This window comes from Melitaea cinxia, chromosome 3 (assembly GCF_905220565.1).
Source record: "Melitaea cinxia chromosome 3, ilMelCinx1.1, whole genome shotgun sequence".
NCBI lineage: Eukaryota > Metazoa > Arthropoda > Insecta > Lepidoptera > Nymphalidae > Melitaea > Melitaea cinxia.
In genome coordinates, this window is record NC_059396.1 from 9378374 (window position 1) to 9522552 (window position 144179).

Consider the following 144179-nt stretch of genomic DNA (forward strand, 5'->3'; position numbering starts at 1 on the left):
GTAATAGTTCATGTAAAAATAAATAGCAATCAAATACTTATTTTTCACAATTATAGTTATTTCTAATATAGGTACATTGTTGTTGTTTATTGGTGATCAATAAACATTTGTGTTAAATATTTTTATTTCTTGAAAGATTTTTAACTATCGTGAAAAAATTTAAACCCTTATCATTTTATGTGAATTATGAGTAATTTACAAATGATATGAATATTTTGTGTTCAGTGATTTATTACTTAATACATTGATTTTTTTAAATATAAAGTAATCTCAATAAATAATAAATATCGTTTCATTTTAATTTATATAATTATATACTTAATATATTTGATAATGAGAAACACGTTATGCCGTGATTTTATAAAATGAAAAATATTTCTTAAGGACATCTACCAAAACGTTTCCAGCCTAGGCCTAGTAGGATCTATATCGGAAAGTAGTGTGCGTTGTAATCAAATAGTTTTCCATACGCGTCATGGCTTTTCTTCATTGCCACAACGCGTTGAGATCGAATAACATGTAAGCCACGACACGAATTTCGCTATTTGGTCTTTCTTTGATTGCCACAACGCGTCGTGCGCGTTTTCATTAGAGCCATAACACGAATTTCGCTATGTGGATGTTTTACTGTGACCACATCGCGTTGTGAGCTATTTTTCCGCTCAATGAGCGTTTTCGATCTTTGAGCGTAACATATACATCAAAAGATATAGGAGTTTGAAAATATTGATAAATGAATTTTTTCAACGACTTTTTTGATTTATAATTAAATAATTTGAGGTGAGCAATTTAAAAGGATAACGTAGTTGAATTGAGCTATTGAAAATGTATCGATTAGTATTTTTTTTTTTACAAATATCATTATTTTATTTGTTCAAACAATTTATATATATTTGAAATTTCGATTAGTATCTTTTTTATTACGAATATCCGCAATTTTTTGGCTTCGCATCATTGTCTATGCGCACGCGCAGCGTACACCTGTCTTATGATATAAACGATAAATTTGTTCAAACTATTTATATTTATTTAAAAATTAAGGAAAGCGGAGCTGTTTAAAACTGTATTTGAGCAATTATAAATGCAACTTCAGCAGGGTTTTAACACGTTGAGCAATTTAAATTATTGTTTACATCAAAAGATATAGGAGTTTGAAAATATTGATAAAAGAATATTTTTCAACGACTTTTTTAATTTGTAATTAAATAATTTGAGGTGAGCAATTTAAAAGGACAACGTAGTTGAATTGAGCTATTGAAAATCTTTCGATTAGTATCTTTTTTATTACGAATATCCGCAATTTTTTGGCTTCGCATCATTGTCTATGCGCACGCGCAGCGTACACCTGTCTTATGATATAAACGATAAATTTGTTCAAACTATTTATATTTATTTAAAAATTAAGGAAAGCGGAGCTGTTTAAAACTGTATTTGAGCAATTATAAATGCAACTTCAGCAGGGTTTTAACACGTTGAGCAATTTAAAATATTGTATACATCAAAAGATATAGGAGTTTGAAAATATTGATAAATGAAGTTTTTCAACGACTTTTTTGATTTATAATTAAATAATTTGAGGTGAGCAATTTAAAAGGATAACGTAGTCGAATTGAGCTATTGAAAATGTATCGATTAGTATTATTTTTTACAAATATCAATATTTTATTTGTTCAAACTATTTATATTTATTTAAAAATTAAGGGAAGTGGATCTGTTCCAAACTATACTTGAGCAATTATAAATGCAACTTCAGCAGGGTTTTAACACGTTGAGCAATTTAAAATATTGTATACATCAAAAGATACAGGAGTTTGAAAATATTGATAAATGAATATTTTTCAACGACTTTTTTGATTTGTAAATAAATAATTTGAAGTGAGCAATTTAAAAGGACAACGTAGTCGAATTGAGCTATTGAAAATGTATCAATTAGTATTTTTTTTTTTTTTACAAATATCAATATTTTATTTGTTCAAACTATTTATATTTATTTAAAAATTAAGGGAAGTGGATCTGTTCCAAACTATACTTGAGCAATTATAAATGCAACTTGATCAGGTTTTTAACACTTTGAGCAATTTAAAATATTGTATACATCGAAAGATATAGGAGTTTGAAAATATTTGATTTTTTTTTTTAAATTTTTATTTTTAATTATATAATTTGAGGTGAGCAATTTAAAAGGACAACGTAGTTGAATTGAGCAATTCAAAATCTATCAATTAGCATTTTTTTTATTACAAATATCATTATTTTGCAGGCTGGGGTGGGGCAGGTCATAAAATGGCTCTGGAAAGTACCACTTATGTACAGTTAAATTTAGGTACAAACAGTGTTACAAAACCTCAAAACTCCTATACTTTATACTCGTATATTTTTTCATGTGCTACAATAGAGTAAATTGGGAGATTATGTCCTAAAATCGTTTCATCGGTATTTATTCACCAAAATCGCGAGTTCCAGCGATAAATCGGTAACTTTTACATCACTGGCTCTCAACATGAATGTTTATGAAAAGAATAAAAATTAAAGATATACCTACTCAATTTTTTCAATACATGTGGGATTCCCCCAACAGCTTTCCCCCTCGAATAATTAATATTAAAAGAGATTTATTTTTTATTTTTTATTTTTAATTTAACAGGTTTACCTACAGCTATTTACATTAATATAACTTAAAATTAATTACAAATATTATAAAATTAAATGCAATAACTAATTAAAGGTAAACACCACATGCATAACAATAAAGACATTACACAAAAATTACACAAAAAATTACAATCAGCAAACTTACTAGTTAAACTTAGTTATCTAAAAATATTCAAAACTAGAAAAAGAAAAGTTGTCCGCTGATGGTACCAGAATATAATAAAATTACAAAGACATTGTCAAATACTGTACATATATTTTAACACATTTTTACGGTAGGAATAGATGGAATCAGCGTGAAGGTCAACCAAACTACTACAGCCGTTTATAAATTTAGAGATTCGTGGCACAAGGGAACTAGAACCTAGAACAGTTCGTCTAAGAGGGGGGCATAGAGGGGTAATTGGTCTCCTAGGAGTACGCTTGGGAACACGGAGGTTAAAAGAGTGTAACAAATGTGGACAATCAACTTTGTTGTTAAAAATTTTGTAGATAAACATTGCGTCTAATAGTTCTCTACGTTTTTCTAATGATAGTAGACCAAAATACTGAAGTCTACTACTGTAAGAAGTAACTTTTTTTGTCTTTCCTTCGGAGAACGCAAGATGCCACAAAAATCGTTTTTGTATTCGCTCTAAACGTAAAGAGTGTACACAGTAATGCGGACGCCACACCACACTGCAATATTCCAAGATACTGCGAACCAAAGAGTTAAATAATAATATTTTAGAATTTCTATGTTTGAGGTCTTTAGTGTACCTGATCACAAATCCCAACATTTTAGAAGCTTTGTTGCAAATATTCTCAATATGAGGAACAAAAGTAATTTTCCTATCAAACAAAATACCTAGATCTTTAATAGTGTCCACCTCCTGAATCAAATTGTCGTGAATATGGTATTCAAATGTATGATTATATTGCTTTCTAGAGAACGACAAGAAGAAACATTTTTTATAATTCAGTTGCATATTATTTAACCTGCACCATTCGATGAGCTTGTCAATATCGCTTTGCAACAACGTAGCGTCAGTAACTGATTCTATAATTCTCAAAAATTTTAAATCGTCAGCAAACAAATAGGGTACAGAAAACTGAAGGTAATTAGGTAGATCATTTATAAATATGTTAAACAAGACAGGCCCCAAATGAGAACCCTGAGGCACACCTGAAGCTATACTACGAGTGCTAGAGCTAAATCCGTTCACTACTACATAGAAACCTCTGTTCGATAAGTAAGATGATATCCAAGACAAAAATGTCCCTGTGATCCCGTAATGTGACAACTTATCGATTAATATTTCATGTTGAACTCTGTCGAAGGCTTTACTGAAATCTGTATAGATAACGTCAACTTGTTTACCAGCATCGACAGCCTCCACTAAATATTCAGTGAACGTACTAAGATTAGTGCAGGTAGATCTAGAACTTACAAATCCGTGTTGGTGTTCACTAATATACATACGAAAATGTCTCTGAAGGACAGGACAAACAAGTGATTCAAATATTTTGCCAAATGCAGAAAGTATTGATATAGGCCTATAATTTGAAACACTTTCCTCACTTCCATTCTTGTAAACTGGAACTACTTTTGTTGTTTTCCATACTGAAGGAAAAACACCTGTAGAAAGAGAGGTATTAAAGATTGTTAGTAACGGATGAACTAATTCACCCGCTAATATTTTAATGAAAGAAGGAGGCACGTCGTCTGGACCTGCTCCTTTATTATCATCCAAAGTTACTAATTTAGCTAGAATACTTTCTTTATCCAATAATGGCGCTTCAAGGGACATTGAATTTAATTTTAAGGATAAAAGGAAATCTGAACGGATAACGTTTGTTTTTGTGTTATGATTCTGTTCATAAACAGAGGAAAAATTACTTGCAAACATATCGCATATGATCTTCGTATCAGACGTAGTTATATTCCCATCAGACATACTAGCTGGATATCGACTAGAACCACCTCTTTTACTTTTAACTAGAGACCAAAACAACTTAGGATTCTTGGCTAATCCAACTTCTAGCTTCCTCATGTAATCATTGTAACAACACGTAGCCAGCCTTTCACACCTGCTACCAACAATATTCAATTCAATTCGATCACGAGGGTTCTTATATTTTTTATATCGAAGTCTTATTTTATTTTTTTCTTTGAGATTTTTAATTAATTTTTTACTAAACCACGGCGGATAAGAACTAGTTTTAACTTTCTTTAATGGAACGAATTGCTCTATTGCCTTGTTTAGAACTTCATAAAACCTGCCAACCATCTCATCAACATCATTATTCCTACCAAGCAGTTGTTTCCAGTCCAGTTGATTGAAATATTCACGAATGGAATCATAGTCGGCCCTTTTGAAATTGTGTTCTATAGTCTCAGGATTGTATGGCAATCTTTTATCCTCCGAAGAATCAACAGTTATTAACAATGGTGGATGATAGCAATCTACTACACTGAGTGAACAAACACTTTTATTAACAACACAAGAACCAACATTAGACAGTACTAGATCCAAAGTACGATCAGATTTATTTGTTACGTGGTTGAATTGAGTAATTTTGTTAACCAGAGTAAAATCCAATAGATGCTTACACAAAGTTGGTAAGAAAGTAGTATGACAAACACTATCAATTAACTTCCAATTAATCTGACTCAAATTGAAGTCGCCGATAATACAAATCGGTGAGGAATATTTTTCCAAGACAGAACTACAGTTCTTTGTAAATATTTTTAGGGAATCAAGACGAACAGGAGGCGCCATATATACTGCACATAGAGCTAGTTGATTCACCTTACATGATAGACGGACATTAATTGTCACCCACAAGTCTTCACACGAACTCTCCCAAAGAGGCATTCGTTTAGATTGAATGCTCCTTAATACAGCTATCAACACGCCACCACCATGAGTTTCCCTATCTCTTCTATAAACTACATAACGATCGTTAAACAACTCACCGTCCAATACTGAGTTATTAAGCCATGTTTCTGTTAAAATTATAACATCGTAATTATTACAACACATATTATTATAAAATGTTTGAGTTTTAGTTCGAAGACCTCGACAATTTTGATAATATATATTTAATTGAGAGAACTTTAACAAGATATAAATAAAAAAACATGCATTAAAATTCAGAAGTGCTATTAAGCTAATTTATCCAAGTCCACCATATCCCTAATGAATAAGTATCCTGAGTCATCACTTTTTCTTACAAAAATTCTTCCACTTCTCACCCACACATATTTATAACCCTTTTCTTTAGCCCGAATTCGAACTGCAGCGTGAAGTGCCTTATTTTGAGGAGATAGATGTTCTTGAATGAAAACAGGTGACTTTTCGCCACCAAAACCCAAGTGTGCAGTATTTAATTTGTTGGTTGGGTTACTTTTGTTAAATTTGTACGTTGCAGCTATCACTTGATCACGAATTCTGGTTGAAGTCAACTGTACTACTATTGACCTGGGGCGAGTAGTTGCTGCGCTAAGTTTGGCCACGCGGGTACAATTTAAAATATCATGCTCATAGATAGTTACAATACATTCGATGAAAAGGGGAATAGCCCGCATTTTTTCGAGAGGTTTGCCATATGAAGGAAAAAAGGTACCAGAACAGTTGAAAAGCGTGAAATCTACCAAAATATACCAAATATTTTTTACCTACTAGATACTACTCTTCCGGGTACCTCGAAATCTACCAAAAAAGTAGAAATCTACTAAATCTGGTCACGATGAACTGGATGTGCTAGGGTAAACAGGTTATAGGGTTTTCCCAGTCTTGTCGCGTACGCGACAAGCGGCCAGTGGTCTCTGTCCTGTTTATATTATTATTATAGTTACTCATGTTTCTTGATGTCATACGCGTTGATTTGTCAATTTTATTCATATGATTATCTCGAAAGACTCTTGAAGTGAATTGTGCGATATTTAATGCTATATTTTGATAGTGACAAGGACATTAACGTAGAATAATTACCTAGTTTAATAGTCATTAGAGTTTATTTTTACCTATTTATTGCCTAGTTTAATAGTTTATTAAGACGTGAATTTGATACTGAATTGAATTGAACGTGAAAGGTGTAGTAACAATAGTTTTTATTTTATTTACAATGCCACGTTCTTATTACACAGCTTCGGAGTACGCTGACATGATTTTTGTTTAAGGAGAACGCACGGCAATGCTAGTTTAGCAATAAAGAAGTAGCAGGAGAGACGGAACACCCGTATTTGTCCAACCGATGACCGCACTATGACAAATGCTTTCCAGAGGATACAGGAAAACCAATGCTTAATCCCGTATTTTCTGTGGGGTTTTATACCAAACGACATGTACTCAACAGATGTAAATACAGTTGATGAGTTAAAAAATAGAATTATTAGAGCTTTTAATAAATTAAAAAATATGACCGCCAATAAGGGTTGCCAGATTCAAACATGTCATTTACGGAACAATTCGAGGACTATGAATTAGGTCGGTTAAAAAATATACTAGTAGTATTCGAAATCCGGGACAATCAACAATAAATCCTAGACACGGGACAAGACACGTTTTTCCGGGACAATCCCGGATTTCCCGGCCATCTGGCAATCCTACTGCCAATGGCGACATCATGTCAAAATGAATAAATAACATTAGAAGATTTTTTTTTATCTTTATTTTTTATAGAGGTTTGTTCACAGGTTGAACACGCCACCCTCATTTTTACACACTAAATCTTACGCACGACGCTATATATCTGTACCATTTTATATATATGTCAGAGATGAAAGAAGAAGAAGGTATACTTTTCGGCTTGAAGGTATATTTCTCTTTCTCATCGTATCAGAGTACTCAGTCTACTGTGGGCTTCAGTGGGTAATGTTGACTCAACAAGTAAACACGATTTATCATGAAACAGGATTCACTTAACAGAAAGACAACGCAGCACGGAAGGCGGGATAGTTATTAGTTAAGGGGGCGAAGACTAACTTCTTAGCATTCGATGGATTCACGGTTCACCGTGCGGGTACCGAGTCCATCGTGTGGCAGAGGGAGTAACTCAGAGCAGTGCCTAGGACTTGATTGGATCTCCTTTGAGATGCGCATCAACGCTCACCTTCACTGCTCGAGTTATACGTCCCGCATAGCCAAATTAATCGTAATAGGTAATAATTAATTCGATTGCACAAATTAATTATTGAATGAGTCTAGGTTAAGCTACTAGCAGGATACAACAAGTGTATCGTGCCAAGCCAGAGCCAAGACTGCCTTAGCCGAGGTGACACCGTTCGTTTTATACACGTCAGAACAATTCGAGTAATATAATAACTGAGGGTAGGTGACTATCGAACGATGTGCTAGGTGGCGCGTCGATCACCCCACTACTCTAACAGCTAATAATTGACAACTGACATTATCTGAATACACCCAAGTCAAACACTTGACGTTCCGTATTCATACTCTGCGACACGGCCATCTTGACAAGTCACACGTCCTCGTGTGATGCTGTAAAAAGGAAAAAGGTACTGCGGTATCAAAGTCTCATCTCGGCCTATCCTGATTCACACTCAATCAAGGATAAAGTGATAGTACAACCACTTATGATAACACACCATACAACCATACGCGAAACTATCATTAAATCAAAATTAACCAATCCCGATTGGTATGAACAGGACTCCATTATTAATTCTACATAAAGTCGCTACAGACTGATTTCAGTGGGACGTAGAAAAATATCTAACTTGAAGTATGCCGATGATACTACTCTTTTCACTCAAACAAAAGAGGACATTGAACACCTGCTGACACTTCTAGAGACAACAAGCCTCTCCTTTGGACTTACGATCAACAGAGATAAGACCAAAATGATGATAGTGGATCGAGCCGAACTAAACCATCCTGACATCTCTATGATTGGCAACTGTGAGGTTGTCCAATCTTATGTGTACTTTGGTTTCACTATTGCAAACACCGGAGGATGCGAAGACGAGATTCGAAGGAGATGTGCTATTACAAGATCTGCCGTTGGCAAGTTAAAAAAAGTCTGGTGCAACCGTAATATCACCAGAGCCACGAAAGTCCGCCTAATGAGAAGCTTAACCTTCCCGATATTCCTTTATGGCGCAGAAACGTGGACGGTTAGACTCAAAGACCGACGCAAAATCGACGCACTCGAGATGTGGTGCTGGCGGCGACTGCTTGGACAGCGTTTAGGACCAACATTTCGATCCTACAGGAATTAAAAATCAAGCAGAGATTGTCGTCGACTGTGCAAACTCGAATCCTGAAATATTTCAGACACATTGTTCGAAACAAACAATCTATAGAGCGACTCGTTGTCCAAGGGCAGGTAGAAGGCAAGCGGTCACGCGGTCGATCACCTACGCGCTGGACAGACCTTATCAAAGCTGCGACACAGACCTCCATAGTCCAGAGTTCTCGAGACGCCGAAAACCGCATCAAGTGGAGACGTATAGCGGGAGCTACTTTAGCCAATGAATCGTCGTCAACCATGACCACTCTGTCAAGAGTAAACGAATAAGAAGAAAGTCGCCACTGTCACCTAAATCGAGCGACAGCAGCTCATGCCACTCAGAGAGTGACGATAACCTTAATTAAAAGAGTCGTTACTGTCACCTAAATCGAGCGACAGTAACTCATGCCACTCAGAGAGTGACGATAACCGTAATTGAAAGAGTCGCTACTGTCACCTAAATCGAGCGACAGTAGCTCATGCCATTCAGAGAGTGACGATAACCGTAATTAAAAGAGTCGTTACTGTCACCTAAATCGAGCAACAGTAACTCATGCCACTCAGAGAGTGACGATAACCGTAATTGAGAGTCGCTACTGTCACCTAAATCGAGCGACAGTAGCTCATGCCACTTAGCGAGTGACGATAACCTTGCCACCTCCATCGAGTGACGATAACCGTAATCAAGAGTCGCCACTGTCACCTAAATCGAGCGACAGCAGCTCATGCCACTCAGCGAGTGACGATAACCTTGCCACCTCCATCGAGTGACGATAACCGTAATCATGAGTCGCCACTGTCACCTAAATCGAGCGACAGCAGCTCATGCTACTCAGTCAAACTCTACGTAAAAGGGGAAAGTAGACAAATTACGCTCTAAACTTAAGATATTTGAAGAACTTTACAATAATCTCAGTCATAACTAATCACTACACATAAATACCACAGCCATGTACCATCGATGTTATCACAACCAAAACTAGACGTACTCTACTTCCACAACAAGTTACAAACAAGCTTTCAGAAATCTCCGAGTGAATACCTCTAACACCACGGCTCTCTAGCCGAAGAGCAAACACATTACTCTCTCACAACGGTCTCCATAGACCACGACCTCCACCAGAGTTAAACGCACATCGCACACCCACGGACTACGACTACGAAATAACTACTGGTACGGTCAAACACATTACGGTCGATAAAGTCATTCACTCAAGTTTCTTAAGCTTCATTATCAACAAGATCTTAAATTACATCAATTTCGCCTGGTACATGACCTACTGGTATTTTCCCTAACCTATCGTGAGTAAATTTGTAGGTACGTTCTAATTTTGTCTGATTTACCTCTTCGTTTTGAATTAAGACCAAGTCACCAATGTCAAACTTTAAAATTTTAGCCTTAATTTTATTAAATCTAGATTTGTCGTAACTCGCACTCGTTTCTATGTTCCTAGCCACTTACTCTGCTATAAAAAGCAAAGAGAACCTATCTAGCATCGCGTTAGAGTTCATTTCTTCACAAGTAGTATATGACTCACAAACAGAAACCGACTGGGGCAAATGATGTTAGTTTCTATTAGCTCTCTAATCTTAGAACGCACTATCTACCTTTCATCTGGACTGAGCCTGTAAGACGATAAACAGTACGGTAAACAGTATGTTTCGCATCATGAAATCTAATTATTAGTTCACTAGATGTGACACGCGTGTGGGGTAAACAATCAATAAAAGCGTGAACAAATTCCTTAAGCAAGGACAGCAGAGATTCATTACTCAGAATACCTATGTCCATATCGTCAAGATTGTACAAGAGTCCCGGTTCGTAAGTACAGGTAGCAACAGATTTTTATTTTGTGATATTAAAAAAACGACTCAGTAATGTTAATTGTATACCTTGTTTTGAAATTTCTCGACCAATGATTACGTCATATTTGAAACAATCATCGGGCAATCACATGAAGTAGAATCGATAAACGACTACCACTAATCAACACGTCACAAAGGACTTGTTCAGTACAATCTTCATTAGCATAACCTACAGCCTGTAAATGAATAATCGCCCTATGAAGTTACGGCCAACAGTTTGTCTAACAAGATAACATTCGGAACTGGAATCAAAATAAAAATAGTACGACTCACAAGATTGTTGTAATTTTCCACAAACGCCTGCCACTGTACAGACATCCACGCGTTGCTCTGCTACAGCGCCGCCGGGATTGCCGCGACGCTGAAACTCATCACGACGCTCATGACCGTTGTGACAACCACTGCTATTGCTGCGACTCTCACGACTGGGGTTGCGACTACCGCGGGGGCTCGATACTACGATCACGCTCACAATCTGACATTGTAACTGAATCGAAACAAAAACAGAATCGCAAAATCAATCGCTACACAATTACCTACGTATCACGTATTAAAACAAAACTAAATTCAACAAATAACCGGTAAATCGAATAACGTAATCGAACACTGAACAAAAACCACTTACACACCGATAAGAATACAACAGAACGACCGAAAAGAACTAAAATATCGATGTACCCACCAATCACCACAAAATATTGCATCTAACTCGCACACTTGTCAGGGGGTAGGCCTATAACTTCACATATTTTCTGAATAATAGCTTCCATACCGGAAGCGAAGACATTTGTTCGTTCAATGTAACTAACTAAATTAATTAAATTTTGAAAGTGGGTTTGGATCTGATCCCACTTCTGATGTCAGATATTAAAGAAGGAAGAAGGTATACTTTTCGGCTTGAAGGTATATTTCTCTTTCTCATCGTATCAGAGTACTCAGTCTACTGTGGGCTTCAGTGGGTAATGTTGACTCAACAAGTAAACACGATTTATCATGAAACAGGATTCACTTAACAGAAAGACAACGCAGCACGGAAGGCGGGATAGTTATTAGTTAAGGGGGCGAAGACTAACTTCTTAGCATTCGATGGATTCACGGTTCACCGTGCGGGTACCGAGTCCATCGTGTGGCAGAGGGAGTAACTCAGAGCAGTGCCTAGGACTTGCGACCCAGGTGTAGGTTTAAGGAGATCTCCTTTGAGATGCGCATCAACGCTCACCTTCACTGCTCGAGTTATACGTCCCGCATAGCCAAATTAATCGTAATAGGTAATAATTAATTCGATTGCACAAATTAATTATTGAATGAGTCTAGGTTAAGCTACTAGCAGGATACAACAAGTGTATCGTGCCAAGCCAGAGCCAAGACTGCCTTAGCCGAGGTGACACCGTTCGTTTTATACACGTCAGAACAATTCGAGTAATATAATAACTGAGGGTAGGTGACTATCGAACGATGTGCTAGGTGGCGCGTCGATCACCCCACTACTCTAACAGCTAATAATTGACAACTGACATTATCTGAATACACCCAAGTCAAACACTTGACGTTCCGTATTCATACTCTGCGACATATATTTTTCGCTAAAAGGAAAAGCTAGGACAGTATTATGAACCCCTATGGAACTACGTATTACATTGTATTCTGTATAAAAAAAACCTCTCTCTCGGCTTCAATCCGGACACATTCAGTCAAAATGTGATGGACATCTTCTGTTCTTTCGCACTCCGTGCAATTTGGTGAAGTTATCTTTCCCATAAGAAAAGCAAATGCATTAAGGGGAATGTGTCCCGATCGAAGTCTGAAGGCAATAACAAGATCAGACCTGCTCATCTTTGCATCATCAAACCATGGGCGAGTAAATATACTAGGTTGGAAAATCTTATGCAATACTCCTTTTGTCCGCGAACGTTCATCAAAATACTCCTTCCAAATGTAATGACATCTTTTCTTAATAACATGTCAGAGTATAGTGGTAAACAATCACAAACAATACCTTCAGAACAAGCTTCCATCGCCAGTACATCCACCACCTCATTGTATTCTATACCAACATGAGCAAGTATCCATTGTATAATAACTTTTATCCTTTCGCTATTCATTTTACATAGTAAATTTAAAATAGTATAAGCCAATGGAATGCCACGCCTTCCATAGGTACAACTAATTAAATGTTTATGAGCACTTTTTAAGTCACTAAAGATTACAAAAGGTTTCACATATAATGATTCAATAAAAGAAAGAAGATAATTATAATATGTGTACCAGTGTTCATGGCGAACATATCGAGAATTTAAAAATTTAGTAAGCTACTACTATCACCGACCGACCGAAGACGCCCTCTACACCCTGGTGAAACACATCAGACACAATCTGGAGAGGAAGAGGATTGTCGTACTGGTATCGCTGGATATAGAGGGCGCCTTCGACAACGCTTGGTGGCCCAAGATTAGAGCCAGGCTGGCTGAGGAAAAGTGCCCCAATAACATCCGGAGGCTTCTGGGCAGTTACCTGAGTGACAGGCGTGCCAGGGCGAGGTACTTGGGGGAGGAGCACATAAGAGACACTGGGAAGGGCTGCGTGCAGGGGTCTATCGGTGGGCCGATATTGTGGAATCTGCTCTTGGATCCACTGCTTCGGGAGATGGAGGCCAAAGGCGATTACGCGCAGGCCTTCGCGGACGATGTTGTGTTGGTATTTGAGGGCGAGACGGGCCTCGAGATCGAGCGGCGGGCCAATGCCGCCCTCGAACGTGTGAGGGCGTGGGGCCAGTCTAATAAGCTTCGGTTTGCGCCTCACAAGACCAATGCTATGGTTGTGACGCGCAAACTGAAGTATGACACCCCACGTCTCCGCATGGGCGGGGTCGACATTGTCCTGTCGCACGAAATCAAGCTACTGGGGGTCGTCATAGACCACAAATTGACCTTCAACGCCCACGTCGCGAACGTCTGCAGGCGCGCGCTCGCCTTTTATCACCAGCTGGCCCGTGCGGCTAAGACTAGCTGGGGTCTCCATCCCGAAGTTATCCGCACTATTTACAGAGCGGTGGTTGAGCCCGTGATCTTGTATGCGGCTGCCGTTTGGGCGCCGGCCGTGGACAAGCTCGGTGTCCGTAAGCAGCTGAACGTGGTCCAGCGGGGCTTCGCGCAGAAGCTGTGTAGGGCATACCGAACCACCTCCCTGAACTCGGCATTGCTGCTCGCTGGGATACTCCCCCTCGACCTCCGTGTTCGCGAAGCGGCGACTTTATACGAGGCGCGGAGGGGGGTGCCCCAGCGGGTGATAGGGGATCGGGAGGTGGAGCGGATGTCCTCGGCTCTGCGGTCTCCGCATCCCGCCTGTCATGTCGACCTCGAGTTCAAGTGCCTGGTCGACCAAGAACAGTTTACCGCACATAGCGAACACGAAGTCAACATCTTTACGGACGGCAGCAAGATTGAGGGCAAGGTGGGGGCGGCCCTGTCCGTATGGACTGGCGCCGCCGAAGCTAGAACCCTCAAGCTTGCTTTGCCGTCCTATTGCACGGTGTACCAGGCGGAACTCTTGGCGATATGCCGGGCGGCGCGGATGGCCGCAGATAACTTGGCCGGATCAGTCGGGATATACTCTGACTCCCTGTCGGCACTGCTCACACTCAAGAATCCAAAAGCCCTCCATCCCCTGGCCGTAGAGGCGAGGGAACACCTGCGAAGGGCTCTGCTCCGGGACAAACATATAGAATTGTTCTGGATCAAAGCCCACGCAGGGCTAGAGGGGAACGAGCGTGCCGACCATCTGGCCAAGGAGGCTGCGCTGAAGTCCAAACGCACGTTTGACTACGACAGCTGCCCGGTTTCGTTCATCAAGCGGAGCATTCGCATGCAATCACTTGATGAATGGAACCAGCGGTATCGGGCTGGCGAAACGGCTGGCGTCACCAAGGTCTTCTTCCCTGACGCGACGGCCGCACACAGGATCATAGGTAAAATAAAGGTGGACAGGTTTGTCACTCAGGTGTTGACGGGGCATGGCGGATTCTCTGAGTACTTGTACCGCTTCAAGTGCAAAGAGAGTCCGTCGTGCGTCTGCGACCCTGAGTGTTCGGAATCTGTCCTCCACGTCCTCCTGGACTGCCCAACCATGGCATACGAAAGACTGCGTCTTGAAAGTCAGTTGGGAGCAAAATTGAGCAAAAATACCTTGCCAAAATTACTAGAAAATACAAATGCTAGAGAGCTGTTCCTGCAGTTTTGTAAAAATGCCGCAATAAAGGTAAATAATAGAAACAAAAATTAGAAAATTATGTTGTGTAAATATTGTACATAATATTTAGGTCAACATAAAAGCGAAGGATAGATAATATAAGGAATAGCTCGTAAGTTAATTTTGTAAATTTAGATTTAGTTTTATAGTCATAAGGGTAACTGTAAAAATATAATTAAATACCTAACTGTAGAAAATGTACCAGATTAAATAATAAAATAAAATATATTAGCTCCCTCCCCGCTCTACTTAGCTTAGCGCTACACACTGTAAATAGGCTTGCTTTTTGTACTTGTGGGTAATAACCCAAAATGAATGAATGTGAATGGATGAAAGACGAAATTGGTATGCGGAATGATAGTGTAACGGACTAAAAGCGTGATGTATGGTAAAAGAGGACTAGATTTAAAGTTTAATATTTCTTTTTTTTTTTTACACAAAACTGAAATAGAATAAACTAAGTAGAAATGATAATTTAATTTGATGAGGGGAAATACCCCACAATGAATGAATGCGGATGGATAAAAGAAGAAACTGGAATGCGGAATGACAGTGCAATGGATTAAAAGCGAGAGGTATGATAAAAGAGACCTAGATGTAAATTATACCTATTGTAAATAAGGACTCCGAAACATAAAACTCGGAGGCGTAGGGATTAAAAAAAAAAAAAAAAAAAAAAAAAAAAAAAAAAAAAAAAAAAAAAAAAAAAAAAAACTATCACCGACCAAACAAACCAACGAGTAGTTCGTTGTGTCACCGCGCGTCATAACAGATCAGTGAACCTATACTTACACAAGTGTAATAAAATTTTATTGTATTTATCATATTTAGTTTGTTTGAAAAAACCTTTTTTTAGATTTTGATGTTAGGACTTTTTTGATGGTTTTGAAATACTCCTATAAACTAGTATTACCGGTGTTATCAATTATCGTTGTATTATCATCCCCAACCTGTATATGTTTATCTATAGAAATAAATAAAATTAGAGTGTCTGTTTGTATTATTCAAATAAGCGCTTTTTACTAAATGCATATCGATGTATAGGTACACGGTAAATATACCAAAAGAACATTTTTTACCTTTTTTTCTGTCTGTTTGTTCAGCCTAATCTCTGAAACGGCTGGACCGATTTGGACAGGACTGTCACTAGCAGATAGCTGATGTAGTAAGGAGTAACTTAGGCTACTTTTATTTCAGAAATTTATTTATTTTATAACTCCGCGAACTGAATAAAAACATGTTTGTCGTCGTTGTAACGTCTTTGTTAAATTCCACGCGGACGAAGTCGCGGGCACAGCTAGAATTGCTTGTTTATAGCATTAGATACACAATTATAGGTACGAGACTCGTTAGTCGGTAATGATGAAATTTGAACGAAACAATATCGCTTTAAAACATCACGATGCGACTATGTCTAGGGACGCAAAACTAACTAAACAAACTTAAATTACGTGGTCAAAATAGTTCTTCTAAAATATAAGTTAGGCATATGAGGTAAAATATAAATAAAACAAACATATGACGTAAGAATATATTAAAATAATAATTGACTTAAAATAAACTAAAGCAATATTAGCTGTAATAAATCTCGTTATTTGTTATCAGAAAATGTATAAATATAATTATGACGTGTATAATAATCATCATATCAAAACAGGGTCGTGCATTTATATAATTATTCTTAATATTGCTCAATATAAATGCACCCGCTAAAGACTGTAACAATACGTAACAAACTTAAATAAGTATAATAGATATCGACTTAGTGACCGTAAAAGCCAATTGTAAATTAATGATCTAAATATTTACTTTATTGTCAAAAGTATTTGAAAGCAAATCTTTCGACAGATTTTTACTTATAGCCTTAATTTTATTTTATCGTTATTTTTACATACTGCCGATTAATAAACACAAAAGGTACACAAAAAGTGCTTACTTGTAAAATTTTATAACAAATACGATTATATGTAGGTAGTTTTTAACACAATACGATATAACGAAATAATATTTAAAAAAGTAATTGATGCCTAAGTAACTAACGTGCTGACAAACGCTAATCTGAATTTAGAATAAAAAGTGTCCATCACATGACGAAAAGCAATAAAGATTAAACTTAACTATGGTGCAAATTCCCTAAATTAAATACAATAAACAATGATTTAATACTTAGGTATATTTAGAAAGTTTCGTTGGTGTTATTGCCAAAACCCATTGTCCAATGTCCCATGCTTAGTTTCATAACTATGTAAGAATAAATTTAATCATTTTAATTTTATATGATAACATAAATTCTTAATAACATTTTGGTAATTGTGAGTACAAGATGTGTTCGACAGCGAAAACAAAAGCGAAATAAGTTTGTTTTGTTTCTGGCAAATACGCGAGATTCCATTACACTTTATGTACAGATAGGCACTCATTACTTATAATTATAGAAATATGTCATTTAATTCGCTTAGAAATGTAAAAATTTTGTTATGTTATAATAATCAAAGTTACTTTGTCTTTTCGTAAGTTGCGTTTTCATTTACTCACCTTTTAATTTATATTATACTTATTTTATATTATATTTCACTTATTTTAGTTTTGAAATATATCACTTGTAATAATTCTGTATTAAGAAAATATAATATTAAAACAATAGCCGTCAAAAAAACCTATTTCTTTTAAGCGAAAACTTCTTTTGGCGCACCGCACACACATATTTTCGTAGGTAGTAAGTTACGCTGATCCATCACGCTCTAAGGTGAAAGTCTCGACCGGGTGAACTCAGGACTTATTGCGTTATTGCTTGATTGCGATTGCCAATGAATTTTTCACTTCTGCCGTGCGGTCGTAAGCATGTACACTATTTTTTATATGTACTAATTCTTTTGTCCATTGTGAAAAAGCATTTTTACTTATATTAAATATTAAAATACTAAAACACTTTGTAATTTAATTATTACACTGTACTATTTTGACAGAACCTCCAAATGCAACGAGATATAATATAGAACCTAAACGTATGTAAATTTATTAAATCGCGTTGCTCGTAGAAGGTATTATAAGAAGTTACTTTAATGCTATTTAAATAGGCATTAATTTAAGAGTATAAACCATCAATAAATTTTGTCGCCTACTCTTCTTTGTAGGTACTTATTCTTCACATTATATATCAATGATTGATTTGTAGTTCGGTTCTCGAAAAACTTGCTAATTGATTATATAATTACAAATAATTTTATCTCACTTAGGAGACATTCATTAATTACGTGAGCTCAGAATGGGGGGGGGGGTCTAATGAAATCTCACCAAATCTTATTTAAACCGAGGGGGGGATAATCGAAAATCTCACATCAATTTCATAAAATCATTTAGTTTTTGCGTTGAATTTTATTTAATTTAAAATTTTTTACTATAGTATACATGAACAGTTTATTATTTCCCGTCAATCTATTATATTTAGCGTTAATCTTACTCTCAAAAAGTTAGGGGGGTCCAGGCAGATCTCACTAAATCTCACCTAAGGAGGGGAGGGGGGGAAGAGGCGTCTAAATTGATCGAAAAATAGCTCACGTAATTTATGAATATAACGAAGATACGGTGCCTGCCGGTTACAGTTTATTGCGTTACTTAACAAGATTCTTGAACACAATCATATTTTAGGAAATTGTTAAGAAGTAAAAATAAATTGTAATACAAAAGAATACACTCGAGACACAATTTACCGCCCACGTCCGTTTGTTCGATTGGGTCACGGGACTCACGGGGGCTGGATCACGTGAATTAAAGGTTAATACGAAAATGAGAGTTGTTAATATAGTACAGAAACTGAGAAACAATGCTGTGAAATAGTCGCTAATAATGAGTTAACATCATAACTAATCTTTAATTTGACCCAAGTGGAGCAGTGTTGTATGACAAGAATTAATGACGAAATGGGTTTAAATTTAAGAAGGAAGGACCTCTTTACTACTAACAACATCGTTTTTGCGTTGTAAATGAAGCTTGTTATGAGATTGAAGTTGCACAGTAGGTAATGGAACTAATGGGCTGGAGAAGTCGGTTTATTGAGTCTGCAAGTATATTACGTATATAGTTACGCTTAACTTTTAGATATTTATCAATGTTATATATATATATTTTTTTTTGTATATGTTTCATGAAATAATTAATAAAAAACAATACACATAATTATGTGATTGTATTAAGTTATAGTATTTTCTCTTTGGTATAATTTTTGGTAAATAATAAAAAGTTAAATCACAAAACTATAGAGTTTATAATTTTTGAAGTGTAATTTCTTTAGGCGCATATTAGGGTAAAATTTTTATAGATGAAACGGCAACGTTTTCGCCAATGGTGCTGGAACGGAAATCTAATGCTTTAGATTTGTATAAATATAAACGAGACTTAAAAATTAGTTTGTTAAGTTTGACTTTTGACATGTGTACTTTGTACGCACGCACTTTTTTCTAAAAAAATATACTTATTCCTAATGTAAATAATAGGTATAACTTTTAAATTATAAGGGAATTGATTTGCTTTTAAGTTGTTGTCTCTTTTTTTAACAAACCAAACCAATTTTAGTACCAAAATTTTAGTACCAAATACTATGACTGCGTTGTTATTGGAAAACCTTATCAACATAAAGTCCGTTTCACACAAACTCTGTAAATACATATACAGTTATACACTAGTAAATACACATTATAGCACGGACGCGGAGCACGAATAATTTCGTACAACGACCTTTTTGCCTACTGCCAGTGGTTCTCAAAATTTTATATAAAGTTCGAAGTTTTAAAAAAATCGGTAGAGTTTAGAATTTGGAATGTCTTAGAACTCGTTGTTTGCACACTACACTAAATCTACGCTGTCTGTCTGTGGATCGGTCTAGTCACAGAATAAAATATTTTTTGTTTAATCATAGAAAATAACTTATATATAAGTTATAAGTATATATACATATATATAAATAAAAGTTAGTGTATATATTATTATGTGTACAATTTGGTGGTTATACTTTGTATATGCAAAAAAATCTTAGATCTGTTGCAGTGTGAAAAAAGACACCCGTAAACACACATTTGCATTTAATATAAGTATTGTTAACTTTTGACTTAAATTAAAAATGAAAAACGATGAATCTTGTGACTTAAAATTGGTAAAAAAAAAGTAAAAAGTTTGACAAACTGTGAACTAACACTACACCTGTGTGAGCGCAACGGCAATATGTTTATACGCGAGCGACAAAGAGCAAAGATGAGGGGTCAATGTACGAAATTCTTCGTGCTCCGCGCCCGTGCTATAGTAAATTACAAATTACATCAAACTAAATTTTAAATAAAAAATTTACATTGTATATATATAAGACCTTTTTTTTCTTATAAGGTTATTGAAGACGAAATTAATGATATTGAGGTGGACCAAGAAAATCACCGAAAAAGAAAAGAAATCGCTTCAGTATAATCAACAGAATCGCTTCAGTAATATGATTTAACGAAAAGCGCTCATTGAAATGTGGTACACAAACTTTTTTTCAAAATGAAATTTCTATATTCAATATATATATACCACCTCCTTTTTTAAGTCGGTTAAAAAAACAGACTATAGTGACAATACAATTATTATTTATAATTTATGTCAAAAATGCATGCTAAGCTGCACGAACGATTTGGTAAACAAAATAATTAAATTATTATATAGGTATAGTAATTACCTAATTCTTTTTCTATAGTTACGTAACATTCGTTTTCTACGCCAATTTGGCGTAATATCACAGTCTTATATTTAATATTATTTGGTAGTTAATATATGTTACGTTCATATAATAATATTTTATAGATTATTGTATTTGCATTAAACCAGTCTTCCCACTTTTAATCTCAACGAGAAGCAAGGCCACAATCAACTTAGTTTAAAAGTTAATATTATGAAAATCTTAACAAATTTATGAAGGTCTCCATGCAAATTATATCAATTATCAATATTTGTTATATATTTTGAGTTTTCAGTCGCCTTACATGTACAATGCTAAAGGTAAAGGAAACTCCAGGCGGAATATTTTATTAACTCGTTAAATTGATAATGATTAAATAAGAAAATGTTTATTCAATCCACTAAAATCTAAATAAGATTCTTATAAAAATGCAAAAAACTTCAAAGTTATTAATTGCTTATTTCATTTTCAAATATATGTTAAGATTTTTTTCTTTTTATATCAATACTTATCCCTAAGCAATACAACTCATTATAGCGAGAAAATCTTAGCAATCTATTATTATTGCTACAAATATATCAACAGTTGCGTTTATACTAGCTGCAGCGGTATAAAAATTGGTATATGGACAGTGTTAATTCTAGGAACGCTTCTGAGCCCATTTCAAATCATCAGCGCGAGGCTTGCAGCCTGTTAAAGCTTCTATGATAGTTTCAAGTGTGGACCAAAAGTGTAATTTTTCTAAAGGCCAGTTTAACCAGCCAGTAGTAATACAAAAGTAAGTCTCGTGCGGCGCCACGTGGTGTATGCGGTGGTGTCGACGCGGCAACACTATGTGCCACTCCTGGAGTAGAACTACCCACGCTGGTAGGCCGAAGTATGTGTGTGACCATTTATGAATCTGCAAGAATACGTTCGTTTAAGAGTAAGAAACTGTAATATATGTGTCGGATGAGGTAGATTTCTCTCGCTCATCGTCTCTGAGTACTCGGCCTTCTGTGGGCTTCAGTAGTCAATGTTGGCACAAGTAAACACAATTTATGATATCACCAATTTATTATGTCACAGGACTCACTTAGCAGAAACGTAGTTATTATAGTAGAAAGGTACGCAGCGCGGAACGCGGGATAGTTATTAGTTAACGGGGTGGAGACAAACTACTTAGCATTCGATGGATACACCGTGTGGGAGCAGAGTGCATCGTGTGGCAGAGGGAGAAACTCAGAGCAGTTCCTAAGACTTGCAACCTAGGTGTAGGTTTAAGAGATCCCCTTTGAGATGTACATCAACGCTCACCTTCACTGCTGCTGAGTTGTCCACCCTGCCTAGCCAAATAATAGATCGTTATGTAAGAGTTAATTCGTTTGCACAAATTAATGATTGAAGAGTCTAGAATAAGCTACTAGCATAATACAACAAGTGCGTCGTGCCAAGCCAGAGCCAACACTGCCTTAACGCGGTTGCACCGTTCGTTTTATACACGTCAGAATAACTCCAGTAATATAATGAGTGAGGGTAGGTGAAAGTCGAAGGATGTGCTAGGTGGCGTGATATTATAAATTCCTTACTAATTGCGCACGACAGCACTAGTGCCGACATATGGAAAAATTTGTGTTTGCATCTTTTTTTTATAATAATGGGGTCAAACGAGCAGAGTTATCTGATGTTAAATAGCTACCTTCGCCCATGGACATCTGCAATATAAGAGGAGTTACGGGTGCATTGCCGGCCTTTAGGCAAAAGATGACATGATTACACTCGACGCTTGAACACCGCCAGATTATTGCGATTAGGGAAAATCTAAGGAGGAAGGTCATTCCACAGTTTGCATGTTCGTGGAAAGAATGCGAATGCACATTGGTTGCAAACCGTGCATCCAAGTGGTGTGGTTGAAACTTAGTCCTTCGGCGAAGGGTGCGATGGTAAAAACGTGACGGTGGCACCATATCAAATAGTTCTTCAGAACACTCACCGTTGTACAGATGGTAAAAAACACACAGAGAGCCAACATCTCTCCTTATACTTAGAGGTTCTAAGCCATCCGTGAGTTTAGGATGCCCGGCCGAACTGCCCGGCGTTAGATGGATTCAAATTGGTGGAGTTGGTATTGAGGGGCACCTGCCCCTAGGTGCGAACAACACTACACATGGGGGGATGAGGGCAGACCTGAGCCTTATAAAGCAGTAGCCGATGTCCCGATGTGAAGTACCGGCCCGTCCTGTTCAGAACCCCGAGCTTTTTTTGCAGCCATTTGGCTTTGCTTTCCAAATGACCCCGGAATAAGACCTCATTCGTAATGCCTACCCCAAGGATCCCAATACTTTTGGACATGTGTAATGATGTGTTCTGAAAACTAGGCGCTACAGAAAAGGGGGTCTTCTTAGCGGTAAATGCGCAAACTAATGTCTTCGAGGGGTTAAATTGGACGAGTTTGCGTATACCCTATTCGGAGACTTACTCCAAGGAAGTCTTGTTTTCGGACACAAGTTGTAATCTCCTCTCTTCTACTTCTACCCGAAGAATATTAGCCCGGAAGGGGTAGAATGCATCACATGTACTGTCATCTGCATAGTAATGAATATTGCTGGTTTGCAACATATCGTTAATATGCAGAATAAACAGTGTAGCACTGAGCCTTAAGGAACAGGCATGATTTTCGAGGATACTCCGTCTGTAAACTAGTTATCCAATTGCATAATCCCTCGGGGAGACCGTAAGCTGGTAACTTTGCTAGTAATATGAAAGTTCACTCTCACACACACACACACACACACACGCACACGCACACGCACATGCACACGCACACGCACACGCACACGCACACGCACACGCACACGCACACGCACACGCACACGCACACACACACACACACACACACACACACACACACACACACACACACACACACACACCCGGGGCTGAGGTGATACTGCTACCGGGCGCGTCTCCATCAGCGGATAGGAGAATGCTCGCCGCTCACATGAGCGGAGGGTAGGAGTGAAATAAAATAGCTCCCGCGGACAAAACACCCCAAGTTAAGACGTTAAGATACCGTGTCGAGGACTGCATGGCGTCAGGGACGTGACGTCGCAAACGGTTCCCCTGGGGCACCGGGTCCAACCCCAGGCGTATTTAGTGGCCTTACTCCAGCAACCGGGGCTCTGCTGTGAGTGGACGGAAATTTCCCTAGGTACTCGTGGGAACAAAATGATAAGTCTTAATATTAATAAAAACCAATTTTATCAAAGAAGTAACTGTGGCCAGGAGGCCCAACAAGCAAATGCAGAAGCAAGTGCGGACATGAAAAGGACGCAAGCGTGGGACCATCTTGAGAAGCTAATTGGAGAGCTCAGAGAGTTTGTCTAACCTAAAATAAACGTCCATAAGGAGATAAAAACCAAGGTGGCCAGTATTGGCAGTGCCTTCAAAAGACTAAAAATGTTGGAAGATACCCGACTTGAAGACCAGTCTCAAACTAAATTGACGCCAATAGACTCACGTATATCGCCAACACCTCGTGTGCGGAACATCACCGAGACAACCACAACGATAGACAACGAATTCGAAACTGATGTTGAGTCGATCACTGGAGAAAAACGTGATATTCGCAAAGCTAAACGGAAAGAGCGAACATCACCAGAATCGGGGAGCAAGAACGCGAAGAAAATGAAGGGAACAGGACCTACCCTACTCGCTGAAAATAAAACAAAAACACCCGACACGAAGATATCAGAGTGGCAAACAGTCAAATCCAAAAAAGAGAAGAAGCCATCTCAAAGAAAGAAGCCAAAACAATCAGTGGAGAGGCCCAATGCACTGATTGTTCGGCCAAAAGAAAAAGAGAAATATGCGGATATACTCAGTCGGATCAAGAAAGATGTTCCCGATGAGCAAGTCCGCTCAACGGTAGATAAAATCCGCAGAACAGCGACTGGTGATCTGTTGGTCATCCTTACCAAAGAGAGCACAGACAAAGGTCACGGGCTGCAAAAAACCATTGCTAAGCTCCTTGGGAACGAAGCTGAAGTTATAAGTAAGGGACCGCAAAAGGAAATCGAAATACGAGACCTTGACGACACGACGACTAAACAAGATGTCCTCGAAGCCCTACAGAAAGCGGCTGGAGAAGATGACGAACTGACTCTGGATGTCATCAGATCACTGCGCAAGGCCTATGGCGGTACACAGACGGCATCAGTGACACTTGCAGCGTCAATAGCGAGGAAGGTCTTGGGGGAGCACAGCAAAATCAGAATTGGCTGGGTCAACTGCCGAATAAGAATTGTGGAGAGACCAACCAAGTGTTTTAGGTGCTGGCACTATGGACATCTTGCCGCTAAGTGTAAGAGCGACGTGGACAGATCCAATCACTGCACCGGTTGCGGAGAAGAGGGACACAAAATTGTCACCTGTAAAAAAGATGCCCGATGTACCTTGTGTCTCGAAAAGGGCAACACAAAAAATTGTGCCCACATTGCTGGTAGCAGCAGATGCCCAGTCTTTCAAGAGGCACTCCAGAAGGTGAGAAAAAAGAAACAATTATGAAGGTACTGCAACTAAACCTCAATCATTGTGAGGCTGCACACGATTTGCTCATGCAGACGGTGCGAGAACTAAATCCAGACCTTGTTCTGATTTCGGAGCCGTATAGACACCTCGTAACTCAACCATGGGAAACAGACATTACCACTAAAGCTGTGATTTGGGCCTGTGGTGGATACGCCTTTCAGAGTCCTGCTAATGGCAGTGAGGCTGGTTTTGTCGTCGCGAAGCTTGAGGGAATCTACTTCTACAGCTGCTATGCCCCGCCCAGCCTTTCACTCGACGAGTTCAAGAACTTTGTGCAACGGCTGACCGAAAATGCGAACCAATATTCCCCGATTGCAATCGCAGGGGACTTTAACTCTTGGGCAGTCGATTGGGGTAGTAAGGAGACAAACGCACGAGGAAAGGTACTACTGGAGGCAATGTCCAGCCTGGACGTAGTGTTACTAAACAACGGAGATAAACCTACGTTTGTCCGAGGAGAAGCGAATTCCATCGTTGACCTAACCTTCGTCTCCAGCAGTTTGGTTAAGGGAAACTGCTCTTGGGAGGTGATGGATACCTACACGGCCAGTAATCACTACGCACTATTGTGGGAAGTATCATCCGAGCAAAGCGCTGGAAGAGTACACAGGAAAACTAGGACAATTGGTTGGAAAATAAGTGCCTTCGACCTTGAAGTCTTCATGGTGGCTCTTAATAGAGAACCAATCAGTGATGGAAATGCTGAAAATATGGCAAAATATCTGATGAAGAGAATTACAGAAGCCTGCGACGCCTCCATGCCTAGGAAACGTGCTATAACCAGGCCTTCCTCGATGCATTGGTGGAACGAGGACATCGATAATCTCCGTAAAAAGTGTCTTAAGGCGAGAAGAGCAGCACAACGCTGTAGAAAAAGACCAAACTATGAGGAACTGGTGGCAGTATATAAAAAAACGCGCCAAAGATTGAACAAAGCCATCAAAGACAGCAAAAGACGATGTTGGAACGAGCTGATACTTGAGGTAGAAGACGACCCATGGGGCAGGCCGTATAAGGTGGTCATGACTCGTCTGAAGAGCCAGCCAATGCCATCGCCCACCTGTCCCAAACTCCTAGGCAAGATCGTTGCCACGCTGTTTCCCCACCAAATGCAACTACATCGTCAGATAGAGCAATATGAAACAGAAGAATTTCCACCCATTACAGAAAATGAGCTGTTCGAAGCGTGGTCTAGAGTAGGGAATACGAAAGCTCCGGGTCTAGATGGAATTCCAAATATTGCACTAAAAGCTGCCATCAAAGCAGTGCCTGGAATATTTCTTAACGTCTATAACAATTGCCTCACAGAAGGTACATTCCCAACTATGTGGAAACAACAGAGGCTAGTTCTCCTCCCCAAAGGAAAGAAACCTCCAGAAGAACCAACATCCTATCGTCCGCTCTGCATGTTGGATACTGCTGGCAAAATACTCGAACGCATAATACACAGGAGGATCGAAGCAGCAGTCGAACCGCTACTTGCCAGCAACCAATACGGCTTTCGGAAAGGACGCTCTACCTTGGACGCAATTAGCGTCGTCGTCAATACGGCTAAGGACGCAATCGCTGGAACCAGATGGAAGGGAGGTACCAAGAAGTACTGCCTGGTAGCAACGTTAGACGTAAAAAATGCCTTCAATTCCGTCAAGTGGGATTGCATTATGAAAGCTCTTTACGAAATGAAGGTACCAGGATACTTGCGAAGGATGGTTGCAAGCTATTTTTCTGGCAGGATCCTAAAATATGATACAAAGACTGGTCCGAAAACATACAAAGTCACTGGAGGAGTGCCCCAGGGCTCAGTATTAGGCCCACTTTTGTGGAATATCATGTATGACGGGTTATTAAAACTACAACTTCCAAAAGAAGCCAAACTCGTGGCATATGCAGATGATGTGGCCGTAGTGGTCGTTGCAAAGCATCTCGAAGAAATTACCTTCGCTTTTGACGCTACCATCGAAAAAATTAGCCACTGGATGAACACAGTTGGACTGCAGTTAGCGGAGCACAAGACTGAGGCAGTACTCATCACTAGCAGGAAGCGGCTAGAAACCATCACACTGCAAGTCGGAGCTCATGAAATCACATCCCAGCCGTCTCTTCGGTATTTGGGCGTTATGATTGATGCCCGACTCAACTTCAAGCAGCAGGCGCAGCACGTGGGTGCCAGAGCGTCAGTGGTCAGAGCGACATTATCAAGGCTAATGCCCAACATAGGAGGCCCGAAGCAGAGAAGGAGGGCGTTACTGACGTCTGTAGTAACATCTGTACTCACCTATGGAATCCCCATCTGGGCCGATGCGCTTAAAATACAGGAAGCACGAAGAAAAATTGCACCAGTATATCGGCTGAGCGCTTTAAGAATTGCCAGTGCTTTTCGCACAGTGTCTGACGATGCTGTCAACGTTATTGCTGGGATGCTGCCAATTGAAGTACTAGCCGAAGAACGGAAAGCCCTATTTTATTTTATTTATATACTTTATTGCACTCAAAAAATTGATATAAAACATACAATAATAGAAAGGTTTATGGCAAAGGTGGACTTATCTCTGAAAGAGATTTCTTCCAGTCAACCCATGGTCATGAGTAAGTGTTTCATATAGCGAGGCAAACAGTGCAAGAAGTATTCATTCAGAAGAAAATAAAAAATAAATAATAAATATTAAAAAAAAAAAACACCAAAGAAAAAATAAATAAAATAAAAGAATAAAATTTATATATATATACAAAAATGTAACATACTACACAAAAAATGTAACATACTACCTATACCACCGTAAAGTAACGACCGCACTGAGCCCTGGAGAACTTGGCAAGGAGGAACGACTTAATAGCATACGACGATGGCAATTGAAGTGGGATACCAGTACAAAAGGCAGATGGACCTACCGTCTTATTCCAAAGGTTGATGTCTGGTTAAACCGTAATCATGGTGAGGTCAATTACTACCTGACACAAATGATCTCAGGACATGGGTGCTATCGGGAATACCTCTATAAATATAAGCGGGATATGTCTCCGATATGCCCATCCTGCCCAGGAGTCAGTGAAGATGCGGAGCACGTGTTCTTTGCATGCCCTCGTTTCGACCTGTTACGTAGTACCTGGTCAAAGGTCCTTACGAAGAAAATTCAGCCAGTCTCTGATAGAAGCTATGCTATCGTCGGAGGCAGCATGGCAGGCGACAAGCGCTTTTGCGACGGAAGTTCTTCAGGAGCTCCGTCGGTTGGAAAGAACGCGGTCGGAAAACAAAACCCGTGACATCAGCATGACGGAAGAGCAGTAGCTGGAGCCTCCCTCCACGAAGTAATGCCTAGCGGCGGTTCCGTGGGGGAAGAGGAAGTTGACGCCAGAGGTTTCTTCCATACCTCTGGGGAAGGGAAAAAAAAAAAAAAACACACACACACACACACACACACGCACACGCACACGCACGCGCACACGCACACGGACGCGCACGCGCACGCGCACGCGCACGCGCACGCGCACGCGCACACGCACACACACACACACACACACACACACACACACACACGCCTCCAGAATTCAAAGCCACCAGTTGGATGGTTATGCCGCCATCGGGGACGTAGGGCGGGGTGTGCGTACGCTTAAGAGTGCGGCGGTAAGCTATTGGTCGCCTCGGTCACGTCTGTCATACGCGTCCTCGTCGCCCTTAGCTCGCCGACGTACGGGTTTGGGAGCGAACCTATTTCTTAGGGCGTCTGTGGTGTTTTGAAGTGGGTCGCACACCCTAGAAATACTGTGGTCGAAACGGGCGCCGCAAACTACCATCTACCCCGGACTGCTGTAACTAATTATGACAGGCTATCTGCCGGGTATAGTAGGTGACCCGGTAGATCTCTATCGCAAATGCCTACCTGCGTGTCCTGCGCAGTTGATCGCGCTACGCAAGGATGAAGGAGTCCTGGGGGGTTGAGTCGAACGTGGTCGGGGTTTGTAACCACGGGAGACAACACGCGGTGTGCTTTCTCTCCTTTTTGGTCCGGATTTCAGTCTAAACAGTAGCCCCGTAGCTAGCCACTGCGGGGAAATGGACATGCGTAACTGCACGGATGAGCTGGGTGCTTTACGCCGGCGAGATGGGGGAGGGTCCTCTGGGAGGACATAGGGACCGGCCATGCTGACGGAGCAAGGGTGTTTGGAACGACTGGGGGCTGTGGGATCGCGGTCACCTGCCAGTTGCATCTGTAGCTCCTGATGTCGCGTTTGGAACCCAACCTGCCAAATCTATATCTACTGCGTAGCCCCGGTGTCGATACGGCATTCCCAATGCTGCGGGCTCCATGGAGGGTAGGGAGCGGGAGCGGATGAAAATGTTTTATTTGTACCATGGACGTACACAGATCCAAAAACCCCCAGGGACCTGAAGGGAAACCGGATGGTACCTTACTGGTAACCGCGAAAGCGGGTCCGTCTACTAAACAGCCCTCACGGGTTCAGCCACCACAGCAGGAGAGCGGTATCACGAAAGTGGGACCGCCTTCCTCCAAAAGCGGAGGCAAGGCAGCGAAGTCGACCTTGACCTCAGCAAAAAAAACACACACACACAAACACACACACACAAACACACACACACAAACACACACACACAAACACACACACAAACACACACAAACACACACAAACACACACACACACACACACAAACACACACATGAGGGTGGTGCTGCTAATGTGGCGCCACCACACACAAAACGCAAGTCCGTGGGTGGCCGGGGGGAAACCGGGAAACCGGGGGAACCGAGGCCGTCCAAGTCGACGGCGTATTTGACAGGCTCAGTGCCACCTCAGGAAGGCACTAAGCCAAAGGGTGCTATCCTCGACGTCGCCACCGGGGCAACCTGGAACCCGGACGGCAGAAGAGGTGGCTGCCCTCCAACGTTATGACGAGGCGTGGACTCTTGTTGACCGACGACAGGCCAAAGGTAAACCCGGCAAGTCGCCGGGAGGCGCTAGTGGCCTCCCAACCAGGGGGTAAACAGGTGTAAGCCCAAGCGTAAAAGCAAGAGACAGCGCCATTGTCAAAAAAAAGCGTGCATTGAAGGTGGAAGCCGCTAAGCGCGCTGCGACAGCCCAAGCCAACAAACCCAAATCCAAGGGGTCCGTCATGTTCGCGAAAGGGGCAGCAGGTGGCCAGGGTAACCAGGAAACTGGTCGAGCCCAACGCGGCAAGACGTAGGCGAAGAGTAAGGCGGGGGGTGGAAGTACGTCCCAGGCACCGGCCAAAAGGGCTCGCCCCGACGACTCGCAGTCACCAAGGGGTGATCCAAAAAGCCGAAGCTAGTGGACGGAACCCATGACCCTTATGCAGAGGCAGTGCAGTCGGACCTACTGGTTGCGATGACGCGCGACTGGAGAGACTTTGACTGCACAGGCCGCTGAAGAAGTACAGGTCCTTCTACAGGAGCGTCTTTTCAAGGAATCCATAGATGCGACCAATGACGAGCCGGTGAACCCTGTTTTTCAGGGTAAACCGATATACGTCAACGGAGCTCTGAAACTGTGGTGTGAGAACCATGATGCCGTGGGAAACCTTACACGAATAGTTTCAGAGCTCATCTTGTCCACGGGTACCAGAATGATGGTCAAACGTCAGCGCGACCTCGTCAAGCTGGTCCGCTGCGGCGTCCTACTGCCAGGTAAACAGCCGGATATCTGGATAGTGGGACGTGCGCTGCGGTTCCAGAACAAGTGGGCAAGGGTGGATAACTGGACCCTCCACAAGGTCGACAGACAGGACGGTAACACGTTCTTGGTCTTCAGCGCGCCTGCGGATGTGGTGCAGACCCTGATCGAGCGTGAGCGCTGATTCTGATATTTGCTGGGGTCGGTGTACGTGAAGTTCCAGGGTCCGAAAGGTAAATTTACCGAACCCTGCCAACGAAGCAAGACGACTAAATGGGGGAGGCCAATGACTAAGGACAGGCGAAGGGAGAAGGGTCAGGAGTAATCCCGGCTATGCCCGAGCCACCCCTTATGAGGCAGTCAAGCCCCAAATCCCAGACCGAAGAAGCAGTGGTCGAAGAGGAACTGCTTCGGGAGTCGGAGGAGGAGGCTTGTGTAGCGGGCCTGGACAACCTGGCCATAGGGGGGACAGAGACGGATGGGTGGATAGTAACAAGTACAATAGGTACTAGACACCGTTCGCCCCACTCACACCTATCTATGTAATCTTATAAATACAAATAATGTTCCCGATTTAACAAATTTTTGGGAAATTCCCTTCCAAATATCCCCTTTCCGCGGAAGAACGTGCTTGTGAAGAGAGTTGTCTCAAAAATACATTTCGTAATTACGACGGACGATTTGTAGTTACAATGCCTCTTAAATCAAGTCCCGAGAATTTAGGTGACTCATATAAAATGGGTAAACGTCGATTTTTATCGCTCGAAAAACGTTTTGAGAAGGATGCTAATTTCAAAAATATGCATGTTGATTTCATGTCAGAATATTTGAGTCTAGGTTACATGACAGAAGACAATGATTTTTTATCTAGTGGAAATTATTTCTTGCCCCATCATAGTGTCACACGCGAAACTAGTACAACAACTAAATTGCGCACAGTATTTGACGCGTCGGCAAAAACTACCTCTGGTGTTTCGCTTAACTAAATACAGATGGTGGGACCCGTCGTTCAAGATGACCTATTTTCAATTTTAGTGCGTTTTCGACAACACCGATTTGTAGTCACCGGTGACATTGAAAAAATGTACTAGGCTAGAATTGAATCCTCCTCAACGTTCATTACAGCGAATCATTTTTCGTAAAAATCCTTCCGAACCACTAAAGACACAAATTAAATACGGTTACTTACGGAACTGCATCCGTGCCGTATTTAGCTACAAAATGCTTGGTTAGTTTAGCTGACAACGAATGTAGTAACCATGCAAAAAATTCTATTCAACGCGACTTTTATGTTGACGATAACCTCAGTGGTATACCATTGAAGGGACAGTCGAATTACGCAAAGAAGTAATGACAATTTTATCTACAGCTAAATTCAATTTAAGAAATTAAAATCAAATAGTGCCAAAATTTTAAAGGAAATAAACAATAATCAAAATCAAATAAATAATGACAACACTTCTAATAATATATTAAATCTTAGTGATCGAAAAGATTCATTAAAAACGTTAGGTTTATATTGGTTATACTCTACCCTACCCTCTAAGAATGTCACTAAACGCATTATTTTGTCCATCATTAGTCAAATATTTGACCCACTAAATTTAGTTAGTCCATTTTTGTTGGAAGCCAAGGTCACTTTACAAAAATTGTGGTTAAATAAGTGTGACTGGGACGAAGAGGTGTCATTCGAAATCTCAAGCCAGTGGAATACATTTTGTAATACATTACCGCATTTAAATAAATTAAATATACCACGATGGATTTCATGTTCTTATCACATAAATAAAATTCATATATTTACAGATGCCTCTGAAAGGGCTGACGGTGCCTGAGTCTACTTACGATCAGTCAATGATTTAGGAATGGTCACTGTTAATCTTTTAACGTCTAAAATCACGACGCCTCGATTACGTATGCGGCATTGTTAGAATCAAGACTGTGCACAAAAGTTAAAGAATCACTGACAATATCTATAAAAATGTGCAGATTTTGGTGTGATTCAACAATTGTGTTGGCTTGGTTGTCGATGCCTGCGCATCGTCTTAAGCCTTTAGTACATAACCGTGTCAATGAAATACAGGAGAGTACTTCTGGCTTTGAGTGGGGTTACGTGCCGTCTGGGGAAAACCCAGCCGATCTTATAACCCGAGGCGTGAAGGCTGATAAGATCAGCGCATGCAAATTGTGATGGTCAGGCCCATCTTTCTTATTCCAAGATAAATCTATTTGGCCCAAAACGCTCAATGGTAATGCTAAACAACATTTACCAGAAGTCCTTTCTAATTTCATGAATATACAAAATAGTAATTATAATCAAAATTTAATATCTAAATATTCTAAATTTAATTATTTACAAAGAGTTTTCGCTTACATATTTAGATTTATATACAATTTAAAAAATATAAAATAAAAAACTAGGTTCACTCACCCAACATAAACTACAAAGTTCATTAATTTATATAACACGAGCAGCCCAACTACAAATGTTCTCGGAGGAACATCGTATACTTAAAGCTAAAGATTCATTACCACGTAAGAATAAACTAATTTCATTTACTCCATTTTTAGATTCCGATGGGCTCATTTGTGTTGGCGGCAGGCTTGACAATTCTTGACAATATGACTACAATGTTAAACGTCCCATATTAATTTGTTCTAAACATCATTTCACTAAAACTCTATTCGAAATGATGCAAAAGAAGCTTTTACATGCTGGCCCTCAACTTCTTCTAGCAAGTGTTCGCCAAACTCATTGACCCCTAGGAGGTCGTAACGACGATCGAAACGTGGGTTCTGAACACACATTCGTGAACAGACGTAGTAGAACAATCATCGACCTAACTCTAGCCTCAGAAGCGGCCTCCGGAACCATCTCCAACTAGCATGTATCCAACGAGGCATCATGCTCAGATCACAGATGGATACGCTTCGATGTGCAAATAAATACAGTCCCAGCAACCCCTAAGCTTAATCCACGCAAAACCAATCGCGTGCAATACGCCGAGAGACTGGAGCAGCTATTCAGGGAGCAGACATGTTCAGACAGACTTGTGGGAACAGGACAGATAGAAGAGCAGGTAGATATGCTAACTAACAATATTATAGATTCCTACCAAACTGCATGTCTCTTATCAACCCCACCGGAGAACACAAGTAAACTGGTGAGGGCCTGAACTGGCAAGACTCGGGAAAAAGGTAATGCGACTCCTAAACAGATCAATGAATACATGCGCCGATCTGGACTGGGATAAGTACAAGGAAGCCAAGTCCAGATACAAGAAGCGATTAAGGTACAGAAGCACCGACTCGTGGCGCAAATTCTGCAGCAGCATAGAGACCTGCGTACAGGCCAATAGGGTAAGAAATGTCCTAGCAAACCAATCTAGCCAGATAGGAGGCTCCCTGAAAAAGCCAGACAACACCGTCACGAGCACGCCGGAAGAAGCAGAGTGTACCATGGTACAGACACCTTTCCCAGGCTGCCATATCATGCAGTCGATTGATTGGCTCGAGGAGGATAAAGTCCCAATAGAGGAGTAATGGGATTATGCACTCAAGTTATTAAGTCCATCAAAAGTTATATGGGCTATCAACAGCTTTAACTCCTTCAAATCCGCAGGGTTGGACGGAGTCTTCCCAGCATTCTTAAAGTTGGGAAGCAATCGACTGATCCAAAGGCTTACCACTGTTTTGGTAGCCTGTCTAGCTCATAGGGACGTGCCAAAGCAGTGGAGGGAGGTAAAGGTGATTTTCATCCCCAAACCAGGAAAAAGTGACTACTCCGAACCCAAATCTCACAGACCTATCAGTCTCACATCGTTTTTATTGAAGACCCTTGAAAGGTTGTGCGAACGGGATCTGAGAGAAAACTCCCTAGCTACAGTACGCTTACACTCACATCAACACGCGTATAGCCAAAGTAAATCAACAGAGTCAGCTCTACACGCAGTGGTCAGCAAAATAGAGAGGTCGGCCCTGGTTAAGACGGAGTGCACCCGGTAATGGTTGACTGGATAGGTAACATGCTCAGTAAAAGAGTCATCAAATTTAGATCATCTGAGACACAACATGCACTGGTAGCTAGAGGATGTCCACAAGGAGGGGTGCTTTCCCCACTACTGTGGAATATAGTGGTAAACGACCTCATAACCAGTCTGAACCAGAACAACTACTTTACGATCGGGTACGCTGATGACATCGCCATTTTAATTTAGCGGCAGAGTCAGCAGTACCGTGTGCAATGTCACGCAGCAGGCGCTACGAATTGTGGAGAGATGGTGCATAGACAACGAACTTACTGTCAATCCTAGAAAGACAGAACAGGTAATGTTCACTAACAAACGACTACTGGGGAACTACAACCCCCCTAGACTGTTTGGTACGGAGCTACAGTTCAGCTCGGAGATAAAGTATCTAGGAATCATTCTGGATAGCAAACTGAACTGGAGCAACCATCTCAACAGCAAGATCGACAAGGCTACAATAGCCTTCTGGCAGTGCCGCAGAATGATAGGTAAAAGATGGGGTTCATCCCCAAAAATCACTCTGTGGCTGTACCAGTCCGTCATCAGGCTAATTATCAGCTATGGTGCAGTAGTTTGGTGGCCGAGAACCAAACTAATCACCGGTGAAGCAAAGTTACAACGACTTCAAAGGCTGGCTTGCATGGCGGCTACGGGCTGCAGGAGGAGGAAAGTCGTCGGCAACGAGAAGGGTCTGCTAGGCTTCCTTAAGGAGCTGGGCTGGCAGGAATAGTGTCCACAGTCAGTCACACAAAATAAGTGCACGGAGACGTCGAGTTGCGGAAAATGGCCCGTTCATCATCATCATTATCATCATCCCGCTTTCGTCGGCTTTTTAAGTTCCAAGGTGTTAGTGAAACTATTTATCGTATTTATTAATATAATGAAGGTATTTTTTTTTAGTAGATATTAAAACCTTCCGTGGGCCTTAAGTAACATACAAAAAAAAAATTGCCGAATTGGTTGAGGCATTCTCGAGTTATGCGCTTAGCAACATCCATTTTTATTTATATAGATGACATAACTTTATATATTTTTAATACCTTGTTTTTTAAATATCAAGTTATATCATCAATAACACAGGTCCAAAAAAGTGCTCTGTAACTTTGACCAAACCCATCTGGGGTTATGTATTTCGATGCGCTGGATCCAAATTTGGGTTCCTACGCCCCCTTATTTTAAATAAATTCCAAAATATCAACGAAAAGTCGCTAAAAATCGCAAAAAAGGCATTTGTGCAAAAGATTTTTTTCGAAATAGCACAAGTATGTTTCTTATGTATTTCAAAGCGCTGAACCGAAATCCGAAGATGATTTTCTCGTCAGCCCTCTAAGTTTTAGGGTAAATTGCAAATAAACCTCTAAACATCGCGAAAAATCATCCATCAATGCAATTTTTTTTTGCGATTTTTGGCCGTCTTTGGCGGCTTAATTTACTGATAAATAGGGGATGTAAAGCCAAACGGACCCCGAATTCGGATTCAGCGCATCAAGATACATAACCCGAGATGGGCCTAGTCAAAGGTACAGTGCACTTTGTGGGCCAGTGTAAAAACCATTCGACAATATTTCGTGTTTAATTAACTATAATATTCATAAAAAAAACAAAAAATAAAAAAAAATATGGATACACGAAAACTTGAAAAGAAAATACGTACCTGATTTGTCATTGCCACAAAAATACAGCACAAATACCAATATGCGATCCAATGGAATTGATCATCGATATGGTACTTATCATAAGTAAGCAGCTGCCACACGATTCTTCCCAATACAGGTATGGTGATAGCAAAATTGTCACCATTTGTCTCTATAAAATCATGGCGTGTTATTGATGTTGGATCGATGTGATGTTCACGAAATGGCCGCAAAAAGTTCTGTCAAAGAGAAAATGTGCTTAAATTTAAATACGAATGGTGTTAAAATTAAATATAATAAATCTTGTAATCATTCCTGAGGTAGCAATTAAATAAGTTTACACAGATTTTATAAGTTTTAACACAAAAACATAAACATTGGACCATAATAAAAATGTTCTCGAATAAGTTTAAATATACAAATAACAAATTGATTACCTAAAAGTCAAGAAAATGAATTATATTGTGAGGTCGAATGAGACTAAATTTACACCTATAATATACACCTAATATTACACCTATATTAATTATACCTTTAAAAAATTTCTTTATTTTTCATTGTTATCAGAATATCAAGTTTTTAAACGTCCTTAACTCAATTCTTGTTTTTAAGCGACTTCAAAAAAGGAGGAGGTTACTCAATTCGACCGTATATATGTATATATTTATGTATGTTCGGGGATAACTTTGTCGTTTATGAACCGATTTTGATAATTCTTTTTTTGTTGGAAAGGAGATATCCCAGGTGTGGTACCATGATAAGGAAACCAGGCAGGCTTACTCTTGAAACTCAGTCCTATTTGAAATTTAGAAGTGCGATCGAGAACTTGTCAATCGGTACTCTTGAACACTACACTAGCGACCGATTTGACTCAATTACAGGGGAATTTTATGTAACTAATAGAAATTGGGATTTCTCGATCTTATACATTTTTTGCACTCTTGACAATATTTTGACGATGACTATCAACTTTGAAATCGTGTTTGGGATCGAATTTACTCATTTCAATAAAGTTAACTTTTTAGTGTTCGATTGCGTATCTTAAAGTGTTTTATTAAGATAATGGCGCGACTGGCACTTATTTTTAACATATTAACTATGTATATTTTATATTATCAGCAATATCACAATCACAGTATTTAATAAAATAGAACTAAATACTTAACGATTAGCTTTTTATCCTCTTTTAACCTAAGGTAGCAATTTTTAAATATAAATCACAGTTTATATCTCTAATATTTAAATATAAATTACAGTATTCAGGTCTCTAATATCTTTTGTTTTAACTGTATTAATAAACTTTTGTATTGACTAATTTAAGCTTAACACTGGTAAAATTGTAGAAATTATTACAGAAGTAAATAAAGAAAGAAGATAAGTTAATTATAAATATAAATTAAGAAAATACGTAATTGAGATAATTTGAAATTTAGAAGTCTCAAAAGCGCCAGTCGTGAGCTTTTTTTTACAACAACACACATTATGCCAGAATGTATAATATATCTTGCGTTTTTATGCTTAAAAAAATCAGTTTTAGGTTTAATTTAACGAATTACAATATTACAGATAATAATTAATTATTGGAGACACATTATAATTTAAAAAACATAAAATTTCATGAGTTAAATTTTATTTTATTATTTTTTATTATAATGGCTACACCGGAAACCGATCATCAATTCGATTCCAATTTCAATTCACATGGAGCATAGCAATTCAATTAAAAGCTCGATTTGGTCAAGAGTACCAAAATATTACAGATTGGAACTGGAACTGTATTGAATTCGTGTTTTTGTGAGATTGGGATTGAAGTCAAGAGTAAGCTTACTCATTATGGGATCTCAGAGAAATCGAGGCAAAGAGGGAAACCCTTGAAAATCCACATAACTTTTTACTGGCTGTACCGATTTTGATGATTTTTAATTTAATTGAAAGCCGGTGTTTATCATGTGGTCATATTAAAATTTCATCGAGATTTGATTACAACTTTTGGAGTAATCTTTGATAATGCGTATTTACTTGACTATTTTTTCGTCTACTTACGTTGTATAATTTGTCGATGTAATTGAAGTCGGTTTTTTTCGTTTGCCAGCAAACACAATTATCTAATAAAACCTCCACACACGAATCCAATTTTATAATAAATTGAATAATAACAAAATTCCCACACTAAATAAATCACACGTTTTATCATATTAAGAAAACCTGTATCAGAAGGCCTTTAGTAATTTCTATAATTATTATAATAAAAAAAAATATATATATATTTGTATTTATAGACATGCAGCATGCTCTTAGTGTGAATGTGATGATAAAATGATAAAACACTTATACAAACTTTTCTTTCGCCACTCCTTCCTCGCAAGGTTTTTTTTTTTTTTTAAGAACTTTATAATACATATTTATTTGTTCTTAAAACCTCAAAAATGTATATAATTGATGATTCCTTATATTGATCTTTTACTATTCGACCGATATGTGGTACGTTAACGTATAATATCAAAACGAATTTACTTTTATATTCATAAATTACTGCAGAAGTGCAATTTATTAATAGAAGAACGACGGTGATTTCACATTGGTCGTAGATTTATATTCTAAGTAATAAAAAATAAAGTTCTGTGTTGTTTTCTAAAGTTTCTATCTTATAGTGCAGAAGCCAGTGACAGATTTTGATAACCAAGTACCTTCCAATTTAAAATTCGTGAAATTCATTAGGAATTTATATTATGAATATTTACGACCGTCAGCTAAGACTCCGGGCAGCCCAAGTTAAATTTGTTCAAACTGTTTATATTTATTTAAAAATTAAGGAAAGTGGAGCTGTTCCAAACTGTACTTGAGCAATCATAAATGCAACTTGAGCAGTTTTTTAACAATTAAAAAGCAATTAAAATTATTGTATGAATCAAAAGATATAGATGTTTGAAAATATTGATAAATGATTTTTTCAACGACTTTATTGATTTTTAATTAAATAATTTAAGGTGAGCAATTTAAAAGGACAACGCAGTTGAGCTATTGAAAATCTATCGATTAGTTTTTTTTTATTACATATATCTATCATTATTTTGCAGGCTGCGGTGGGGCAGGTACTCCCTCTATTTTAAAATTTGTCGGATTATAGTAGGAGATAAGGAAAAACAAAGTCAGCTTATCATAAAATGGTGGATTATATGTCAGCTGGCTGCTAGAACATAAAAAAAAAATTTTTTTCAACGATTTCTTCTCTACTAAAATTTTACCGTTGATATTTTATATGCTACTATGAATGAAAATTAATATCAGCTTGCTATATCTGTATCTTGAGTGGACAGTTTGACAACCGGTACTTTGAAAGGTGTGACGCAGTAGCATCTTTCACCCACTGAATCTTATCAGCTGACGACTTTTTCCTTGATAAAGAGATATCTAATTTTATTCATTATTTACTAGAGCATGTTAACAATTCACAAGTAAATCGCGTTTCTTAACTTATTAGGAAGTTTGCTTTATTTGAATGTTTTGATAACAAATATGAAGTTTAATAATGGAGGAAATGTTGGTATAAGTAGATTAATTAATGATTAATTTATTATAGCATAATTTTTCAATTAATAAACTTTTATTTCAATAAAGTGAGTCAAAATAATAATGACATTTAATCATTTTCATTATCATTAACCTGATTCTGTAACTGTTGACATTTAACTTGATGTAGGTATTACTTCATGTAGAGTACGTGCAGCAGCATCTAAACTCCACTTATTCACACATTTATTATTACACTCATTTTGGATTCTTATCCCTTTGAAAGTTTTACAAGAATTTGACCTTTAAAGATGATTTTGAAATTTTTTTTCTGTCTCACTATTAAACAATCTTTCTTTTAAATGATATGGTTTAAAACTGTAAGTTGAAACGTCTTGCTAATTACTTTTCAAGTGTTCAATAAACATATTATTTAAAAAATTTAAGAAGAAAGTGCTAATATTTTCTTTGAGATAATCGAAAAAAATTAGCATAATATCTAGCATTCATCACAGAAAACATAATCATAAAAAACGTTTTAAGAGAATATGGCCTTTAAAAGAGATTATGCTAATTTTTTTTCGGAAATTTCTATTAAATTTGAATAATTTTGTTGAATTGAAAATTATTTAGGCTATAAAGGTATTTTTTGAAAAAGTCGAAAAAAAATGGAAAACTAAAAAAGAAAAGGATGGAAAACTTTTGGCCAGATCGAAAGTAGTCGGGTTCAAAGTGGTTGATTTGGTATGGAATATCCCATATACAATATATATGTATACAAAAATTGCTCATCTAAAGGTATTAAATAAATATCTACACAATACACACACGTTCATCTGTTCCTAAAGTAAGCAACTTAATACTTGTGTTATAGGTAACAGCCGACTGGTATAGGTACATTTTTTTCGATAATTTTTTTTTTTTATAAGAATGGGGGCAAACGAGCAGACGAAGCCATCTGATGTTAAACGGCTACCATCGCCCATGGACATCTGCAACACAAGAGGAGTTGCAGGTGCGTTGCCGGCCTTTAGGAAAAAGATGCCTCGACGCTTGAAAAGCCCCAAATTATAGCGCTCGGGGAAAATATCAGGAGGAAGGTCATTCCACAGTTTGCATTTTCGCGGAAAGAATGCGCGTGAAGCTCGTACATTGGTCGCAAACCATGCATCCAAATGGTGTGGATGGAACTTAGTCCTTCGGCGAAGGGTGCGATGGTAAAAACGTGACGGCGGCACCATATCAAATAGTTCTTCAGAACACTCACCGTTGTACAGACGGTAAAAAACACACAGGGAGCCAACATCTCTCCTTATACTTAGAGGTTCTAAGCCATCCGTGAGTTTAGGATGCCCGGCCGAACTGCCCGGCGTTAGATGGATTCAAATTGGTGGAGTTGGTATTGAGGGGCACCTGCCCCTAGGTGCGAACAACACTACACATGGGGGGATGAGGGCAGACCTGAGCCTTATAAAGCAGTAGCCGATGTCCCGATGTGAAGTACCGGCCCGTCCTGTTCAGAACTCCGAGCTTTTTCAGCCAGTTTGGCTTTGCTTTCCAAATGACCCCGGAATTAGACCTTATTCGTAATGCCTATCCCAAGGATCCCAATACTTTTGGACATGTGTAATGATGTCTTCTGAAAACTAGACGCTACAGAAAAGGGAGTCTTCTTAGCGGTAAATGCGCAAACTTGTGTCTTCGAGAGGTTAAATTGGACGAGGTTGCTTCTACCCCATTCGGAGACTTGCTCCAAAGAAGTCTCGATTTCGGACACAAGTTGTAATCTCCACTCTTCCACTTCCGCCCGAGGCATATTAGCTCGGCCAGTGTAGAATGTATCACACGTACTGTCATCTGCATAGCAACGGGTATTGCTGGTTTGCAACATATCGTTAATATACAGAGTAAACAGCGTGGGTGGGAGCACTGAGCCTTGAGGAACTCCAGCGTTTATAGGCATGGTTTTCGAGCATACTCCGTCAACAGCGACCATGATGCTACGCCCATTAAGAAAACTGGTTATCCAATCGCATAATCCCTCGGGGAGACCGTATGATGGTAGCTTCGCTAAAAGAGCTTTATGCCCTACTGCCATAGCTTCCCCCTTGCTCTCAATGGCGGTTGCCCAGCGGTGTGTTAGGTATACTAGAAGGTCACCAGCGCTGCGACCACGACGAAATCTGTATTGTCGGTCGCTTATTAGCTGGCAATTTTCCAGGTAACCAAGGAGCTGCTCCCATATATATATATATATGGGAATCGAACCCCCACAACCCCCGGAGCAGAAAGGTCAGGGTCACTAGAAACTGCAACCAATGGGCTAGTCATAAAATGAATTTGTTTTTAGAATTACAAACTGCTTCATTTTCACTAGACATATGTAACAATTGGACTTCCTAGGGTTTTACCTCACTCACTTACTCATATTTTATGCTGATCTCAATGTCTGATTAGTTCACATAAACTGAGTCATTCAAAAATTTATATCATTGAATTACATCTATGTAATAGACACGACAAATAACAATCCAAATCAATTCTTGATGTAATGTAATGATTAATATAATTTCGTGTATCTACATACCGCCTTGACCGCTTTAATTCCAAGGTCCGCAAAATCACTGTAGTCCAATGCTACAATCCTACCAACGCCGCAACGGACGAGGAGAGTGATGACTTCTATAACGCTTTAAATTCGACCGTAAAGACTATTCGCAAACAGGGCATCGTAATCGTGATGGGAGACCTAAACGCAAAAGTTGGGGTTAGCAACACTGGCTGCGAGCAACATCTGGGAAAGAAGGAAGTACCTCAACCAGAACTCAAGAAGATCACAGCTAACTAACCCTGCTCTCAAGTAGTGTTGTTTCTGTGGTAAGGTGGTCAAAGCTCCTGGCGAGGATTGGGGGCAAGGTCGACAAGGCGCTTGCGATGCTTCTGGTGTTGCAAGCCTCTATAGACTGTGGTAACCGCTTACCATCATGTGGGCTGTAAGCTTGTTTTCCAACCGTCTTATATATTTTTTTATCATATCAGTATTCTACTCTATCACAAAAATACTCCATTGAGTACATCATCTTCACCATCACCTTCTTGCCCTTATCCCACTTATGTAGGGTCGTCGCATGTTTTCTTCTTCCATTTCTCTTTATTCTTCGTCACTTCAGCGCTTACTCCTTTCTTTCTCATATCCTCACTTACACAATCCGCCCATCGCTTTTTTGGTCTGCCGATCACACTTTTCGACCTTTGACATTAATCCCTAATATTCTTTTACCAATATAGCGTTCATCCCTCCTCATTACATGCTTATACCACGCTAACCTATTGCTCCTCATTTTGTCTGTCACGGGTGCTACTTTCAAACTTCCCTTTATATACTCATTTCTAATCTGATCTTCCTTGGCACTTCACACATCCATCTCAGCATTCTCATCTCGGCTGCGTGCACTCTTCTTTCATCTGTCACTTTTGTTGCCCAACATTCTGATCCATACATTACGACAGGTTTTATGATCATTTTATAGATTTTCATCTTAAGCTTAAGTATTCTAAAAAGCAATGATATGTGTCTACATCAATTATTATTTTAACCTTATTACCTAATGAATAGAAGACTACAACACAGGAATGCCTTACCTAGCACGGAGCTATACGTAAATGTATAATTGAATATATAGTAAAACAAAAATAATTTCTCTACATTGATAAATGACACAAATATACATAACCAAGTTTCATTTATATATTAGTAAAAAAAATTATGTAAAATATCACTTTTTGCAGCAATGTCATAGACTACATAGTAATTTTACAAGTCTACTGACAATGAACTAGCAGAAGAATAGCAGATAAGTTGGATGCATTTGCTGAATTATGCTCAATTACAAACACTTTGCAAAAATGACTTTGATATCTGTACATATCATTACAGGGCAATTTATTGAGATTGACTTAAAGTTGACAATGCCAGGAGCATTGGAAACTAATCATTGGGTAGGAACCAGAACATCATTTTGGAAATACTAATTACAGTTGAACACATGACATATGCATAGATACATTTTTTAAGTTCATTATACAAAGACACTTTGGTTAAAATTAAATATAATTTTAAATTAAACATTTAATTCTGAATTGATAAAAAGTGCATAATTAATCAATTTCCTTTTTCTTATCATAAAGATTAAGTAGTTATTTTTCTGGGTCCAAATTGTTTGCCATACTTGTATTTGTATATAAAATAACATTCATACATATATAAATGTGAGAAAACATGCTACTATTTAGTGCTGTATGGTAGCAATATTTGCCTTTAAATCAGGAAAATTTTATTATCATAATTATGACATTCAACTTACGAGTTTTGGTAGAAGTAAATTTCATATAGTGGGCAGGGCAAGAAAATCTAGATCCTTACATATCTGCTGCGATGAAAACATTTATAATAGGTGTTTAAACAAAGCATTTCTATATGTAAGCAAAAGCTCTAACATAAATAGAATAATACAGTACATTGTAGTTATATGTTGCAATCATGTAATAGCCTCTGAGTGATTATTTTCATTTTTATGATTATACCTTGCCTATTATCGGTAGATCTACTGCTCCCCATGTATCAGCTGCCCAATGGACTACACCCGAGGCAAAGTCTGCTGTGAGTACACCAGCTATTGCTGCCAGTAACAATGAAGCATCAGCACGTAAATATTTAGCCATGAGAAGGCCTGCACTTATGCATAGTGTGCAGCAGACTACAACACATACCCATTCTTGCAACCGTTTTCCTACAAATATTAATATACATATATTTTGTTTTATAAAAATAAAATACTACCAAGTTTAAAATCAGCTTCATTGAGCTCATCATATTCAGCTGATAAAAAAAAATTGTAATCATACCACTAAGCTTAAAAATATTATTACAGTTAAAAGATAATTATTATACTGAGCTACATTTAAACTTTCTGCCAATATGGAAATACTATATAAAATACTACAAAGTACAAAAATACACTGTTTAATAAGGCATGATTGCCAAGGACGTAATTATTAAAAATGTAACGTAACGTTCTTATCTAATAAATAATGCAAAAAATTGATTGATTCCTTTTGAATTGTATGAGAAATTGATCACCTGGACTATATAATTCAGCCAGCTCTTGTGCACCTCGATGTCGAGGTCCCCACCGGGGCTGGTTACATACTTCACTCCTCGGCTGGACGTTGGCATTCGGATCATCTTCGGACATTGAGTGTTCCAGTATCTCGCGCTCAGTTTTAACTGGTGCCAATAACGTTGTGGCCATAGTACTTGCGTACTCAAAACGTTCACAGCCGAGGCCACTTAGGCCATTTCTTTTCGCACACGGAGGTATTTGTAAAGGCAGAGTCATATTTAGAATTCTAATACCTTATAATAATCTTTAAAACTAGATAGACGTTTTGCTTATCTTCTATATACATGATCATGAACACCGTATGTGATTGTTAATCACTCTTTTGATACTTATTGACACTTAGTTTGACATATCAACTGACACAGATAAAGATGGATAAAGTAGGTAGGTATTTAAAGTTAATATCAACATGATGTCAACTAACGTCAGCGTCATCAGCGTGAACAGACTTAGTAGATTTCTACTTTTTTGGTAGATTTCAAGGTACCGGTAACAGTATCTAGTAAGTAAAAAATATTTGGTAGAATTCACGCTTTTCAACTATTCTGGTACTTTTTTTTCCTTCATAGCCAAACCTATCGAAAAAATGCGAGGTATTCCCCTTTTCATCGAATCAATTGTGACTATCTCTTTCTAATATTAATTATTCGAGAGGGAAAGCTGTTTGTGGAATACTACATGTATTGAAAAAAAATTGATTGCTTAGGTATATCTTTAATTTTTATTCTTTTCGTTACCATTCGTGCCGTGAGCCAGTGATGTAAAAGTTATCGATTTATCAGTGCAACTCGGGGTTTTGAAGAATAAAAACCCATAAAATGATTTTAGGGTATATTCTCCCGATAAATAAATTATACGAGTTTTGAGGTTTCTAACACTGTTTGTACCTAAATTTTACTTTACATAAATGGTACTTTAGTCTTGGGCTTAATCGGACGTTGTCAGGTACCCTATTCGTACAATTCGAAAAATGTACTAGTACACCTTATTATATATTACCATCTTATTATCGATCCTTCCTATACTATCAAAAGTTATAGAATCATTGGTACACCAACAACTATACTCCAATTTAACTAGTAATAATCTGCTGTGCCCCTATCAGTCTGGCTTCCGTTCCTCACACAGCACAGTTGGAGCGCTGCTGAATGTCGCGGAGGATATTCGTGGTGCAATGGATAACACCAAGCTCACTGCAATGGTCCTTCTTGACTTTAGCAGTGCTTTCAACTCTGTTGACCCAGATATACTAATTGGAACTCTCAGAGCGGTCAACATTTCTCCTACTGTTTTAGACTGGTTTCATTCTTACCTTTTCGGACGCCAGCAGTGCGTGAAAACCAACGATACATCATCGGATTGGATAGATCTCACTGCTGGTGTACCCCAAGGCGGCGTACTTTCCCCTCTACTTTTCTCAATCTTCATTAATAATATATCCAAAGTAATTTCTTCTCCCTATCATCTGTATGCGGATGATTTACAGTTATATCGACACTTTGAGCTGACTGAGTTGCATGAAGCTATTGGTGCTCTAAATTCGGACCTGGTTGAAATTCAGTCGTGGGCTAATACTTTCGGCCTTATCATCAATCCTCTCAAATCTCAATGTATAATTTTTGGCAGTAGCAGACTGACATGCAAAATTGACTGGAATTCAATACCTAAGGTTCAGCTATCTAGTGTTACAATCCCTTATTCTAATAAAGTGAAAAATTTGGGTCTAATAATGGATTGTAACATGACCTGGGTGGCTCATATCAATGAAGTCAGCAAACGTATGCATCACGCTTTCCACTCTCTCAAACGCCTTCAATACTTTCTCCCTTTTTCAACCAAAGTTATGCTTGCGCAATCGCTTCTTCTCCCTATACTTGACTACGCTGATGTGTGCTACTTAGATGCGACTGCGGAGCAACTGAACAAACTAGAGCGTCTTCAAAATCTTGCTATTCGCTTTATTTTTGGCTTACGTAAGTATGACCACATATCTAACTTTCGTGCTCAACTTAAATGGCTCCCAATCCGCCTTCGCCGTGATATGCACATCATGACGTTCCTCTACAGAATACTCCACGATCCTAATTCTCCTGCATACCTGCGTTCTCGTTTCCAAATTCTCCCTTCTCCCACACGTTCTAGGCGGTCTTGCATCACTACAATGCTCGACATACCGAAAAGCAACACAAAATTCCGTTTGCATTCTTTTTCGGTATATGGTGCATCGCTCTGGAACAAACTTCCTAAATATATCCAGCTTAGTCCTTCTATCTATACCTTCAAAAATAAGCTAAAACAATACTTCCTCGCTCAAATGAATCCATAAATATCTTTTCATTAATGTTTACTTTTATTGTGTATTGTATAATATGTATATTATATGTGTATTTTATGTAGATATATATGTAATATTTATGTGTATGATCTTTATAAGTAGTAGTGTGTATATGTATATAGTATGTAAATGTAGCGTATATATAAATAATATATATACATATACTGTATGCTGTTATGAATATTATTTAATTAGCTTTTTATTTTTATTTTTAAGAATCTGTATATATCTACATTACTGCACTTTCTTAGCCTGCTATATAACATTAGTTCTCACTATCACAGGTTGGCTGGAAGAGATCTCTTTTAGAGATAAGTCCACCGTTGCTAACCAAATTTGTATATTAATATCTGTACAAAAATTTTAAGTGCAATAAAGAATATAAATAAAATATTATTAGTACTATTAGTGACCAAGTGATAATAAATAGTACCTGGCTACAAAACAGTGTGCAGGTCGAAATACTTTATTTTCATCATTATGTTTTTTTTTTGTCTTCTAGCTTTTCGTATAATTTAAGATTCATGTCCTGTGTGGCTACGGCACCAAAGAATATAGCCACCCCCTCTCTTCCCGTAGGTGTCATAAGAGGCGACTAAGGGATAACAAGGTTCCACTACCACCTTGGAACTTAAAAAGCTGACCGATGGCGGGATAACCATCTAACCGCTGGCTTTGAAACACACAGGCCGAAGACGGGCAGCAGCGTCTTAGGTGTGACAAAGCCTGTCCTGCGGTCACCAACTCGCCTGCCCAGCGTGGTGATTATGGGCAACACACATGAGTTCACGCATTTTGGCGCGAACCTGTAGAGGCCTATGTCCAGCAGTGGACTGTAATAAGCTGAAATAATGATGATGATGATGTCTTCTAGTACTAAAGATACGATTGTGAAATAACAAACCTCATTATAAAAATTATTTGATTCCCATAAATATAATGTAAACAAATTCCTTTTACGTAAAAGTGTATTAAAAAGGTTTTTTTAATCACTAAAATTCTCAATTTTTACTTACCCACGCTAAACAAACCTATAACCAAAAAAAAATTACTTTTACGTAAAAGGAATTAGTTTACGTTATGTTCATAAAACTTTGGTTAAAAGGGGGACATTAAAACGCGAAATGAATAGAATGCGCGGCGCAATGTAACTCGTACGGTCTTAACACATTCAACATTAATTGTTCGTACCGTTCTGCTGTATAGCTCTGTTTCATTTAAGAGCTAACGAACGTCGTACGAAGGTACGAATAACATCATCTCGGACAGTCGGACTGTTGGACAATCGGACAGTGTGATACTCGGACCCATAGACGTACAATACAAACTCGTCGGACCACGGTTAACGTAGTTCAAGTAACATAGATTATACAGTTGATAGTACTGTTACAGTGCACGATTAGTCCGATTAGGTCCGCGATAGCGATTGACGTTTGGTACTATTACATTTCGTACCTTACTAAGTAACGTAACTTTTTAGTACATCTTACATTTGCTACCCAAGACTATGGTATTTCCCAGGGGCATTTTATATGAGCCTCTTTTTAAACAAGCCAATTTACGCTCTATTTATAGGTACTAAGGATTAAATATTATTGTTCTTGGAATGTAGGGGCTTCCCACAGTTATCAATTCCGAGTAAAACACAAAATTTCAATAAAAAGTAGAATAGGTTACAGATGATAAGAAATAGGGCTTTCAAATCAAATTAATGGACTCAAAACAGCTTTAAGACAAAGTTACCCAACATAATGAACCGACCATAAATCGACCACAATTAAAAAATACCTATATTTCTGTATATTTTAATTTTAAATAATAAACATTGATTTATCTAATTTACAGTGTTTTCTTTGTTCATCTTATTGTTTTATCGTTATAATCAAGAGAACAATATTATACTTTTTCGTTGTAACACAACAGCGAAAACATGTAATAGATTTTTAATATTTTCTCGTTCTCTTTTGATAGAATTTAATAGTTTTTAACCTCCACAAGACCACAAACAGTAGGTTCGTTAAATGACATCTGGTCACACAGACTAACGTGCAACTATGGCCACGTTCCACTAAGCGTCCGTAACGACCCTATAACCCATTCTAGCGTTCCATCTACGGTCCTTGATCGTCGCGAGCGGTCGCTGGACGTTATAGATGACGTCACTGTTCACGACCACATCGGCCACAAAATATAGGTGGGTCGAAGTTGACTTTCATTAAACGTGGCTAGAATATAAAAAAAAAAACAACTGTCAATATCTAATTGTGAATGTTCATTCGATTCTGCAAAAACGCAACAATAAACTCCCGGAAATACATGTTGAATTAACTTTTACTCCAATCATGCGAAATATTCACACACAACCCCCATTCATCATGCCACTATATTGCGAGCACAAAGCTGACACCTGACACTTGACAGCACCCAAATATGCGTTCCACTTATAAAATTTGCCCACAATGCTGGCGGCGTTTTTTACTTTAGTGGAACGGTAACTTCAGCGGTCATGATCGAACCGGAATAACCGGAATATCGTCACTGTAAAGGCTCATTAAGGTCCTTGTCAGGGCTCGGTAACGTTTGCGATTGCCATTAAAAATATCGGTAAATAGAGTTAATTTTAATTCGTAAGATTTATTTTTGTGTTACCACATTACCACATATCAAAAATTTCGATCGTTACATCATGGTTACATCGTTCCATAGCTTAATTGGCTAAAGCACTGACAGGATAAGTTGGAGACGCAGGTTCGATCCCGGCTGTCGATCCCGGGTTGATTTTTGATATGATATTAAAAATTTGTTTAGAGTTAATTTTGTGTGTTTTGATTTGTGTATGAATGTAAATGTTTTTGTTCACTAAAATTTTACTTGTAACGTGATTTCATAAAACCACACAAATCTTTTTTCATCAATAGATTATTATAATACTTGAATTTAGTTGTTAATAAAATTCGTTCAAAGAGATTGTTTAAAAAAAAAAAAAAACAACGAACAGTAGTTTGTTCTATATTCCATCGTTGTTTTTGGCGCAAAGGCACATTCAGTAATAATTTGAAAACGAGTCGAGTTTCGTTAAATCCGTTCTTAGCGGATGTTTACGTCCTATAAGGAGCCTACCTGCCAAATTTCAAGTTCGTAGGTGTTATAGTTTCGGAGTCTTCGTGATGAGTGACCTTTCGCTTTTAGATATGTATAGATAGATTATAAACTGTGTAAATTATTTTTGAGCCGACTTATGTTTGTTTTTTTTTTTTTTTTTTTTTTTTAACAAAGGCGATTAAATCAAAACGAAAAAATATCGATATATCGATATTTTAAAAAATATCAACAACCCGACGCCCAACTGCCCGTGTGTGTGTAATCGTCGTTCCAACCAATCGCGTCATTTTGCTCGCAGCGTCCGCGGTGATTGAGAGTGCACTATACTCTATTTCACGTGGGATGGGTACGGTGACACATGTCAAATTAACTCTATAGTGAGGTGACCATGCATAATTAATTGATGTAATTCGATTATCGAGTACAAATGCGGTTAACCTTTAATCGATTACATAAAAAAAAAATTTTAACTGCTTATTAAAAATTAATCATCGCTATAGTGAATAAATAATATTTTAAGGGTGGTATTAAACGCGAGAAATGAGTTATCGACAATAACAAAGCTCACGTGGCAAATTATTAGTCGTTCGCCTTTACCCTCCGGTACTTTAGTCGAAGAATGAGCAGTGTCGTCTGTCCATACTTTGCCAACAGTATGATTGGCGTTCAACTATGTCTAGTCAAGGAATACTACGTTGTTCCAATCCGTAATTTTTTCGCCTTTTCTAAGAATTTCACAAAGTTTTCACGCACTTTTCCGTTTTTTAACTTTTTTTATTTTATGGAAATCCAATTTTATTTAAAAGTTGCCATAATTATGTCACACTTCCATTAAATAATTTAGCACCTTTCAAAGACGTTAATTATTGTAAAACTGTGGGCAACTCATTTCTCCGCTAATAATCATATTCAACCTCAACCACCAAACATTTATTTCCTTTGCCTCTTTTTGGGAGTCGATAACTTATTATCTTCCATATTGGTGTCACCATACTTTTCTTTACTTACTTTTGACACTAAGCTGTGTGGCTACGGCAATAAAGAATATAGCCACCAGCGTCTCTTCCCGTGGGTGTCGTAGGAGGCGACTAAGGGCTAACACAGTTCCGCTACCACCTTGAAACTTATAAAGCCGACTGATAGCGGGATAACCATTCATCTGCTAGCTTTGAAATACACAGGCCGAAGACGGACAACAGTGTCTTCAGTGCGACAAAGCCGGCCCTGCGGTCACCAACCCGCCCAGCGTGGTGACTATAGGCAACACCAAAGAGCAACACGGAGGGGAGTAGCCATGTACAGGCGTTCCCCTCTGTCAAGGTATAAGGCCAAATGGCCATATGCAAACAATAAAACTAGTTGCCGCTGCACTGATCACTAGACTAAATCTAGTTGCGCGATTGAATCAACGTCCTTCAAAAAATGCCAAATTGTTCTGTTTTTTACTGCAAAAAAAGATCTGCCACGTCAAATTTACTAAAACATGGCGTTACCTTTCACACGTAAGTATTTTTTAATCACATTATTACTTGTATACTTCTTTTAAACCTTTTTTAAACTTAAAAATTACAAATATTATCGTTCGTGTTGACTCGATTTGTTTACCAACACAGGCTGCTCGCCCGCATACAATATGCGGATCAGTCGAGCGACTGATCGGAGTCTATTTCCGAGAAGTCACTGTCACCGAGCGATAGTGTTGTTACCGGTTTGTTTGTAGATGGTTATCGATAAAAATGGCAAAGGCAAAAGAGGAGACAGACATTTTTGAGATTTTGATTTATTTAAAATATTATGTTGCTAGCTTTTTTTAATAAACATAGTTATATAATAAAATTGCATTAAATTAAATATAATACACGTATTATGAGTATTAATACATTTTACTAGAATTACTTAATGTGAACTTCCACCATAATGTTTAACATAAAAATTTGGCAGGTTTTCTAAAAATCCAAATTTAAGGGATACATGGAAAAAATGGTAATAACAGATTAACTTGGACGCCCACAAAAAATAGTGTAATTTGTTCAGATCATATCAATACCACTAACTTTTAAGTGTTGGCGAACAATACAAGGATTACTCGAGGGCACCAAACCAACACTAACGCCACACTGTTTTTGTCCCGTAAGTTTTTTTTTTGTCTCATTTACAAGGTAATCAAGATATGGTTCACCTTAGTCATAGTAGTGAAATGAAGCTTAGATTTATCAACTTTGAAAATGAACAATGTCCATCCTTTCAGAGTCATCAACAAATCATTAAATCTAGCAGATGACAAGCTATCTTATGATGCCATTAGTGTTACGCCGATTCGTTGACATCACCGTGTACATCATCAACTCCTCAAAATGTATGTTAACTTTAAATCGTTTATTGTAAACTGGCATTGTTTGGCACAACAACGTTGCACCAAACGTATTGTGACATAATTATAATAGTTAGAAATTAATGACAACCGTACCATAAAAAAAATTTCGTCCATCACTTTGATAAACTTTTTGAGTAACCTTTGATAACGCGTATATATTACGTATATTGTAGTATTACTTGTCGATGTAATTGAAGTCAGTTTTGTTTTCGTTTGCGAGCAAATACAATTATTGTAGATAATGATGTATTGTACAAAGTCTTACTACATTATATATTTCTATTATCATTAGTTTTTGCAGCGTACGCAATGTAAGGAATTTTTTAGGTTATTTTTTTATCCCTTGGGTTACATTATTAGAGTTTTAGTAAGGATCCCTAATATTTTTGAAAATATAGTATAACCTATGTCGCTCAAGGATTATGTAGCTTCTCAACGGTGTAATAATTTTTTCAATCGGTCCAGTAGTTTCGGAGCCTATTCAATGCTAACAAACAAACAATCAAATCTTTACTCTTTATAATCGTTTATTTTACATGAAGATGTTTGATTTGTAGTATATAATAAATTAAGTCTATTTTTATAATAACATCTTACCTTTATATCACTTTAAAAACCTTATTTCCCTAACCGAGTACTTGAATTTATCGATAATGGATATCGACAGTTGTAACAACCATGGCTGTAAGAAACTTGTCAGTGTAGTTGCGGCGTGTCATTATACTGTAATGACACAGAATGTATCTATGTGTGTGTGAAAAATGTAAGTGTGATTTTAATTTAGTATGTGTGAGTTTCGTAGTGACAGACGATTATTTTTGTGTGGGAATTAGATAAAGTGTGCACGTGTGTAATTTCCCCCCGCAAAAAATGACAGACAATTTTGTATCGGTAGCAGACGCAATGGCTACTCCCCTCCGTGTTGCTCTATGGGCAACACACATGAGTTCACGCCATTTTTTGGCACGAGCTTGTGGAGGTCTATGTCCAACAGTGGACTGCGATAGGCTGAAGTAATTTTGACACTGTATTACGCCTAATTTCAAGTGCCTGTGCAACTCGATCCACTATGTGGTTGACAGATAATAATGGAACGCTATTTTCTCACTCTCGTTCAAAGTATTCCCGAAAGCGGACAACCAATTGAGTGTTTGAAACGGTCTTCTTTTGTTCTTTTTGGCATTTTACAGAACAGAACACACTCACAAAATGAATAATTAAAAAAGAATAATAACAGAACTTAACAACAATAAAACAGCAACAAATACAACTATAGCAACTGGCAAAACCAAAACACGGGAAGCATACAAGAGACAGAAAGTACTGATTGAGATATCTCGAGTCAGTGAGATGACGCGATTCACAAGATGGCCGTTACGATTATTTATTTTAGCCGATTACTACGTGTCAATCCCTATCATTAAACGTTTCGTTTCATGCCTGTAATTTTAAGTTATCATTTTTTCTGTACCTTTTTTATTTTGTTTAAAATGTAAAAACGCATATATAAATACAATTTCAATCTAATCAAGCATTATTATTTGCTTTGGAAACTAATTGATGATTTTTAAAAATGTATATTTATCCGATTTGTTGAAAATAGTGAGCGTGTATTGGAACATATCAAATGTCACCGTACCCATCCTATGTGAAATGGATTATAGTGTAGCCATGCGAAGTTTATATCACTGAAAAGAAAAGAGAGATATATATCATTTTGATCTTAGGATATATATCACTCATTTAGCTCTTCAGCTCATTTAGCTCAGTGAAATAATTTTATAAAGCAACCAAAATGCAAATATCACTCATTTAGCTCTTCAGCTCATTTAGCTCAGTGAAATAATTTTATAAAGCAACCAAAATGCAACCTTATGTGGTTGGAAAAAAATACTTTTTCGCTTGTTCAAAGCAAGACGATTGAGTCTATGGGGGCCTACTCAAAGCACTGTCTGCAGGGCCCTGCTTGCAGTGCCACTGCCGATCGTATTGTATGTATGCATGCAGGGCCGATATTTTAATTGTTCACCCTGTCGCAGGGCCGCAGTGTCGTTCTGCCAGCCCGACACACGATCTCCCCACTCCGTAAACTGCAATCAGGGACATGTGTAGCTCGGTCGGGCCGATTTAGACCACCATTTTGTTTACGTCGGTACATTGCGACGTTTGTCTACTCTATTTGACCTGGGGTTTGTCTTGTCAGTGGTTGTCATTTAGCAATTAATCAGTTAGTTGGTTTGGTTTTATTATATTATTTGTTTGGCTCTGTTTTCTTCAAGAAAAATGAGCCAGCGAGAAAAAGACGTGTGGAGGGACGTAATCTAATTGTATAGGGATTTGCCATGTCTTTGGAAAACTAACCACGATCATTATCATAACAAAGATATGCGGTCGCAGGCTATGTCGCTTTTACATGAAAAATATAAAACTTTTTTACACCAGTGCTTCCTTTTTTTCTTTTGAACGCTACAAGTACTCATTACAGTCAAACCCAATGCTATTTTTTGGTGTTTGAATAATGTAGGAGCCATTTATAAAAACTGACGAATTTAGGCAAGGACAAAGAGAACACAAGTGAACACGACAACGTATGCCGCGTAAATGATTTGCAGTGCTTTGTGGAGCAACATCCTCTGCGGCAGTAACTGCAAGCAGGCCCTGCAGGCAGTGCTTTGAGTAGGCCCCTTATGACCTTGTGAAATATGAATCGAAAAGATACAGAGCCATAACTAACTATCTCTCTCTTTCGCATGATAAACGCCATCGTCCGATCGAGTGGCTCACTAGCTCAGTCTCGTTTACTCCCGCTCAGTACGTCAGTCTCTCGAAAATGAATCATAAGACTAGTGAGCTGGAGATATATTTGAAACGTAAGTGAGCTGATGAGAGATTAGCTCACTTGAAAAGATATGTTTCATTTGTATCACTCACTCATGAGTTACACAAGTCTATTATAGTGTAGTTTTTGTATTTAAAACGTCGGCGACGGTGTCCCCTAGACGAGTCATAATGACAGAATTTATTGAAAAATATGATAATTCAGAATGTTTGTGAAAAACGGACGAAAATTATAACATTTTTAAAAAAAGTTTTATTTTACACCTACTATTTTTTTAATACATATTTATAACATATACACACGGTCGTTTCTTCCTACAGTAATCAATGTAATGCTTGTGGTATAGGTAACTGCCGGCTGATACAGATACTTTTTTTATAAATACATATAAATAACACTTAGAAATAAATAAATAAATTTATAATTAATGGCATTAACGACACCGTGCATGATCGATTGCCCATTGACATACTTATTACAGATGAGGTACAACTAATAATAAAAACTTTTCATATAAAATTATAGATCATTGTAGACCAGTATATGGCAACAAACAGTAGCTGTTTAAGAATTAATGTTTCTTCTTCTTAATCAGAATCCATTTTTTTTGTCGACAAAAATTGGTAGTACCTACACGTCTTTTAAACAGCCCGGTCGGACGAAAACTGAAGGGCCGGAGTGACGCTAGTCAATGGGCAAATATTTCAACTGACGCGAAAAACTGATCAGTTTAACTGACCAGTTCAACTGATCAGTTGAACTGGTCAGCCACGCCAATCCATACCGGCGCGTCGCGCCGAAATTACACTGTTGATAAAATATCGATATATCGAAATATCGATATTTATTACTAATACTTTTTTTTGACGATATATCGATAGTTCGATATTGAAATTTAAATATCGACACTCGATATTTTGAAGTAAAACTTCTTTACGCACGCTTGATTTGGGAAGTAAATGGGTAAATTCGTGCTGAGAGTGTTACGAAAAGTGTGATCAGGCGAGGCAAATGGAAGTTGAGAGGGATACATAAGTAAGTGAAAGAAGAAAGAGAGACAGACTTATGATTCGTAACGGTTCGTTTTTTTTTTAAGTAAATTTTTATTAGTTTATGTTTTCTCGTCAATTATTTAAACTAGAACATAATAAACTTAATCTACGGAACTTTATTTACACTACATTATTTTTAACCGACTTCCAAAAAAGGAGGAGGTTCTCATTTCGACTGTATTTTTTTTTATGTGTTACTTCAGAACTTTTGACTGGGTGGACAGATTTCGACAAGTTTTTTTTAATCGAAAGGTGTTGCGTGTCATTTGGTTCCACTAAAATTTATTTGATATAATAATGCGTTTTTACTTGACTACTTTTTCGTCGACCTACGTTGTATTATACCGCATAACTTTTTACTGCGTGTACCGATTTTGATGATTTTCAATTTAATCAAAAGCTGATGTTTACCACGTGGTTATATTTAAATTTCGTCGAGATCTGATTACAACTTTTGGAGTTATCTTAGATCACGCGCATTTACTTGACTATTTTTTTGTCTACATACGTTGTATTACTTGTCAATGTTATTGAAGTCGCTTTTTTTTCGTCTGCGAGCAAATACAATTATCTTCTTTTAGTTAAGTTATTTACATACTAGCTTTTACCCGCTTTCTCTCGCTTTGAAGCCATTAAATAAGTAGAGAGATCTTATCTTTCGTAAAATATATATTTAATATAAAGTATTCTATGTTGCTCTGATACCTCCAAGAATATATGTACAAAGTTTCATGATGATCAGTTAAGTAGTTTTCGCGTGAAAGCGTAACAAACAAACACATTTTCATTTATAATATTATTTATAATATTAGTAGTAATTATCCTAAAACGAAATGTAATTTTCGTAGGCGCTTCTCCACGCAGAGAAAAAGAAACAACTTGATCCTTATGGGACAGGCATGAAAATATGATATTACACTTGAAAAATTTGTTTAATGACTTTTTGTAACAATTTTTGTTACCTACAATACATGCTGAATTAAAGCAGTATTTAGATCAACCAAATATTTCAAAGTCATTAAATGCACTACAATTTTGGATTGATAGTAAACATTTCACTGTGGTGCTATCGGAAACTGCTGTTGAATATTATTTAATCAACAAAAAAAGCTGTTAAATATTAGATTTATTTTGCTACATCTATAGCATTTGAACGAATTACTTCTATAATCAATCTTTTAGTGCCTAATAATCGTAATAGTCAAACAACTGCGCATATAAAACAACGAGTATGTTTAAAAACTTACTAAATATTGCTACACATTATTATTTTATTAAAATTGAACAATAATTACTTAAAACCTTACATTTTAATACACATAATTTAATTTGTTTAACAAATATACTGAATTATAAACTTTGTTAATTATTTTTGAGCCGATTTATGATTGTTTTTTTTTTTTAACAAAGGCGATTATATCAAATCGTAAAAAAATATCGATATATCGATATTTTAAAAAATATCAACAGCCCTACGCCGAACTGCCCGTGTGTGTGTGTGTAATCGTCGTGCCAACCAATCGCGTCATTTTGCTCGCAGCTGTTTATACCATAGTACTCTGTGGCTCGCAGCGTCCGCGGTGATTGAGAGTGCACTAGTGTAGTTTTTGTTTTTAAAATGTCAGCGTCGGTGTCCCCTAGACGAGTCATAATGACAGAATTTATTGAAAAATATAAAAATTCAAAATGTTTGTGGAAAACGGACGAAAATTATAAAATTAAACAGCATCGACAAAAAGTTTTATTTTACACACCTACTATTTTTATTTTTATATTTATAACATATACACACGGTCATCTCTTCCTACAGTAATTAATGGAATGATACTTTTCTTTTATAAATACATATAAATAATACTTATAAATAAATTGCCATTGACATACTTATTACAGATGAGGTACAACTAATAATAAAAACTGTTCATATAAAATTATAGACCATTGTAGACCAGTATATGGCAACAAACAGTAGCTGTTTAAGAATTAATGTTTCTTCTTCTTAATCAGAATCCATTTTTTTTTTGTCGACAAAAATAGGTAGTACCTACACGTCCTTTAAACAGCCCGGTCGGACGAAAAATGAAGAGCCGGAATGACGCCAGTCAGTGGGCAAATATTTCAACTGACGCGAAAAACTGATCAGTTAAACTGACGGGAAAAACTGATCGTCAATGGCCAACTTAAGAATTAGTTACAATACCTACGTTAAATCCGCGAAAACTTAAAGAGAAAAGATTAGTTTGAAGGTGTTTGTTCCGACTATTATTTTTTTCTTAAATTGTTGATTAAATAAATATCTCAATTTGTTAAACGAATCTAAGGATACATTTTTCTATGAAAATCTATACGAAGCAATAAACAATATTATATGTATATATTAGATGTATAAAAAATTAGGTGGTGTCATGGGACACCAGGTAGTATAGAAGCAACACAATTTGAAAAAAAAAATGTTGAATTTTATAAGTATATATTCTAATTCTTGATTTTTTTTTTTTTTAATTTTGTTGATTGGTTTTTAATTAAGTACATAAAAGTATTTAGGAAATTTTGTATTTTAGAAAATAACAAATACCGTAAAATAAAATAAATCAAACAAAATAATAATAATAATATTTCAAACTATTCAACTATATTTATTTTTGTCGACAGTATAAAATTACATAAATAATTTAAAAAAAACTTTACTAGTAATATTTTAGTTTTACAAACATCATATTATAATACAGTCGTGTGACTGATATTACGTCACTTCCGTTATATATTTTTCTTACGGTTTTAGTATCACATTTTTTTCAGTTCGCTCGCCCAGCCAAATATCAAGCCTGCCGTAAGGAACTTCGTTCCAAAAAGCTTTTTTTTTCAATTTCGTAGACGTATAATTTTTAAAATTTCAATAGGTTTGTTATGTAAAACGAAATTCATTTGATAGTAACATTAGAATAAGTCTAAAAATCTGAGCCGGGTTAAAAATAGGTTTGTTACATATGTGTTGTCCGATCCATGCAAACGTATAATCGGCATTTTATACTCCTGAACAATTATTAGTGTTGTTGAAATTAAAATCTTACTTGCTCTTGTTTCGATTACTATAATCGCCACCTGTTTCGTTACAAGTTTTTTTGATATCATATGTTGTGCAAAGAGGAATAATAGCCGTCGACCAGTTGAGAAAAATTGCGACGCATTACTATTTTCAATAAATTACAATAGAATTTTTAATAAAAGTGTGGTAAGTGGGGAATATTTATTAATTAATTTTTATCGGTTTCATTGAATAGTATTTTACTATGTAGTTACTTACTTTCCTAGTTATAGTTTCATCAAATTAACTCAATTACTCATTTTATTAAGGCACGTAGGTATATTCCATATACCTACTTAGGTGTATTCATTATTAATTCGCTTCGCCTTATTTTTAGGTAGTTTTTTTTACTAAGCCAATACTTTAAAAAAACACAGTAGGTATAAATAACATAATTTAAATTTGATTGTAGTTTCATCATGACAAGATACAAGGAACCGAAACGACTTGAAAGTCTGGCGTTGACGAAGCTCGGCCATTGGATAGCAAATCAAGCTGAAATTCATATGAATCCAATCGCCTTACTTGCTCAACAAAACCCAAACAAAGCTCAAGCAACATTAAATCAGCATATAGAGAACATCCGCCGTCACTTAAGTTTTTTTGTTCCATGGATGCTTCATGACAAATTAGTAAATGAAGCTATTAAAGCCCTTTCTGAACTTTCTGAAAAGATGAAACATTCTTTGGGGTTTCGGGGATCAATGGGTAGATTCGTGAGTCAAATGAATGTAATAATAAAAATGACTGAGGTACTATTTACTAAAAATTTTACTTTTATATCAATTGACACTATACCGAAAATGATGCGATCTGTTTTCTATTCTAAGCTACATATGTTATCGGGATTAGTATATTTAAATTTAGGTTCTCTTTCTGGTGGCTGGAAGACTGCAGACATGGAAGAATCAGTTATTAATGCCCTTAAGCAATTGCATTGTCTCAAATATTTATTTATAAATTATGACTGCACTGATAATATTTTAAAATGTATAGTAGAGAACTGCACGAAATTGAAGAAATTAGATGTGTCTTGTTCTAAATGTATCACGAATGAAAGTATCAACGTTATAACAAAGTTAAAATCTTTAAAAAGTATCCAGCTATATCACACATTTGTTACTTGGGAAGGATATGTTAACTTATTGGTTAACTGTCCTAATTTGGAAGATATCGGCCGATGTGATGAAATAGGTAAAGTATTGGAATTTATTCACATAAACTGTCCCGAGAGTTGTCCACTGAATCTAAAGGTTTATGTAAGTAGATATGCTACGAATTATCACTTACAGTTAGCAGTACAAATGTGTCCTTCTATTAGTATAATGACTGTGTTTCATAATACACTACAAAGTGATCTGATGGTTTTAATAGGTTTGAAAGATTTGTGTGACCTGAAACTTTTATCGTGTGATTTTTATGCTGATCAAATAAAACAAGTACTTCAAGTTAAGGGATGTAACATAATAAAATTACATCTCGAACATGTTGATCAAATAGATTTGAATGCTTTAATGTACATAAGTCAAATGTGTCCATTACTTGAGAGTTTGACCTTCTACAACTGTACATTGATTCAACATACATCTTTGTATACAAAAAAGTTAGAAATTCTACCATTTAGGAATTTAAAAAAATTAACATGTGTATCAAGTTTTACAGACGAGCAATTGATGTTTTTACTGTCAAATTGTGTCAATGTAGAGTTTATTCAAATAGGAACAGCAACACAACTTACCGATGAATTTGTGTCAAAGGTTTTGGATAACAATCCTCTCATTTATTTGAAAGAATTAAGAATTATGCAGTCAGATTTTTTAACGATGGTATCTATAAAAAGAATAATAGAAAGCTGTATGAATTTAGAAGTATTAGTTGAATTAGAAAGTTGGTCCCTACTAACAGACAGTGATCGAGATTATATACGTAACTATATTAAAATAAATAATTATAACGTAGATATTTCCCCCATTCGACGTTATGAAGTATGAGCAATATGTATCGCGTTCAGCACGTTTTGATAATTTATATACATAGGTGCTAATAAGTCAACAAATTCAGTCTAATAAAGTAAAAATAAAATAATATTTATTGACGACGTACTTCTGGCACCAGAGAATGGGTATCTGCACCGAGAATATATTAGAACCATGCTGAGTAGACCAGAGGAACATGACATATCATAATAAATTCATCGAAATATCGCTTCGGTCAAGCATAACTTTAATTCTTAGGATACAACGTTTCCAAAAAAGGTATCAAAACCCCAGCACGGATGATTTCCATCATCATGAAGAACCCGAAATCTACCAACATCGAATAGCTATGTTGTTTCCTCGTCATGTTGAATTTATATCGCGACCGTATACCTAACACCGCATCTCTTCAAGAGTTACTCAAACATATCTCCACAATGTAAAAAAGTGAGACAAGCTACTGTAATACACTGAACAGAAGAGTCGACACATTATTAAGACATACGAAACCAGCATTAGCAACGCTGTTTGCTTTGCATATCAATCTCATCAAGCTACATATGCATTATTCTGCGACGCGTCCGGGAAGTTAGATGGCACCGGTTTACAAAAATATGTCAACAAAACTTGGCAACCTCTCGGCTATTTTTCAAACAAATTCTCCGATGCGCAAACAAAATACTCAACATACGACAGAGAACTTCAAGCAATCTACGTGGCTGTGAAACACTTCCGAAAGATGTTCGAAGGACGGCGACTCATCATATTCACTGATCACAAGCCATTCACTAAGGTTAATATAACAACAGAAACGCCAGGACGCACAAGACAGTTGCTATTTATCAGCGAATTTACAACCGACATAGGGCGTGTGAGTGGAAAAAAACATCGTTGCCGGAACACTATGTCGCATTGAAACCATCATACATATGTCAAACTACAATCAAGTACGAAGAAATAGCAACCGCACAAGATCCCACATTTCAACAGCCACAACTACAAGAAAATACCAATTTACAGCAAATCGTCAAATCACCGATGTCGAAATGTACTGTGAAACTTTGTCTTCGCAAATACGCCTTACATACCCGAACAGCATCGACAGCATCTAGTTAGAAGCGTACATAACATCAGCCACCCCGGAACGCGTACAACACGAAAGATGACGTCAAAAAAATCATCACTCACCAGCGATCAATCGTGTCAATTTGAGAGTCAGCTGTTCAACAACCTAGGTAAAGAATATTATGGGAATAATAAAAAATCCCACTACTCCATATACCAAAGCAACGGTATCATCGAACGCTGGCATCGCACATTGAAGACCGTACTACGCACCAAGTTCACAAGTTCGTGGTCACGGATGGACGAATTACCTACAATACTGCTCGGACTACGAGCCAACCTACGCACAAACCCTGGAGTTATCCCAGTCGAACTAACATACGGCTATAACCTATATCTAACGGGTGATTTTTCCAGCACTTCGATACCTACAACCTCGGACGACTATTTTATATTTAAATCAAAATCAAAATTTATTTTATTCAAATAGCCTTCAAAAGAATTTTCGAATCGTTATTATACAAATTGAAATTATACTTATTACACTATAAAATTATATTCAACCAATTGTCCTTTTTAACCGACTTCCAAAAAAGGAGGAGGTTCTCAATCCGACTGTATTTTTTTTAATGTATGTTACGTCAGAACTTTTCACTGTGTGGACCGATTTCGACAATTTTTTTTTAATCGAAAGGTGGTGTGTGTCATTTGGCCCCATTTGAATTTATTTGAGATCTAACAACTACTTTTCGAGTTATATTTAATAATGCGTTTTTACTTGACGCTTTTTTCGTCGACCTACGTTGTATTTATACCGCATAACTTTCTACTGGATATACCGATTTTGATAATACTTTTTTTGTTGGAAAGGGGATATCTTTAGTTTGGTACCATGATAAGGAAACGAGGATCACACACAATTATGTCAAAAAACTATTTTATATAGCGATTTGTTCCAATTTTAAAAATGCACATTGTTATTTTATTTATTTATCAGTGTAACTTAAATGTTTCTAAATAAAAAAAAAATATATTAAATAAATTATTATTCGTTTTTCAGCTCTACTTTTATTTTATAGCTACCATTGTCTTATATTATAGTGACAACTTTCTTCACTACATAGTATAAAACAAAGTCGCTTTCTCTGTCCCTATATCCCTATGTCCCTATGTATGCTTAAATCTTTAAAACTACGCAACGGATTTTGATGCAGTTTTTTTAATAGATAGTGATTGAAGAGGAAGGTTTATATGTATAATACATGCGTAACATAATAGAGGAGCATTGATAGTTTTTACAACCGTGCGAAGCCGGAGCGGGTCGCCAGTAAAATATAAAAATAAATTATTTACAGCAAGTGGATCGATATGCTACACTCCGCGACAAAACTTTTCACTGAGATGTTTTCTGTAACACTATTTTTCTACTTAAATGCCAAAGACCATGTACAAGGCGTTGAACATTTCTTACGTTACTTTTTACTCCGACTGATAAAGCAATTTTGTTCGCTGTTAATATAGAATTATTGAAGCAACACTCAAAAGTGCTATTACTTATAACTGGTATGGTTATGGTAGTAAAGTGGTCAATAATCTGAATAGCTATCAAAGATGAGAGGGAAAAGTTAGATCAAGATTATATTAAAACCTATATAAACACTGGCAAAGATTCTGACTGAAGTTTTAATCTATCTTAATATATATAAATCTCGTGTCACAATGTTTGTCCTCAATGGACTCCTAAACTACTTAACCGATTTTAGTCAAATTTGCACACCAAGTTGCAGTTTGATCCAACTTAAAAGATAGGCTATATTTTATTTTGATAATATATTATGTTATTATTATATTTCAGAAAAAAATAAGGTGATACGAAGTTCGCCAGGTCAGCTAGTACATATAATAAAATGGTAGGAAAGTCAAAACTGTACATTGAATATTTTTTTAAAAAAATACTTGGGGTGTGATCTACAATCGATACCGAAGCTAAAAATATATTTTTTAAGATTTTTGTCTGTTTGTCTGTATGTATGTCCGGGATGAAATCAAAAAGTACTGCATGAGTTTACTTCAAATTTGGCACGAGTCACACACAACACAAGTCGGGTCAACACGGTCGGGTACGGTGGGCGCATGACAACGGAATATTAATCAATATGGAAAAAACAAAATGTATGTACATACGATCGCCTTATTCCAGGATTGTAGATACCGCGCCAAAAATAGTGGGGCATAGCTATGAGTGTCTGCATCAAGCACATTCATACTGCAATTGTTTACCTATTGAGGTAGTGCATGAATACAAATACTTGGGCTTAACCATAGACCGGAATTTTTCGTGGCGAACGCACATTAACAACTTATGTGAAAAACTAAGGATCGTGCTTACTAAATTCCATCATTTAAGTTTTATATTAGATAGGTCAACTATGTACACTGTTTATTATGCGCTAGTAGACTCGTTGCTTTGTTATGGACTGACTAGTTACGGACGCACGTTTAAGACATATTTAGACAAATTAAAATTAATACAGACTAGGTTCTTAAAACAGCTAGTTAACAATAAAGTCAAAAAGAAATGTAAATCCAGTGATTACGAGGAATTATTCATCGAGTGTAATATGCTGCCAGTCCATGACAAGGTAACTTTGTTGATAGCTGTTCAGCAATTCTGTAGCGATGAATTTAAAATTTGTATTAATAAACCTATAGGGCGTAAAACAGTCAGCAAAAAAGTATATGAAGTACCTACATATAGTAATTATTTCGGTCAACGTAAAAGAAAATATATGGTGCCTATAATTTTTAATAATTTACCACTAACATTAAAAAACAATAATTTAACAAAACGATCTTTTAAAAATCAACTACAAAAGAGGCTTTTAAGTGTTCTCAAGGAAAGAATTATCGAATTATATAACATCTAACTTAAGTATGTATTTTCTTGTAAATAATTTTAATTAGTGTAAAATAAACTAACAATAGTCAGTAAGAATAAGTATTACCTACAATGTAAATTAGGAGCTACATTTGCCAACAAACTGTTTTACAGTTTGGCAGAAGTATTGTATAAAAGCAACTTGTAAGACTTATTCTGAAATAAACGTTTAAAAAAAAAAAAAAAAAAAAACGTATAGGCTACATATTATCATGCTATCACCTACCGGGAACGAGCAGTGAACTTTTATTTCCTCAACGCATTCTGTAACAACGTGTAATCTAACGACGCATATTTGAATGTTGTTGTTATTATGTTAATAACCATGCTATATAAGCTAGCTTCACGCTATAAAAATCACGCAATATAAGGAACTAAGCCGATAAACATAATTAAATGAATATTAGAGTAAGTAGACAAGACAATTTTAAAGCAGCGCCATCTATGAGATTTTTCTGTAGATATGAAATGTAAAGAAGAAACGGGTAAATGAATATTATTTTAAAAGGTATAATCGTAGGTATTTTTGGTGCTGTATAGCGTTCACGCAGACGACGTCGCGGGCAGCAGCTAGTATATACTTATAGGGTAACAGCACCAGTGGCCAGCCAGGAACCAGTGGTCAGCCTTTTGCGTCGTTTATTGGTCATAAATATTGCTACAATTAGAATAAACGAATCACGTGTACCTAAATAGAAACTTCGATTCCTCATTGAATAATATGTCACACGATAGGAGGGTTAGGGGATCAGGGGGGAGAATTAAACTCATTCTTACAGGTGACGGCGGTTGAAAAGAGCAGTAGTGTCATGTCCGCCATATTTTTTACTTCGCGTGGTGTTCTCTTAAAAGGTAAGAAAAAACATGTTTTATTATTAAATGTAATAGTCTTTTATGCAATTTGACATTGTGTATTACTTCATGTATTGAATTATATTAAATTTGAATAAAAATATCGCTGATTTACGTAAATATTGTAGGGGCTGACCATTGGGTACTACTTTTTTATAAAAGGTCCAATGGTCGGCCCCCCGGGGCTGTTCACTGGGTTCTTGAATTATTTTTAAAATTGCGAGAAAAGGCGTCATTAGAACCGTTAAATTAAAATTTTCAAATTTAGTAAGGCATGTTCTTTCATATTCCACAAAAAACCCAGTGCTCAGCCGCATTAAACATTTTATTTTTACGCGGCTGGCCACTAGGTGTTGCTGATCCAGTATTCAGCCCCGATAGACTACATTTTAGTTTTACCTCAAATAGTTATAAAATGTATTTAGGTAGTTTGTATTTCAGTAATTGAGAAGATATTTTTAGCCCAAAATGCCGCCAAGACAAACTTATCCTCCAGAGAAGCTCTCTTCCACCATCGAAGCCATACATCTACGTGTCCCAGAAGGTCCAAGAAACCTGTGGGTCCGAATTCCATTTTAAATAAAGCAGAAGAAGCTGCACTGGTAGATTTGTGTCCAAATTAACAAAAGTTTCCTTTAAAGATTGACAATTTATTAAATACGGTCCAAGCAATATTAAAGGCCGATGGAAGACCTAATCCTTTCGTAAATGTTCGTCGTTCGATCAGGAAAAAATGGCTTAAATCCTTTTTTCGAAGAAACCCTTCATTATCTATACGAACAGCTGAAGAAATTTCTAAGGGACGAGCAGTAATAACAGAAGAATATATGAGAAAGGTTTCAAGACATGACAGAGTTCTTAAAAAAATACGATGCTCTAGCTCTCATAGGATCATCCAGTATATACTGGATGATCCTATGAGAATATTTAATGGTGATAAAACAAGTTTTATGATTTGCCCCAAAACTGGAAAAGTCATTGCTCTATCTTAGAAAGAAAATTAAAACGGGAAATGATAAAAAAGAACAAGCAGAAAAAATAGCAGCCATACGAAGTCAAAAAGTAAGTGTGAGCACTAGTAAAGTAAATAAAAAGTGAACAAGGAAAAGGAAAATAGATCTTTCGTCTGTTTCGCCTCATTTCATCAGATAGTGATTCAGCTCCTATTGACGAAACCCTATCCAAAGAAAATAAAAAAAGTGTGGTAAAAAAATCTAAGTGTATAGGGTACCGGGAAATAATGAATATCTTAACTACAAGTAACAGTTCGGATGATTAGATAGATATGAGTACAAGATAGATATCTTCCTTGATATATAAGAGAATTGAGACATATAAAAAAAGGAAGATTATGGCTGTGATTATTTGATTGTAAATAGATTTTACTAGGTAGGTTAGAAGATTTGCTAGTGACTTTTTTTTCTTTCGTGTTATGCCTATTAAACCTAAAAGAAATATTTACATAGTATATAAGTATGCATAGATACTAATGTCGTTGATTATCTTATAAATAAATATTGATGTTTTTATGATTAAGTTCTACAAAATAAGAACACGAATAAGTACTGTGATTGTTTACTTTTTTTTTTTTTTTTTTAGTTATGTGATATATCCACAGGCTTATTATGCCCGTGCTTTTGTTATTCCATATATTGTTATTATTATTTTTTTTTAACATGCATCGGTACTTCACCGCAACTTAGAATCTAGAAGCCTTAATAACTACTTTTAAAATTTCAAATTTCTAAAAGTCGACGCGAGTCCACTGACCAAGACTATTCTACATATTGCTTATTTTATATTCTTATATACTAATTATTTTTATTATATTTACACTTATTTGCTAACTACAATATATGTAAACTTATTTGCTACTTACAATGTACACTTAACCTATGTTATTGTTAGTAGTTAGGTACTTTTTTTTTTGTGGTTAGGAATCGTTTTATCCATTTAAATTTCATTTTTTTTTTTTAATTTTTATTAATATATTATATGACTAATCCTATCTTATTAAGTAAATATATAAAGCCTTATCATTACAATTACATTATCCTATTCCTATACTATTACATTCAATTTTATTATTTATATTACTTACTTTACACTTTTATCTACGCATAATTTATACTTACAATACAATGATGTCTTCACACCTCTACATTTTTCAACATTTTGAGCACATTCTCAATGACGGCAGCATCTCTATGGTGAATGGCCATCTTGAGACTATGCTCAAGGATTTTCTTGTCCGTCATCTCCGCTGCCCTCGCCACAAAGCGACCAATTGCGTCGTCACGGTCGTCGGTGTAATAGACACAGGTGTTGGTGTGTCTAGTCACCGCGACTACAGCGTGCGAAACGCTGTCGTGGATCTTGAGCCTCCTTGTATTTATCTGGAGGACGATGACGTCCTCATAGGTCTGGCCCTGCGCCTCATGAATGCTTAAGACGCGCGATCCCTCACCGGACCCGTATCCCTGGTCAGTCAGCAATCTCTTCTCCTCTTGCGTAAATACCAGGTACAGGGTTCGGTCCCTTCCTACAGGAATGCGCGCGCCTGTGAGACTCTCCACTCGCAAAGATCGGATCTTTGTGCTTGAGCTGTACACGGACTTGTAAACCTCACTGATGGCAAAGGCGACATCTTTGGGGTTACGATGCGTGCACGACAACTCGCACGAAATAGTCGTTATAAGGGTTGGTCTACAATACCGCATTTCGAACAGGTTATCCCTGTCGATGTACGGCAGTTGGTTTATGTCTCCGATGAGGACTACCTTCTCAGCTCCCGATAGTCGGGCGGCCATTACTATGGCTCCGAAATGGTTCATGAGGGCTTCGTCCACCGTTAGGCGGTTGATTTTTGAACCCTCACGGAAGCCATTTACCAGAACGGAGGCCATAGTACGCACCCTTTGCTTGACCTTGTTGCCATAGCGGTGCACTAGTTTTTCTTTTAGATCTTTAGCCGCCTCGACTGTGGTCGTAATCACGACTTCTGTGTCCCCATCGAAGTCCCTGACTATTCGGGTTGTCTTGCCGCATCCTGGTACCCCGTTTATCCACTCCAGTGATGGTAGTTCCCAGGTCACGTACGGTAAGCCGGCTTCGGCCCGGTCGCCCGTGATGGTTTTTGCCATCCGTAGCATCCGGTCACCCAGCATTACTTTCGTGCATCTCGCCACTACCACCACCGGGTCCCTTTCGGGTGTTTCAAAGGTTTGTGACTCCTCGTCATTACCCTCAGACTCGACCGCGCTCACGAAGCCTGCTGTGATGTTATATGCGGCCATATACCTACCCGACATCTTGCCCTTGAGTATTTGTCGGGTATCACTGTTGTATATTGCTGCTTCGGCTTCTTCGAGTTCCACCTCCAGTAATCTTTGGTGATCGTACTGGTAGGCCTGCATGATCTTTTTGCAGGTGGCCAAGCTTACCTCGCGGTTTGCCTTAATAATGGCCAGGAACTCGATTAGGGCGTTTTCCGCGTGTTGAAGTGGTGTGGACGCCGGTCGATGTCTCGGTGGTGATACTTGTCCCATATCGGCCCTAGTTCGAGCGGCCGGTGACGCCGCTGGGTGCCTCGGACTATTGTCTTTGGTGATTGTTTACTTGCAATAATATTTCGGTCAGGTGAGATTTTTTTTTGTTCTGATAATTTAGCTATAAGAAATAAAAGAGACATAAATAATATTGTTGATTTTGATATAAGTAATACTCATTTTGATCTTATGCTTATTCATAGTTATAAGGGCTGAATACTGGGTTCATCAAGGCTGATTACTGGATTTTAGAGGCTGACCACTGGCAAAAAGTGCCATATTTTGTTTGAATTTATATATATATTTTAGAAAGAGAAAGGTTGTTTTTGACATATGTTGTTTAAAAACTATAATAAACAATTAATCCAATCATGTACTACGTTTCATTATCCGACGAATCCTGTAAAAATACCAGCTTTCCAAACTTCAAAAAGTTGTTATGAGGCTGACCACTGGTGCCATTACCCTATAAACTTCAAAATTCTTTATTGCACTTTAAAAAAAGATAATTACAAATCATTTTTGCAAAGAATGTTGGAAAGGCGAACTTATCTCTATAAGAGATTTCTACCTAAATATAGAGGAGTGTACTTATTACTAAAGTAAAAATTAAAAATATTTATTATTTTATTTTTTAATCTAACTGTGTTTTGTTGCATCATTTCGATGGCTCCTAAGTATACTGAGTCAACTAACAACTTTTGATAATTTAATTTTTTAAGATATTAATAACATTTACTTCATTTCCTATCTACCTATGTAACAAAAAAAATAAAGTTATTAAAAGTATAGTTGACTCAGTATACTTAGGAGCCATCGATTTGTGCGCTACAATCTTACACGGAACCCATAGCCAAATATTTGTTACTTTCTAATCTTTACATTAATGCCTCGACAAACCACCTTTAATTGTAGTGTCGATAAGCAAAAAATTTATTTTTATTAAGAGTTGTACTGAAAAATTTGTAGTGTGATAAGTTTTTTCGCGAAAAGTATTTTGTCCCCTAGCGTCTTGTCATATTTAATACTAGCTATGCCCACAACTTCGTCCGCGTGGACATTAACGGAAAAAGTTATAGTTTAGTTCGTAGATTTCTGAAATAAATTTTCTAAAATAAAATAGCCAAAGTTACTTCTTACGAGATCAGCTATCCTCCAGTGAAAATCCCGTCAAAATCGATCCAGCCGCTTCAGAGATTAGACGAAACAAACAGACAACCATCATAAAATTTAAATAGCATGTGATTTTTGTAAATACCCACATTTAAAGATATTATTTTTAGATTATCATAAGTATTTTTACTAATACATAATACTTATGATCCAGTATCTATTTCCATGGGTAAAACGATATCATCTATACATATTTTTAAATTCACCGGCTTATAACTGTTTAGGCTAAGTTGATGTAAATCTTCTACGACCGGCTCGATCTCGTCGTCCAATAAAGGAGGTTAGTCCAACTCTAGCACCTCCGATCTGCGCGTTCTGTCGTCCGTGAAGTGAGCCACCGTGCTATTGGTTGGAAGTCCATCTCGCCGAGAGATGCTGTCTGACCGTATCGGCCATATACGACGTAAATGTCCCCTCTGTCCACATCTACTACAAATGAACCGGTTGTACCTATACCCATCACATATGATCCGTAGATCCACAAGCCGCACAATTGCTGTTTATTTCTTTCTCTCGTCGTCCGCGCACCTTCGCCGAGCCCCGTAGGCCGCGTTGGCTACGTCCGCCCCGGCTATTCCGCATGGCCACCTGCACCACATGCACGGAATCCGCCACGCCCTCGCTGCTCACACTGCCACTGCCGCTTGTCTGATCCACTGCTGCTGCATCACTTTCTGCCGCTTCCATGACTGAGGAAATTTTGACTGCCTTTGCGTATTGTAAACTATCTTCGGCGAATAAGCGCTGACTAGTAGCTTCGCTTCGTAGACCACATACCAGTTGATCCCGCATATTCTCTTCCAATACAGTCCAAAGTCACAAAATCTTGACATTTTTTTTTGTTCCGAAATATATTGCAAAAATAATTGACCCGCATTTTTTTTTCTTTGGCGGAATCGAAATCGCTCTGCCATAAAAGATGGTTGCGGCTGTAAGTGTTCAACCATCAGCTTCACCACCGCTGCGTATGTCTTGGTGCTCGGTTTTTCGGGACTCGTCAAATTACTCAGTAGCTCGTACGTTTCATCACCCATCGCCGCAATTAAAGTGGGTATCCGAGTCTTCTTTAATCGCGTTCATTTTGAAAATTTCCTGTTCTTTCAATGTACATCAACCAACTCCCCGATGGTATGTTGAACTCCGATAACTTCCCGATCGACATTTTAATAAATTAATCCTGGTTTGCCAATGAGATGTTTTAAATAAAAGGACAGCGAGTTGTCGGTGACAGTTTATTCACGACTGACGCGATCTCGAGCGCGACAATAGATGCGTCGATCGACCGTTATCTATACAAATAAATAAAAATGAAGTGTCTGTTTGTAATATTAAAATAACCGCTTTTTACTAAATGCATATGGATATATCCATGGTACATGTACCAAAATAACATTTTTTAAAAATTTATCTGTCTGTTTGTTCCGGGTAATCTCTAAAACGGTTGGACCAATTTTGTCGAGACTTTCACTGGCAGATAGCTGATGTATAAAGAGTAACTTGGGGCTACTTTTTTTTAGAATTTTATTTATTTTATAATTGCGAACTAAATTTTTTGTTAAATTCGACGCGGACAAAGTCGCGAGCACAGCTAACATTGCATAAACTAAGATATCATAGTTTTTACTAGAACTGACAATTTGCTGGTTTTATTTGAAACAAAGGAACTTCTTTTAAAAAAGGTAATCTCAATTTGACTATATTTTGTTATGTATGTAACCTCAGAACTTTTTACAGTGAGAACCCATTTCAACATTTCTTTTTTTAACCGAAAGGTGGTGCTTGCAATGTGGTACAATTTAATTAAATTTAATTTAATTTAATCGTGATCTGACAAGTACTTTCCGAATTATATTTAATAATACGAATTTACTTTATAGATTTTTTCATGTACTTACGTGGTATTTATAGCTCATGATTTTTAATGGGTGTACTGATTTTGATGATTCTTGTTTTGGTCAAAAGCTGATTGCTTGTCTTGTGATCTTATTTAAATTTCATTGAGATATGATGACTATTTTGTGAGCAATTTTTGATAACGCCAATTTGCTCAACTATTTTCTCATCTACCTACATTATATTGTCGATATAATTTTAGTTTGTTTTCATTTGCGAGGAAACACAATTAATTTTTCTAGCTTTTTTGAAAAATGGTCACAAATTGAAAAGCTATTAAGGTTTTAGACTAAAACAGTAATAACACATATCAACTTAAATACCTAAATACATTACATTAAGCATTTCATGCACATTTTGGCCTTCCATTACACTTGTGTATATAAAATAAATACCTTAAGAGTTACTGGCAAAAAAAATGATACAAAATAAAAAATTAAAATCAAATCCTACTAGGTAAATTTCTCCCATACTAATAGAACTAAAATTAAATAATTACATAAATTTACAAAAATTGAGTTAAATCTTAAAATGCTTAGCGATCAATGGGTATCAATGCAAACATATAGACTGGATATATTCCAGCTGGGAAGTTTGTTTGTCTACACTGTTTTATCCTCTTTAATTTGGCCTGTCTAAATATTTTTAAAAACTGTTTTAGAGGTCTTGTAACAGATGAATCAGTTTCATCTACCTCTGGTTTTCCTGATGAAGCAACATTCTCTTTTACAATGAGAACTCCATTACTTGAAAGTGCATCTCTGGAAAAGAATGACAACAATTTAAATTAACAATTTATTTCATTTACACTTACATTATAATACTGAAACATTTGTTTGTGTGAATGCACCAGTCTCAGGAACAAATGGTTTTAATTAAAAAAAAATTTTGCATTGGATAGTCCATTTACCAAGGAAGACTATAGACTACGTTATATTTTTGTATATTATTCCCAAATTTAACACAAGTGAAACTGCAAGGCACAGCTAATACTACTATACTTATGGTTGTATGAATAGTTGAATATGAAAAACTAAAAATATATAAAGATCATATACAAACAAACCATTAATATACCAGTAAAGCATTATAAATAAAACAATCTTTTGTATCAGGACATCAAAATCTTTAAGGTCATATCGACACCTGATACGAAAAACATTGTATCTCATTTTGTTCATTTTTCAGGAGAGTGTTTTACAATTTTGTTGCATTTAAAAAGTGGCTAAATGCTGTTAAATATAGCCGCATCTGTAATGAAGTAAATCATTCTGTTAATAATTTTTTTCATTACGGATGTATATTATTATTGTAACTGAAATAACAATGTTTTTTATAGCATAAATCTGAATTATCTTGAATTACAATGATTTTTTTTTATATAACAATTGTTCTAGTGGTCGTATAAATATGGTTCCCAGATTGACAGATCTTTTTTCCCCTCAGTATTTTGATGGTATAGTTAGAGAACATTATTTCATTAGTTACAATGTTCTTCATATCAGGTGTCGATGTGGTAAGTGAAGGTATATATAAAGGTATGTTTTACCTGCAACATGAAAGATAATCAACCAAATCTGTATTTGTTAGATAACCTAAAACCCATTGATTCCATATAATATCATATTTTCTTTCTGGTTCAAACTTTTGTAAGCTTGTTTTATATAATGTACCAATTTTAATTTTATTTTCTCCAACAAAACCTATAATAGTGTTGATAAATTTCTCATCAGGCTCAATGATGTCAACCTTCTTGAAAAGAGGTGCGAGCAAATGCTTTGTAATTCTCCCTATACCAGCACCACAATCTAGAGCTGTCCCAGGGCTAGGTGCATTATCTGAAGATAAAATCGACTTCAAAAATAGAGACGACCCATCAATATCTATATCTGATATGAAACCAAATCCACCAAGAATACCATCTAATGTTGCTGGGATTTCTGCCCAATATTCTGAAGCTTTTTTGTAGTTTATATTGTTTTCGGTCATATTTTTCTTCTTAGAAAACGTAAATTCAAATAAACATTAGTGTGTAAAAGCGATCATTTTTTTGCACGATAAAACTTTTATAAAATAAACAAAGTCATAAGATTGTTTCTGATTTTCTTTTCATAACCTAATTATTTATAACCTAACTTTTTATTATTTTCTGTAATTTTTCTAAGTAATAAGTAATAACCAACGACGCCGGACGCAACCGTGAACGCAACAACCATAGAGGCCAAAGACTTGTATACTCTTTGGGCCAAACAGCTTTGCGCCAGCTTTGCCAAAACCTACCCCACCCCAGCCTGCAAAATAATGATATTTGTAATAAAAAAAATACTAATTGATAGATTTTGAATTGCTCAATTCAACTACGTTGTCCTTTTAAATTGCTCACCTCAAATTATATAATTAAAAATCAAGAAAGTCGTTGAAAAAAATTCATTTATCAATATTTTCAAACTCCTATATCTTTTGATGTATACAATATTTTAAATTGCTCAAAGTGTTAAAAAACTGCTCAAGTTGCATTTATAATTGCTCAAGTATAGTTTGGAACAGATCCACTTCCCTTAATTTTTAAATAAATATAAATAGTTTGAACAAATAAAATATTGATATTTGTAAAAAAAAAATACTAATCGATACATTTTCAATAGTTCAATTCGACTACGTTGTCCTTTTAAATTGCTCACCTCAAATTATTTAATTACAAATCAAAAAAGTCGTTGAAAAAAATTCATTTATCAATATTTTCAAACTCCTATATCTTTTGATGTATACAATATTTTAAATTGCTCAAAGTGTTAAAGAACTGCTCAAGTTGCATTTATAATTGCTCAAGTACAGTTTGGAACAGCTCCACTTTCCTTAATTTTTAAATAAATATATAAAGTTGGAACAAATTTAACGTTTATATCGATAAAGTCAGCGCTGCAGATGCGCATAGACAATGATGGGAAGCCAAAAAAATTGCGGATATTCGTAATAAAAAGATGCTAATCGTTCGATTTTCAATAGCTCAATTCAACTACGTTGGCCTTTTAAATTGCTCACTTCAAATTATATAATTAAAAATCAAAAAAGTCGTTGAAAAAAATTCATTTATCAATATTTTCAAACTCCTATATCTTTTGATGTATACAATATTTTAAATTGCTCAACGTGTTAAAAGCCTGCTCAAGTTGCATTTATAATTGCTCAAGTATAGTTTGGAACAGCTCCACTTTCCTTAATTTTTAAATAAATATAAATAGTTTGAACAAATAAAATAATGATATTTGTAAAAAAAAAAATACTAATCGATACATTTTCAATAGCTCAATATTATTATTTTATTTGTTCAAACTATTTATATTTATTTAAAAATTAAGGAACGTGGAGCTGTTCCAAACTGTACTTGAGCAATTATAAATGCAACTTGAGCAGTTCTTTAACACTTTGAGCAATTTAAAATATTGTATACATCAAAAGATATAGGAGTTTGAAAATATTGGTAAAAGAATATTTTTCAACGACTTTTTTGATTTGTAATTAAATAATTTGAGGTGAGCAATTTAAAAGGACAACGTAGTCGAATTGAGCTATTGAAAATGTATCGATTAGTATTTTTTTTTACAAATATCAATATTTTATTTGTTCAAACTATTTATATTTATTTAAAAATTAAGGGAAGTGGATCTGTTCCAAACTATACTTGAGCAATTATAAATGCAACTTGAGCAGTTTTTTAACACTTTGAGCAATTTAAAATATTGTATACATCGAAAGATATAGGAGTTTGAAAATATTTGATTTTTTTTTAAATTTTGATTTTTAATTATATAATTTGAGGTGAGCAATTTAAAAGGACAACGTAGTTGAATTGAGCAATTCAAAATCTATCAATTAGTATTTTTTTTATTACAAATATCATTATTTTGCAGGCTGGGGTGGGGTAGGTTTTGCCAAAGAGGATATAACCACAGATATTACCACTACGTTTTTGTAGGTATTTGGTAGGTATTACAATGCTCTGTGATTCTTAGTCCGAGCTCTGTGCCACTACCAAGAGAGTTGGGCTGTAGGCCACTTTATTTCTGCCGCCCCATGTACATATCTTTCTAAAATAATAATTTTCCATTTCTAGTAAAGGGGCCTCCTTTACTACAAATGGAAAATTATTATTTAAATAAACGAATGAAAGTTAAATAAACGAATGAATTAGTCATTAAGAAAGTGAGCGTTAAAAAAGAAACAAGATATACATTTTTTACAGGCCTTTTTAATAGCAAAATCATCTTTAATATTAGGGATTTATTGAAAGTATAAAAAACCATTAGAAAACCAGTGGACGTGTTTGACTTCCTCTGAAATCAAGTGACCGTCCTCTGAAATCTGCCGCCCCTAGGCCGCGGCCTATACGGCCTGTTTATAAATCCAGGACTGGAACATTGTAAATAAACGTACATTCATAGTTTGACGAGTAAGTTTACTCGATACGGATATGGAAAAAGAAAAACATTGATTGTATTCTTATTTTTTATTCGATTCTAAACATAGTTAATTTATTACATTTACAACATACACAACGGTCATCTGTTCCTAAATTAAGCAACTTAATGCTTGTGTTATACAAAATAGCCGACTTGTATAGCTATTTTTTTTTTCGATAAAGAGACATAAATTATAAGTAAATAAATTTATATATTACACCCTGACTCGGGGTGGGAATCGAACCCACAAACCCAGGAAAAGCAGGGTCACTACAAACTGCGCCAACGGGCTAGTATTATAAAAAATTTATGTTTGTATGATATTTTATCTTTTCTTGTGTAACGTTGTGTGTTGTCGAAACCTTATTACAAAATAAGTTTTAATTATGCATTTTATAAGTAGCAATCTGTGCCTAGCTTTTTAATCTGCGTTGTCTAGCAAATATAAAATATTGCCAGTTTCGTAACATTCTGTTAAAAAACTGAATATTTACAAGTAATCAAGTTTGTTTTGGTTTTTCAGATTTGGCGTGATTAATTTAATTTTTTTTATTTACAATTTCGATGACGATGCATGCTTAAGGCCACTACGAGTTTTCTTGCTCATAAGACTCTTCGAATTTTCTTCTCCAATCAAAAGTGCCAGGCACATCTCACATTTTATCTGCCGTGATAATTTATGGGTTACAAAACCTGACAGTATATAGTTATATACTCTAGAACGCTTTGTGTGTATTTATCTGCTTGGCCAATACAACCTAAATATTCTATGTATGTATCATACAGATCGCTGTCATATTCTGGTGTTCTGGTCCCAAGACGAGCCCCGTGGAAATCCGTGGCCGACACGATGTCGATACAGTCGACCATCGCTCCCCTCCCAGAGGACCTCTCTCTCGTGGAGATAACCTCCAACAGCCTTTGGAGGTAATGGGGCACTTCATGGAAAATTGTGTATGCTGGCTTAACTGAAACAAAATAGTTAAATTAAGGTTATTCAGGACTAATATAAAGCATTATTATTACTTAATAATTTAAAAACTTTTTAATAGGCAAAGTAAACATTAAATTATTCTAATTTGAGGACTTAATGAAGTGATTCAAAGACTACACTTGTGTCAATAATTATAGGTCTACCTAAGTCTTAACTTAGGTAGACCTATAATTATTATATCTCTGTCTTTTATACAATTTTAGAAGATATAACACTTTTTGATAACATTGATAGGGGATACTAATATTTTATTTTTAGATTTCCACTATACTTGTTCAAGTTTCAATTCATCTGGTGTTTAGTAAGTTTCAGTTACATTGTAAGTATAAACATTATAGTTTAACTTTTTGTTACTCATAAATAACAGATCACTTGCTATTTAATTTTTCTATAGTGGTTTTGCTTTTGAGGGTTAATATTGTACAATCATAAATTATAATGAAACAAAACATTTCTGAACACAATTTTCAAATTACAAATATGTTCGACTGTTCGTCACTGGTAACATTGGCGTTTACTGTCTTTATGTCAATTTAGGTGGTGACAAGAAGGTGTTTTGAAAATGGTGTGTAGTAAATTTTTTAAAAAATATCGTAAAATTTAACAAACATCGCAAAAAAATCATTAAATTAAATGTGGAATAACAATTAGTCAGCGAAAATGAAAGACATTTATCCATGCATTTTTGAAATACCCAGTTACACAAAGCATATATCCTCAGTCCTCATGATAAAATTTTATTTTATGTAGAAATATGTGTTCTTTTAGCTTATTTACGGATAGTACATATTTTTCTATATTCAGATGTGTGATATACCTAATCAATTTTAATTGACAGGGGAAAGTAAAGTGCTCGGAATTGCGCACCAAAGACAAAAAGGAACTCTTCAAACAACTTGAAGAGTTGAAAACGGAGCTAACAAATCTCCGAGTAGCTAAAGTTACAGGAGGAGTAGCGTCTAAACTATCTAAAATGTAAGTACATCAGTCTTTGTACAATTTCTTCTAAATTAGTTTTAATTTAACACAAAACATTGAACAGGGCAATATCCTTAATTCAAATGAAAAATATGGCTAGGCTTTAGATTAAGAACCGTCCTTGGTAAAGCTTTAGGTAAAGCTTTAGATTAGGTAAAACCGAATTTCGGGACCGTGGGAGGGTTGGGGGGGAGAGAGGGTGGGGAACGCTACCCCTGGTACCACTGTCACACCTCAGAACCCCATGGTTATGGAGATATCCATGGTTAAAGTTTTGAGGTTAGAAGAAGAATTTCGAAAGTTAGAGGAACGCTTGGCTCCGGCGCTGCGGGAAGTGCAGCCCTTCCGCCCTTGCGTGCGAAAGCACGCTCACTCATGCTCCGTTCCGCAGCGGAGGCTGGTCGTCTTCGGCGACCAGCCTCAGCCGCTCCTCTACGCATTCGTTCGCGCGCTTTCGCACGGCGGGCGAGGGCTGCCCTCCCTCCGCGCCTCCGCGGCACAAAAAAAACACTAGGGGTAGGACAGACCAAGACCACGTGGACAGTGGGGTGCTCCGATTCGGTTTTGGGTATTTTTCGAATTTCTAAACCTATATTCTAGCACGCAATGTTACTAATTTTATTAGAATATTATGTCTGACGCATTATTTTGTTTAAACGTGTCGATTTGTCACACAATGCAAACAGTACAAGCTCAAAGGTATTATAATAGCTTTAAATTCTTCTTCTAACCTCAAAACTTTAACCATGGATATCTCCATAACCATGGGGTTTTGAGGTGTGACAGTGTTACCTTGTATAGATTCCCCTACACCCTCCACACCCAAAAACCCCATGATTCGGTTTTTCTAATTCGGTTTCACCTAATCTAGATCTTAGCCCCGTCCTTTTCTAGCTAGATAGGTTGGGGTTAGTTCTTATTTGTAACGAAATTATGTCGACAAATGGTCTAATTTGGAAGTTAGATAGGTTAGGGGTTTTTTGTTTGTTTTTTGTAACGAAATTATGACTGTCAAATTTTGAGCTTAGATAATTCGACAGTTCTTATTTTAAAGGCAAAATAAGGTACCAAAATGTGTATATTAGTTGTGAATAGGTTTGATATTTCATTTCTAATTAATGTTTAGTTTTAGAAGTAATTAAGTATTAGCTTATACTGTTTTTGATAATTTACCTTTCAACTAAAGGACTAAACGGACAAAAAAAATTCATACTGCTAAGGACCTGTTACACCAGTTGTGGATAATACTTTTTGACAGATGATGGTAGATATAGATATCTACACAATACACACACGGTCGTCTGTTCCTAAAGTAAACAACTTAATGCTTGTGTTATAGGTAACAGCCGACTGGTATATAGCTACATATTTTTTTTTTTCGATAAACTTACTTATAAATAATACATATATAAATAAATATTTATATTACACCCAGACTCGGGGTGGGAATCGAACCCACAACCCTCGGAGCAGAAAGCAGGGTCACTACAAACTGCGCCAACGGGCTAGTCGAATGATACAAATATACTTTTACAGCAGGAGGTAGAATAGGTCAGTAGGACCTGTTTCTCCTCAATGATTAAACTACAACTTTAAGATTAATATACGTAAATATACATATCTCAAAAATATAGGAGATTTCGATAGTAAAAAAGAATTATAAATGAAAAACTACTGTCGGATACTGTCATAGGTCAATCCAATCCACTACTAATGAAACAGACCCGAAGGGTTAAAGAAGGGAGGCAATATTTAAGGCTGTATGTAAAGTTAAATCTGAAAAAAATGTTTTGCAAGTCTAAATCACTCTTCATCACCATCATCATCATTTCAGCCTATGACAGTCCACTGCTGGACACAGGCCTCCACAAGTTCACGCCTAAAATAGCGTGAACTCATGTGTTTTGTTTGGTGGGTTGGTGACCGCAGGGCTGGCTTTGTCTCACCGAAGACGCTCCTGCCCGTCTTCAGCCTGTGTACTTCAAAGCCAGCAGTTGGATGGTTATCCTGCCAACGGTCAGCTTTATAAGTTCCAAGGTGGTAATGGAACTGTGTTATCCCTAAGTCGCGTCTTACACCTACCCAACATGGTGAGTATGGGCTAAACACATGAGCTCACGCCATTTTTGGCGCAAACTTCTGGAGGCCTATGTCCAGCAGTGGACTCTATTAGGCCGAAGTGATGATGATGATGAGTGATTTAGACTTGCAAAACATTTTTTTTTAATGTAAGTGATCTATCCACGGGCTTATAATGCTCGTGCTTTTGTCATTTCATTTTTTTTTTTTTTTTTTTTTTTTTTTGTTTAAACATGCATCGGTACTTCACTGCAACTTTAGATAACTTAATAGCTAGCCTTAGAATCTCTAAAACTTTGACTTGAGTCCACTGATTAAGACTATTCTATATATTGTTTTTTTTTTATATAGTTATTATTTTTATTATATTTACACTTATTTGCTAAGTACAATATATGTACACTTATTTGCTACTTACAATGTACACTATATTATTTTTAGTAGGGACTTTTTTGTGTACCTAGAAAATCTTTTTATTCATTTTACTTTTTTTTTAATTTTATTAATATATTATATAACTAATCCTATCTTATTAAGTACATAATAAAGCCTTATCATTACAATTACATTATCCTATACCTGTAATTACATTTATTGTTTATTATTTATATTACATACATTAAAATTTGATCTATGCACAATTTATAACTTACAATATTAAGATGTCTTCACACCACTACATTTTCCAACATTTCGAGCACATCAATGACGGCGGCATCTCTATGGTGAATGGCTATCTTGAGACTGTACTCAAGGATTTTTATGTCCTGCAAAACATATTTTATAGATGATAGCCGCAAAAAAGTTCTTTGGACTGTGCTACAGAACAATTATAAGTAACAGTGTTTTTCAAAGCTATATTAACACTGCCTAAAAATAGTATTTTTGTTCAAATCTTGTTTACAACGCAGCTGCTAATATGAATCATGCTAACTGTGTATTATATTTCTTCAAACTAAAAAAAAATTAATATTAACTTAAAACGTTTTTCAGACGTGTTGTGAGGAAAGCCATAGCACGTGTTTACATCGTCTACCATCAAAAAATGAAGGTCAATTTAAGAAATCACTACAAGAACAAGAAGTACAAGCCTCTGGATTTGAGACCTAAGAAGACTCGTGCTATGCGCAAGGCTCTAACCAAGCATGAGGCGAGAATCAAAACTCAGAAAGAAATCAGAAAGAAGTCTCTATTTCCACCTAGAGTTTATGCAGTAAAAGCCTAAATAAAATTAAAAAAAAAATTGTTTTTATTCTACAATGAGAATTCCTTATTATTTCTGTATTAATCCTAATATTACATTGCTATAAATCAAAATTTATTAATTAAATTATTATAAGTAATATTTGAGATATTGAAACTTGTCTAAAGATACAATTCCTAAAAACCCCAGTGCTAAAAATTATATATAACTACATATTTTTTTAACCGACTTCCAAAAAAGGAGGAGGTTCTCAATTCGACTGTATTTTTTTTTTTTTAATTATGTTACATCAGAACTTTTGACTGGGTGGAGCGATTTCGACAAATTTTCTTTTAATCGAAAGGTGGTGTGTGCCAATTGGTCCCATTTAAATTTATTTGAGATCTAACAACTACTTTTCGAGCTATATCTAATAATGCGTTTTTACTTGACGCTTTTTTCGTCGACCTACGTTGTATTATACCGCATAACTTTCTACTGGATGTACCGATTTTGAGTACGTGAAATAAAGTAGCCAAATAAGTAGGCCTCATAAGTAGAGGGAAACCAATCGAGCAAGAAAGAGATGAATGAAAGAAAGACTAAGTATGCAGCATAAGAGTACAAGATGCATGAAAGCATGAACTGGTGTGGAAGAGTAACTAGCAAAAACCAAACTCCGAAATATATCTCGGATGAGTAGATTAAAAAAAATAAAAATAAAAAAAGTCTTGCCAATTTTATGCTGGGTGCTAATTTTCATAAACTCATTCTATTTTTTTTTCAATACTCATACTAGTCTATATTCAATAAATGTAAATTGAAGAACAGTTTATCAAAATTTTATCATTATTGTACCTAGACTAACGCACTATAAATGAGAAATCAAAATAATCATATTTTTAAAAACAATCACATTTATTTTGCTTACAATTCTAAAATAATCACATTAAAGTACTCAATAAATGAGATACAAACATTTTAAGGAATTGCTTTAAACAAAATAATTTACAATATTCAATATATTTTTAATTTTAGTACTAATAATTAATTAAATATAGAATAAGTCTATCAAAGTTCTTCATGTTTATTTTTTTTTCTCTCAGGAAATGACCAGAATTCTGAAGGCAATCCTTTGACATCTCTTTCTCGCTTAACAAACGCAGTAAATGATGAAACACAATTACCAATAAAATAGTTGGCGTGACCTAGGATTGCTAAATCAAGGTGAGGATTGCTTGGTTTCAATCTTTGTACACGGACATCTGAATAGCGAAGTGCAACCTCAAAGTCTTCAGTCATGTGATTAGAATCTGATGCTACAAAAATATATTTAATATCCTTGTATTTTTTAAGAGCCCTTTTAACTTGTCTGAAAAAAATTTATTACAATTAATATGTATTCTCCAACTTTAGTTTGCTTTCTCAACAAAAAAGTGTTTCTGTTTTTCACCATCAGACTCCTTTAAGGAGTCAGAAATTCATATGCTACAAATAAAGCAGGTGAAATCACACACCAGTGTGATATACTGTTTAACACATAAAATATCAGACCTACTTGATTATTTCACTTTTTTGTGGAAGGCACATTGAAGATGTTAGTTTCCCTCTTTCATTTTTATATCCAACACATTGTGGGGCTGAAAATAGTTTGGGACTGTCAGCTACATGTTGACAGGCTTTCGCCCAATCTTGTCCATTCCTCAAATGTATACCCAAAAATCCGCCACCCTTAAAATTGTTTTTAATAAACAATTTAGTTCTATTAAGAATATCACTGTTCCAAGTTATGTAGCGTTGTAAATGTACATTTTCCCATTGAACTGGAAAGCTTGCTGGGGCTCCTGAAGTAAAAACATATGTTTTAGAACACAAAATTAAGTTTTCTATCACAAAAAATTTTGCTTTTAATGAAATTTATTAATACTAATTAAAACAAGCATGATTGTGTATAGCACTTTTTAGAAGTTTAGTTACTCAAATTCTAAATGATATACATGTAACCAATGTATAATGACAATATTAAATTTACTAGAAGAATTAAATTTGTAATATAAGTAAAAGTTTTAAACATACCAGTAAAAGCTAGTACCGGCCACTGTAATGAGGGATATTTATTTTTCCACATTTCCATCATGTTCACATTGTATGCATCATAAGTGAGCGGTCCATAAAATTCTGATTTTACAAAATCTATATTAAATGTGTCCCAAAAAGGACCAAAAGGATTTCCGGATTTAGCATTACAACTGTTTTCTATTTCCCCTATTCTTTGAGTGTAACAAAATGAGATCCTTTTATGAGAAGGCCATATATCTAATGCAATATTTTTCATGAAATATTCCATTGTTACTACCCGATGATAATCTTTTAGTGAATTAACATTAAAATATGTATCAAATGGAACTTGAATCGATTTCATTTCACCATACCTGTACTCAACCCATGGTGGCAATACTAAAGTCCTATTTATGCCTTTACTAAATGCTAAGGCCCCTAAAAAATGGTCAGCCTGATTCCCAAATCTACCTACAAAATAAAGACTGCATTAATGACAAATTCAATAAAAACAAAAACAAACACTTTTATGACTTAGAAAGTTCAAGTTTTTTCTCATGATATTTGTGTTAAAAGGTTATTAAAAGAAGAATGAATTGTAAATATATTAAATCTAAGTATATGAAACACTTACCCATACATGGACAATAAACAACATATCCTTCGATTTCAGTACCAATAATTGTAAGAACATTTGAAGTTAAAATTGTGAAAATAATTATCTTCCACGTATGATCCATTGTAAGGATGGTAAGAACATCTATAACGAAATATTATTTTGCTTTTCCTTATGTATTTCTATGTATATTCATTTATAAACGTAATTTTATATTATTTATTACAAATAAAAATAATTTAATATAGAGGTTTGTATAAAGCATAGAGAACTAGAGAGCATAGAGAAAAGTAAAACAAGCACAGCAGGGCTGCCAGGTGCTCAAAAAGTGTGATCGTACGTCAACTACAAAAAAAATCGTACGCCAAGGAAATTTTGAAATAAAAAAATCGTACAGCCCTTTAAGACTAAGTACTAATTTTTTATTATAAATTATCAAAATTCGTTTAGTTTTAGAAAAAAAATGTAATAAAACTATTTGTTACACTCATACAAAATTTTCTGTGGTCATATTTTTTTATATAAGAATCTGTTGGGTTAAACTTCGTAAAATTTTCGTTTCTTCTTAATTGATTGCTTAGCTAATAATTTGCACTTACGTGTATCATTGGATAAACTGTTTCTAAGTTTTGTTTTGATTAAATAAACTTCGCTGAATGCTCGTTCACAATCTGTACAGTAATGGGGAAAACATAAAAAATTTAAAGCAAATTGAGCCAGTGTTTTATAATTTTCAAATTCTTTTTATTTCAAAATGTGTTTTTTTTTCAAGTCGCAATTAATACCGAAAGAGAAAATATCTATATTATATATATTAGTTTTGTTAAAAAGCAAACAAATACAGCTCTTATATGATTATTCAAAGAGACTTCATTCAAGTAAAAGATCTAGGCACGCGTTCGGTAGTTGGGGACTGGGGTAGTTCTCCTAAATTTATGCTTGCCGGTGGATGACGTTTTTTTAATTATGAAATGCTTCCAGGTAATAAGAATATAAAAATCGTACATTTTGTGTACGATTTTGGTCTAGCGATCGTGCATGAGTAAAAATGCAAAAAAATCGTATGAGTACGATTTAAATCGTACATCTGGCAGTCCTGAAGCACAGATGTCTTTATAAAAAAAAAGTATGGAACAGGACTTGATAACGTTATCAATTTCCACTATAAAATAATGGTAAACAGCGTGAAATTTTCCTATATATTTTAATCCTTAATTTTTTTAACGATATAATATAGGGTAATAGCACCAGTGGTCAGCCTCATAACAACTTTTTGAAGTTTGGAAAGCTGGCTTTTTTACAGGATTCGTCGGATAATGAAACGTAGTACATGATTGGATTAATTGTTTATTATAGTTTTTAAACAATATATGTCAAAAACAACCTATTTATAAAATATATATAAATTCAAACAAAATACGACACTTTTTGCCAGTGGTCAGCCTTTAAAATCCAGTAATCATCCTTGATGAACAAAGTATTCAGCCCTTATAACTATGAATAAGCATGAGATCAAAATGAGTATTATTTATATCAAAATCAACAATATTATTTATGTCTCTCTTATTTCTTATACCTAAATTATCAGAACAAAAAAAAATCTCACCTGACCGGAATATTTTTGCAAGTAAACAATCACAATACTTATTTGTGTTCTTATTTTCTAGAACTTAATCATAAAAACATCAATATTTATTTATAAGATAATCAACGGCATTAGTATCTATGCATACTTATATACTATGTAAATATTGCTTTTAGGTTTAATACGCATAACACGAAAGAGAAAAAGGTCACTAGCAAATCTACTAATAGTACCTAGTAAAATCTATTCTTACAATCAAATAATCACAGCCATAATCTTCCTATTTTTATGTGTCTCAACTCTCTTATATATCAACGAAGATATCTATCTTGTACTCATATCTATCTAATCAACCAAACTGTTACTTGTAATTAAGATATCATTATTTCCCGGTCCCCTATACACTTTGATCTTTTACCACTTTTTTTTTTATTTTCTTTGGATAGGGTTTCGTCAATAGGAACTGAATCACTATCTGATAAATGAGGCGAAACAGACGAAAGATCTATTTTCCATTTCCTTGTTCACTTTTTATTTACTTTACTAGTGCTTTTTGATTTCGTTTGGCTACTATTTTTTCTACTTATTCTTTTTTTATCATTTCCCGTTTTAATTTTCTTTCTAAGATAGAGCAATCACTTTTCCAGTTTTGGGGCAAATCGTAAAACTTGTTTCATCAGCATGAAATCCCACACAGCGATAAAGTGACTAACTTGGGTATTATATTGGATCAAAATCTGTCTTGGTGTCCACAGATGTGTGAATTAAGTCGAAAAGTTTTTTCAGCTGTAGGATCACTCCGCAGGCTGCAGAAATTTCTTCCCACTTCCACCAAAATTACGCTTGCACATAGCATTATCTTACCTTTACTGGATTATGCTGACACTGCTTATCTTGACATTACTGAGGAGCAACTTAATAAGCTTGAGCGCATTCAAAATTTATGTATCCGTTTCATATTTGGCCTACGCAAATATGATCACATCTCTGATTTTCGCAAAAAACTCAAGTGGCTCCCAATTCGCCTTCGCAGGAATACTCACATACTTACTTTGTTATATTGCATACTATTTAATCCTGCTACTCCTTCTTACCTACGTGAACGTTTTAAGTATCTCAGCGAGTCTCATGAGCGAAGCCTTCGCTCCGATGATAGTTTACTTCTTAAAATTCCTCCCCACTCCACTAATTTCTATACTAAATCATTTACTGTCCAAGCTGCTCGGCTTTGGAACTCCCTTCCTTTGCCCATCAGACGCGTTGAATCCCTTCCAATTTTCAAGAAGTCGGTGAAACACTATTTCTCTCAATTTTAATCCTTCTATCTAGTCACATATTATCTCCTGTCCTCACTTTGAATTTTATCATAATAATTCATTAACTTTATATACGTCTATGTGTGTCTATTACAACTTTCCATTTATATATGCCATGTACATACATATACTTTATTTTAATTTTTATTGTTTTTTTTTACATTATTTATTTGTCTAAATATATTGTATATGTTTAGGTAAAACTGTACACCTGAACTGTCTACATATATACCATTTCCTTTACGATAAGGCCGCCTTTTGTACTTAACTCCTGTTTTATTTTTGTATTTTTGCTCACTCTTGGTGTACAATAAAGAGTTTTTATGAGTTTTTATTTACGAGACTGAGAAAAAACGTAAATATCTGGATCTGGCACACGAGATTGTCGACATGTGGGGTGTGGGGTCTGCTGAAATAATCCCTATCGTAATATCTGCCAACGGTTTGATCCCGGTTAGCCTCGCTCACCATCTGAGGCAACTGGGGATTCGGGACGGTTCGCTCGCAGCCAGGATGCAGAAGGCGGTGTTACTTGACTCGGCTAGGATTGTCCGCCGGTTTCTCAGCCTACAGCCCTAACCCCCGGCCGTTTGATCTCCCTGCCGGGGCGTATTCCTCCACCCGCTTATATTTATATATGTAAGTATAAGTAAATTTACTATATTATTTGTATAAGTAGTTATTATAATGTATGTATCTATTATGTATTGGACGGGCGGAGTGACATTCAGTGAAATAATAATAATAATAATAATAATACTCTTTATTGTACACCATTCAAAGAAACAACAAAAAAAAAACACAAAATGAAAGATGTACAAAGGCGGTCTTATCGCTGAAAGAGCGATCTCTTCCAGACAACCTTTGGGTATAGGACACGAAATAGAAACTGCAGTTAGGAAGTAAACAAATAATTGGTGTGCGAATTAGAATACCGTAAAATGGGGTAAATAGAAATCGCGGGGTGAATAGAAACAAAACTGGAAGTTTCATTATTTTGTCTCTAGATTATCTATAGCTTATTATTGAAGGTTTATTTCTTCTATTAATTATACGGCAATATTTTTCCTTTATGCTGACAACACACAATTTTACGTAAAGTTTAATGGTTTAAAGAAAAAAGCCGTTAAAGTGAACGTGTGTGAATAGTGATTTTAGACCTTGCGAAAAGTTTTGCTCAATATTGAGTTCTTTGAAGATTTCACCCAGCGAATTGATTTATTTGGAAAGATAAATTTCTAGTCTTTTAGGAATACAAAGGTAAAGTATTAATATTCAATTATTTCTTTCTTATTTCTTGTGAAATCAGGATGCAGGCATTTTTCTGCAATTTCGAGGTGAATAGATACGAGAAAGGGGTAAATAGAAACGCCTTTAGGGTCAATAGACACGAAGAAAGAGGTGAATAGATACGAGTGAGAGGTTAATAGAAACGAGAAAGGGGTTAATAGAAACACGTTTTTTAGGGTTGTCTATTGTAGACTAGTTCATTATACTTAGCTATCTACGTGCTTTAAAAATATTATAAGTATCAATTAATTATTAGAAAACCATTTTAAGTAGTTATCTCTTTTTTTAAATATAAATTAAATCAAAATATGGAGCAGCCCGAGTGGGGCAGTACCTTGACCTTGCAGAAGATCATAGTAAAATAATACTGCTTTCAAGCAGTATTGTGTTCCTTTTGGTGAGTAAGATGAACAGAGCTCCTGGGGGGATTGGGGATTGGGTCGGCAACGCGCTTGCGATGCTTCTGGTGTTGCAGGCGTCTATAAGCTACGGTAATCTCTTACCATCAGGTGAGCCGTACGCTTGTTTGCCGACCTAGTGATATAAAAAAAAAGTTTAGAAAAGGTTTAATAGAAGTATACTGTAATAATATGATTAAAAAATACCTACATATGAAAGGTAACGCCATCTTTTAGTAAATTTGACGTGGCAGATCTCTTTTTGCAGCAAAAAACAGAACAACTTGGCATTTTTTGAAGGACGTTGATTCAATCGCGCAACTAGATTTGGTCTAGTGATCGGTGCGCCTGCAACTAGTTTTATTGTACGCATATGGCCATTTGGACTAATACCTTGACAGAGGGTAACGCCTGTACATGGCTACTCCCTTCCGTGTTGCTCTTTGTAAAACGTTCATGAGCGGATTTTATTGGTTTACCACACACTGAATCGTCAAACTGACACATCACTCCCAAGATCTTTGCTCAGATCTTCATAGCCTTAATGGCATCCAAAACATCCTTGGGAAGAGCACTGTATAAGCGTGTGTTTATAACAATACTCGCTCAACAATGCTCGGGTCGGGTAGGTTTAAAAAATCCGACAGGTATAAAAATACTCATAATTTCGTCAATTTTACTTCAATCGACTTGAAATTTTGACACAATGTTCTTGAAATATTATGCATTCAGTTAAATAAATAAAAAATAAATGAAAAAAAATATTAATACCCCATCCCCTCTTAAATCAATTTGTGTTTTTAACCAACTTATAAAACAAAGAGACGAAGTGTTCTAGCGTAGATATTTTTATCCCTTTTAGTTCAACAACAGTTCCAAGTTAAAAACTTACTCTCCCTAGGACGGTAATCATGCCGTCCTTTTTATTAAACCTCTAAGACAAATACAATATATTTTTGATATGATATTAAAAATGTCTATAAGACAAAGATTGTGTGACAGGCTTGAATTGAGCCCAATGTTCAGTCTTAACAAACCAGATCTTGTAATGTCCAAAATAATTTTTTTATAATATGTATCCTCTTTCAACCAAAAAATAAATCTGAATCGGTAATTATACAAGTACAGATTTTCACTATTGACATCGCATTGGTGCAGTGGTCACAGCAAATGACTGCTACACTAGTGTTCGCAGATTCGTTTCGCGCACATGACGAATAGTTGTATAGACCGTACATATTATTTTGTCGTTTGTATGGAATTGGTGGTCTGCGTTGGTGGGTGCTCGCTTGCGGTAGTATTTAAACTCAATTTCAACATTAATACAATTTAATACGTAAGTAAAAATAAGGTACATAAATGTGTGCTTGTACAATCGTCAACGATAATGAAGTGAGCGGGTCGCCGCAGCGGGCGCGCCCGATGAATCGGTCGACGTATGCAAATGTGTGTGTGACACACACTTGCAAGGCGTTAACAAGTTGCCGCCCCAGGAACGAAGTTCTGTTGATCCATCACTGGCAGCGGGCACAGTCTGTTGAAGGCACGTCGTACAGATCCCGAAGTGGTAATCACATCTGCTACTCGAGCCACTCCGTCAGAACCGGGATAAATATTCGTCACTCGTCCCAGACGCCATTGATTAGGAGGCAGCCGGTCATCCTTGATCAGCACCATCTCGCCAAGGTTCAGCTGCCCGCCTTTTCTTTGCCATTTTTGCCTCTTCTGTAGTTCTGTTATATATTCCATATAAAAACGATTCCAGAAATGAGTCTTCAGTTTCTGCATTCTCATATAACGTGAGAGTGTATGTAGTGCAGCGGTTTCTTTGACCTCAGGATTCGGGAGTGACGTAAATGTTCGTCCAATTAAAAAATGAGATGGAGTAAGAGCAATAAGATCAGATGGATCTAACGACATCGGAGTAAGAGGTCTTGAGTTTAAGATGGCCTCGATATGTATGAGGACTGTGTTCATTTCTTCATAAGTTAAATTAGCTAAAGACACTACTCGCTTTAGGTGGTGTTTGACAGACTTTACGGAACCCTCGGCTAATCCATTAAAATGGGGGCTATACGCTGGTTAAAATTTAAAATTGATTGAAGAGTCTGCAGCCTTAGAAGCTATACAATCAGAACTTTGTTTAAGGAATTTTGCGAGCTCATTGCAGGCACCTACAAAATTCGTACCATTGTCCGAAAAGATGTTGGCGGGCTTACCCCTACGGGCTATAAAACGATTAAGTGCGGCTAAAAAACTGTCACTAGTTAGGTCGGTGACAAGTTCTATATGTACTGCTTTTATCGCCAAACATATAAAAATACACAAATATGATTTTATTAGTTTGCTACCTCTTCCTTTTCTATTCAAAATCATAACTGGCCCGGCGTAATCTACGGCTGTGTTAATAAACGGGAATTCAGTGTATAAGCGCTGAGCAGGGAGATTACCCATAATTGGTTGTGCAGTTTTGCCAGAAAAACGACAGCATTTTATACAATTACGAACTGTTTTTTTTGCAAGGTTTCTGCCACCTATAATCCAAAATTGTTGTCTTACTAAAGCTAATAACAGTTGCGGTCCAGCATGCAAAAAGGCTATGTGATAAAATTCAAATATTAAGTTTGCGATTTTGTGTGATGAGTGGAGCAATATGGGATGTTTAGTTTCATAACTATAGAAGGAATTTAATAGTCTGCCTCCTACTCGCAATAAGTTGTCATTGTAGTCATAAAATGGATTTAAATTAAGTAATTTGTTTTTTGCAGGTAACTCTTTTTTATTTTTTAATAATATATATTCTTTAAGAAAATCCTCTTGTTGAGCAAATCTACATAATGATTTTAATGCTGATTTTAGTTCATGAACCTTTAAATACCCACTAAGTTTATTATTTGGATTGTGACAGTTGTGTATAAATCGTTGAGCAAAGGCTATGATTCTTTGTAACTTTCCCAACTTTGAAAAACGTTTAATAAAGTCTGAATGAAAGGTGAAATGATCATTTTGTTTTGATGTTAAATGACATTGTACTTTGAGCTCGGGTAAATTTAGAATTTTAAAACCGGTTGGTTGAGCAGGCCACTCTGACTGATTCTGAGAAAGAAATAATGGGCCTGACCACCATAACGAACATTTTGCCAATTGCTTTGCATCTGCACCACGTGACCCAATGTCAGCTGGGTTCAAATGCGTTGGTACATAGCGCCACATGGACACTTCTGAATTGTCAAGAATTTCCTGAACTCTATTGAAAACGAATGGTTTTAGTAAATGACTTTTTTCAGATTTTATCCAGCCAAGAACAATAGTGGAATCACACCAGTAAGTATAACTTTTTATATTTAATCTTAATGAACATTTTACCTTTTCAGCTAACCTTGCGGCGAGCAGCGCACCACACTATTCTAGTCGCGGGACCGTTGCAGGTTTTATTGGAGCTACTCGACTTTTTGCAGTTAACAAGTTAATTGTTGCCTGGCCCTTAACAGGGATAGATTTAATATAAACACATGCTGAATATGCTTGCGATGATGCGTCGCTAAAAGCATGAATTTCGACCTCAAATAGAGAGTAATCAGTTAATACGAATCTTGGAATTTTAATGCTATTTATGTAAGTTAAAGAATTAACAAATTTGTGGTAATAAATTTAGGTAAGTATCATTTTTCGGACATGTATTCTCTGTCATGTGACCTAAGCTTATATATTCTTTAATGAATTCACAATATTTCATTTTAAATAAAGAATCTATTGAAAATCGGCGCTCTAAACACAGAAATCTAGATAATGCTTGTTGATAAGAATCACCAAGTTTGTCGGGAGATTCACTTAAAGGAATCGTCACAACAAAACGTCCGTCAGAATCGTAAGTATAGGTCTATCTATCTATCTATCTATAAACTGTTGCTAACATTCTTGTTCTTCTTTAGATATATGCTTACGTATTGACACTGCTTCAAATTCAAAAAATTGATTTAATTGTTTATCAATGTTTTGATCAGATGATATGATAGCATGATTGCAATGGACTGTATTTGAATAACATTGTGTTTGTGCAAGACCGGAGATTAACCAACCAAACTTGGTTTCACTTAACGTCGGCTTGTTTTTTCCTAATGAAATGTTATTGGAGCAAAGCACACTCCAGAATACATCTGCCCCAAGAAGCATATCTACTTGAGATGGGTAAAAATATGTGGGGTCGGCTAAAGTAATCCCCTTTGGAATTATTATTGATTTACAATCAACTTGCGTAATAGGTAATAATTGTGTGATACGTGGTACTACAAAACATTTAATTTCCTCTTTGTACGTGGAATTAAGCGATGATATAATAACGTTACATTGTTTGGATAAGCATGAAGTTTGACAGTTCAACCCTTCAACTAATGACGAGATCGAAGTGGTTGGTAAGTTAAGTTTATCACATAAGTTTTTTGTAATAAAACTCGACGTGCTGCCGTTATCTAACAATGCGCGTATAGTATGTTTTTTACCACTATAGTCAGTAACTTCGATCAAAGCTGTTGACAACAACACACAGTTTTTATCGATAGCTGACAAGGCTACATTATCATGTAAAATTTGATTAAGTTTTTGAGTTTCAGGTGGGCTGTGCGGCGACGGCGGCATCGACTGCAGCACTGAAGAAGACATCGACGGTGGGACTATATTCGGCGGCGGCGCGGACGGCGACGCAGAGCAAAGAACTATATTATTATGTGCAGTGATCGATTCACTTGGTGTGTGTGATTCATGTGTATGTAATAAGCTGTTTATTGGCTTATTACATACTCGACAAGGCCCTATTTTACAGGTATTTCTGGTATGACCTTGACGTAGGCAGTTCAAGCACAATTTAAGAGATTTCGCTTTTGACATTCGGTTCTCTAACGAAAAAGACCTAAACTTTAAACAACGATATATAGCGTGATTATGTTTACATAACGGACAAACATACGGTTTATTTATATGTGAGGTGTTGGGGTTGGAGGTCACTACTAATGATTTTTGACGATTATTATAAGTGACGTCACTGTGTCTACGTTTCGTGTGAGTGTCCTCCATGGTCTCCAACAGATCAGCTTGATTTTTTAGGAAAGTAATCATATTCTTAAGTGTCGGCAAATCCTTCAACGTGTTACGGTAAGTTTCCCATTCACGGCTTGTGACAGGGTCTAACTTCGTAGAAATAATATACACGATTAGTGCGTCCCAGTGTTCAGTAGGCAATTTCAAAGTTTTCAAAGCTCTAAGATTTTTATTTACGATGTCAATAATGTTACGTAACGCTTTAGAAGACTCTTTAGCTATTGTTTCAATATTAAAAATCGATTGAATATGATTTGTAACAAGAAGTCGTGTGTTATTATATCGATCACACAAAAGATCCCATGCTACGTCATAATTAGCAGCTGAGAAGTCGAGCGAGCGTATGACTAATGCTGCACTGTCTTTTAAAGTCGCGCGCAGATAATGAAATTTATGTATTTTAGGAATGGAGTTATCATTGTGCACAAGAGAAATAAATGTATCACGAAATTCAAGCCAGTCATGATTTTGACCCGAAAAGGTAGGTATAGGTATAGTAGGTAATTTAAGTTTTGGCCCACCTCCATGCACAGTACTAGAACCTGGCATCGAACCGGAACCGGTGGCGCCGGGCTGTTCGTGCCGCGCCAACAACTCTCGGGCAAGCGCGATGCTCTGGAAGTACTGGGACTCAAAATTCTCACGTTCTGTGAATTGGTCCTCTGGAATTTCAGATACATTTTCAAGGTTAGATTGAACATCATCATATTCTGAGTAAAGTTCTTCTATTTTAGTAAGGCGAATGTTGAGCTCGTTAATTAAAAGTGATGTTATCGTATCTGAGTTTTTAAATAAATCTAAATAATTTTTAAAAAGAGTAAGCTTAGCCTTAAATGTTGCACGCCTTTTTACTAAAGTTTTAGGGTCCATTATGAGTTATATGATATGTATTATGTACTTACGAAATCAGTATAAACTGTAAATAAAATAAATAGAATTTAGGCGTAACTAATTAAAGAAAATATAGAAAAATACTTAAAAGCAATAATGAAGAGAAGCGAGGGTTCAGTAAATGTACGCAGCTAGGTAAAAAAGCTAAGCGTGCGATGCGAGTAGCCGACAGCGCTTTCGGCTGATGCAATACCGGTCGGCAACTAATTCCGCACAGCAAGTGGGTAGGTAGCGGCAGTAAGCGGTCGTGCGGCACAATCGCGATCGACTGGAATGCGTAATAGCAATAATTACCCACTATTCATTAAACACAATCCACACACAAAACGATTAATCCGAATCAAAACCTCTGAAATAGACAAGACGTATATGAATATAATAAATAGATAATTAAATGCAATTTATTTGCATTAAAATAATTCTTTTTATCTTAATATTTTAAATTTGAAGTAAAATGAATAAATAATATGAAGCAGGAACTACTTTATAATATGTAATAAATAGGTAGGTTTATTTTTATGACTATGTAAATTATTTTTTATGTCTGCTCATCCCCAAAGGGTAAGAAACGTGACGATTAATACCTTAAGTATCTACTGGTGTAGATTTAAATAATTCGGAAATTAAATGAATAAGAACTTTTGATTAAATAAGTGATTTAAAAAATATATGAAATAATAGTTATTAATAGGGAAATAATTGGAACGAACTTACAATAACGCCACCCGATATCCTTACTATATTATGCACTTCAAATTTCAAGGTAGGTGCAAGGTCGTATCCAATCCAGCATAGGTAACTTTCCGTTGCGAACACGCCACGTCGATTCGCTCGTTTCCTTTATTCCAAATCTTTATGAATATGCACTGATTTTTTCTTTAAAGCATCCGGCTCGAAGGACCAAAATGTATGGAATTGGTCGTCTGCGTTGGTGGGTGCTCGCTTGCGGTAGTATTTAAACTCAATTTCAACATTAATACAATTTAATACGTAAGTAAAAATAAGGTACATAAATGTGTGCTTGTACAATCGTCAACGATAATGAAGTGAGCGGGTCGCCGCAGCGGGCGCGCCCGATGAATCGGTCGACGTATGCAAATGTGTGTGTGACACACACTTGCAAGGCGTTAACACGTTTCTTCTTTTATTTGTTTTTTTTTTTTTTTTTGGACCTCCTACACAGGATTCCAATTCTAATGGGAGAATTTAATTTAATTCTTGTATTTTCTTAAGCGGAATTTCGGGATAAAAAATATATATCGATAAGCAATGATAAAAATAAATATAAGTAGATTTTTAGCATCAATATTGATGGACTGTGATGTGATGTGACTGGCCTTAAAAACATAAATTGGCACACTTTTCTTCACAGCGTCTTCTAACGTTTACAAACATATTACCGAAATAATCGATAACGCAATAGCTAAACGACTTGTAACAGTAAATAATCCCGTGAGATAATTGCCTACAAATATTTTCAGCTGTTTTCTATTTAATATTCGAAAGCGTGGGCATAAATGTTTGAGACATGAGTCTAAACAGTCAGTTTGCAGTGCAGTAACAGTGTATCCAAAATCTTTATTTTATTCGTTCACTATAGCTTCATTCCTACAGCTACGTTATCTAAACGATTTGAATTTTAGTATACTACTAGCTGTGCCCGCGGCTTCGCCCGCGTTGAAATCAGTGTGTCACAAAGTTTTCCCGGCAAACTTCCAGTGAAACTCTCATCGAAATCGGCTTAGCCGATCCGTAAACCTTCCCCTTGAAGCCATCTCCCCATTGGTGAAACCGCATAAAAATCCGTTCAGTAGATTTTGAGGGAATCGATCACATACACTTTTGGGGACTTGGTTTTATAATACACTAATTGTTGCCCGCGACTACGTCCGCTTGGTTATAAAGACATGCATTACTATTAAGATGTTTAACGCAAATTATTTTTTCATTTCAGTCACTTGAAATGCTTATCACACTGAGTAACTTTTTGCAAGGCACAATTTAGTATAATTTAATAGTCATTTTTATAAAACCTCTCTATACACCACATTTTTAGTTTTATTTTCAGGCTGCAGTATAAATAACCTATCAGGCGAACTTATAGCTGCTGTATATGTTTCATACCCAATTAAACCCCCTTAGCGGTGGAATATCGCAAAATCCGTTCTTAGCGGACGTCTACTAACTATAATCTACCTCCCTGCCAAATTTCATCTTTGTTCATCCTAGATGAATGGACCATCCAGCGGTTTTTGAGTTCTCGAGATGAGTGAGTTAGTGACCTTTCTCTTTTATATATATAGATTACGATGCATTATTTGGACACCTCCTCACCATCTATAGAACATACATTTTAAATTTCGAGCATCCTACTCCTCCTCCTATCTTACTTAAAAAACATAGGACTTTCATACAAACTTCCAACTCCCGTTTTATCCCCTTAGGGGTCGAGTTTCATAAAATCCGTTCTTAGCGAATGTCTATGCCTATAACGAACCTACGTGCCAAATTTCAAGTTTGTAGCTGTTATAGTTTCGGAGATTTCGTGATGAGTGAGTGACCTTTCGCTTTTATATATATTATAGATTATAGATATACAATTTTTTGTACTGTAAAAATAGGTTTGTTGAATAAAAAATGTATTTTAAAAAAGTATTTTTATTAATAATTGCATACAACTTATGCTAAACCAGAAAAAAAATCTGAAGCATTTTTTATACTACTTGACGGTAAATTATTCATCATATCCTTCTTTTTATTTTGTTTATGGTTTACGTCGATAAGGCTGTCAATTGATTCAAAATACGAAATGTTCCAAAATTTAACATCATTATTGTGTGAACAAGATGCAATGTATTGTCCATCATGACTGATATCAAGGGCTTCCACTGGTAAACTATGTTGACCCACAATTCCAAGTTGTCTTTGTGGAAACATATGTGCTGCTCTTAATATGCCATCTTCTCCAGATGATACGACAATATTTTGTGTAATGGGTATCATGCACTGGATAGAATGTTTCTGTCCAACATATTCATCACTATGTAGTCCAAATTCCTTCCAATTAAACAAATATAATTTGCCTACTGATGAACCAACTAGTAATTTTGTCTCTGATCGGAATAACCCCATACAGGTTAACTCTGTTTCATACTGCTCAGACGAAGTATATATTTTACTAAAAAATAAAATTTTAATTAAGTTTATGTTTAAATGAAATTTATATATATCTATACGTGAAGAAAAAAACTTAGTATCTCTTATATAGGAGTATGAAATTTCCCACAATTATAGTTTATATAGAGGAAAGTGCAGAATGCTTAAAATTTTTTAAAAATTATGCATAAAAATATATTAAATTAATAAAATAAAAAAACATTACACACACTACCATCCATTTGACACACACATGCTCATCTCTTTTTGTTGATTGTCAAGTCTGTAGTCAAATTAAAAATTTTTAAAAAAGGTTCTTTATTTTCATAATTTTTTGGTTTACTTATATTTAAATTTTTAATTTTGGTCGAATTTCGACGTCTGGGCGACCACTAGTTTATAAAACTAAAACCAACTGCTCAGAAAAGTTATTTAGAGCATTTTTATTTATCCATACCAGTCAACCAATCTCACAGAAAATAAACATATTGAATTGGAAGCTATCATAATATGCAAGATTCTTCCACGGCACGATAATTAGTAAAACTATTGAGTTTAGATAGCACTGCCAAGAAAATAAATTTAAACATTGTATTAAAAATTCAGTGCAGGATTATATAAATGATAAAAATGTGTGGATTTAGTGATGCTTATAATTAGGGCGGAGTTCACCGACTTTTAAAGCGGCTGTTTTTTAATGAGTTAAACAACTGATTAAATCATTTTTACTGTTCACCACACGTTAACCAGTGTTTACAGCCCTTAAACAGCCGATTACTTTAACCGAGCTCTACAGCATTGTTTAACCGTTCATCAGTGCCATATTCGGACATCTGCTCAACAGATTCTGCTGTGACTTTACAACAGTTACAACATTACGATATTCGTTGAAAGTTTTTTGTAAGAGATAAACACGCAGTCAGTGTTCAATTTCGATGTATTAATTGATAACTATCAAGACTTTAGGCCTTCTTGAATATGTAGAAAATATAGAGACGACCTAGGCACACTAGGCACAAGGAGACCTAGAGTACCTGTTCAAATGCGTCGTAATTATTACGAAGAATACAATTATTCCTCATTTAAAACTAGATTCCGTTTGTCAAAATCGTCGCTTGAAAAATCGTTTGTTCTCTTTTTTAAAGCTGCCATTTTTCAAGTAAACCGTAATTTAAAAATAAAACACTCACAACAGAACAAAATAATAATCAACACAGAGAATGTTAGCACGTGCAAAGAAATAATAAAAAAAAAAAAAAATGACAATAACAGCGCCGTGCCGTTATTACCTACCCATCCAAATAGGACACTACATGCTAACGTAACAGTTTCCAATGCGTTCTCGAACTTCTCAAGTTGAAAGCGTTTTATTTTATGCTACTAACTATAGATGGCACTAAAACTCGTGTCGATTAAATAAAACTATGTAACTTCCCTAATGAGTAGTCTTATAGCATTTATTCATTAGTGGTTCAAATACTCTGAGTGTATGGTGATTGCCTGATTTAGTAACCACGGTTAAAATATTCGTGGTGAACAGTGAATACTTTACCGGGTGCATAACCGATGTTTAGGAATTCATCGGCTGATTACTCAAACATTGGTTAAATGATAGTCTGTGAACTCCGCCCTTAAAATGTTAATTTGTAAATTGAGAATTGAACACACTTGAAGCATATTCAAATAAAGTTATATTTGATTTTCATTTGACTGCTAGCAAAATTTATCGTTGACTTAAATAGAAGAAAGAAAAAAAATGAAAGCAATCTTGGCAGGTAGTCTTTTGGCTCTCAGTAACTGTACAAAACCAGGGGTTGGATTTAGAATCATTTGGCACGAATTTAAAGTATATATAGTTTAGATTTCGATTAAAAACAGTGTATAGTTAGTTTGTTTTCTTATTATTTGTTAGGACTTAGGTTTAGGTGTAAAACTTTTAACTATTTAGTCATAAAAATGTCTTTCAATAAAAAAGTAAGTGAATCACCGAAATTGGTCTAAACAGTGAAAAGTTCTGAGGTAATACATTAAAAAAATACAATCGAATTGAGAACCTTCTCCTTTTTTGGAAGTCGGTTGATAAAGGGAATTGTTCAGTTTACAATTTACAAGAACAAAATTCGTTATCCGCATAAACTTAAATAACAGGCTGTTATTTTATAACAGGTATTGATATCTGTTATTTTTCCATAACAGTAACAGATATAACAGGTAACATGTTTCACCTGTTATAACCCACGTCTACTCCACGTAGTCTTGTTTTCTCTACCCCTAGAGTATTCTTTAGAAGCTGGAGGCGCGGATGGAGGGCAGCCCTGCCCGCTGTAACAAAACGCAGACAACCGGGCGGGCGTGGGTGTCTGCATTTTGTTACGCAAGGGCGAAGGGTCTTCGCCTTCCGAAGCGCCGGAGACGTCACGGAACGAAATTATGCTGATGAACGGTTAATTTTGAGGTTAGGTCTATGGGTTTTCTTTTTTTTCAAGAATGGTGCATTACCTTGTATTGCGCGTGGTATGGGGTTGGGGGGGGGGTGAGAGAGACTGCCACATCTGCCCTCACTCCTTTTCGCCTTTAAATTCGTGCCAAATTATTCTAAATGTCAACCAAAACATGCTGCACTTTTACGCTCATTTATTATTTGAAAAGGCTTTATATAAACTCCAATAAAAGAAATTTGTTTACTTGTTGAAATCAACTATTGATAAAATACTACAACTTTCAAATACTACTTACCTTCCTTTTAAATCAATGGAAGTTAGAGTACCATCTCCACCAGAACAAACTAAATACTTTTGAGCTTCATTTGTAAGCATATCTGAAATATAATCTTCACCAATTTTTAGGCTGAATATAGCATTTTGTTTTCTCATATCCCAGAGCTTTACAGTACCGCTATCATCCCCTAGAATAAAGCCAAAATACTTTAATACTACATTATCTACAATATGTTATACTTTTGTACAATCCTTGCGTTCCCAGGCGTGAGGCGTATTTAATGGAACAGATAAAAATAACAGGTATTTGAAAGTAACAAATAACAACTGTTATTCTGAATTTGAAATAACTGTTATCTAAAATAACATAAATAACAGATACGTAAATATCAAATACTTATGCCAAATACTATTGTTATTTGGTACCGCAACTGTTATTTGCAGTCTGTTATTTCTCGAATAACATTTATCGCGCCTTGCAAAATAGAGAAACACCTAGTATTTTATTACACAATACACATGTTTACCTCTCAGTTACACTACAATGCCTATATCATACCAAAAAGAGAAGCACCTAGTATTTATTACCCCATTATAAAATATAGTTGATAGATTCTGGGAACAAATCTCATTGAAAAATTAACTCTCAAATATGGTCATGTTATGCATTGTCTTCTTATTCGGATACATTGTAAGAATTGTAGTGCCATATTGTGTGTTACTAATAAATAATATTTTATGAATCAAGTACTGTAAAACCAATTTTATTATTTAAATATTAGTATTTTAATAGCTAAACATTGTTAAATAAAATATGTGTCACTCGTTTGAAATTATGCTGTGTATCAAAAAAAAAAAAAAAACGTTGGCTCATCCCGGTTTAACATGATTGGTCAATAAATTAACCTTGTAAATTTAACTTTACGAGATAAAATATAAGAATGATATTCAGTTGTGATTATGATTGATAATGTTTAAACTTTGAAATTCCCTCTTTATTAAAATTTCATAATCGAACGAATTACAAAGCGTTTTGAATTTTGGAAGTGATAGAAGAAATTTTAAGATTCTTGTATTTCTTGTTTTTTTAAATTAGTTCAATAGTTAGTGTTGTTAGTTAGTGTTTATATTCATTGTATATATAGTTTAGATTTCGATTAAAAATAGTGTATAGTTAGTTCTATTATTTGCTAGTGTTCTTATTATTTGTTAGGACTTAGGTTTAGGTGTAAATTTTTTAACTATTTAGGCTTAAAAATGTGTCTTAATAAAAAAGTGAGTGAATCATCAAAGTTGGTCTACCCAGTGAAAAATTCTGAGGTAATACATAAAAAAAATACAATCGAATAGAGAACCTCCTCCTTTTTTGGAAGTCGGTTGATGAAGGGAGTTGTTCAGTTTACAATTTACAAGAACAAAATTCGTTATCCGCATAAACTTAAATAACAGGATGTTATTTTTCCATAACAGTAACAGATATAACAGGTAACATGTTTCACCTGTTATAACCCACGTCTTTTCCCAGGAACTGGTTGCCTCCGGTGATCGGGAAAATGAAACGGCCAGTATGGATTGTTTACCACGATTTTACATTTGCCTTCAACAGTATACTAATATACATAGTTTAAAACAATGATAGCGCGATTTAATCGACATCCAACGCCATCTATAGGCAGATATCCTCACTACTACAAATAATGCCATCCAGTGGCGGATAAGTAAACCAAACTGATAACAAATTAAATAATTGTAGGTTGCATCGTAACAACTTTAGTTTTGATATTCATGTATAGTTGTATAGTTTTTGGAAAAATGAAACAAAAGAACTATCCTACTTTATTTTCATTTTTAACTGACCAACCTGCACATTTTTTGTTTTCACCAATTATTAATCAAAAACTAAAAATAATAAGAGTTGTATTGGTAAGTGATATTGATAAATATATACGTTCTACATTTCCTTGGCTAATAAAGGCTTAAAAATAACTTTTTTAATTTAAAACGTGTAAAGCTGCTAGGATGTTGGGTTTTGTCAAGAGAAATGCTGGAGATTTTCGACTCCCATCCACAAAGATACTTTTATTCAATTGTCTGGTTCGTAGTCACCTCGAGTATGGTAGTGTTGTGTGGAGCCCGTCGTATGTTGTGCATTCCCAGAGGCTAGAGGGTATCCAGAGAGCTTTCACTAGATACCTGGCTTTTACGTCTCCAGGAATTTCTCATAGAAGTTCCTATGATCAGCGCTTGGATCGCTTTGGCTTGATTACGTTAAGAGACAGACGCAAACTGCTCGACCTTCTGTTCCTGTATAAAGTAATCAATGGATTCATGGACTCTGCTGATATTCTGTCTCGGGTGAATCTATGTGTCCCCTATAATAGTCCTCGCAAGCCTCTCTCTCACATTTTTGAATGCTCTCGTAATAGGACCAATCTAGGTCGTCATACCCCCATTAACAGAATTTGCGTGGAATATGGCGAGCTTTGTAGCCGGGCGCCGGATGTGGACATTTTTAGCGATTCTTTACGTAAATTTAAAAATCAAATACTGAAATCAATAGCGGGCTGTAATTAGATATATTTTTTCCTCTTTGTCCTATAAACCCATATAATAATCAATTTGTTTTTTTTTTTTCTTTTTTTGACATGATAGACAATTTGTGTATAATGATTTTGACAATGGTATTACAATGACACTTTATTTCCTTTTGATTTTTTAAATAGTAACATATAGAAATTTTTGTATTTTTATATGTTGATATAATTATTTAAATTTTAGTTATATTTGATTATTAATATTCTCTTGACTTACCTTTGACTTTTTTAATATAAATTTGATTATTGATCGTTTAAAATGAATTTTATAGTTAATGAGTAGGATTTTTGCTTTTTACTTTAAATTTTTTTATGTGATGTTATCTTAATTATACTTGCCTCATGACATTTATATATGGTGGAATGTTGTGTATTCCAAAATGGGATACATATTAGATAATAATGTAGTAATGATTCATATATAATGTTTTGTATGTATTCTGTGGATGTACCTATAAAATAAATAAAGAAATAAATAAAAAACGACAATTGAAACTTACCTGTTACAACTTTATTAGAATCCAATGCTAATAATTTATAAATTGGGTCTTCATGAGCATTTTCAAAACACTGCTTTAACTTCCCAGTTTCCACATCTGTTGCTATGATTGCTTTATCCTACAATAAATTAACAAAATCAAGATTTGGTTATATATGAAATATGAAAAAATTTACACCTGCTGAGATAAATACAATACAATACACTTTATTGTTACAATCAGAAACAATACATGTAACATAAAAATATGCAAGAAAAAAAATATTTATATGATAACACATAATTATGTATAATGTAAAAAAAGCTGATGAGTTTATCTGTTTTAATTAAGTAATAGTGTAATCACCATGCGTGTTTAATTTTGAAGTTTGTTTAGTTAAATGTATTATTAAGAGGATGTACAATGGCAGACTAAGCCCGTTAGAGACCCGGAGCGGCAAAGCTGAATTAAGGCCCCCAGCTTTTAAAAAAAATGTAGCATTTTATGTTTATTTTGTTAAAATCTGGCAAGTGAAATTGAAATTCGAAAGCCGACCGATGGGGGGAAAGCCATGCAACAGCTACTTTTTAAATACACAAGTCGAAAATGGAGAGCAGCGTCTTCGGTGTGACAAAGCCAGCCCTGCAGTTACCAACCCCGCTATCCAGTGTGGTGACTATGGGCAAAACCATTTTTGGCATGAATTTGTGGAGGTCTATGTCTAGCAGTGGACTGTGGTAGGCTGAAATGATATTGATTGGACTGATTTATCTATAATATAAAAATGAGTCGCTGAATGTGTTGCTAAGCGCAAAACTCGAGAACGGTTGGACCGATTTCGCTAATTCTTTTTTTAAAATATTCCTTGAAGTACGAGGATGGTTCTTGCGGAGAGAAAAATTAAAAAAAAAAACATTTAAATTTCTTGAAAAAGTCTAAAAACAACAGTTTTCCATACTCCCATACAAAAGATTTGTGATAATACTTAAAAGTCAATTTGAACTTTAATACCATACGATAAAGTTTGTGTTAGGCGATACGAAGTTCGCCGGGTCAGCTAGTTTTATATAATGTTATTTTTGTGAATCGATTCATTTTTTTTGATTCTGCTTTCAAGTGTCAAGCGGGCTGGTTTGTTCTAGCAAACGTTGTTTCTTTCTTGGCATTTTCTTGTGTCTACAGTTTGGTTTTTGGTTGTTTAGATTTACGTATATATTTTGTGTTGTCGCGGTATATTGGTGAGTGTTTATTTTTTGTTTCGTATGTTATTTTTTTTCTTTTTAAATCATGGAGGATAACGATCCTCCTGATCCATCGGTTCCGCCAGACAAAAATGCCTCTGATTTTTATTTTACCCCAATCCTATCCGCTCCACTATCATCTTTTACAGCAGTTGAAAACGCAGTAGGCAAAAAACGCCCTCTCGAGTCTGTTAAAGATACAATACCAAATAAGCAGGCTAAGCAAAATGATTACAGAATCCACTATTCCAACATGGACAAGCCTCCTTATTTAGTACATGTGTCTCGCAATGAAAGTGACCCAGCAGCTAACACTACTTTAAACCCAATAAAATTTGGTCAATTCCTAAAAACCCATCGCTTCCCAGGTATAGCAAATGATGGCTTAAAACGAGTGGGCCGTAACAGAGTCTCTGTAACTTTTAATACCCCTCAAGATGCCAATTCATTTATGAACCATCCCTTAGCATTACAAAACGGATACAGGACTTCCATCCCCACCTACAACATCACTCGAATGGGTGTCGTAAGAGAAATACCCGTAGACTGGTCCATAGAAGAGATTGCAGAGAATCTGGAAGTCCCACAAGGATGTCGTAAAATTATAAAAGTGCGTAGGATCAACAGAAAGGTAATTAATAATGGCATTCCAGAGTGGCAACCAACACAATCTGTGATTCTTACTTTTGACGGACAGACCCTACCTACCCGAGTTCTCTGCTTCTATATGGCCCTAAAAGTTGAACTTTATAAATACCCAACTATCCAGTGTTTTAATTGCTGTAGATTTGGACATACAAAAACCCAGTGTAGGTCAAAACCAAGATGTTATAATTGTACTAAAAACCACACAGGTGAGGGATGCCCGAGCACAGTAGATGACCCTATTTGTCTTTATTGTTCAGGAGGACACACTGCTATAAGTAAGAGTTGTCCTGAATACATAAGACAATCAAATATTAAATTGATAATGGCAGAGAAAAATATTTCTTATGAGGAAGCATCCAAGACTATCCCTCCATCATACAGATCGTATGCAGATATCGCAAAGTCTACAAATAGTTCCTCCCCTTTAAATATAAACCCACCTCATAGAACCCCCTCAATCCCTATAACTTCATTTAAGAAAACTGTTTTAGCCACCCGTAAACAACGCCCTGTTTTATCACCGGGCTATGATAAACAAGCGCACCAAGATATCTTAAATGAATTTAATATGCCTGAATCACAAAATGGATGTGCATTAAATAATACTTCTACAATAGATACTGAATCTTCTAACATTAATAACCTACTTCTAACATTATTAGTAGATATTCTTAGTAAAAATGAACTTACAATAACAGACCACGTAGCAAACAAACTCATCTCAATTCTAAATAGTTACAATGGACCCACTCAAGTTTCTTCAGTGGAACGCTAGGAGCATCCAGAACAAGAAACACGAAATTATCCACCTCACAAATAATCTCAGCCCCACCATTATATGCATTACAGAAACTTGGTTGAGACCTGATCATCGCTTCTTTCTTCAGGGTTTTTCATCATATCGTGATGATCGATTAGATGGCTATGGAGGATCAATGATTCTTGTTAATAATAAATTCACACCCACTCATCTTACCATCCCTGGTCACAATAGCAATGACATAAATATTGTTGGTATAAAAATAAAAGATATAAGTATTCTTTCTATATACCTCCCCCACCCAAACTCTTCTATCCTTCCTTTTCTACGCGATGTCTTTTTGCTCTTTCCTCCTCCGCTATTAATCCTAGGAGACTTCAATTGTCATAATAGTATGTGGGGATCAGACACAAACGACTCCTTTGGCAGTGAACTAGGAGAATTGCTCGAGGAGTTAGGTCTCTGTATCCTTAATGATGGCCGACCTACAAGAATGACTCCTCCTGGACAAAGGAAGAGTTGTGTAGATCTAACAATATGTTCAAACGATTTAGCAACTCTTTTACAGTGGAACATTCTAGATAGTACATTTGGTAGTGATCACTATCCTATTATTACTTGTTACCCGTTAAGATGTTACCCCCAACTTCCACTTCCACCCCTACTAAAATATAGGATGTCTGGCGCCAACTGGGTCAAGTATAAAAAACTGTTGGAAAATAAAGTTCGATCATTACCTCAAATTACTCCAGAAAATCTTAATGTGTGCTACAAGGAGTTTTGTAAGGCTGTTTCAGATTCGGCTGATTTAAATATTCCCTTGAAAAATTCAGCAACCGGTAAAATACCATCTCCCCCCTGGTGGGATAAGGAGTGCACAGAGATGATAAAAGCTAGGAAAAATGCAGAAAAGGATTATAAACAAAATATGACAGATAGCAATTTAATAAACTATCAGAGAATTGCTGCCAAGACAAGACGTGTTTTCCGAAGGAAAAAGACTCGCCGTTGGCGTCAATTCTGTGCATCCCTTTCACCAGATACCAGCTCCAGTATAGTTTGGAATCAAATAAATAGATTTAGGCACGGTCTCTCTTATCGAAATTCACCCGGCATTTCTGAAATTGTAGCAGGAAATCTCTTTGATAAAATAGCTCCTCCATTTGCTCCAAACCTCGATGATCTCTCTCACACAGATCATACCTTTTTAACATCATCGCATGCCATAGATCACCCTTTCACTATGTTTGAGCTCCAATCTATCCTCTCTCGTGTCAAAGATTCAGCTCCGGGAGTTGACGGTTTCCCTTACTCTTTCCTGATAAAGGCCGGCAAAATTGTTTTAAAATATTTTCTAAATTTAATTAATGCTTTTTTTGATTTTAATTACATTCCTAATGATTGGAAAACTCAAATAATAATCCCTATTTTAAAACACGGAAAACCACCTGAGATAAGTGATAGCTACCGCCCCATTGCTCTCTCGTCTACTTTTTCCAAAATATTCGAGCATCTTTTAAAAAACCGTCTGGAATGGTTTGTAGAAAAAAACAGTTTACTTCCTTCCTCCCAGTTTGGTTTTCGAAAAGGTCTATGTACTACAGACAGTTTAGGCATTTTTGTTACTGACCTCAGAATAGCTTTCTCCAGGAATGAATATGTGTTGGCCGCGTTCCTTGACATTACGGCTGCATACGACAACGTGACTCTTTCTGTACTCAGGTACAAGCTACAACAGCTGAGTATCCCAGAAAAGATAGTACGGGTACTATGCAGTATTTTAATGTGTAGAGAGGTCATGCTACGGGTCCCGGGTCAGAACCTCGGTACACGCCTTGTATGGAAAGGCCTTCCTCAGGGTTGTGTACTCAGTCCTATCGGCTGTGTGAACTTGGCACCCGACTTTGGAAAAAATGTTTTTTTTTGGATTCATTTAATAGATATTGGTTAGTAGTTGATAGTAGTGACAACAACTTTTTTTGTAGTTGTACAAAAAAATTTTTTTTGGCACCAAAAAATATTGCATCCCCCCACATTTAAAATAAAATTTTTTTTTCTTCGATTCTTATAGAGGAACGTTGATAGATGATTGTAGTGCATTTTGTTTTGTTTTTAGTAAGCTAGAAAAAAAATAATTAAAAATATAAAAAATAATAAATTGCGAGCAATTATCGTCATGAATTTTACCTCTATAAAATAAATTTGAAAGCCTCAACAATTACAATTACAGGTTAATTGAACGATAATTTCCGTAGCGATTTATAGTCATAATTTTTTTAGTTTGTGATAAATTTATGTGACATACTCGTAATATATAACAGTATCAGATGCAGTGAAAGTAAGAAAACCAGTGATTCAGTGCGAGCCAGTTACCGATGGATGGTCTTCACAATTACTGCATACGTCTAAAATGATTGAGGGACCTCTATAGAGGTTTGAGTGTAAAGATTTTCGTTTGTAGTTGAGTAAAAATTACAGAAAATTGAAGAGACAGCCGCGGAAGTACGAAAATATCGATTTCTACATGTTCCGTGTGAGCCATTACATATGGATGGTCTTTACGATTACTACAAACGTCATAAATCATTGAGGGACCTCCACTGAGGTTTGTAGTGAAAAAACTTTCGTTTGTAGTTAAATAGAACTTACAGAAAATTAAAGTGAGATCCGCGGGAGTACGAAAACTTCGACTTCGACTGATTCGATGCGAGCCAGTTACCGGTGGATGATCTTCACAATTACTACAAACGTCATAAATCCTTGAGGGACCTCCAAAGAGGTTTGTAGTGAAAAGACTTTTGTTTGTAGTTGAATAAAACTTACTGAAAATTGAAGAGACAGCCGCGTAAGTACGAAAATATCGATTTCTACATGTTCCGTGTGAGCCATTACATATGGTTGGTCTACGATTACTACAAACGTCATAAATCATTGAGGGACCTCCAAAGAGGTTTGTAGTGAAAAACTTTCGTCTGTAGTTAAATAGAACTTACAGAAAATTGAAGTGAGACCCGCGAGAGTACGAAAATTTCGACTTCGACTGATTCGGTGCGAGCCAGTTACCGATCGATGATCTTCACAATTACTACAAACGTCATAAATCATTGAGGGACCTCCAAAGAGGTTTTTAATTAAAAGACTTTCGTTTGTAGTTGAATAGACCTTACAGAAAATTGAAGTGAGATCCGCGGGAGTACGAAAACATCGACTTCGACTGATTCGGTGCGAGCCAGTTACCGATGGATGATCTTCACAATTACTACAAACGTCATAAATCATTGAGGGACCTCCAAAGAGGTTTTTAATTAAAAGACTTTCGTTTGTAGTTGAATAGACCTTACAGAAAATTGAAGTGAGATCCGCGGGAGTACGAAAACATCGACTTCGACTGATTCGGTGCGAGCCAGTTACCGATGGATGGTATTTACGATTACTAAAAACGTCATAAATCATTGAGGGACCTCCAAAGAGGTTTGTAGTGAAAAAACTTTCGTTTGTAGTCAAATAGAACTTACAGAAAATTGAAGTTAAAACCGCGGAAGTACGAAAATTTCGACTTCCACTGATTCAGTGCAAGCCAGTTACCGATGGATGTTCTTCACAATTACTACAAACGTCATAAATCCTTGAGGGACCTCCAAAGAGGTTTGTAGTGAAAAGACTTTTGTTTGTAGTTGAATAAAACTTACTGAAAATTGAAGAGACAGCCGCGGACGTACGAAAATATCGATTTCTACATGTTCCGTGTGAGCCATTACATATGGATGGTCTTTACGGTTACTACAAACGTCTTGAATGATTAAGGAGCCTCCAAAGAGGTATGTAGTGAAAAGACTTTCGTTTGTAGTTGAATAGAACTTACAGAAAATTGAAGTTAAAACCGCGGAAGTACGAAAATTTCGACTTCCACTGATTCAGTGCAAGCCAGTTACCGATGGATGTTCTTCACAATTACTACAAACGTCATAAATCCTTGAGGGACCTCCAAAGAGGTTTGTAGTGAAAAGACTTTTGTTTGTAGTTGAATAAAACTTACTGAAAATTGAAGAGACAGCCGCGGACGTACGAAAATATCGATTTCTACATGTTCCGTGTGAGCCATTACATATGGATGGTCTTTACGGTTACTACATACGTCTTGAATGATTAAGGAGCCTCCAAAGAGGTATGTATCGAAAAGACTTTCGTTTGTAGTTGAATAGAACTTACAGAAAATTGAAGTTAAAACCGCGGAAGTACGAAAACTTCGACTTCCACTGATTCAGTGCGAGCCAGTTACCAATGGATGTTCTTCACAATTACTACAAACGTCATAAATCACTGAGGGACCTCCAAAGAGGTTTTTAATTAAAAGACTTTCGTTTGTAGTTGAATAGAACTTACAGAAAATTGAAGTGAGATCCGCGGTAGTAAGAAAACTTCGACGTCGACTGATTCGATGCGAGCCAGTTACCGATGGATGATCTTCACAATTACTACAAACGTCATAAATCATTGAGGGACCTCCAAAGAGGTTTGTAGTGACAAGACTTTTGTTTGTAGTTGAATAAAACTTACTGAAAATTGAAGAGACCGGCGAGGAAGTACGAAAATATCGATTTCTACATATTCCGCGTGAGCCACTACATATGGATGGTCTTTACGATTACTACAAACGTCATAAATCATTGAGGGACCTCCAAAGAGGTTTGTAGTTGAATAAAACTTACTGAAAATTGAAGAGACAGCCGAGGAAGTACGAAAATATCGATTTCTACATATTCCGCGTGAGCCACTACATATGGATGGTCTTTACGGTTACTACAAACGTCTTAAATGATTAAGGAACCTCCAAAGAGGTATGTAGTGAAAAAAATTTCGTTTGTAGTTGAATAAAACTTACAGAAAATTAAAGTGAGATCCGCGGGAGTACGAAAACTTCGACTTCGACTGATTCGATGCGAGCCAGTTACCGATGGATGATCTTCGCAATTACTACAAACGTCATAAATCCTTGAGGGACCTCCAAAGAGGTTTGTAGTGAAAAGACTTTTGTTTGTAGTTGAATAAAACTTACTGAAAATTGAAGTGAGATCCGCGGGAGTACGAAAACTTCGACTTGGACTGATTCGGTGCGATCCAGTTACCGGTGGATGATCTTCACAATTATTACAAAGGTTTGTAGTGAAGAAATTTTCGTTTGTACTACAATAAAAGTTTAGAAAATCAACGTGAGAGTTGCGAAAGTCCGAAAAAATAGATTTCAACATAAATTTCGTAGAGAGTATCCGCCCATCCGAGAAGAACCTCGTATTCATGCTCCTTTAACGGTACAACACGTCTTTTGAGAGCGGACTATTCACTTCTTTATACTAGTTCTATTATATTCACTTTTTGATATATTTGTATCTTTGCGTAAAGTAGGTAACAAGCAATTTGTTTCACCGATAGACTAATGTAGCGTCAACAGTGTTGTCAATAGTTCAACATTACTCTCATTTTCGGTAGATTCCAGGCATACGCATAACGTGATTTTTTTTAAATATTGTTCCTGTTTTGCGACAAATAAATAAAGATAATCTTTCGACATCTTAGCGTTTATTGCAATAGTTGCAATGTCCCAGACACCGCTACTCTACAGTACTAGTCTGTCTTTGTCATCGATAAACCGCAAATGTTTTAAAGACTCAAGAATAATATGTGGCACATTTGCCGCATTGCAAGACGCATTTATTTTGATTAATATGAAAAATGAATAATTTCAAAATTTGTAGTCACAATTATATATACCAAAAAAACAAAGTTGTAAAGTGACCATTATCATTACAACCGTATTATTTAGGTCGTCGTGTCCGTACGACAAATTTTCATAATAAAAATATTCAATATGTATTTAAAATAAACTAAACTTAATATAATGTTTAAGAAAACATTACTAACGGGAGTGTGTATGAGTGTGTGTGTGGGTGTGTTTTCTTGTATGTGTAAATATAAGTCTTTCTTTTTGTTTACGGGTACACAATTACTAAGAACTTACAATGAAAAGACTTCGAATTATATATTGGAAATAATAACGAGAGTCTTATTGTTTAGTACAGTTTACTTAGGATTCGGATTTTCTGTAATTTTTATTCTACTGCAAACAAAAATATCTCTTCTACAAACATCTCAAGAGATCCCTCAATCATTTTAGACGTTTATAGTAATTGTGAAGATCATCCATCGGTAACTGGCTCGCATCGAATCAGTCGAAGTCGAAATTTTCGTACTTCCGCGGTTTTAACTTCAATTTTCTGTAAGTTCTATTTAACTACAAACGAAAATCTTTTCACTATATACCTCTTTGGAGGCTCCTTAATCATTCAAGACGTTTGTAGTAACCGTAAAGACCATCCATATGTAACGGCTCACACGGAACATGTAGAAAATCGATATTTTCGTACTCCCGCGGGTCTCACTTCAATTTTCTGTAAGTTCTATTTAACTACAAACGAAAGTTTTTTCACTACATACCTCTTTGGAGGTCCCTCAATGATTTATGACGTTTGTAGTAATTGTGAAGACCATCCATCGATAACTGGCTCGCACTGAATCAGTGGAAGTCGAAATTTTCGTACTTCCGCAGTTTTAACTTCAATTTTCTGTAAGTTCTATTCAACTACAAAAGAAAGTCTTTAAATTAAAAACCTCTTTGGAGGTCCCTCAATGATTTATGACGTTTGTAGTAATCGTAAATACCATCCATCGGTAATTGGCTCGCACCGAATCAGTCGAAGACGAAATTTTCGCACTTCCGCGGCTCTCATTTCAAATAGCTTTAACTTTTATCCTACTACAAACAAAAATTTCTTCACTACAAACCTCTTTGAAGGTTCCTCAATCATTTTACACGTTTGTAGTAATTGTGAAGACCATCCATCGATAACTGGCTCGCACTGAATCAGTGGAAGTCGAAATTTTCGTACTTCCGCGGTTTTAACTTCAATTTTCTGTAAGTTCTATTTAACTACAAACGAAAGTTTTTTCACTACAAACCTCTTTGGAGGTCCCTCAATGATTTATGATGTTTGTAGTAATCGTAAAGACCATCCATATGTAATGGCTCACACGGAACATGTAGAAATCGATATTTTCGTACTTCCGCGGCTGTCTCTTCAATTTTCAGTAAGTTTTATTCAACTACAAACAAAAGTCTTTTCACTACAAACCTCTTTGGAGGTCCCTCAAGGATTTATGACGTTTGTAGTAATTGTGAAGATCATCCATCGGTAACTGGCTCGCATCGAATCAGTCGAAGTCGAAGTTTTCGTACTTCCGCGGCTCTCACTTCAATTTTCTGTAATTTTTACTCAACTACAAACGAAAATCTTTTCACTCAAACCTCTATAGAGGTCCCTCAATCATTTTAGACGTATGCAGTAATTGCGAAGACCATCCATCGGTAACTGGCTCGCACTGAATCACTGGTTTTCTTACTTTCACTGCATCTGATACTGTTATATATTACGAGTATGTTATATTAATTTATCACAAACTAAAAAAATGATGACTATAAATCGCTACGGAAATTATCGTTCAATTAACCTGTAATTGTAATTATTGAGGCTTTCAAATTGATTTTATAGAGGTAAAATTCATGACGATAATTGCTCGCAATTTATTATTTTTTATATTTTTAATTATTTTTTTTCTAGCTTACTAAAAACAAAACAAAATGCACTACAATCATCTATCAACGTTCCTCTATAAGAATCGAAGAAAAAAAATTTTTTATTTTAAATGTGGGGGGATGCAATATTTTTTGGTGCCAAAAAAATTTTTTTTGTACAACTACAAAAAAAGTTGTTGTCACTACTATCAACTACTAACCAATATCTATTAAATGAATCCAAAAAAAAACATTTTTTCCAAAGTCGGGTGCCAAGTTCACACAGCCAGTCCTATCCTGTACAATCTTTATACTTCTTCTCTCCATCTCTCGCTTAACCCTGACTGCCAAATATTACAATATGCAGATGATCTAGTTTTATACATTTCTTCGACCTCAATCTCCCAAGCTTCATCGTCATTACAAATCTCCCTCGACTCACTATCACTCTGGCTGGAAGAGAGGGGCCTTCAGTTGTCGGCTCCAAAGAGTAACGTTGTAACATTCAGCAGGAAGAAAAATATACCTCTAGTAAGTCTGAAGATTGAAGGTCAATCTATCCCAGTTTGTGATTCGGTAAAATTTTTGGGCTTAATTTTAGATTCTAAACTAACTGGGATCAAACACATAGAGCACATAATTAAAAAATCAGAACGTAACTTAAACATAATAAAGGCGCTATCTGGAGTCTCCTGGGGTTCGCACCCATTTACTCAAAAACTTTTATATCATGCCATAGTCAGAAGTGCCCTGGACTACGGCACCTTCCTCCTAAAACCATCAAATAAATCCTCTCTTAGAGCTTTAGATTCCTTACAGTCTAGGGCACTTCGTTGTGTCCTTGGGTGTATGAGATCTACCCCCATTAATGCACTGCAAGTAGAGTGCGGTGAACCACCCCTCTTTATTCGTTTTCAGTTTTTGTCTGATCGTTTTTTACTCCGTGTAAATGCTCGCTCCGATCATCCACTTAAGAAGAAACTTGAGTGTCTATACAACCTCTGCCTTACCTCTTCCTATTGGCATCATAAACAGACTCCACTTTTAATTAATAGTTTAAAAAAACTGCGCTACGTAGAACAGGACTCTCCTATCCAAACATTTCCGAAACTGTGTTGGCATGAATTTCCGTATGAGGTGATAACATATTCAGCTAACGTGATAGTCAACCTTGGCTTCGCCAAAGAATCCCCCCATAATAACATCCTTTTTACTTCAGAGGTAGCCACTAGATGGAATAACAGCCACTTATTTTTTACCGATGCATCCAAATTGACAGAATTAGGAAAAACAGGTGTAGCTGTCTATTACCAAAATTCGAAAATTGCCCTACAATTTCAATGTCCTCCCCATTCATCTGTATTTACTGGTGAGTGTGTGGGTATATTAGAGGCTTGTCTATTTATAGAGAGCCATAATATATCTAGCGCTGTCATCTTTTCTGACTCAAAAAGTGCCCTGGAATCCATTATTATCAACCCTATTTATAATAAATTAAACAGTGATATCATCTTAAATATTAGAAACTCTCTACTCAAAAGTTCAAGTAAAGGCCTAAACATTACTTTAGTTTGGATCCCAGGACACTCAGGCATTAGAGGTAATGAGGTAGCGGATTCTCTTGCGAAGCAGGCTACTTTCCATCAGGTGGACAATAAAAACTACAGGTATCAAACTTACGATATCCTCAATCTTCCTCAGAGACAAGCATACCAATCTTGGCAGAACGACTGGGATAAGACCAACAAAATAAAAGGAAGATTTTATGCCTCATTCCAACCCATTATTCCAAGAAAACCATGGTTTTCAAAGTTCAAGAAATTGAATAAAAAATCTGTCTCTATTTTATGTAGAATTCGTTTAGGCCATTGCTGTACCCCAGTCTTTCTAAATAAAATTAGAATAAGAGACTCCTCTCTGTGCGAGTGTTTGAAGAGGGGTCCCTCGACCATATTTTCTTCGCCTGTCGTAACAACTCATTCACTATATACAATCTTCTTCCTGAATTGAACATCCCTCTTCCTATGAATGTTTCCTCTCTACTAAACTTTTACAACAACCCCGAATTGGTATTTCTCCTATCCAAATTTATTAACATTAATAACATTAAATTATAATTTTTATGAATTTGAGGCAAAGACTGTATGCTATTTATTGCAATAAATAATTATATTACATGGTTAGATATTAATAATTATATTACATTTTGTAGAGTAGAATTATGTTTAGACCCTACCCTAGATGTATAACTCCCTGATAATTACTAAAATATTTGTTATATTTGTCTGCAGGTAACAAAACCCAAACAATTGTTCTTTCTTGCATCAAAAACTAGTTTCCTCCGTAATTTACATAATCTCATACTTGACACTGGCAGAATGTTGCACAACGAATAGTTGCGACGCTGACATGCCATAAATTAAAGAAGAAGAAGAAGAAGATTCATTTTTTTTCATCACCCATATTCTTTCCGTTCAGTAGGTATATATAATTTAGCCCAAATAATTTAATTTAAATTTAAATTTCACTTGCCAGATTTTAACAATATAAACATAAAAAACTACATTATTTTAAAAAGCTGGAGGCCTTCAATTAGCTTTGCCGCCCCGGGCCTCTGACGGGCTTAGTCCGCCATTGTACATCCTCTTAATAATACATTTAAATAAACAAACACTACTTATTTACCATATAGAGATATAAACAAAGAACTTACTTTTGCAGTTGTAAACATAACAAGTCCTTCGTTATCAAATTCCACATCTCTACAGGCTTTTGTATGCAGTTCCAGAGTATTTACAAGTTTTGTTTCATCATTGCTATACTCATAAAGCATAACATCACCTACTATATTTGCTAATGCTATTATATTTTTGGAAGGATGAAATGAAATGTCTACAATAAAGTCATCACATTTTATACTCGGAGGGTGGTCTCGAAGTTTATTTTTTTCTGCTTTAATAGCTTTAACTACTTCGTCTTCATCTTCCGAGTTGTCATGGCTTCCATCCTGATGATTGGTTTGATCATTTTGCTGCTCTTCCTCATCCTCTCCTTCTGAAATATTAAATAACACTGATAATATTAATAAGTATTTAAAACCTGGGTGTATTCGCTGTGTGGCTACGGTAGTAAAGAATATAGCCACCACCTCTCTTCCCCTGGGTGTCGTAAGAGGCGACTAAAGGATAACACAGTTCCACTACGACCTTGGAACTTAAAAAGCCGACCGATGGGGGGATAGCCATGCAACAGCTACTTTTTAAATACACAAGTCGAAAATGGAGAACAGCGTCTTCGGTGTGACAAAGCCAGCTCTGCGGTTACCAACCCCGCTATCCAGCGTGGTGACTATGGGCAAAACACATGAGTTCACGCCATTATTGGCGTGAATCTGTGGAGGTCTATGTCTAGCAGTGGACTGTGATAGGCTGAAATGATGATGATTTAAAAACAGTTGATAGAATAACCTGCTTACTGAAGTTTAGCATTATAAGTTAAAAATGGTATTAAAACATAAAAAGAGAATAAATTGCACATAAAAAAAAAATACTTAGATTAACATCCCGCTGTATCGTTAACTTCTAAAGAAAAATAACATTAAAATGAAACTTTTTGTAGTGTTTGTAGGTATATACAATTAATATGAAAGCCTTTGCCAAATGCATGATTACTAATATCATATATTTTACAAATATTACAAGTTCTTTAACTAACAAACTGTTAATAAAATTTTAAAATTGGCTTTTTAAAAAACAAACTTACCACTTAACAACATATTATCATCATTATTTTCAAACTCTTCATCAGAGCTGATACTGCTATCATCAGATGAATCCTTATCGAAATCTCGAAAGTCTAAGGTCATGGCGAAATATTCATTCACAAACTTTAAATACTACTACTACTACTAGGTAGGTATCTTTTTTCTATAACTTAGGTTATATTATACAATACAAAGAGTAGGTAATAGGTATATAAGGTAAAGAGATGTCACTTCATAGACACGGTTGAGCTCCGGGTTCAAGGTTTACTATATTTCAGAGTACCAACTTTGTGGTTAAGGTCTATTTTTTTGTTAATTTGGTAATAATAAAGCAGTGTTGTCAAATATTATCGTACCCATAGAGCAACACAGTAGGGGAGTAGCTATGGCATTTTTTACTACAAAACTGTCTGTTATTTTTTGCGGGGGAAATTACACACATGCACACATTTTCCACACACACACACACACACACATAGACACATTCTGTGTCATTACATTGTAATGACATGCCGCAACTACACTGACAAGTTACTTACAGCCGTGGTTGTAACAACTGTCGATATGCATTATCGATAAAATCAAGTACTCGGTTAGGGAATTTAGGTTTTTAACGTGATACAAAGGCAAGATGTTATTATAAAAATTGACTTTATTTATTATTTATATAATTTTAAAAACCAGTGATAGCTGTATCTATCACTGGTTTTTAAAATGGATTAATTTTCTATATATATGACGAATACATTTTTGGGGGTTTTCTTTCTTCATTAAGAAAGAAATTCTTGTACCGGTATATTTTTCCATTGTTAATCTTGCCAGTTCGAAATTATGATTTGTAAAATCATTTTTGTGTGAATGGTAACTGATGGAAAAAAGTTTTCGCCAATAAACTTTCTTAAGGGATGTGTTACGATCTCATGCGTGGTACATGATCGTGTAGGTTTCTTGTCGTCACTTAAAATTCTGCTAGATTGAATGATTGTTTGACACTGAAAGGATGGATTTAACATTGTTAATTTCAAAGTTGATAAATCTATGCTTCATTTCACTACTATGACTAAGTTAAACTACATCAGGTGGACTGATTTACGCTTGATTACCTTGTACATGAGATAAAAAAAACTTACGGGACAAAAACAGTCTGGCTTTAGTGTTGGTTTGGTGCCCTCAACTAATTTCCTTCTATTGTTCGCCAACACCTGGAAGTCAGAGGTATTGAAATGATCTGAACAAATGACACTTTTTTTGTGGGCGTCCAGGTTAGTCTGTTATTACGAAAAATAAAACCATGTATCCCTTAAATTTGGATCTTTAGGAAACCTGCCAAATTTTTATATAAAACATTATGGTCGAAGTTCACATGAAGTAATTCTAGTAAAACGTGTTATAGTCTGGCTAACGAAAGTAGATACTCGATTTTTTTGCATACTTTTTAAATGAAAACACTATAAGGTCTGTAGGGTTCCCACTGTTGGGTATATTACCTCTTTAATCGGGGAATATCTAGCCGTAACCTACTAAGATTTAAATATAAATAATATTAAAACCAATGCAAAACCTTAATTAATCCAATAACTACGTCTGAAAACACAATTAGAATTTAGGACAATATAAATAAAAATAGTAACAAAGTTAAAATAGTAAGTTCAAGTACTTGGGGCATTGGGTAAATGCAAATCAGAGCGATGATATGGACATGGAACGGGAACGTAGGGCGCTGGCGGTCAGAAGTAACATGCTTATCCGCAGGTTTGCAAAGTGCACAAATGAAGTTAAAATAACTCTATTCAGAGCATACTGCCAATCTTTTTACACTTGCAGTCTGTGGATTAAATATACCAAGAAGGCCTACAGCGTCCTGCGTGTCCAGTATAATAATGCGTTTAGGGCGCTGTTGAGGCTCCCGCGACACTGCAGTGCCTCGGGGATGTTCGCAGAGGAGCATACAGATGGCTTTCAGGCAATTATGCGTAAGCGTGTGGCATCTCTGTGGAGGCGGATACGCAAGAGCACAAACAGCATCCTGCGTACAGTCGCGGACCAGTTTGACGGATCCATAATAAAGCATTGGATCACCATGCATGTTATGCCGTCGGAACGAGCCGCTAAATAAATTAATAACATTAGCATGATAGGTACATACGATATGGATGAAAGCCACGAAGAGTGAAAGGAGGATTGCATTACACTGATTAACTTGATATATATATATATTTTTTCATGTCTATTTTGTGTTTTGTGTTTTAATTCATTGTATTTAACTCCTTAATTACAAATTGTTAATAATGATAATGAAATGGTAAATAAATTAATAAGTAAATTATAATTCACATTAATATAATATTGAAAAAAAAGGAATGCACATTTTAGTTGTTTCAATATTATTATTATTATTAAAAACCATTATTATAGTTATTGTTAATTCAAAATTTATTAAAATGTAATTATTTAATTATTTAAATGTAATTGTACTAACATTAGATTATAAGCAACATTGTTACTAACACTATATGGGCTAGTCCTGAAATAAAGATTATTATTATTATTATTATACTGAAGGTCACTCCGCCCGCCCAATACATAATAGATACATATATTATAATAACTACTTATATAAATAATATAGTAAATTTACTTATACTTACATATATAAATATAAGCGGGTGGAGGAATACGCCCCGGCAGGGAGATCAAACGGCCGGGGGTTAGGGCTGTAGGCTGAGAAACCGGCGGACAATCCTAGCCGAGTCAAGTAACACCGCCTTCTGCATCCTGGCTGCGAGCGAACCGTCCCGGATCCCCAGTTGCCTCAGATGGTGAGCGAGGCTAACCGGGATCAAACCGTTGGCAGATATTACGATAGGGATTATTTCAGCAGACCCTACACCCCACATGTCGACAATCTCGTGCGCCAGATCCAGATATTTACGTTTTTTCTCAGTCTCGGCTTTCACGAGGTTCTCGTCATGCGGGACGGTGATGTCCACTAAAAATACCCTCGACCGTGCCCTGTCCATCACCACGATATCAGGCTTGTTCGCCAGTATCGTCCTGTCTGTGGCGATAGGCAGGTTCCAGTAGAGCCGGACTCCGTCGCGTTCGAGTACTGGCACCGGTGAGTATTGGTAGTACGGCATCCTTTGTTCCAGGAGACCGTACATAAGAGCAAGCTCTTGGTGGAGAATCTTGGCCACTTGGTTGTGTCTGTGCAAGTACTCAGTATTAGCAAGCGCGGAACAACCCGAAAGCACATGCCTGAGTGACTCACCGGGATGACGACAGGCTCGACAGAAGTCGGGAGTGCCATCCTTCAGGACGTGCTTTCGGTAGTAGTTCGTCTTGACCACCTGATCTTGTATTGCACAGACAAAACCTTCGGTTTCCCCAAAGAGGTCGCCGAATCGCAGCCACTGCACGGAGGCCTTACTGTCCACGTGAGGCGCGTGAAGCGCCTTGTAGAACCGTCCATGCAGTTCCTTCTCCATCCATATGGTCTCCCGGTCAGAGGTGCTCAGTACGACCGGTTTCTGCCAGTTCTCTTTGGCCAAGGCTAGGGGGGTTAGTCCTTTGTCACACATTGAAACGTCACCATGCAAAGCGTTGTCCCGTCTCGTTTCAAAGTAGGCCCTGAGGCTGCACACCTCGCGGTTATGCATGGTCTTAGCGCTTAACATGCCTCGACCACCACACTTCTCATGTCTTCTCATGTCTCATGACCGACGACTTAGGGTGATGCACGCGATGGTACGTCATAGTTGTGCGGACTCTTCTGTCCAGGGCGTCAAGTTCGGTCTGAGTCCATCTGAGTATGCCAAAGGTGTACAAGAGAGTGGGCATGACCTAAGCGTTATAGGCTCGGACCTTGTTGGCTCCAGACAAGTAGCTCCGAAGAACTTTTATCAGCCGTCCAAAAAAGATTTCACAAACTGCCTGTTTCATGTCCACTTCCTTCACCCCTATGCAGTGTGACATACCCAGATACCGGTAAGATTCAGCTTCGGAAAGGGTCTTGAATGATGTTAATTCGAGACTAAGCTGCGACGATTGAATCACCTGACCCCTGTCCACATGCACGACCGCACACTTATCCACTCCAAGCTGCATCCTGATGGAACTGCTGAACTCCGTAGTGATTTTCAGTAGTTCCTGCAGGCGTGCAGCGTTAGGTGCCAGCAATTTGAGGTCATCCATGTAGAGAAGGTGGAAGACTTTAGTACCTCCTCTCCGAAACTGAAAGCCTGGCCCCGAACGCTCCAGCAGGGTGCTTAGAGGGTTCAAGGACAAGCAGAACCATAGTGGACTCAGGCAATCACCCTGGAAAATACCCCTCCGTATCCTGATTGGGTCATCCGCACCCGTCAGTCGCTCGCCCTGGAGACATAGGATCGTGCTCCATTGCCCCATACATACTCCGAGGAAGTCTCGAACTGCCTGGTCAATCTTGTACAGCTCGAGGACCCTCAGGAGCCATGAAGGAGGTACCGAGTCGAAAGCCTTTTTGTAGTCGATCCAGGCGGCCGAAAAGTTCCGACGGTTGCGTCTGACAAGCTGGCCCGCCACAGAGTCGATGAGAAGGAGCTCCTTTGTACCGCGACCGCCTCCACGACATCCGTTCTGAGCTGCAGACAAGATATTAAACTCACCAAGATGTCGTGAGATCTTACAGCTTAGAACGGACGTCAGTGTCTTGTAGATGGAGGTCAGACACGTTATGGGGCGGTAGTTGGTGGGATCTGCGGTGTTGGTGGACTTAGGAGCTAAGTGAGTGATCCCGGTAGTGAAAAGGTTCGGGAGTGTCTTCCGATCTATTGCCTCTTGGTATTGTCGAGCCAAGGTCGCATGGCAGACCGAGAGCCCTTTCAGCCAGTAGTGATGCAGACCGTCGGCCCCGGACTTTTCGAGTTCGGAGCCCGCCGGACCGCACCACTGACGTCCTCCGTAGAGATGGCGATTGGGTTCATCGGTTCGATTTTAGCACATGCGTCCTGAACCGCCGCAATCCAAGGGCCCTCCTCATGCTCCACCTCCCCTGACCATATGTTGCGCCAGAAGGCGACGAGGTCAACCGTACTCGGTTTTAGGGAAGCAGAGCCCGATATCGGGTTCTCCAGCTTTCTATAGAACCTTTTCTGATCACTCACGAAGAGGCGATTTTGTCGAAAGCGCTCAACTCTCTCAGAGTACCTGCGAATGCGCTTTCCCCATGCCGCGATTCTCTGCTTCAGGCCGTCGATGCGCTCCGTTAGTTTATCGGCTATGTCAGGCTGATCGAGGCTGATGCCTAGCCCGTTGAAGGCCATTCTAACAGAGCGCACAATCCTTGGCCTTGTGTTGCCCGACCTGAAAGCTAGCAGCCTACCAATGAGGGCCCTGGCCAGGTCGATACGGCGTTCTATTCTCCTCTTGCAGGCTGGTACGTCGCTATTCTTATGAGTAGCGCGTCCAGACTCCTGGGTCTTGGCTCCAACAAGGCGGTGCACCGCTAGAGCGGCGCCGAAGAGAATAAAACCCGTACCCTCCAAGCTGAGGCTGCCTTCCAAATAGGGAGGCAACAGTCTGTTGGCTGCCTCAATGGCATTCCGCGTCGCGGCATTGAGGGGGAGGCGAGAGAGTCGCTGTCTCATTTCCAGAGGAGCGCCTCGAGTCTCGGAAATCGCCTCTTGCAAGATCCCTCTCATCTATTTTACTTTTTGGGCGACTGCTCCCTCAGTGATCACCTCCACAGGCGCTTCGCTACGAACGCCTTCTTGTTGCGCTGACACTTCGTTGCGCGCCGTGGACACGGGTTCGACTTTAGGAGCAGCGTCACGTCGAAATCGTTCGAGCTCGGCGGCGTCAAATATGCCCTTTCGTTGGATGTACCGAGCTCGATCTGCCAGGTTCTGTTCCGTAATAGTTAGCGTAGGCTCAAGCAGTAGGAACTCGCGGTGTATTACTGCCCGGTAGCCAGTCCGCCCGGTTTCACGTCCTACAGCCCTATAGTACGCACGCATGACACTCTCGTTCATTTTCGGTGTCCATCTCATGCGACGTACTCCACCAGCGGCGGGCAACGAATGCTGAGTCCCTTGGAACTCTGTCGTCGCCAAGCCAACTGGTAGGGATGGTGGATAGCCCGACCGGTCAGGTGGTGGTGCCGGTCGGCGGGGTTGGCTGGCGGCCCGCATGCTGCCACGTCCAGCGCCAGCTCCAGACGCGCCCTGGCGTCCCCCAGGCAGCGGCCCTATGCGCCTTTCCAAATCATCCTCCATCATTTTTTTAGTTTTTTGAGTGCTAATATACTCACTTGGAGAGGCACTCACGCTCTCCGAGGAGGCTGCGTAGATGTTATGCAGCTTTTGTTGCCCTTAGTCGCCTTTTACGACAGCCTAGGCGTAGGAAGGGGTGGTCCTATTCTACTCTGCTTTTATTATTATTATTATTATAAATACTCGGCAACATAAATCTTGTTATAAACATTGACATATTTCGGCGATTTTAAAAGAGATTGGGAGGAATCGGAATCAGAGTATGATAATAATTTAAAGAAAACAAATAAACAAGATTGCGCGTCTTTGATGTTGCCATAATGTATTTTTTTTAAATATGCCGCATTTTTTCATTATCTACTTTCATTAGCCACACTCTAATACTCATGAGTATTGTATTATATTTAATTTAATGCAATTTTATTATATAGCTATGTATATTGCCGGAGGCGTGGACCAGGAGTGTGGTGGTGCTGTTCTTTAAGAGAGGCGATAAGTCTCTGTTGAAGAATTACAGACCGCTCTCACTTCTGAGCCACGTCTATAAGCTGTTTTCGAGCGTTGTTACGAATCGTCTCGCCAGAAGACTCGACGAAATCCAACCATCAGAGCAGGCTGAGTTTCGAAATAGCTACAGCATCGTGGACCACACCCACACCGTTCGGCAGATTATTCAATAGACAGAAGAATATAATCAGCCGCTGTGTATGGCATTTGTGGACTACGAGAAAGCCTTCAACTCTGTCAAGACCTGGGCTGTCCTGGACTCACTGCAGAGATGTCATATCGACTGGCGATATATCGAGATACTGAAATATATCAACGATGCGGCGACGATGACCGTTCACGTCCAGGACCAGAGAACATGACTTATTTCCCTCCGGCGTGGGGTAAGACAGGGAGATGTAGATTAGATTGGGAAGAACGAGGCATCAACGTCAACGGTGAATTAATCACTCACCTTCGTTTCGCCGACGATATTGTTATCTTTGCGGAGACGTTGGATGAGGTAGGCCAAATGCTCGTCAGCCTGTATACTAACATAATATACAAACATAATAAATATATAAACATAACTTTCGTTTTGTCCAAGTTCATATAGAGACCAAACTTCTGCCTATAATCGCATAACAAATGTTAGCAATGACAGTAAGACATTAACATAATCCTACAAGTTTATAATGTCGCGCGCGTCATATGGAATACGAACTAAGTATTGTGTTTTTAACATTGGTCGGTTTAACAACGAAATTAGGCACAGCCTAAGAATAACCTGTCAAATTAAATTGTCTTGAATTCGATACCGTTTGTACTAATAATTATGATTTTTGACACGGTCGCGTAATCGCAACATACCACAGAGTAATAGTATGACAATTCACTTTTAATTTTTCGTTTGTGCGTTCTTGTTATTAGTGAAAATATTAATATATTAGTAATGAGTAAGTTTACTTGTGAAATATGTAACGGAGACGTGTATTTGATGAAAGTAAATAGTGCATGAAATTCAATACGTTCGATTTTACAGATAAATTAAAAATTGTTCAGGCGTATCGATTTAACATAACACATGACGTTATAATTTTTCTTTATTAATAAATAAACAAGTACTTTTATAAAGCATACTATTTCGTAACTAATTAATACCTAGTGTTATCAATGATTTCCTATGTTTGACATAAACGAAATTATCAGAGTGCTGGCCTTATGAGGTCACTATGTCTATCCAGTAACTGATTTGTTTGATAGTTATCAGGTGGTTGCTGTACGTGTATTTGTATGCCTGCATTATTAGTATAAATGCACTTTACGTGTCCCACAATTTACTTGTCTGTTCTTGAAATTATCTAAAAGCCTCTATTCCCAACAAAATTTAAATAAAATAGGGTAAAATTGTGAGAAAGTAAGTGCAGTGTGGCTGTTCATACTTTTTTTGACTGCCTACCCTGTCTAAAAACTTTATGCACGCCACTGCTATCAGGTGTATTGTGTACATGATAACAGCCGGGAACGACAGCTTAACGTTATCTCCGAGGCACAATGGTAAGACTCGCAAGGACTGCACAAACACCCACACCACGGCAAACATTTGTATGGCCAATACAAGTGTTTGTCATGTGCGGGGATCGAACCCGCAATCGTCAGCGCAACAGCCACTAACCAGTGCTGTGATCGTTGCGCCAACGTGTCGTCCTTTATAGGTCATGCTAGTAAAATAATTATTACGATATAGTCTAGCAGCCACCGAATGTCCTTACAGTGATTAGTAAAACTACAATAGCTACCCGTATTACGCATTTTCACAAAGGAAAAAGTTAGGTATCTCGTTGAACCGAACATACGCACAAAAATTTAGCCTGTTATTCATCACAGATAGAAATATTCGGTGGCTACTGGACTACTAAATGCATAGTAGTGTTGCGGTTTAGCTAAGATAGAAAACGAGAGCAGGGTGATCTGAAGGGAGAGCTTGCAGCCGAACTTCAGTTTGAATGAACTTAAAAGCGTGGAGGCTATGTATCACTACATTTTGCCACTCCATCCAAAAAGAGTTCAATATGACGCGCGGGAATCCTAGCAGGGCATCAAGCCGCCCGAGGCGATTGATAAGAGTAGCATAGGTAGTGGTATTAAATTATAACGTTATATGCGATCGAAAAAAAAATTAATAAAAGTAGATATGAACTTTTTGTACCCTACAACTACCGCAAGAATCTCCAGGCCGCGCGTTAATATTCGTTAAAAGTGTTCCAATCCAAAATTCCAACTAGTATCTTAGAATAAATAATTTTATCTATTTTTGTATATTAGGATCAAAGTAAATTTGTGATTATAATGATCAATTAAACAAAGTTTAATTACTATTTTTGGAATAGCTTAAAACATAAATAATAAAAAACGAAGATGTTTTATTTACAAAAAAAGTGTGTGTACTTATGTGCGCACGTAAAAATTTATACTTCATTGGCTAGCTAACTTCACGCTGCTAACTCCTTCTTCGTTGACTAGCTAACTTCTGGGGTCAGTTTTTTTTTTGTGACGGTGTATATCGTAGAAATTTACTCTGGTTATTTTTCCTTAACGCGCTAAAAGGAGTATAACTTCAAAAAATATTTATACATTTCATGTAAGTGCGTGCGCAAAAATATCGATAATTTTTTAGACAATCTACACTACTATACGACTTCTGGTACAATAATATTTGGACAACACTATGCTTCACTACTACCAATTTAACGAAGAAAAGAAAAATAGACCTCAACAGCAAAGTTGGTACCCTGCGTATAGTAAACCGAGCTAAACCGTGTCAATGAAGTGTCACGTCTTTACCTATTTATCCTTTATATACTCTTAGCTTTGACTTTTATTCGTACGCAGTAGGCACCAAATTAGGATAGTTTGTCAAGTTAAGATAGCTTACATCTGAATAATCTAGAATAGATAAGAGAGTTTGCCAACATAATTTTGGTAGGAATTGGCAGAATGGATTTAAGGCGACGTAACGAATTCAGTGCTTCAAAAGTTATTATTACTGTATAGTGAGATTGTTTCTTATAAGTAGGCAAGGCTCTTCAGAATCATGTTAATTTAGTATATCTAATGAAATTACTATTATCTAAACTGTAATATTGTTTTCTTTTAATTGTCACTGAAAAGTGCATTAATTACTTTCAAGTAACAACTTTGAAAGTATATATTTAATTTGGTAAATATCTACTACAATTTATATCTTAGAATTCCTTTTTCTAAGTAATTGTGCAGTGTTTTTAAAAAGATATTCATAATAATATGATGCAAACCTTATCAAATAGAAAAATTAGTTTATCCATTTGTTTTGAACTTATTCATTTATTTGAGTTTTCAATTTAGCTTTACACTTATATTTTTATTTCTTGCCTTAGATAGCCCATCAATAGGTAATACATTGCTTAAACAGAAGATAATAATAATATAATATTACAACCCTGCTTTATTATCATTGTACGGTAATTGACTGTAAGTATATAGTGCTGTGTGGCTACGGCACTAAAGAATTTAGCCACCCCCTCTCTTCCCGTGGGTGTCGTAAGAGGCGACTAAGGGATAACAAGGTTCCACAACCACCTTGGAACTTAAGAAGCCGACCGATGGCGGGATAACCATCCAACTGCTGGCTTTGAAATACACAGGCCGAAGACGGGCAGCAGCGTCTTCGGTGCGACAAAGCCAGTACTGCGGTCACCAACCCGCCTGCCCAGCGTGGTGACTATGGGCAAAACACATGAGTTCACGTTATTTTTGGCGTAAACTTGTGGAGGCCTATGTCCAGCAGTGGACTGTATAGGCTGTAATGATGATATAGTTCTGAAGTTTTGCATTGTAAATATATATAATATTAAAACGAAATTTGTTAGGGGGGACACCCCTTTCATCGGACGATGGGCGGAATGGGTGGGTAAGAAATGTAAAGTGGACTGTATAATGGACTGAGGAAAGGTGTTGGAACTTACTTAGTAGTGCAGGTCGATGAGGCGTGGCGAAGCAAGTCCTTGGACTCGATGGCGCGGGTAGGAAATCGCACTCCTGAGTTGATGTTTCTTCCGATGTATTAAACTACACTTGTTGTATATGTATATTCGATATATTACGAGAGACCGGCCTATAGTATTAATGAGCGGGGGTGAAACGCGGTCGCGCGCCTTTTTGTACAGGAATTAACTTGTCTCGTCGGCGTTTTTATTCGAACTGTAATCGCTCACTGCGCTCGCGTCGAATGAATGAGCGAACGAGTGTACGATTCATACGTCGCGCTTGGTGGCGCGAACAAAATTTATTTCAAATATTGTTGTTATAAAATATTACTAAATTATTGTTATGAGTAATCCATAAAAGGTGTATAATGTCTATGTAGATTTGTCCTACAGGTGGTATCTTAAAATAAATAAACGCATTTTGCAGTGAACATTGAAAATGGTGTGAAATCGTGAACATTTGTTGTGCTTTAGAAATTTATGTACTAAAATTTTTACCATAATTTTATTTATTTTGGTATATTAGGATCAAGTAAATTTGTTATCATTAAAATCAATTGAACACAGGCTAATTAATATTTTTAGAAGAGTTTTAAATATAAATAATAAAAAATAAAACTTTGTTTTCTGTATTAAAAAAACAAAATAAAATTCAAGCAAGCACGTGTCCAAAAATATCGATAATTTTATCGACAATTAGTATCGACTTCTGATACGATAATATTTGAACAACACTATGCTTCATTATTACCAATTTAACGAAAAAAAATAGAGCTCAACTTCAAAGTTGGTATGCTGTGTATAGTAAACCTTGAATCCGGTGAGCTCAAACGCGTCAATGAAGTGACACCTCTTTACCTTTATATACTTTTTGTTATATACTCTTTGATAATTGGTAACCAGTTAGTCAGTTACGCACTTTTACATCGTATGTTGGTCGTACGAGTCACGTAAATGTACCTTGTTCAAGTTGTGGAATTTTGCAGGTAAAACATAATAATATGCCTTAAAACCTTTGTTGCCATAAAATAATTGAGTCACAAATTGATGTTACAATTTATATGCGATAATAAATAAACTGATAATTTTTTTTTTTTAGAATTTAAAAATTGTTCAGATTTTTTCGGCAAAAATAATTTAAGACGGTGCTTGTGGTGACACTATAACGCATTTAATTAAACGGAATCAAGGTAATATACTAACATTTTAGTTACTGTTACTTACATTGTTGAAAAAAAAAATGATTGTTTTTAAAATACTGAAAATGTTTAATTTTTCACAGTAAACAGCTATAAAATTTGTTTTTTTTTTAACCGACTTCCAAAAAAGGAGGAGGTTCTCAATTCGACTGTTTTTTTTTTATTTTTTTTTTATGTATGTTACATCAGAACTTTTGACCGGGTGGAGCAATTTCGACAAATTTTCTTTTAATCGAAAGGTGGTGTGTGCCTATTGGTCCCATTTAAATTTATTTGAGATCTAACAACTACTTTTCGAGCTATATCTAATAATACGTTTTTACTTGACGCTTTTTTCGTCGACCTACGTTGTATTATACCGCATAACTTTCTACTGGATGTACCGATTTTGATAATTCTTTTTTTGTTGGAAAGGAGATATCCCAAGTTTAGTACCATGATAAGGAAACCAGGATCTGATGATGGGATCCCAGAGAAATCGAGGGAACTTCTTGAAAATCCGCAATAACTTTTTACTGGGTGTACCGATTTTAATAATTTTTAATTTAATCGAAAGCTGATGTTTATCGTGTAGTCACATATAAATTTTATCGAGATCTGATAACTACTTTTTGAGTAATCTTTGATAACGCGCAGTTACTTGACTATTTTTTCGTCGATCTACGTTGTATTACTCGTCGATGTAATTGAAGTCGGTTTTTTTTTCGTTTGCGAGCAAACACAATTATTTAATATAATTTTTCTTATAAAGAAATCAAAGTTCATAACATGAATATCATAATACCACGTTGATGTATCATAATAAAAAAACGAAAAATAAATCTTGGTGATTTCGTTTATTTTATCATAGTAGTAATAAATTGGTTCTTTTTTAGTACATAAGTATAAAATAAAAAACTATTTTTAATAGTAATTCAATGATTGTTATTAAGAAACAAGTTATGGTTTTTTTATTGTTGTTGTTGTGTTTGTTTTTTGTCTTACAATTCTTTTTAGGAATCATTTTAAGATGATTTTATAAAAATCTTTTGGTGATAATGGTAGAAGCTAAAAATAGTTTAGTGACCATGTGCATCTCTTTGTTTTGTTATGTAAATCGCCTTTAGTCAACAACAAAGAGTATAAAATAAAATAAATAAAGATTTGTAATGGTTCGCCACAAAATTGAAAGAGAATTTTTTTGTTCATTTCCTATTAAAACTTCCATATTTTGTTACTGAAATAACTTAATATTTTTTTTCCTAAATAGTAGGTATGTAAAGTGTTTTGTAATAATAAAATAATTATTTAGATTAAAAATAAAAAAAATTACATTCATAGCTTTTAAATCTTGTGTTAAACTAGATTTTTCGGTGGATACAACCACGCGTACTGTACATAAACGCATTTAAACGTACAGATAATTTCTTATATAAAGTTCAATGTGGACCTAATGGAAATCAAAACACAACTTCAAAAAATAAAAACGAATAATATGCGCCACCGAGTTATTTTGTTATGTTTTTTTTAAAAACTATTTAGTCTTTTACAAATGCTATAATATTTCAAATTATTCATTTGCTACTCGTGTTGTATACAAAATTTTACACATAAAATTACAATATTTAAGATCAAACATGATCACTGCAAGACCACTGCAAATTTTACATTTCAATAGATATTTTTAATCTAATTCTAAGTTACTTTAAATATAGTTTATATTGGTTCATAAATAAATAGGTTTTTGTTATTATTAGACTATTACAAACCTTTTTTGTTTTTAAAATACAAACAATCTAGGGCTATTCAAACATTTTTTTTTATCAAACATGATTTGTTAAAACAAGCAAATGAGCTACGTCATATAAGTTAATAAAATAAAAATTGCACAATTCAGCAAAATCATTCTTAACTATTGTGAAAATTAAATTAAATTATAGTGGTAAAAAAACTATTCATACTTAATTAAATTTCTACACAAAATAAAATTATTGTAATTTAAAACCCGCACGGACTAAAACCTCTGGAATTTTCCTCCTCTCGTAATTTCAAAGCCATTATAAATTTTGTCTTTACGTTTATTATTAATATTCCGTGAAATAAAAGCAATATCTTATTATTAGTGATATTTAATCCTTACATAGTATAAAACAAAGTCGCTTTCCGCTGTCTGTATGCTTATCTTTAAAACTACGCAACAGATTTTTGATGCGGTTTTCTTTAGTAAATTAAAAGTAATTTAAACAGGAACACTGATAGTTTTTGACACTACTACTACACAAAATAAGAATAAAAAGTTATGATATTTTTAAAAACTTAATTAAAGAAATGTCAGATGTTACGTTCGAATCTTTAAAGCCCGTGGGCGTCTTCATTACATCGATTGAACCCCACTGCGTCCGACCGGCACGTGGACTGTACACGCGACTCGCGTGACCAACTGTTCGATCGCATTGCTCTCACGTGGGCTGTCACGTGGCCTCTCCTAGGGCACTTCTTCATACGTATTTTCATAATGGTTATTAGTAATAAATTAAAGTAAAACACTTTTAAAAAACAAGCTATAATTTTATTCGCGCTAAAAAGGATACAATAAACTTTAAGTATCAAAATGTAATGTCATTACACAATTTATATGATACTAGCTGTGCTCGCGATTTCGTCCGCGTGGAATAGGGGCTTTACATGTTCAACGTGTTTCTTTAAATTGGCATAACTTATTTATGAACCGATTGACATGAAACAAACACTTATACTAAGTTTGCCACAATATATGAGTAAAAACCACATCTAAATTGGATAAGCCGTTTCTGAGAGTAGCGTGCACAAACGCACAAACAGACAAAAATTCTGACAATCATTGTTTAGGGTATTATTTCTCATATATCTTAAATGTAAATATAAAAATGTTGTTATTTTAAATTTTCTGTACTAACACTAGGTTATAAGAAACATTGTTACTAACACTAAGTATATGGGCTAGTCCTGAAATAAATGTTATTATTCTTATTATTATTATAAATGTACAGACAGCGACTCGTTACATTTTTAATATAATTCATTATCATCACTTCAGCTTATTGCAGTCCACTGCTGGACATAGGCCTCCACAAGTTCGCGCCAAAAATGGCGTGAACTCATGTGTGTTGGCCATAGTCACCACGCTGGGCAGGCGGGTTGGTGTCCGCAGGGCTGGTTTTGTAGCACCGAAGACGCTGCTGCCCGTCTTCGACCTGTGTATTTCAAAGCCAGCAGTCGGATGGTTATCCCGCCATCGGTCGGCTTTATAAGTTCCAAGGTGGTAGTGGAACTGTGTTATCCCTTAGTCGCCTCTTGCGACACCCACCGGAAGAGGGGGGGTGGCTATATTCTTTAATGCCGTAGCCAGTAGCCACACATCTTAAATAATATAATTATGTATTGATAAAAGCTTGTCATTTGTTAGTTAAATATCTATTGTCATCCAAACTAAACACGCATACAAATTTTAAGCTCAATCTGTTAAAGATTATACCTACGTATCAAAATTAAGTTTCAAGATTCCACCCTAATAAACATACATTGCAAGTTAAATAGTAGCTAATGAAAAATAAAAAGAATCAATATTTTAACAAACACAAACATATAGGTACGTACCTGTTATGTATAAAATTATTGTCATTTTCATTATTAGATAAATCAAAGAATATTAGCAGTAGCCGTTATTAAGTTCGTACTTATTCTTTAGTTTTTACTTTGTTTATGTACGGTAACCATAAGGTAAACTGAAACAGTGTGTTTCTTGATTTAAGTTTAAAAAAAATGGAGTGGGTACTTCGAAGTCCACAGATTCATAATACCTTTAGCAACCTTGGCTTTACAAATGCAGATGGATATCACGTAAATGGAAACTGCAATGGTAGGTATTACTTTATCAATTTACCGTGTCTGTTATTTACTATCATTGCATTAAGGTAATAAACAAGTTTTTCCTCTTTCAGCCGCCTTAGAATCGATACTTCAAAACATTTTATCTGAAGACAAACTTTTACGCACATATCGAAGAAGTGTTAGTTTCGGTCAAAACATTACAAAAGACCTCATACCTCTTTTAATTAATACCAAAGATGATAAGACAATAGAATTATTGATAAAGATATTAGTGAACTTGACGGTTCCGGTGGAATGCCTACTTTCAGTAGATACCATTAACAAAACTGATATCGGCCGACATGCTATATTTGAAATTAACAACCTACTTTCTTCTACGAAATTGGCAAGCACAGACCAACGCGTGTGTAAGGTTATCGTTGACTTTTTAAAAAAGAACTCTGCTGTCGAACAAAAGTCGAAATTGAGTGCGGAACAATGTACGAATATTAGTAATACACTTTTATTTGTACGCAACGTATTACACATACCGGTGGATATTAATTGCCTCAATCCGACGTACACTCATCCGCCTCACACGATCCAAAATCAGCTCTTATGGAACTTATTCAGTCAAAGTATCGACAAACTTCTTATAAAATTGATGACAATACCAGATGCGGTAAGTGATTGGCTATAAGTAAACATGCATGCGCCATGCACATATGTGAAAGAGTGTAGCAGTATAAGCACGGGTCAGATGCCCCTGAGGAAATTTATGTCTAAATTTTGATAATGAAATCACCGTCTTAAGAGAAACATTTCCCTAAGTTACCACACATCTGAACGCGCTAGTTTAAAAAAAAATATTAAAATTATTATAAAAAAATTCTTTCTTGAGATCTCTTGAATCAGTAGCTAAAATAATCTTTTAATTTTCATGCCACTTGAGTAGAAATACAACTGAACGCATAAAAGAAGTAAAAGTTCATCATAAAGAATTTAAAAAAAAAAAAAAAAATTAAACATAAAAAACAAAAACAAATAAAAATTCGTGATAGTGTCTCTTAAAATACGTGTGACTTAAAATTTTGAATTTGTGATATTCCGATATATCAAATACTGCAAAGACTTCAAAAGTACCTTATTTAATGCTTCTTTAGTGTATCTAGCGATTGGTAGATAAATTACAAATAAATATTATATTGCAAGAGAATTTTTTTTTCAAAATTTGAAAAAAATTTTTTTTGAAAAACTAGCGCGGTCAGAGGTGTGGTAACTTAGGGAAATGTTTCTCTTAAGACAGTGATTTCGTTATCAAAATTTAGACATAAATTTCCCCAGGTGCCCACCCGTGCTTATACTGTTACACTCTTTGAGTCACTTGAAGGGTAATTTTTTATTTTAATTTCTTGGATTGTGGCTTGGATTAACAAAAGTACTAAAATTAAATTTTAAAACAAAACGCTTGAATTTGTTTTTTCCTCACTTGTGGTAAGAATCAAGATGTTCGTTTTGTATTTTATTTAATTTACAGATAAATTGGGGCGTAACGATGGTACAATTGATAGCCCTAATTTACAAGGACCAACATGTAACCACATTGCACAAATTGCTGAATATGTGGGTCGAAACATCACTCTATGAAAGTTCAGAAGATAATGAGAGTAATACTTCTACACTGAATAGAGGAGGTACCCGAGTAAACGAAACTATGTTTTAATTCATCATAAACTGCTATAAGTATGACTTGTTAAACTTTTTTGATAACTACTAAAGGTTTTATTACACTTTGACAGGAAGCGATCACTCCTCGCCTATGCTAACATCGGATTATACTTCGGACTCATCTGATACCAGTGCTAGTGGAAAAAGTAACGAAGAGCCGAATTCTGTATCAAGCTCCAGCAACGAACTGCCAGTGAAGAAGCCCGTTCACCAGACACCATACCCTTTAAAACAGAGAATTAACAATAACGTTCGTACCAGCGACACCCTGCAGGAGCGCAAGAGAAAGAAAATTATTAAGAGGTGCAAAGCTAATATGTAAGTGGTGTTTAAATCTATATATGACTATATTCTTATAAAAATAGTTTAATTCGGTACTTTGAATTTTTTTTTTATATGATATCATTGTTATGTGTTGTAATAATGTATATAATTATTTTATCGATATAATCACAAGATCTATCTTTCCTTCTTTTTTTTTCTTCTTCTTTCCTTATCTTTATAATTTGAAGAGAAAAAGTGTGTTAGGTGTGGTCGTGTGGGTATATATTGCGTTTTGTAGGTTATAAAGCGTAACTAACCATTACTAGATTATAATATATGCATTTTAATATATTGTTTAGCTAAAAATCTAAACTGAATCCAATTATTCCTGTAGTGACATTCTAATTTAATTAATTTCTAACAAACAAGTATTAAAATAATCGAACGTTTTTTTTTGGATTTCCAGTTTTGTTTAATATTGCTCTAAACATTTTCATTTGTTTTTCAGAATAAATGTTCAAGGATTGTCGTACAATACGCCGACAGATGACGATATTTCTAACGTATTGAAAGAATTTACTGTAGATTTCCTTTTAAAGGGCTACAACTCTCTGGTACGCACCCTCCACACGCAGATACTCACGAATATGCAGTTAGAGATCGATACATCACATTTCTTTTGGCTGGTTACGTACTTTCTTAAGTTTGCGACTCAAATTGAATTGGACGTAGAGCACGTTTGTTCGGTGTTGTCTTTTGATATAGTATCGTATCTCACCGCCGAAGGAGTTAATTTGTGCGAGCAGTTTGAGCTGGCCATCAAATTGAACGGAGCTGACTTGAAGTCTAACATAAGAAGATTGCATCTAGTAAGTAATGTATTACTTCGATATAAGGTATTAATGGTCTATTGTAATGTGTTTCGTTCGAAATCATGTATAAATATACTTTTCGGTTATTATGACAGATAAAAAATATTTTGTGTGAATCTTCAAAAAATTATTAAATCTTATAGATTGATTTCTCAGGTGGTCTCTGCTATTCGAGAGTTTATTCAAGCTATGGAAGTATACAAGAAGTCTGCGCACATATGTAATAACGACAGAGAAGCTCTTCTCAAGTTGCAAATGAAAATATGTGAAACTGAGGAGCTCCGTTCACTGTTTGTGATGCTTTTGAGACATTACAACCCCAGATATCAATCCAAGCAATATTTACAGGTAAAAACAATAGTTAATTTTTTAAATTTTACCATCCAAACTCAATAAAAAAAAAAATAGAATAGAGTAAATAGTTTTTCATTCACGTGAAATATTAGTTCACACAGTTTATACGTTATTTTAACATTTTAATCGATTTACATAACTACTACTAGATAAAAGGTAGCAAAAAAATGAGTGTGAAGTTGATGATATGTTACGATTACATTTCTGTTGTTAGGATCTAATCGTCACAAACCACAATATCCTCATACTCCTTGACAATGTAATAAAAATGCCAGATTACAAAGGCGAGAGCAAAATGATCGACCACATCAGGCAGTGAGTTATATTTTTTTATCTTTTTACATTGAATATTGTTGAATTGCGAGGGTACTTTTGACACTTTGAAAATACCAAAAACAAACTGGCGCAAACTCCGCTATTGTTAATTAATACACTTCTTATTGTAATTAACCAGAATAGCTATTTTGTTTTTGTTAATATATTTTTTATAAGTAGAATATAAAAATTTACGATTCAGCCTGTAATATCCCACTGCTTGGCATAGACCTCTTTCTCCATATATGAGAAGAATCAGCAGGGCTATTCTGTAAATAACAATTTCGATATCGAGCTTCACCTGAGTGACAGCGCTCACTTCGAAAGCGAACCCACTTCACCTTGGTTTGGAATTCTGTAAACATTCCGTACGCACAAGCGATGTGAAGTGAGTGTCGAATCGAAGAGCGGCAATTTAGAGCTGTGTTTATTTTATCGATATTCTTTTCTTATGACTTTATTTTAGAATATGTGCATGAAGTCAAGTGTCGAATCAAGTGTCGAATTGTGATGTGTGAAGCGGTATATCCCCTTACAGAATACCGAATTCATACTATTAAATGTCAACGTTCTCACGCAACAGGGTTCGACTCGTCGCTGCACTCACAAGTGTGACGCTACGGGACTGCCGAGTTTTAATGAATACGAATTTGATATCTCACCGCGGATTCAGCTGTCGAGACACGAAAATGTTTTTACAGAATAGCACTACTGAACTACATCCACGACGCTGCTTCGTTGCTGGTTTGCGGATATATTGAGACTATGAGTAACGATCGTTATCAGGTATATATGATAACCAACGGGACCGACAGCTTAACGTGCTCTCCGAAGCACGGTGGGGAGACCCATAGATATCCAAACTGGAAAGAAATATTTGTATAAATATAAATATCCATTTCGAGCGGGAATCGAACCCACAATCCGTTGATGTTTAGGCACGTACACGGCTTACACACCACTACACCAGAACGGTTGTAAATAAAAAATTACCTATACATAAATTTACTTGTTTATATGTTTGTTCATGAAGAAAAACATTGTTTGTAAAAATGATATCTATACATATAATAAAATGGTAGGAAAGTCAAAACTGTACATTGAATATTTTTTTAAAAGAATATTTGGGGTGTGATCTACAATCGATACCCAAGCCAAAAATAAAGTTTTTAGAATTTTTGTCTGTTTGTCTGTATGTATGTCCGGGTTAAACTCAAAAAGAACCGCATGGATTTACTTCAAATTTGGCACGAATATTATTAAGAAGTCGGGTCAACATATAGGCTACATATTATCATGCTAACACCTACCGGGAACGAGCAGTGAACCTTTATTTCCTCAACGCATTCTTTAACAACGTGTAATCTAACGACGCATATTTGAATGTTGTTGTTATTATGTTAATAACCATGCTATATAAGCTAGCTTCACACTATAACAATCTCGCAATATAAGTAACTAAGCCGATAAACATAATTAAATGAATATAAGTAGACAAGACAATTTTAAAGCAGCGCCATCTATGAGATTTTTCTGTAGATATGAAATGTAAAGAAGAAACGGGTAAATGAATGTTATTTTAAAAGGTATAATCGTAGGTATTTTTGGTGCTGTATAGCGTTCACGCAGACGACGTCGTGGGCAGCAGCTAGTATATAATAATAATATTTGTAGATTTTCTTCACCGGAAATAATGTGTCAGTATGGACGCCTGTTAGAAGATTACGAAAAAAATGGGGAGTTTGTCAATGATTGCATTTTCACTCTAATGCACCACGTCGGAGGCGAGGTCGGCCTTATTTCCCTCTTTCAACCGAACATATTGAAAACTTTCACATCAATTTGGAAGTCTGAATTTGAAATTTCCGATGTAAGTGCGTTGTCAAAAGAATCATCCGTCTTGAATTGGACAAAACAAAAGTATTTAGAAAGACTGTTTTATGAAATATTAGTAAATAAATTTAAGCGGAAAAGAGTTGATATCTGTCTGTCGATGTCTCTAATACATTCAGTCATATAATTTACCACTTATATGAAGTTATTTATTATAAGTTAATATATTTTTCAGGATTGGTCTGATTTGATTGTGTACGTAATAAATATGTTTATGAAGAAGCCATACAAACCACAAACGTCATCAAACCTTTGCTTTGAGAAGGAAACTTTCGAGGACGACAAACATTTGAAGGAGCTCCTAATGTCTGCAGAAGAATTACACGAACAATCGAAACAAAGGATATCTATTCAGTTTGGCTGTGAAGACAGCGAAAATAGGTATAAATTTTTAATATTTACGCAAAAAGATTTTTTATAATCAGATCATAGTTCTCTCGCTTAAATAAATAAACATGGACAAGTATAAAATTTCATGTACCAGCTTTTTTTATAGAATGTAGTAGGCAAACAGGCATACGATACGGCTGATGGTAAACGGAAACTGTAGCTTATGGACGCCAGCAACAACAGAAGCATTGCCGACCCCCCAGGAGCTCTCGTCCCTTTACTTATCACAGGAACACAACACTGGTTGAGAGCAGTCATTTAGCTGTCATCTTCTGTAAGGTTAAGGTACTTCCCCTGTCAGGATGCTCCAATATTTGAGCAAGGTATTCTGCTAGCCCTACCTCAATAAAAGGTTAAACGGAAACAATGTTGAACATCAATCAAAAAATATCATTCTCAATTTTCCTATTTATATGTAGTACAATTAATTTTTTATTTACGGTTTATTGTTATAGATGGTCAGAAGAGGAGTTGTCGTCATTGAGTTGGAATTACATGCAATGCAGCAGTTCAGCTGATGTCATCGGAGACATAGTCAAGCTATTTAAAGAAAATGACATCATTAAGAACAGAAATTCGGTATTAAAGAAACTCTATAATCAATTCATAATAAATAAAGAAGAGTTTGAAAATCTCTTGAAGAAGGAAAACGAAAAATCAACGAGCAGTAAGACGACACAGGAATCAAATGAAACTAAAGAGGATGAAATAGGCAAACTGTGTGAACAGCTTAGACAGGATGGAATGCGGAAATTTTTAGATTGGGTACAAATAGTCCTCTTACAAACTTGTTTTGCCAAAATATACCTGGAGAAGATGAAATCGAAAAGATTTGGTCCCAGCGAGATGACTGTGTTTGACAAAAATGGACAGGCTATTGAGTCGCTGTTGAACCAACCAGCAGAGTTACCGGTCATGTCGCCTGTATCATACCATTCCTTGTGTAAGTTCCAATTTTTTTTAATTTTTTCTTGACAAAATGATAGTTTATTATTTTTGAGTGTTGCGTGTGCATGGCTTAATCTTGGCAAGCTCTGTAGGCTATATTAAATTATAATGCTAACACAATATAACTTGTTGTGTAACAGTTTTGGACAAATCTGTGCCACTGGTGCCGTGGAATTGTCAACAAGCTTCCATTTGCAAGGACTTGAAGTTTTTACATCTTTTACATAAACTTGGTTTCCATATGCCAGTGGATACCGGAAAACTTTTTATTAGAATACCGAACTTCTGGACATCGGACTACTTGTATGAGGTCGCTGGCAAAATATCAACCATCGATGTTTGTAAGTATTCTCTATCATTTCTTTTATTATTAATTTCAATCAAAGTTTGCTAAAAGGAGTAATTTTTATTAATTTTTATCAACAGACGTTCTTCCTGCCTTACGATCAGTCAAACGTGAACTTTGAATAATCGTTATGTTTTCTGAAATCTTACAATTTTCTTAACTTTCCATTCCTTTAAAACCTTATAAAAAGGATTAGAACACTTATGAAAAATAGCCGAATTTGTCTAGCGTTTCTCGAGCTTTGCGTTCAGCAACACATTAAGTGATTCAGATTTATTTATAGAAAATATTATGTTTTTAAGAATTCGTTTTTTCTTTTTTTTCCCACAAAATTACGACAGTTAATAATGTATATTTCTTAGAGTTATTTTTATGTTAAAATTTAAGTTTAAATTTTTATAATAACTTACCTGATAAATGTTTTGGCATGACAATATTTAATTTTTAGGTAAATATTTATTGAGTAATTATTTTTTATATAAAATGAAAATTTACAAAATTAACATTCTGTCAGTTATCTGACGTTTAGGTAAACACATGATTATTGATTTCAGCAGCTCCGCTAGTTCAAGTATTTTATATGAAGGGGTTGAAATAAATTCAAAGGCCTTAAAATGAATATTTGCTTGTATTGAAATTTTTGTATTTTTTAGCAAAGTTAAAGTTCTCTTTGAACGATATATCTGCAAGTGGTGATTTAAAATCTTCAGAATCAAGTAGTATTGTGTCACCGGAGCTATCTCTGGATACCGAGTTAGAAAGCACGCCGGAGAATTTCTTTCAAATTCATAGCAAAAAGCAAAATTTATTAGCTTTAGTTAACTTTACACCCATGTAAGTAAATATTTCATAACACTTTTACTTCTACCGCGATTTTAAAATTAACTAGGGGACATCTATTAATTACGCGAGCTCTTAATGGGGAGAGGGGTCCCACTATATTTCATTTAAACTGAAGGGGGATAATCGAAAATCTCAAACGTTAAAAAAGATAAAATATTACAGATATTAAAAAAAAATTTGAGGATTCATTTTGCCCGCTGAAATAAATGTTATGGCTAATAAAATCATTTAGTTTTTTCTTTGAATTTTATTTACTTTCAAATAATCTCTATCATATTCAGCGTCAATCTCACGTAAGGAGAGGAGGGGGGTGGGGTCCAGGAAACTCTCACTAAATCTCACCTAAGGGGAGGGAGGGGTCTAAACTGATCGGAAAATAGCTCACGTAATTGGATGACCCCCTACCAATATTTCGACTCGATTCAAAATGACGATCGCGATAAGTCCCGTAAAAGTAAAAGTTCATATCTAGTATCTTTCACGAATGTTAAAAATATTTAATAAAATTTGCCTTGATTTGATATGATAAATGTTTCATCATTCATCATCATCATTTCAGCCTATTGCAGTCCACTGTTGGACATAGGCCTACACAAGTTCGCGCTAAAAATGGCGCGAACTCATGTGTTTTGCCCATAGTCACCACGCTGGACAGCCGGGTTGGTGATCGCAGGGCTGGCTTTGTCGCATCGAAGACGCTGCTGTCCGTCTTCGGTCTTTATATTTCAAAGCCAGCAGTTGGATGGTTATCCCGCCATCGGTTGGTTGGCTTAAGGTGGTAGTGGAACTGTGTTATCCCTTAGTCGCCTCTTACGACACCCACGGGAAGAGAGGGGGTGGCTATATTTTTTAATGCCGTAGCCACACAGCATATGATATGATTGATGTTTACATGATAAATGTTTAGTTTACAGTAAATTGGTTTACAGGCCCGGGTCGTCCTTCTCGACAACAGGAGATGAAGTAATTATAAATAAACCAAGTTGGTTAGATGTGGTGCAAAA

The 144179-nt window shown here is 36.2% G+C and overlaps 7 protein-coding genes and 1 long non-coding RNA gene across 10 annotated transcripts in view; 4 read left to right on the top strand and 4 right to left on the bottom strand.

The window, feature by feature from the left end:
- Positions 1-20965: 20965 nt before the first annotated feature.
- On the bottom strand, positions 20966-47527 carry LOC123669419 (plasmanylethanolamine desaturase). The gene is made up of 5 exons (XM_045603025.1): positions 47515-47527; positions 45232-45593; positions 44676-44881; positions 36602-36820; positions 20966-21605 (listed from the first exon to the last, which is right to left on the bottom strand). The coding sequence occupies exons 2-5, from the start codon at positions 45488-45490 to the stop codon at positions 21345-21347; spliced, it is 945 nt and encodes a 314-aa protein (XP_045458981.1). The 5' UTR covers positions 45491-45593; positions 47515-47527; the 3' UTR covers positions 20966-21344.
- Positions 47528-59824: 12297 nt separating this feature from the next.
- Positions 59825-62125, top strand: LOC123669152. 2 transcript variants are annotated; one of them, XM_045602784.1, is made up of 2 exons: positions 59825-60208; positions 60474-62125. In XM_045602784.1, the coding sequence occupies exon 2, from the start codon at positions 60481-60483 to the stop codon at positions 62050-62052; it is 1572 nt and encodes a 523-aa protein (XP_045458740.1). In that variant the 5' UTR covers positions 59825-60208; positions 60474-60480; the 3' UTR covers positions 62053-62125. The 2 variants fall into 2 exon arrangements, with proteins under 2 accessions (XP_045458740.1, XP_045458741.1); XM_045602785.1 differs by lacking the exon at positions 59825-60208 and adding an exon at positions 60347-60398.
- Positions 62126-65958: 3833 nt separating this feature from the next.
- Positions 65959-78272, top strand: LOC123669421. The gene is made up of 3 exons (XR_006745752.1): positions 65959-66207; positions 66490-66497; positions 78261-78272. It is a non-coding gene; the product is annotated as an uncharacterized LOC123669421 (long non-coding RNA).
- On the bottom strand, positions 72832-75774 carry LOC123669420 (N-terminal Xaa-Pro-Lys N-methyltransferase 1-like). Of its 2 annotated transcripts, XM_045603027.1 has the most exons (4): positions 75426-75774; positions 75056-75344; positions 74201-74267; positions 72832-72902 (listed from the first exon to the last, which is right to left on the bottom strand). In XM_045603027.1, the coding sequence occupies exons 1-4, from the start codon at positions 75493-75495 to the stop codon at positions 72846-72848; spliced, it is 483 nt and encodes a 160-aa protein (XP_045458983.1). In that variant the 5' UTR covers positions 75496-75774; the 3' UTR covers positions 72832-72845. The 2 variants fall into 2 exon arrangements, with proteins under 2 accessions (XP_045458983.1, XP_045458982.1); XM_045603026.1 differs by having other exon boundaries at positions 75056-75774.
- A 1143-nt stretch (positions 78273-79415) lies between the features above and the next one.
- On the top strand, positions 79416-83280 carry LOC123669422 (60S ribosomal protein L35). Its single transcript, XM_045603028.1, has 3 exons — positions 79416-79525; positions 79799-79935; positions 83011-83280. The coding sequence occupies exons 1-3, from the start codon at positions 79523-79525 to the stop codon at positions 83240-83242; spliced, it is 372 nt and encodes a 123-aa protein (XP_045458984.1). The 5' UTR covers positions 79416-79522; the 3' UTR covers positions 83243-83280.
- An 819-nt stretch (positions 83281-84099) lies between these two features.
- LOC123669769 (GDP-fucose protein O-fucosyltransferase 1) lies at positions 84100-85998 on the bottom strand. The gene is made up of 4 exons (XM_045603360.1): positions 85893-85998; positions 85277-85729; positions 84759-85044; positions 84100-84572 (listed from the first exon to the last, which is right to left on the bottom strand). The coding sequence occupies exons 1-4, from the start codon at positions 85996-85998 to the stop codon at positions 84272-84274; spliced, it is 1146 nt and encodes a 381-aa protein (XP_045459316.1). The 3' UTR covers positions 84100-84271.
- A 13092-nt stretch (positions 85999-99090) lies between these two features.
- LOC123669424 (WD repeat-containing protein 55 homolog) lies at positions 99091-119663 on the bottom strand. The gene is made up of 5 exons (XM_045603029.1): positions 119433-119663; positions 118384-118724; positions 105416-105533; positions 102341-102509; positions 99091-99626 (listed from the first exon to the last, which is right to left on the bottom strand). Exons 1-5 carry the CDS (start codon positions 119533-119535, stop codon positions 99128-99130), a joined length of 1230 nt encoding a protein of 409 aa, XP_045458985.1. The 5' UTR covers positions 119536-119663; the 3' UTR covers positions 99091-99127.
- Positions 119664-135151: 15488 nt separating this feature from the next.
- The window catches only part of LOC123669425 (protein timeless), a 15652-nt gene continuing 6624 nt past the window's right edge, over positions 135152-144179 (top strand). Inside the window, exons 1-13 of the mRNA XM_045603030.1 lie at positions 135152-135271; positions 135354-135904; positions 136760-136916; positions 137022-137268; positions 137723-138083; positions 138243-138434; positions 138655-138755; positions 140430-140625; positions 140824-141029; positions 141494-141981; positions 142127-142327; positions 142986-143166; positions 144105-144179. The exon at positions 144105-144179 is cut by the window's right edge and continues 36 nt beyond it. Of these exons, the coding sequence (XP_045458986.1) occupies positions 135175-135271; positions 135354-135904; positions 136760-136916; positions 137022-137268; positions 137723-138083; positions 138243-138434; positions 138655-138755; positions 140430-140625; positions 140824-141029; positions 141494-141981; positions 142127-142327; positions 142986-143166; positions 144105-144179 (3053 nt within the window). The 5' untranslated portion in view covers positions 135152-135174. The remainder of the gene's footprint in view (positions 135272-135353; positions 135905-136759; positions 136917-137021; positions 137269-137722; positions 138084-138242; positions 138435-138654; positions 138756-140429; positions 140626-140823; positions 141030-141493; positions 141982-142126; positions 142328-142985; positions 143167-144104) is intronic.

What these genes read in the sequence shown, in the direction of transcription:
- LOC123669152 (XM_045602784.1), top strand. Translation starts at nt 60,481, where the DNA reads ATGACAAGATACAAGGAACCGAAACGACTTGAAAGTCTGGCGTTGACG.
- LOC123669419 (XM_045603025.1), bottom strand. Translation starts at nt 45,490, where the DNA reads ATGACTCTGCCTTTACAAATACCTCCGTGTGCGAAAAGAAATGGCCTA. An exon ending in GGCTGAATTATATAGTCCAG is followed by an intron (nt 44,882 to 45,231) that starts GTGATCAATTTC and finishes TAATATTTGTAG; the next exon opens with GAAAACGGTTGCAAGAATGG. An exon ending in TTGTGGCAATGACAAATCAG is followed by an intron (nt 21,606 to 36,601) that starts GTACGTATTTTC and finishes GTATTCTTGCAG; the next exon opens with ATTCATAAATGGTCACACAC.
- LOC123669422 (XM_045603028.1), top strand. An exon ending in GCGTCTAAACTATCTAAAAT is followed by an intron (nt 79,936 to 83,010) that starts GTAAGTACATCA and finishes AACGTTTTTCAG; the next exon opens with ACGTGTTGTGAGGAAAGCCA.
- LOC123669424 (XM_045603029.1), bottom strand. Translation starts at nt 119,535, where the DNA reads ATGACCTTAGACTTTCGAGATTTCGATAAGGATTCATCTGATGATAGC. An exon ending in TTATGTTTACAACTGCAAAA is followed by an intron (nt 105,534 to 118,383) that starts GTAAGTTCTTTG and finishes AATTTATTGTAG; the next exon opens with GATAAAGCAATCATAGCAAC. An exon ending in TCCATTGATTTAAAAGGAAG is followed by an intron (nt 99,627 to 102,340) that starts GTAAGTAGTATT and finishes TTTATTTTTTAG; the next exon opens with TAAAATATATACTTCGTCTG.
- LOC123669769 (XM_045603360.1), bottom strand. Translation starts at nt 85,998, where the DNA reads ATGGATCATACGTGGAAGATAATTATTTTCACAATTTTAACTTCAAAT. An exon ending in TGTTTATTGTCCATGTATGG is followed by an intron (nt 85,730 to 85,892) that starts GTAAGTGTTTCA and finishes TTTATTTTGTAG; the next exon opens with GTAGATTTGGGAATCAGGCT. An exon ending in GCCGGTACTAGCTTTTACTG is followed by an intron (nt 85,045 to 85,276) that starts GTATGTTTAAAA and finishes TTTTTACTTCAG; the next exon opens with GAGCCCCAGCAAGCTTTCCA.
- LOC123669420 (XM_045603026.1), bottom strand. Translation starts at nt 75,495, where the DNA reads ATGACCGAAAACAATATAAACTACAAAAAAGCTTCAGAATATTGGGCA. An exon ending in GATTATCTTTCATGTTGCAG is followed by an intron (nt 74,268 to 75,055) that starts GTAAAACATACC and finishes ATTCTTTTCCAG; the next exon opens with AGATGCACTTTCAAGTAATG. An exon ending in CTTCATCAGGAAAACCAGAG is followed by an intron (nt 72,903 to 74,200) that starts GTAGATGAAACT and finishes TTATTTGTATAG; the next exon opens with ATAACGGTCGATCGACGCAT.